This window comes from Dendrobates tinctorius, unplaced genomic scaffold, assembly GCF_039654945.1.
Source record: "Dendrobates tinctorius isolate UK_male_01 unplaced genomic scaffold, ASM3965494v1 ptg000250l, whole genome shotgun sequence".
In the NCBI taxonomy this organism is placed as follows: domain Eukaryota; kingdom Metazoa; phylum Chordata; class Amphibia; order Anura; family Dendrobatidae; genus Dendrobates; species Dendrobates tinctorius.
Window position 1 is genome coordinate 25,072,801 of NW_027361917.1, and position 144,179 is coordinate 25,216,979.

The 144,179-nt window shown below is 45.4% G+C and overlaps 1 protein-coding gene, 1 long non-coding RNA gene and 1 pseudogene across 2 annotated transcripts; 2 read left to right on the plus strand and 1 right to left on the minus strand.

Annotated features, from left to right (window-relative positions):
- Nucleotides 1-50,970: 50,970 nt before the first annotated feature.
- On the minus strand, nt 50,971-76,816 carry RDH13 (retinol dehydrogenase 13). The gene is made up of 7 exons (XM_073557541.1): nt 76,464-76,816; nt 68,232-68,350; nt 64,886-65,041; nt 64,621-64,725; nt 53,619-53,831; nt 52,659-52,760; nt 50,971-51,254 (listed from the first exon to the last, which is right to left on the minus strand). The coding sequence occupies exons 1-7, from the start codon at nt 76,535-76,537 to the stop codon at nt 51,028-51,030; spliced, it is 996 nt and encodes a 331-aa protein (XP_073413642.1). The 5' UTR covers nt 76,538-76,816; the 3' UTR covers nt 50,971-51,027.
- LOC141063486 (EKC/KEOPS complex subunit TP53RK-like) lies at nt 75,806-105,163 on the plus strand (annotated as a pseudogene).
- A 25,389-nt stretch (nt 105,164-130,552) lies between these two features.
- On the plus strand, nt 130,553-131,191 carry LOC141063487 (uncharacterized). Its single transcript, XR_012224885.1, has 3 exons — nt 130,553-130,624; nt 130,673-130,770; nt 131,070-131,191. It is a non-coding gene; the product is annotated as an uncharacterized lncRNA (long non-coding RNA).
- Nucleotides 131,192-144,179: the final 12,988 nt, after the last annotated feature.

A 144,179-nucleotide genomic window follows, 5' to 3' on the forward strand; every position in this document is an offset into this window, starting at 1 on the left:
AACACAGATTAATAAAAATAAAAACCCAAAATGTATAATACTTACGATCTTGTGGCAAGGACCGGTCTTAGGAACTGCAACGCGTGATAGTGACGGTATCTAGTTCTGGTCCTTGACGCAGATCCACTGCGAACCTGGCCCTCAGCACGAACATCACTGTTGAAGCGGTCCTTGATCGAACGCCAACGTGTTCGGACTTTGTCCACTGTTGATAAAAAAAAAAAACAGTGCCGTCAAGGACAACAGTCACTGCGGCACAATGTAGCAATACAATACTCAAAGCAGTCACTGTAGACCCCGATGACACTGTTGGGTTTCCTGCTAGAATACGCCTAGCACGAAACCCAACAGTGCCGTCAAGGACAACAGTCACTGCGGCACAATGTAGCAATACAATACTCAAAGCAGTCACTGTAGACCCCGACGACACTGTTGGGTTTCCTGCTAGAATACGCCTAGCACGAAACCCAACAGTGCCGTCAAGGACAACAGTCACTGCGGCACAATGTAGCAATACAATACTCAAAGCAGTCACTGTAGACCCCGATGACACTGTTGGGTTTCCTGCTAGAATACGCCTAGCACGAAACCCAACAGTGCCGTCAAGGAAAACAGTCACTGCGGCACAATGTAGCAATACAATACTCAAAGCAGTCACTGTAGACCCCGATGACACTGTTGGGTTTCCTGCTAGAATACGCCTAGCACGAAACCCAACAGTGCCGTCAATGACAACAGTCACTGCGGCACAATGTAGCAATACAATACTCAAAGCAGTCACTGTAGACCCCGATGACACTGTTGGGTTTCCTGCTAGAATACGCCTAGCACGAAACCCAACAGTGCCGTCAAGGAAAACAGTCACTGCGGCACAATGTAGCAATACAATACTCAAAGCAGTCACTGTAGACCCCGATGACACTGTTGGGTTTCCTGCTAGAATACGCCTAGCACGAAACCCAACAGTGCCGTCAAGGACAACAGTCACTGCGGCACAATGTAGCAATACAATACTCAAAGCAGTCACTGTAGACCCCGATGACACTGTTGGGTTTCCTGCTAGAATACGCCTAGCACGAAACCCAACAGTGCCGTCAAGGACAACAGTCACTGCGGCACAATGTAGCAATACAATACTCAAAGCAGTCACTGTAGACCCCGATGACACTGTTGGGTTTCCTGCTAGAATACGCCTAGCACGAAACCCAACAGTGCCGTCAAGGACAACAGTCACTGCGGCACAATGTAGCAATACAACACTCAAAGCAGTCACTGTAGACCCCGATGACACTGTTGGGTTTCCTGCTAGAATACGCCTAGCACGAAACCCAACAGTGCCGTCAAGGACAACAGTCACTGCGGCACAATACAGAGCAGGGAAATACTCACTAAACGCCTTTTTGGCGGATGCTGTGGCGCTGTCCCAGCCATCCATCAACGCTGCGGCCACCTCATTCCATAGCCGCCGGGTCACCACATTGTCCTTGTACAGCCGGTCACGGCTGTCCCACAACGGCGAACGCTCCTGGACCAGGCTGATGAGCTGCTCATTATCCAGGTAGACGTCTTCATCCCGTTGTGGAACCTAGACAAAACACATTCATTAGAATAATCAAATTTAAATTGACTAAAAAGTTACAAAAAAAGAAACAAAAAAAAGAGTAAAAATAGAAGATAAAAAAAAAATAAAGAACATTACAAATCATTTGATACTTACATTCCGTATCACCACCGGGACTTGGCTTCGCTGCTCCTGCTCTTCGCCCTCACTATTCCCGTCCACAGATGATGATGACGATGTCTGAAAGTTGAAAAAAACGTAAGAGATTTGGAGAAGCAGCAGATATACTTACCAGATGCACGAAAATAATCACCTCACGGTCTGCTTGCGCCAATTCCTGCCGCGATGGGGAATACTCAGATTCTGAAGACATACTGCATGTAAAAATAATAAAAATCATTAGTACATACATAATTTAAAAGGACAGGCATATAATGTAATATACTCACATTCTTCGCTGATATAATGGGTTCTTGGTTGAATGTCTGCTCTTCAATCTGTCTAGTGTAGTAGTGGCAGAGTTTTGGCAGGCACCTCCTTTATATAGACTTTTTTTTTTTTACTTTAGAAGATTCTAACTAGGATAAAAAGTGGACACCACCCAAAAAACGCAGCGCTAAAAAATCGCATACCTGCGCATGCCAGTGCGCACGTATGCGCATCCATAGGCTATAATGGCCATTTTTAGCGCAAAACGTGCGCATACGTGCGCATGCGATTTTTTCAAGGACCAAAAAATGCAACATGCAGCGTCTGGAAAATACCAACGCACACCCCAAAAAAACGCAGCGCATGAAAATCGCATACATGCGCTTACAAGCGCGCAGGTATGCGCACCCATGTTAAATATAGGGGAAAAATCGCATGCGCACGTATGCGTTTTTTTCCAGCGCTAAAAAACGCAAATGTGAAACCAGCCTTAGCACTGCATTGGTAAGGTATCAAGGGTCACATACAGCTCATGTGAATGTGGCTGTGAATATCATTACAAAAAATACAGGACACCTCATTGTCACGCATGATGTATTCTGTTTCTTCTATTTATCCAGAAAAAGCACTAGAAATGACATCTAAGTATCCTGTAAAGTCAGGCTACAAGTATTCATTCTACAGAACAAGACTTGGTGAACCGGTAATTCTTCCTACTTCTCATTTATTGTCTGTTTATCTTTCTGTCTGGTTATCTAGCTAGCTATCCCTCTGTTTATCAATACATACTGTATGTTTATTGTCAATACAATTTATTACAATTACTTAAAACACTAAAAATTACCTCTGCAGCATCTTGAGGACACCCCATTGGATACAGTATCAGCCTCTGCTTCAGGAAAAGGAGATTCAGGAAAGGGGGTTCATCAAAGTTCATATACAGATGTCCACTTGCCTTAAAAATATAGGGGTTTCTGTTATCTGTCATTGATTACACTGCGCAACAAATTTTATGGAAGTTCTTGTCCCCTGAGAAAATTTTATTGTATCTTATAGATTTTGATATGCTGAACATGAATATGTGCTCCAAAAGTCTGCATCATGTAAGGTTTTTAACCCCTTCATGACCATAGCTTTTTTCGATTTTTCGTTTTCATTTTTTGCTCCCCTTCTTTCCAGAGCCATAACGTTTTTATTTTTCCGTCAATATGGCCGTGTGTGTGCTTATATTTTGCGGGACGAGTTGTACTTTTGAACAACACCATTGGTTTTACCATGTCGTGTACTTGAAAACGAGAAAAAAATTGTAAGTGTGGTGAAATTGTAAATGCTACAACTGACCTGCCATTATTATTCTCCAGGTCATTACGAGTTCATAGACACCAAACTTGTGTAGGTTGTCTTTTATCTTAGTGCTGAAAAAAAATTCCAAAGTTTGCTAAACAAAAAAAAAAAAAATTGCGCAATTTTCCGAGACCCGTAGTGTCTCCATTTTTTGTGATCTTGGGTTGGGTGAGGGCTTATTTTTTGCTTGCCGGGCTGTCATTTTTAATGATACCACTTTTGTGCAGATACATTCTTTTGATTGCACATTTTTAATGCAATGTCGCGGGGACCAAAAAAAAGTAATTCTGGCATTCTGATTTTTTTTTATCGCTACGCCGTTTAGCGATTAAGTTAATTCTTTTTTTTATTGATAGGGCGATTCTGAAAGTGGCGAATACCAAATATGTGTAGGTTTAATTTTTTTTTTTTTTTTTTTTTTTACTTTTGGCATGCTTCAATAGTCTCCATAGGAGGCTAGAATCTGCCATAGCGTAATCGCCTCTGCTACATAGAGGTGATGCTCGTATCACTTCTATGCAGCAGAATTACAGGCTTGCTACGAGTGCTGACCACAGGGTGACGCTCATAGCAATCTGCTATCAACAACCATAGAGGTCTCGAGGAGACCTCTGGTTGTGATGGCAACGCAGCGATGACCCCCGATCACGTGACAGGGGTCGTCGCTGCGTGTATTTCCGGACCGGCGTCCAGAAGTGCATTTAAATGCTCGCTGTCAGAGTTTGACAGCGGCATTTAACTAATAAATAGACGCGGACGGATCGCTGACATGTCGCGGCTTTGAGGTTGGCTCACCGCCGGAGCCCACCTCAAAGCGGGGGATAATGCCAGCTGACGTACTATTCCGTCAGCTGGCAGTAAGGGGTGAAGAAACAAAAGTTTATAGTCTACATTATGATGTCCGAGACACTACATACATGTGCATCGATGGCAGTAGCAAAAGCAATTGTTCAAAAGTGTTTTGCAGACGACTTTCATTTATAATCCATGTCGGATGCTTCTCGAATAAGATTCCAGCAATAGTCAGCCAGCATTTGTAGGGAAGGTGACCTGACGGACGGACTGACTGGTTAGATTTCAGAAGGGAAAACAGCTAGGAAAGTGTAGGTGACGTGCAGTACCTTGAGTTGACCATTAGAGGGCAGGGAGGAGTGTGAGCTTAGGACTTGACATCAGCTTAAGGCTAAGAAACTGTTGGTCATGGGGGCGGGGTTACAGGGAACCGGGAAAGCTATAAATTTGACAGGAGGGTTCCAGAAAGTTCCAGTCCCCAGGGGGAGCTCAAGTGGCAAGAAGACTGTGACAGTTGGTGCACTGTGAGGAAAACCTAACCAGGGTACTGAGGAGAAATAAAGACCAGGGGGTGGTCCTGAAGTGAAGTACCGCAGTATAGACGAGGCTCCGGGTGTGGGACACCGTATTGGAACGACGTTTGACCGGTAAAATTACTGTTGGTGTATAGGCCTAAGGCAGCCACAGTGACGGAGCTGTCAGAGCTTCATTGAGGGTAAAGGGGACGGTAGGTATATATACGTCCCTGGAGAAAGTACGGTGTCACAATGTGTTCTGTAACCGGAGAGCTGTGAAGAAAGTGTGGTGTGCTGTGAGGCCGTCTGGCGGACGGCGAGAGAAAGAATAAACTTGGACCTGTTGCACCCGAAACTTGCCTCCAGCTTGTGTCTGTACGTTACTGCGCGGTATACAGAGGGACCACCCCCCAGCCCGGCTCACCGACCCTACACTTGGCGTAGTCAGCAGGATCAACGCCGCTAATATAATATCTTCTGCGGCAGGCCTGCCTCTGAGGAATGGAAACGGACTTGGACTGTACTGTTTGGATTATAAACACCTGTGGATTACAAATTACCAACCTGTGGAATACAAATTGGGAGTGCTGTGGCGTAACTGCGCTGTTAGCCGAAGATCCGAGGTGGTACCAGGTTCAGAGCAAGATGGCGGTGCTGCTTCAGCACAGAGGAGAGATCCAGGTGTTTGCTGCTGTTCCCAATGGGCTGGGACCCCCTCCTTCGTACCCCTGGGGACAGCAATATGTGCCAGGAGGCCGCCGCTCCCACATACTGGACCCAGGCACGTGGGTGGAAAGGCCTGCCGTTGCCCCACCCAGCAGAGGTAGTGGCACAGAGGAAAAGATTGTCTGCGGCTGTTTGGCGCCATTCGATTGCTGCCCACTGGACGGGATGCGACGCTGCGGTTGTCGAGGCATCGGCCGCCTGGAGTGGCGATGGCGGCGGGAGAACGAGCTTCGCCTGAAGATCTATACCTTGGAGTCACGAACAGCCAGTCCAATCTCAGGTGGAGGAGCGGAGCCATGGCGGATCCCACGGGAGCGGCCGCCAAAGATACCAGCAGAGAGCTTCTCTGCTGAACCTCTGCGCCTGGAGGTCAGCCCCACCGGACGGTGGAGTGAAGAGCGGGAACTGCGGGAGCAGCCGTGGAAAGATGTGACGGAGACCGCAATGCCGGGGAAGGTGAGAGTTCCCCCGGCTCTGCCAGCGGCTCCGCAAGCGGCACCCACCCCTCAGCCGCAGCACGCGGCCTCCTGTGATCCCAAAAGGCAGGCCAAGGAAGACCCCACTGTCTATGCGGAGCTGAGTGGGCCCTCCACTCCCAGCCTCGAGCCACCCCGCCCGGTGACGCCACACTCGGTGTCGCCGGTGCGGAGCCTGTTTCCAGAAGACATTGTTGCGTCCCCCCTGCAAGTGATGACATCCTCCCTGAAACCAGCTGTTACTCCGGTTGTGACGACTCCGGCTGAAGCTCCGGAAGAAGTCCACCCTGCGGCCGCGGCTATGCCGGCGTTGGAACTGACTGCGGCCTATTTGTCAGGCCCTGTGGCCCAACCTCCGGAAACCTGTCTGCCCCTATCCGCCACCCGGCCCCAGCGCCTGCTGGGCCGCTGACATCATCTGCCGCCTCTGCCCTGTTTTCATCCCCGGCTAAGTCCTGCCCACCGGACTCCCGAGCTCACACAGGACCCTCCGTTTGGGTCGCAGAAGTGGTAAAAAAGAAGAAAGCCAGGGAGCAGGAGGTATGGAACCTACTCCATGCAAAGGTGGAGGCTGGCATGGCGGCTACATGATCTTTGGGACGGCTCGTGTACACGAATATACCCAAGGGGTATGGGTTCATGCACGATCTGGCTACCGGCCAGAAGGTTTATGTTAATGTGGCCTCTATTCGCCATGGCCGGGCTCTACACGAGGGGGACTTGGTGTCCTATTATAAGGAGTATTGCCCCCGCGGCTATTATGCGGTAGCTGTGCTCGCCGAGCCTGAGGACCGCGAGCCCCCGTAGCAAAGACGCAAAGGACACTCCTTACATCCCGGGAACTCCGTGGCTGTGGGACCCCTCGCTGCCGGCCACTGGGAAGTGGCTTGAACATTCGAGACTCCGTTGCACCATTGTGCAGATCACAAGGACATTTTGCGTCCAAGTTAATGAAAAAAGTTTAATGTAAAAATTGAAGTTTTTTTGTGTGTTAAGCCTGACAAAGCGGGGATGTAAGGAGAGAGGAATTGTCCATGTTAAAGGAAGGGGGAGAAGGAGAAAATCTGTTATGTTTTATTGTTTTGTGTGTGATGGTTTTAAAGCAATAGTAAAAGAAAAAAAATAAGAAAATGGGGTAATTGTGATATTATAAAGTTGTCCTGATGTATAATATGCACAAGAAAATGCAACCGGTCCGGGTAAGGGAAGGTCTGTGTGACCAAAGGAAACGTGAGACCGAAGGGGTCCATGAGTGAGAGGGTCTGGGAGACCGAGACGCAGACCATGGCTGGTAACCAAGAGAGAGACAAAGATGGAAGATTTGAACCGGACAGGGGTCCCAGGTCAGGTCCCTGACACCACAGACACCCCAGAAAGAAGTCAGGCGCTGGTAATGATCTCGTAGGTGTAAGGCCTCAATCATGGCGTACCGGATTGTGGAAGGTGACAGAAGGGGAGAGTAGGGGAAGGTACACGATGGAGGGAAAGAATCCAGGTGTACCTAGCCCAGTTTCGAAAGACATTGTAATCTGGCGTGCGCGCTGGCGAGTGGCAGTAGACCACTCAGAGCATGGTGGTGCTCCCGATTTGGTTTGGCCCCCATGGATAGCGGGTTTGGCCCAACAACTGGTCCGACAACAGATGGTAGTAGAAGCTTCAGAACGACTAAGGCAGGGATGACAATTGTCGAGGACGACAATAGACAAAGGAAGGGGGAGTGTAGGGAAGGTGACCTGATGGACGGACTGACTGGTTAGATTTCAGAAGGGAAAACAGCTAGGAAAGTGTAGGTAACGTGCAGTACCTTGAGTTGACCATAAGAGGGCAGAGAGGAGTGTGAGCATAGGACTTGACATCAGGTTAGGGCTAAGAAACCGTTGGTCATGGGGGGCGGGGTTACAGGGAACCAGGAAAGCTATAAATTTGACAGGAGGGTTCCAGAAAGTTCCAGTCCCCAGGGGGAGCTCAAGTGGCAAGAAGACTGTGACAGTTGGTGCACTGTGAGGAAAACCTAACCAGGGGACTGAGGAGAAAGAAAGACCAGGGGTGGTCCTGAGACGAAGTACCGCAGCATAGACGAGGCTCCGGGTGTGGGACACCATATTGGAACGACGTTTGACCGGTAAAATTACTGTTGGTGTATAGGCCTAAGGCAGCGACAGTGACGGAGTTGTGAGAGAGTCATTGAGGGTAAAGGGGACGGTACGTATATATATATATATATATACGTCCCTGGAGAAAGTACGGTGCCACAATGTGTTCTGTAACCGCAGGGCTGTGAAGAAAAGTGCGGTGTGCTGTGAGGCCGTCTGGCGGACGGCGAGAGAAAGAATAAACTTGGACCTGTTGCACCCAAAACTTGCCTCCAGCTTGTGTCTGTACGTTACTGCGCGGTATACAGAGGGATCACCTCCCAGCCCGGCCCACCAACCCTACACATTGACGTACTGCACTTTCCCTGGTACCTTTTATCCATCAGAGCAATGTCTTGGTGATTTTTTTCCACCAAGATTGGCTGGAAAAAAGTCCAAATTAGAATGTAGAAAATGCATTTTTAGTGACATATTGCATTTCATCAAATGGTATGCTGTGAGCATGTTGTCAATGAGTTGTTCAAAGTTCGGTGCCCTGCTGTTGCCAAGGAAGTTGAAGGTCACATCTTTAAAGGCTCTCCATGCCACTTTTTCAGCACCTCGCAAAAGACAATCAAAGCTACTGTCATTCATTATATCTCTGGTCTGTGGGCCAATAAAAATACCTTCTTTAATCTTTGCATCACTTATTCTTGATAATTTCTATCGCAAGAAAGAAAAGGCTTCCGATTCTTTGTTCATTGCTTTGACAAAATTCTTCATAAGCCCAAGTTTCATATGAAAAGGAGGGAGAAATATATCTGCTGGATCAACGAGAGGATTATGTTTAACATTCTTCTGTCCAGCAACCAGGTTTTCGTGGAGTGGCCAGTACTTTCTGAAATAGTGCATTTCTTGTGCACGACTGTCCCACTCACAAATAAAACAATACTTGGCATATCCAAGCTGCAGTCCAAGAAGAAGTGCAACAACTTTTAGATCACCACATATGTTCCAGTTAGAATTTCTATAATTAATGTGGGTCAACAGTAACTCCGTATTCTCATACATTTCTTTCATGTGTACGGCATGTCCTGTTATGAACGGGTCACCAAGGAGGATGGCAGGAACCAGAGAGGTTGGTAACTAAGCAGACTGCAGACCCCTGATCCTATCCACACAACTAGCAGTAGCCGTGGAGCGTACCTACGATGCCCTATACGCCTCGGCACAGCTGGAGAGCTAACTAAGCCTAAAGCGAGAAAGGTGAAATCTAATCTGCCCCGGAGCAGACCCCAAAAGGAATAGATAGCCCGCAAACATATATTGTCGGTGAGACAAGATGAAACACAAACGCAGGTAGAAAAATAGACTGAGCAAATGATGGGGCCCAAACTGACTAGATAGGATAGGAAAGAAAAGACACTGTCTGCAATTGCGCAAAAATCCTGAAAAATCCAACACGTCTGATGTACAAAAAAAACACTGAAGTCACACGACTTCGCCCCCACTATATCAGCACTCTGGTATGAATTAGAAGCAAAGCAAAAGAGACCAACATAAAAGGGGACTGAACAAACTGACACAGGCTGTAACATATGGAGCGGTGGTCCAGCACAGCCCCCAGAGGAGCAAGCTGAACCCGCACAACAAGCAGAGAGAGACAAAAACAGATCAGATGCAAAGGATTAGCAAATAAGCACTTAGCTAAACAATGCAGGATCAGGGCAAGAGACATCAGACCTCAGAATACACAGGAAAGCAATCACCAGCAGGGATTGAAGGAAGTCTGCAGACTTAAATACTCCAATCAGTAACCCCAGACCTCCAATCGTCATCATCATCATCATCAGGTGGCAGACCTCTGTCAATCTGGCCAGCTCCATTACCTCCAGTATCCACCGGAGGGAGTAGGGGGAGCTTCGGCTCAGAAGTCTGTGCCAGGGAATTCACAACAATGTCCAATAGGTATAGAAGGATAGATATATCCGTTGTGTAGTAAAACAGCCTTCAGACTTAAAACTGACGAGTCAATGAACAGCCGCCATTCTTTTGGGTCATGTTCGCATCCAAGAGCACCAAACAACCCCAAGACGTCATTGCAAAAAGTTAAATTGTCAACATGGTTGAAAAATTGATTAAGGTCTTGACGACTGCGAAAAACAGAAACTCTTGTTCCTGGTAATAAGAGATTCCGTTCTTGTAGCCTTGACCCAATAATTCTGCCTGCCTCTTTGACAATTTCAAATATCTGACCAAGTCACTCAGATCAGGTTGACTGAACAGATGTGGATTAGATGTAGAAGGCTCAAAGTCTGGGACTGCAGCAGTTTCATTTTCCACTGACATTGTTAGTTCATCTTCACTGTCCTCCATTGGCCACACTTTGGGCGGCTTTGGAACGCGAAGACTTTCATCGTGTGGCACTGGTCTTATGGCTGAGGGATGATTAGGATATTCTATTGTTTTCTTGCTCTTTGCTGAATATCCTGTTACAATTTGTAAGGAAGAAGTAGCAATCTGTTACATGATCTCTCTGCTCTCTCCATATCATTGCGACAGCGAACGGCATTGAAGGTCGTGATCCATTCAGCCATGTTCTAAGTATGTGAGTATTGTCTTTTGATTCCTCCCCTGCCCAGGAGATGTGGTATGCTCCGTACACGGTCAGCCGAATGATTCACTGCGCCTGCACAGAATTCGCATAATAAGTGCTTGCATATGTGTAGATCAGCAATATATGCTATTTCAGTGGAAAATTCAGAATTTACTGTTTCGGAAAAAGTTCATAAATTAGTTTTTAGAATTACAACAGAATATTATAATGTTTTGTATCATTTCTCAAAACCCTTACGTGATAGGAAACATCTGAAGTTATTTCTGAAATCAGCATGAAAAAATCTATCAGGAACACTAAAAATTGTCAGAGTGACAAAACCTTGGTAACACAGTGTTATTTTGTTATCTCTCTCTACAAAAAACTTGAGTAAGCCCCCCTCCCTCTATTGCATATATATCAGATATATCAAAATGACCAGATTGTGTTTAATGCAACTTCATTCAATTAAAATAATAAAAATGTAAAAAGCAGACGCTATGTGGAATAGCCTTTAGAATGACTAAAAGGGAACCTAACACATTGCACATACACTACTATATGTTGGCAGCATGCTATAAAGCAGGACAGGCCGAACAGATTAATATGTAGGTTTGAGGGGAAATACTTGGTATATATAAATTGGGTTTTATTCATTTAAATTCATTATCTATACTTAGGAGTCCAGTGTTTGGTCCTGCTTAATGACCAAGAACCTTTGTATGCCGTCATACAGAGATACCTATCAGTTAATAATTAGGACTGCCTACATGATTTCTAACACTAGAAAGAGCAGGGATATAGATGAGTAACATGCAAAGTATAACCACTACATATTCTTTCAAATTATATATTAATCTGTTTAGCTTCACCTGCTCTACACCATGCAGAGCATACACCATATGCATCATGACATGTCCCTTTTAAAGAGCACCTGACACTAATCTGGGGCTGGACTTTTTGTTTAGCTAAAGAATGGGCATCCCCAGACTGGTGATTTTTCTAAATATCATCTCAACGCTCAGCAAAAGTTGGGCTTCAACTTCCAGCTTTCTGGTTGCTAGCACATAGAATGGGATCTCACATATCTCCACAGCCACTCTCACATTGAAAGTGCGAGATCTCACTCTTTGCGCTAACCCAACACTATTGTGTACTTTACTAAGCTTTTACCAATTGAGAACATTCCTAGAGTATTTAGCGTAAGGTAATAGCCTAGTAAAGTACGCTGCAGTGCCGGGTTAAGGCCCCTTTACATTTAGTGATGCACCAGCGATCCCGACAACGATACGACCTGGTCAGGATCGCTGGTGCATCGCTAAATGGTCGCTAATGAGCTGTCACACAGGCAGATCTCACAGCGATGTAGCGACGCAGCAGCGGTCGTTACTTACCTTTCAGACGCGGCGATCCTGATGTCCTCCCGCCCGCGTCCACGCGTCGCTCGTCGGCGCCAGCAGGAAGCGCCCGACGAGAAATGGAACTGGACGATCTTGCGCGATCAGCGATAATCAGCGGGGGAGCCGGTCGGAGGTAAGTATCACACATAGCGATATCGCTAGCGATATCGCTACTGCGTCACAAAATCGGTGAAGCTTTAACGATATCGCTATGTGTAAAGGCCCTTTTAGTGAAAAGAGCAAACTCATGAGATTTTGCTCTTTCACTGCCAGAGAAGCCACCAAGAGTTGTGGGATCACCCTCTGCCTCCTGGGATCCCACAACAAAGGTCGAGCCTGATTTTTTTCTAGAAAGTTGGGCCTTTTCTCAGGACATTAGGGACTTTTGTAAATGCTTTTTTAATAGATGATATTTAGAAAAATCACCAGTCTGGGTGCTGCCCACAAATGCAGAAATAAGGAAAGATGTTGTAAAATTTTGTTCATTTTTTTAAATTAATGTAATGATTATTTTCATTTTAGCTTCATCAACCAGCTTTTGAGTTTGATCTGACAGATCCGAACTGTTATTTGATCAGAACAGAATACAACAATTTACATGACCCACATCTGAAATCCTTCTTCTATAACAAAACCAGATATAGTCAACTACAAACTCGGGGATATATAACCAAAAACAACCATGTAAGTTTACTGCTTAACTCCAGTACTATTGGATCGCCCGCCAGGGCGGTGGGGTACTCGGTACCGGGCCGGTATCTCAGAGGGTAGTGTCACAGTAGCGGTGACCCGGTCCGTGGCTTTGGGCATCCATGTAAAAGGGGTTGAGCGTGGCTGATTAAAGTTTATAAGTGGATGATACGTGACGCCACCTGTGGTGATAGGCAAATGAGGGGTTAAGCCGACGCTGCAGACAGATCCTCTGGGACAGATGGTATAAGGCAGCAAGATGTAATAGCTCCCCACAGGTAGAGCTGTAGTCCCAGGGCAGTGAGGTGTTGAGGAAGAGGGTATAGTGTCTGGCACAGAGATGTAGCAGTGCTGGAGGGTTTGCAGGAAGAATGCAATGACACAACAGGGTGCAGTTTCCGTTACCTTTACTGTGCTTTGTAAGTGCAGTCCAGGGTCCAGATTACAGATGGAACAGAGGCTGGCCAGCTTGGAAGCAACTTAGGAATCTCTCTATGCAGATGGGTTGTGTAGTCTCCTTTCTAGCGCTTATCTGAGGTACTTGCAGTACTGTGTTACACTGAAGTTCCACTTGCTTGTTCTCTTTTAGAACTCCCTCGTATGGCAGACAGCTGTAGCCTTCTTCTTCTGGCTCACACGTTGCTGTTGTGCCTCAGAGTCTTTTGTGGGAACAGAGCATTTACAGCTTCCTATTCCTCCAGTTTCTGCTGCAGGAACATCAGTATCCGTACAACCTTGGAGACCGGACTCCAGACCATGCGCTACAGCTAGAAGTGAGCCTGAACTCTGCTCAATCTTCCAGCTCTTCTCCTCACATCCACACACGTTTCCCTCCTCACACAAACTAACTAATTTCCCCTTCCTGGCCCCCAAAGAGCAGCTCCTCCCTCAGTTTTGGTTCAGAGCTCCCTCTGCTGGCCTGGAGTGGGAACTGTGCTGTGTGTTGTGTTTACCTGACAGAGAGACCCTTTATTGCTTCCAAGCATGACATCACACTCCCTAGGAGGAAGGTAATGCCACTGTGGCGACCATACTCCTGGGGGCGCCACATTCCCCCTGAGTGCAATTCAGTACTCCCGGACTGAAGAAAACATGCAAACACATATGAACAATTGAAAATGTAACAAGATTTCAAAAAATGAAAAATTGCAAAAACCAAAGCTCAAAAATAGTCCTGATGACGATTAGTCCATGCGTCAATGTCCATGGTCCAATTTCCTGAGCAGTTGGCAACTATGTACAAGTTAGTTTTGACCACACATAGTCCTGTGGCCCAATTGTCCATCAAAAACAATCTGATATTTCCAAAAGGTTCTTACAGAGTCTCTGTAGGCACATAAGGTTGAAAAGTTGCATATTTACATTTTAACATTTACATTAGTTATTTATATATGAAGCATTATGGGTGGTATACCTTGGGTACTACGGGCAGACCTACGTAGCACTGGTGTTGTTGGGGACCTTACTGGATGCCTTGTGTTAACTACTGGTGCAGTGTGTGTTGTACTGGCTACATTACTGTTGGTTCTGCGTAGGGCAGGGATACTAGATTTCCTAGGACCACTTCTACTCACTGTGGGCATGACAGATTCACCACTGGCAGGGTGAGAATTCTTTTGTTCCACAGCTGGTGTGGCATCCGCTGCTTGTACTTGCTGGTTTTCAGGGTGGTCTTGAGTCACTTCTTCTTGCACTAAAAGTTGGGGAAAGGTCAAAGCTATGGCTTGATTCGCTCTAGTCCAATTTGCAGGGAATTCTCCGGGTACAGTACTGACCTTTTCTTCTTCTTTTTCTATGGGCTGAAGGTTGTTTTGCTCTTCTGTTCTGTCCTTTAGTTGGTCAGGGCACAGTTTCAGATGATCCCTCGATACTGCTGATGAGGTTTCTCCTCCATCCTTACTGATAAGGCACACTTTGGTGTTGTCAAAGTTTTATGGTAGGACGGTGTAGGGTTCAGCTTCCCATTGGTCATCCAATTTATGCTTCCTCCTTTTCCTCCTTAGGACTTGTTCTCCTGATGACAAGGGAACTGCAGGTGCATGTTGATTGTAGTTCTTTTCCTGTTTTTGTCTTGCCTGAGCTAGACTCTTTTCTACACACTCTTGTACTCTTCGGTATTGCTGCTGCCGCTCTGCATCCCAGTCAGCATCTGGTGATGTCAACTCAGGTGTAAGGACTCCCATATCCAAATCAATAGGCAACTTGCCAGGCCTCGCTCTCATTAGGTAGGCTGTAGTGCAGCTGGTGGAATTCATAGGAATGTGATTGTAGAGGTCTACCAGATCTGGCAAATTTTCTGACCACAGATTCCTCTCTTCCAAAGGCAAGGTCTTCAGTAGATCGATCACCACTTGATTCATCTTTTCACACATGCCATTGGTCTGTGGATGGTACGGTGTTGTCCTGATTTTCTTGCAACTGTACAAGTTACAGAATTTCTGCAAAACTTCTGCCTCAAAGGCTGAACCTTGATCTGTAAGCACTCGCTCGGGATATCCGTGTGGTCGACAATTGCTGTTGGAATGCTCTGGCTGCTGTCCTGGCTGTTTGATCCTTGACAGACACGACTACCAGGAATCTCGAATAGTGGTCAACCATGGTAAGAGCATAAACATAGCCTGAATGGCTTGGGACCAGCTTCACATGGTCCAGGGCGAGCAACTCAAGTGGTTGTTTGGTTATTATTGGCTGCAAAGGAGCTCACTGGCTGTTACGGTCCTTCCTGCGCAGGTTACATTGTCCACACACCCGGCACCAATTTTCAATGGCCTTCCTCATACCAGCCCAGTAGAATCTCTCCCGAAGCAAGGCCTCCAACTTCTTCCATCCGAAGTGTCCAGCTCCATTGTGGTATGCTTCCAAGACCATTGATGCCTCCCTCCTTGGGACTACCACCTGCCAGACCAACTCATGAGTGCGGGCATTGATACTCCTCCGACACAGTTTTCCCTCATAGATGAACAGCCTGCCTCTTTCCTTCCACAACTGCTGGGTTTCTTCAGGAGCATCTGGACTTGGGCGTGAGTCAGCTTGTGACAGTAGCTCCTTTATCAGGCGGACTGCGGGGTCGCTATCCTGCATTTCTGCCCAGTCATGATGAGGCAATGGATTTAGGGTGGCCTCTTTCACGATAGACCATCTGTTTCTCACTCCTTGGGCACGTTGGGCCGCAATAGGCCGGTGGAAGGCAGGTAACTATTTCTTCGAGTGTCTCAGGGTCTTCTCCTGCATCTGGCAGATTGGGCATTCTGGACAGCGCATCAGCATTGGCATTCTAGTGCCCCACTTGGTACTTGATGGTGAATTCATAGTTAGACAGCCGGGCCATCCATCGCTGCTCCAGTGCACCTAGTTTTGCAGTTTCCAAGTGAGTCAGCGGGTTGTTGTCCGTGAAGATAGTAAACTTGGCTGAAGCTAGGTAATGCTTGAATTGTTCAGTCACAGCCCAGACTATGGCGAGGAACTCCAGCTTGAAGGAACTGTAGTTGTCAGGGTTCCTTTCAGTGGGACGAAGCTTCCTGCTGGCGTAGGAGATCACTCTTTCTTTGCCATTCTGTACCTGTGACAGTACTGCTCCCAGTCCCACATTGCTGGCATCAGTATACAGAACAAATGGTTGGTCATAATCAGGGTAGGCCAGAACTTCATCTCCTGTGAGAGCCATTTTCAGTCGAGTGAAGGATCTCTCCAGTTCCTCATTCCATTCAAATGTAGGACTCTTCTTCCTGGCTTTCTTGGGCTGGCCCACCAGAAGATTTTGCATAGGCATGGCTATCTCAGTGAAGCCTTTGATGAACCTTCAGTAGTAGCCTACCAACCCGAGGAATTGACGTACTTCATGGAGGTTGCTGGGCTTCTGCCAGTCTCGGATGACAGTGACTTTGTCAGGATCCGGTGCCACACCTTCTGCACTCACTACTGTACATGACCGAGGTACTGTACCTTGGGCTTCAGGAGGTGGCATTTGGATGGCTTCACTTTCAGGCCAAAGTTGGACAAGGCTTCAAACACCTCAGCCAGGTGCTTCAGATGGTCTTCATAAGTCTTGGAGAAAACAATGACATCATCAAGGTATAACAGAACTGTCTCCAAGTTCTTGTGGCCAAGACAGCACTCAATTAGCCGTTGAAATGTCCCTGGAGCAGTGCAGAGCCCGAACGGCATGTAGTTGAACTCGCAGAGACCCATTGGTGTGGTAAACACTGTTTTCTCCTTGTCTGCCTCTGCCACGGGAACCTGCCAATACCCACTAGTGAGAATTAAGGTGGAAAAATAGCAGTTTTAAGTGCGGCTAATGACTCCTGAATTCTAGGTAATGGGTAGGCATCCTTATGTGTAACGCTGTTAATTTTTCTGTAATCAACACACATTCTCATGGTACCATCTTTCTTTTTCACAAAGACTATTGGGGCTGCCCAGGGGCTACAACTGTCTCTGATCACCCCAGCCTCCTTCATTTCCTGCAACATACCTTTGGCACATTGATATTGTGTTGGGGGTATAGGCCGGTACCTTTCTTTAATGGGTGATGATCTCCAGTGGGGATATGGTGTTGAACCCCTTTTGCCTTTCCAAAGTCTAGGTTTGTTTACTGAATACCCGCTCATACTCCTGAGTCACTCGGTAAACCCCACTCATTTGGTATGAAGGGGTGGAGTCAGTTCCCACCTGCAGCTGCTGACACTACTCCTCCAGCTGCTTTACAGAGCCATTGTCCTCCACCTGGTTGGATGAGACCAAGGGCTCTGCTGCCCGTATTGCATTGTTACTGACAGTAAGCAGCTTAGCAACTGTGGCATACCGAGGTATTATGGCCTCCTCTTCCCCACAATTCAAGAGGCGTACAGGTACTCTCCCTTTGCGGACATCAACTACCCCTCTGGCTGTCAGGACAGTGGGCCAGCTATCAGAGTACACTGGCTCTACCAATGCTTGGCAATCTTTTCCTCTGAGGCCTATGGCTGCCCGACACCAAATTAACATTTCACATCTGGGGGGTATCGCAATGGAGAAAGGATCACTCACTTTGACGCTGCCAATTTCTCTGCCAGACAGTTCTACCTGCTGTCTTTGCATCAGGGCCTTGATTTCCTTCTGCAGGACTCGTTGTTTACTGGAACCAGCAGTCTCAGCCACCTGTTGCAACAAAACAGTAACCTCGGCAAGATAATTTTCAATCACATTAGTGCCTAAGGTCATCATTGGGTTACATTCTCGTCGATCAATGTCTACAACTATCAGACCTTGAGATTTTAACTCTACTCGCCCCACTTTAATGGTAATCTCTTACATCTTACTTGCGGCAAAGACTGACCATTGCTGGCAACTACTGTGAGTTCATCACTTGGGCCGCGAGTAAGTTCAGAGTCAGCCCAATACCGCTTGTAAAGGATATATGACATAGTTGTTACCTGAGAGCCAGTGTCCAGCAAAGCATTCAATCACCACTAGGAGGACCGGTCGCCCTCCAACATACTTGGCTTACAAGTTCTTTGGGCCTTGTGGTCCTACTCCTGGGGGTTGTCCCTCTGCCCCAGGGGTTGCTCGTTTAAATAACAGAATCTTGCCATGTGGCCTGCCTTGCAGCAGCGACGACAGAAGGGACGTCTGTCCTGGTCATAGCGATCGTTGTCTCTCCCTCGGCGTGGCGGGATCCTCTTCTTCCGTAGCCACGGGAAATCCTATGGACTGGAGGCCAGCTGAATCTTCTCCTTTGAGGACACCTGCATGGACTGCACAGTTTTGGCAAGTGCAGCCATATTTTTGGTCAGCTCTTGGACCTGAAGGCGCAGCTCTGTAGATGGATCATTATCCAGAGTCTGTGCGTCAGCCTCCACAGGGCTCTGAGGGAAAGATGCTGCTTCTTGGTGGTATGTGATCACTGGGCGCCTAGGGGGCGCTGGACGGCTGACATTTGGTTCATGCAGCACCCGGATAGCCCTGTCTTTGAAGTCTGCAAAGTCTAGGTCAGGGTTTTGTAGGGCTATGATGCGCAGCTGTGCTCTGTGGGTACTGGATAGGAGTACCTCAATAAATTGCTCCTTTAACAGTCTGTCTCCATTTTTCACACTGTCTGGGTCAATCTGCTTTATGGCTCGCAGCGCCTCCTGCAGGTTAAGAGCATAGTCCCGTATACTGTACTGCGTTCTCTGCTTACACCCAAAGAATCTCATTTTTATTTCAGCTGCAGTGAGGGTGTCAAAGGTGCTTCTTAGCTTAGCCAGGATCTTTTTAACAGTCTCTTTATCAGTGTCCTGCTAGGCTTTAACTTCCCTTTGCGCTGCACCAGTTAGCTGCCCAATAAGGATGTTCACTTTTTGGTTTTCAGACAGAGGATACACCTCAAACAAACTGCACAGTCTCTCTTTAAATTCACTCAGGGTATGTGACTCCCCTGAGTACTGCGGTAGCCAGGCTGCTCCCGGTATATAGGGCATGGACAGCGGCATTATGGGGACTGCTGTGGTGGGCGCTGATTCTTGCGGTGCTCTGGAGGCAGCGCTGGTTGCTGGATTCTGTGGTGTCATTGGAGCCGCAGCTGCGCTGGCCCCTGCATCTTGCGGCGCTGTGGGGGGTGCGGTAGCGTCCACCGCTGCATCTACTCTTGCCTCACACATTCTCCTCCCCCCTAGTTAACGTTTGGCCAGGCCCTGGGTTGCGCTGGCTTATCGGCTGCCGCTCTGCAGGCTGGATGATCGGGCGATGCCGGGACTGCAGGCCTCTGCTCATCACTTCCTGCGCGCTGGCCTTTTCCCGTGCAGCACTTCACTTTTTCGTGCCTTTTGGCTGGCTCCGCCCACGACGGCCCACCCCTTTGGCTTCCTGCGCGCGCCAAGCGGCGGAGTAATGGCGGCAACTGCACAGATAGTCTATGGCACACAACACAGTCTCTGGCACACAGGACCCGGGGACATCGGGCTCCGTAAATACTGTTCGCGACGCCAAAATGGGTCGCCCTCCAGGGCAGTGGGGTACTCGGTACTGGGCCGGTATCTCAGAGGGAAGTGTCACAATAGCGGTGACCCGGTCCGTGGCCCTGGGCATCCATGTAAAAGTGGTTGAGCGTGGCTGATTAAAGTTTATAAGTGGATGATACGTGACGCCACCTGTGGTGATCGGCAATGAAGGGGTTAAGCCGATGCTGCAGACAGATCCTCTGGGACAGATGGTATAAGGCAGCAAGATGTAATAGCTCTCCACAGGTAGAGCTGTAGTCCCAGGGCAGTGAGAATAGGTGTTGAGGAAGAGGGTGTAGTGTCTGGCATAGAGATGTAGCAGTGCTGGAGGGTTTGCAGGAAGAATGCAATGACACAACAGGGTGCAGTTTCCGTTACCTTTACTGTGCTTTGTAAGTGCAGTCCAGGGTCCAGATTACAGATGGAACAGAGGCTGGCCAGCTTGGAAGCAACTTAGGAATCTCTCTATGCAGATGGGTTGTGTAGTCTCCTTTTTATCGCTTATCTGAGGTACTTGCAGTGCTGTGTTACACTGAAGTTCCACTTGCTTGTTCTCTTTTAGAACTCCCTCGTATGGCAGACAGCTGTAGCCTTCTTCTTCTGGCTCACACGTTGCTGTTGTGCCTCTGAGTCTTTTGTGGGAACAGAGCATTTACAGCTTCCTATTCCTCCGGTTTCTGCTGCAGGAACATCAGTATCCGTCCAACCTTGGAAACCGGACTCCAGACCATGCGCCACAGCTAGAAATGAGCCTGAACTCCGCTCAATCTTCCAGCTCTTCTCCTCACACAAACTAACTAATTTCCCCTTCCTGGCCCCCAGAGAGCAGCTCCTCCCCCAGTTTTGGTTCAGAGCTCCTTCTGCTGGCCTGGAGTGAGAACTGTGCTGTGTGTTGTGTTTACCTGACAGAGAGACCCATTATTGCTTCCAAGCATGACATCACACTCCCTAGGAGGAAGGTAATGCCACTGTAACGACCATACTCCTGGGGGCGCCACATTATTTACTAGTGACGAGCGAGTGTGCTCGTTACTCGAGTTGTCCGAGCATGCTCGGGTTTCCTCTGAGTATTTTGGGCGTGCTCGTAGATTATGTTTGTGTCTCCGCAGCTGCATGATTTGCGGCTGCTAGACAGCCTGAATACATGCAGGGATTGCCTGTTTGTTAGGCAATCCCCACATGTATTCAGGCTGCGGGTACTCAAACATTTTCTCCGAGCATGCCCAAACTACTCGGAGGACACCCGAGCATGCTCGGAAAACTCGAGTAACGAGCACACTCGCTCATCACTACTATTTACCTATCTATCTTTTGTGGAAACCATGCTATTGGATGTGACGCAGGACTGTAAGTTGATACATTCACATTGGGGACAGTTTAAAACTATGGGACTAATATTAGAAAAAAGGGAAGAAAGTTCCAGCGCTAGGAATGGAAAATTAAAAATCCATTTTATTGTGCCAATGCATATTAAAATTCCAGCAGGTACAGCATATCAGTCGGATGACTGCAGAACAACGCGTTTCGACGCCTCAGGTCTTAATCATGTTCTGACATTAAATGCAACCAACTTCCTTATGTTGGATTCTCCCACCTCCAATAATCAGAAACAGATGTGTGAACTGCTCCAAAGGAACTCCTGATATGGTAATGGTAGGAGAGCCAAACAGAATGGAAGGAAAAACAGTCAGTGTAGACAACATAACATAAATAACATGCATAATATTTAATATACTTTATCCACATTAAATAAGTATGATGTCTACTGGATACACAAAAATCACATCATCTGAACTGTATCAAAGAGCAGTCTTTTCTCTTCCCTATTTCTCTCCTCCTACCCCTTCTTCCTTTCCTCATTCCTTTTTTTATCATATTTTTATTTATCAGATTAATATAAAGGAGAAAAAAAAAAATGACTAAAACGCATTAGTCTGTGTTTACATGAAAAGAAGTATTGACTTTCTCTAATCTTTCATAGTAGATTGTATTGGCTAAATAATACAAGCAGTCAAATTAAAATAAGCTATAAAATTGAAATGAAGTCAGTTGTGGAAGCGGTTAGCAAAGTTTACAGTAACTCATTACAATAGTGATTGAGCATGCAAATAACCTCTTCAGAGTCAGGAAGAAGGCTTGAACTCTAGTGCCAGCTATTGGATTTAGCAATCCTAAAACTCAATTTTGACCCTTTAAAAGGTAATCTGTCAGCAGGTTTTTGCTATTTAAACTGAGAGCAGGATAATGCAGGGGCAGAAAGCCTGATCTCAGGAACATGTCACTTTCTCAGCAGGACATTATCACTGCTGCAGTATGTATCATGTGCCTGGCAATCTAGCCAATCTGTGTAACCCCCACCACTGATTGACAGCTTGTTGATAATCTACAGTGTACACAAGAAGCCACCAATCAGTGGTGTGGGTGGGTTATACACAGCTCATCATTCTCACCACTGCTACATCTACAGCAGATAGAACACAGATTCTATCAAAAGCAATCCAGTAAGGGTAACATCACTGGAATCAGGCTCTCTGCCCCTACATCTCAGATTCCATAGTAAAAACCTGATGACAAATTCCCTTTAACAAGCCTTGCCACACGATTTAGGATAAGATGACAAACTAGACACTCCAATTGTGATTCAGGATGTTTGCCCCTCATCAGCGCAAAAACAGGAAATTTGATTTGGCTGGATGAGAGGCATCTCGCTGGGGTTCTATGAGACCTATCACCTAGCCAAATCGGATCTCCAGATTTGCACTAATGAAAGGTAAACACACAGAAAAATGTGTTTGCAAATGAAGTATCTGGTTTGGCTTCTTATCCTATGCCATATGGCAAGGCTTGTTAAAAGGTTGATATTGACTTTTAGGATTGATGCATCTGGTGCTGGAGTTAAAGTCCTCTTCATCTCTGAAGAGGCATTTTGCATGTTTAATTTCCTAAAGGAGCATTGCATGGTCTATAAGTCTCCTTACACTGTCTTGGCGTTCTCTACAGAAATTATTGAAATAAAATGGATTTAAATATACTGACAATGTCATACAGCAACATCCTGAGAAGTGGCAAAGTTTACTCCCTGCATGGCTATGCTGTAGCGATGGACAGTATACTACGGCCACTTCCACACAGCAGTATATTGGAAAGTATATTGCATCACTAAACCAGAATAGCTATGCACATGGAGAAAAAGTATAATGGAAAGATCTGCACATCTTCCAAAAGTGGCTTAAGGGTCCGTACTAGTGCTGGTACTAGAAGACAAGGTGAACTGTGGACCAGTGATAAGATTATAACCATTATATTTGGAGTTTTCAGCCTGTTGCTTTTTGTATCTTGGAGTAGAAAACAATAAGCTAAATATCTCTTTTTAGGTCAAGTGTTCCTTACTAGAGTTTAATCAGTACAATAACTATATTCAACATAAGATGATTGCATTGAACAGACAATATCTAAAGGAACAGGTCAGTATATTTAGTAATTGGTGGGGTTTCCGTTAGCTGGACCCCCTCTGATCACATAGTGATGCCGTGTAATAGAGATATGTCAAACTTTTGTTGTCGGGTTACGCAAAGAAAGAAGTTGTATTGCATTGGAAAAACTCAGTTGGCTTAATTGAAAAACAGTGCCACACATGATTACATGTTGCCTATGGTATTGCAGCTCATCCCCGATCACAATAGTAGATCTGAGTTGCAATACCGTATACAATCAGCACGGTGTGGTTCTGTTTTTTTTTTGTTTTTTTTTTGGGGGGGGGGAGCCTTGTTTTTCTAGCACTGGACAATGCCTTTGATCTGACAGATGGTTTTACACTACTGTAATATATGCTCCAAATGACAGATAACTATGATATGATTATAGTTTCTAATAAGCTGAATTTATTATTATTATTATTATTATTATTATTATTATTATAGTTTGTATTATTATTAGCAGCAGCAGAAAAAGATAGAAAACAGCCTGCAATAGATGCAGCTTCAGGCTGGTTTCATACATCCAACTTCCCGGTCTGAATACAGACTGCGATATCTGGACCAGCCTTGGGTCAGTATGGACATTGTGGTTTATACTCAGATTATGAAAGTTGGATGTGTGAGATTGTAATATTACTTTAGGGACCGTCGTCTTAGCATGATCCCTGTCCATTTGCTTTACAACACCCCTATCCAATTATTATCTTATACTGTACCATTATGTGCAAACATTGCATGGAGAAGAGATTATTTCAGTGGTCGATAAAACGGAACTATAGGGACTCGGTGTAACACCAAATAAGGGGTCATAAATCCCTAATACTCAGTTGTGCCAGGGAAAGGGGTATGGCTTGTATATCATACAATGTGCAACTGATCTACTAACTATTAGGCTGAGTTCACACGGGGCGTTTTTTTCGCGTTTCCGCTGCAGTTTTAACCGCGCGATTTTGCCGCGAAAACGCGAAAAATAAGCATCCCATGCATTCCTATGGGATTCCGCAATGCTGTGCTAATGCTGCGGTTTTTACCGCGGCGGAATCGCTTCGCGGTAAAAAACGCAGCATGCTCATTATTTTGCGGAATCGCGGCGATCCCGCACCCATAGGAATGCATTGTTCCGCTTCCTTCCCGCATGTGGCTGTGCACACCATGCGGAAAGTAAGCAGAACAATTGCGGATGGTACCCACGGTCCGGAGGAGAGGAGACTGTCCTCCAGGCTTTGGGTACCATATCCCTGTAAAAAATAGAATTTAAAATAAAAAATATTGTTATTCTCACCCTCCGACGTCCCGCGCAGCCTTCCCGCCTCTCTCCACGCTCCCGTTCCCAGTAGTCCTTTGCGAAAATGCCCGCGATGGTGTCCGATCTCGCGGGATCGCAAAGTCTCGCGGTAATTCGCGCGACGTCATCGCGAATTACCGCGAGACGTCGCGATCCCGCGAGAACTGACGTCATCGCGGGCATTTTCGCAAAGGACTACTGGGAATGGGAGCGTGGAGAGAGGCGGGAAGGCTGCGCGGGACGTCGGAAGGTAAGAATAACAATATATTTTTTTTTTTTTTTACATTCTATCTTTTACTACTGATGCCGCATAGGCGGCCTCAGTAGTAAAAAGTTGGTCACACTCGTCAAACACTATGTTTGACGAGTGTGACCAACCTGTCAATCAGTTCTCCAAGCGATGCTACAGATCGCTTGGAGAACGCTAGCATTTTGCAAGCTAATTACGCTTGCAAAATGCTAGTTTTTCCGCGGGAAAATCGCGGGAATTTAAAATGCGATTTTCCCGCGGACTGGAATTCCGGAATTCTCGCGGTAATTTCCGCGAGAGTTCCGGTACGTGTGCACTTAGCCTTACAATTCTACACTTTCTACTATGTTCAAATAATAATTATGCACTTTCTTCCTACAGGAGCATATAAGAAAGCAAATTGACAGCATTAATAAAAGCAAGTAAGTGTTTCTTCGCAATATGTACAAACTTGCCTCTTGGAGCCTCTTGTCATGTCACACATCATGTATCATGTTTATTGGCGATATATATATATATATATATGGTGGTCGAAAAGTAGGTGGACAGTATGTGTAATAGGGTTATGAAGGGGGAGATTTATCAAACATGGTGTAAAGTGAAACTGACTCAGTTGCCCTTAGAAACCAATCAGATTCCTCTTTTCATTCTTCACAGACTATTTGGAAAATGAAAGGTAGAATCTGATTGGTTGCTAAAGGTAACTGAGTCAGTTTCACAGATCCAGTTTTCACAGATAAATCTCCCCCAAATCTGTTTTCTTTTCAGATATTTCAGATAACCCATAATGGCAAATAATTTAAATACAGATCAAAGAAAATGGATTTTAAAAGAGTGTTGGAAATCTCAAAATGCTGAAACAGTTAGAGCAAATTGGGTTGAAACATTTGGTACTCAAGCCCCAAAGAGACAAACCATTTACCGCATTCGTGACAAATTCGATGCCACTGGCTCAATCCTTAATGCTCCAAAAACTGGTCAACACAAAACAGCCTGTACAGAAAATAATAAACAACTTGTTGCTGAAACATTTGTTCAGAGTCCAAAAAAGTCCACCAGAAGTCTCTTTAGAATTGGAAATGGAGCTTCCATCATGCGAATCCTGAAATCTAGTGGGTGGAAAGCTTATCGTCCATGTCTAATTCATGGTTTATTGGAGGATGGTCCAGAGAGGTGGCTGCAATTTAGTGAGATTATGCTTAAGGCTGTGTTCACACGTAGCACTTTTTTTGCGTTTTCGCGGCGATTTTAAACGTGAAAACACAGAAAAAGTATCCCATGCAATTCTATGGCATGCCGCACATGCTGTGCTAATGCTGCAGATTTTTCCGCGGTGGAATTGCATCTCGCAAAAATACGCAGCATGCTCATTCTTTGTGCAGAATCGCACACATAGGAAAGCATTGTTCTGCTTACTTTCCGCATGTGGCTGTGCCCACCATGCGAAAAGTAAGCGGAACATTTGCGGATGGTACCCACGGTCTGGAGGAGAGGAGATTCTCCTCCTGGCTCTGGGTAGCATATCCCTGTAAAAAATAGAATTAAAATAAAAAATTGTCGCATTTTCACCTTCTGATGTTCCTCGCAGCATCACCAGACCTCAGCGATGCTCCCGGCAAGTCCCGTTTCCAGGTCATTGCTGCAATGCATCACTGGGAACGGGAACTGCCGGGAGCATCGCGATGATCGGGAACGCTGCGCGGGATGCCAGAAGGTGAGAAAAACACCATTTTTTTTTTTATTAGGCAGCCTCAATAGTAAAAAGTTGGTCACACTTGTCAAACACTATGTTTGAAGAGTGTGATCAACCTGTCAGTAAGTTCTCCAAGCGATGCTACAGATTGCTTGGAAAATGCTAGCATTCTGCAAGCTAATTACGCTTGCAAATCGCTAGTTTTTCCGCGGGAAATAGGCGGGAATTAAAATGCGGTTTTCTCGCATATTTCACGCAGAATGGAATTCTGGAATTCCCACGGAAATTTCCGCAGCAATTCCGCAACATGTGCACATAGCCTAACGAAATTGAAGAAAATCCAGTAATTTTAGATAACATTATGTGCAGTGATGAAGCTTCTTTCAAGTTATCTGGCCATATTAACAGACATAATTGTATTTACCGGTATGAGAACATGCATTTAACATTAGAGCAACCACTAAATGAGCCTGGTGTCAATGTTTGGGGTGGTATTTCACGTTTTGGTGTTTTTGGACCATTTTTTTTTAATGGAGATAAGTATCTCAAAATTCTAATGAATCAAGTTGTTTCCCAGTTACAGCAACAGCCTAATTCAAATGACCTTTATTTCCAACAAGATGGGGCCCCTCCACATTATTCAAGAGTAGTCCGCGAGTATCTTGATGAAACATTTCCTTATAAACGGATTGGCCGAAGAGGCCCACTTGATTGGCCGGCATGTTCGCCAGACTGGACCCCAATGGATTTTTTCTTTTGGGGAGTACTCAAGGTCAAAGTTTATAGTCGAAAACCAAAAAGTGTCAGTGATTTGAAAAATTACATAAGAGATGCATTTCAAGAAATTAATACCCAAAGAGACTTGTGCAAAAATGTTTGTCGAAGCGTAAGTGCAGACTTCAAAGCTGTGCAAATTGTGCTGGAAAGCAGCTTGCACACCTGTGCTGATAAAATTGTCAATGTTATGCTTGTGTTAGTAAATATAATTTTATATATAAATCAAAATAAATGTTATTATTTTCTGTTCACCTACTTTTGGACCACCCTGTATATATACATATATATATATTTCTGTTGGTGATAATTAATAAATTGCTTCATTATTTTATAAAAAAAAATGTACATGAATCCCGAGATAAATATTATTCTGCATATATATGGATGCTCAAGTATATATTCAGGATATTAATATGGAGACTATTACTGTTACCTTCATTATAAATGCCATTATTATGAATGCAGTTAAATCAGAAAACTACTATAAATTTCACTGATTTGTGTTATGGCATCGACACAGAGATAAGGCATCTTCAAACCTCACCGAAAATTTAGAAATTTTTGGACCGAAAATCCAGAGGAATATAGTACTGGCAATGTGGATGTGATTTCTCTAATCTCATCCACACTAATATTTTCAATCTTGAAAATGAACTGTGTTGAACTGATTTTTCTATCTGCAGTATGTCAATTTTGCCTGCGTATTTTGCCTACACATGAAATGCAGATTTTTGGACATAAATCCACAATTAAATTGCAATACTGTGGAGTTTGCTGTCGATATACAGCTAAATCTACAGGGGAGGAATAGCAAAATAAAAAATAAAAAAAATAAAAGAAGATATCCCCTTTCTTTTCTTTTTTTCTCCACTCCTAGTAGGGCATCTATGCCAGTCTGTCTGTCTTCTATACCATTATGTCCTGTAAAGATCCATACGATTCTCTACTGATCTACAGTTGCAAACTTCTCTACAGATACTTGCGGATTTTCTACTTAAATCTACAATGTGTGAACTTACCCTTAGGGCCAGGCTTGGACTATCCCATCGGAGAACAGCAGAATCCTCTGGTGCGCCCCTGTGCAAGAGCTGGCCACCACTCGCTTATATGAGCAGTACTTGGCACAATATACTTGAATCACTATGTACAGAAAAAGGCAGCGTCTTATTTGGTTAACAACCTACCCAGCTCATGGTTATATAAATTTGTGATTGAGGATAATGTCACATTGCATGAAGCTGAAAAGAGGGGCCCTGGAGTTGGTTACTGGTGGTGAGCCCTTGGCATCCCAATCCAACACTACTTAGGGCTTATACAAGCCATCTGTCCTATGTATTTGTTATACTGGTGAAATGATTTACCGTAAGTGGATAATGCTTTCATACATACAGAGTTAACTGGAGCATGGATCTAATTTTGTTTGATTCCTATCTTGGTAGGACTGCTGGAATGAGCAATGTGCCGGTGGTCCTATCAAGGTGGGGGTTGTATGAAGTATGTCAATCACTTCCATGGAGGTCTGATTAGAGGATCCTAGGCAGGACTAGTTTGGGACAAATGATGTCCTGCTGCATTGTCTTATCTCATGTGCATATGCTGAGCTGTAGACTAAAACTTCATTTTTATAAGATCGCAGCATTTCTGTGCCTTTTAAAAAATCTTTTTCGAATACAGAATTTTGCGTATACAGTATAATGCTTAATTAGTGTGTTTTGATATTTAGGAGACATCATAGGTTCCCTTTAAGGCTTCAGTCAAGCCGTCAGTATTTGGTCAGTATTTTACATTAGTATTTGTAAACCAAAACCAGGAGTGGAACAGTCAGAGGAAAAGTATAATAGAAACAGTCACCACTTCTGGATTTATTACCCACTTCTAGTTTTAGCTTACAAATACTGATGTAAAATACTGACCAAATACTGAACGTGTGAAAGTGGCCTTAATGTGATTCTGTATTTGTATTTATTCTACAGTGCTAAACTTTTGGACAGGATAGACAAAAGGGAGCAATATAAAACTCAGCTACTGAAAATAATGGAGAAGGTGAGTCTCACATAAAACTCAACATATAAATAATTGAAATGGAGAAAACCTTAAATTGTTATTTTTTATTTACTTATGAACATCGGCAATATAAACAAACTATTTGAGATACAGAATATTTATCCTTAGTACATTACTCCTTCTTGTCTGGTTTGCTTTTATGTGTTATTCTTCCTAGAGATATATGTATAATTTGACATCTTAACCTCTCCCATTATATTCCTGAACAGGCTGAAAAAGTCAACACACATTAAACATTAATGGTTAATGGGAATGACACAATGCGTATTTTGGGAAAAGATGTCCTAGAACTGTTATTTTATGGGGTTTATAAGTATATACAAAAACAGACATACCTGGAAAGTTTACAGGTCCAATGTAATATTTCACAGTTTAAAGGGTTCCCTCAAGGACAATCTTCAGGAGCACACTGCTCCCCTGTCTCACGGCTTCCTGCTTGTCAGGGGATGGAGTGCTCCTGAAGATTCACAGTTTGAGCCAGTGGCATGTATTCACTTTATTCAATAGCTGTAATATTTAGCCATGGTTGAGCCATTGGTCCAAACTGTGCGCTGTACCATGCTGCTAGCTGTGGATCCAATAATAAAGCCAGCGACATAGCAGAGCATCCAAGCTATAATTTAGAGAACTTGCAAATGCTGAATTCATTGCAACTCCTGTTAGACTGCAGAGGTAGCTGGTAACCTAGGTAATGAGCAGTAACTAATAGAACTAAAAATCCTTGTGTTCTTGAAAATGGAGGGAATTTTCAAGAACAAATAAATTGCAAACTTGTTTTTTTTTTTACAAAGCCTTAATTTTACTCAGTTATCATATTGAAATAATGTAAGTGAACAAACAACAGTGTTATGTCAGTATGATATTTAAGGACCTTTCATCAAATTTTTCATGTTGAACTGGATACAGGACATTATAGTGACTACAGAGAGCAATAAAACAACTTTGTACTTCATTTTTTCATTTTGCCTCTCCTTTGGGGATATAATAGCAATCAAAATATTTGGCACCTAATAAGTTAAATTTTCTTAAATCAAAGTGTCTTGTCAGATTTCACTGGTTACAAGTACTCCTCCATATATGAGTTGCACAATCATAAGCAGGCAAGACAGCAGAAAAAGAACATGCCCCTACAATAGTTTAGGTTTCTCATTTTGCATGATGTAAGGATACAGTTTCTGATCTCCTGGTCCATCATTATGCATAATTAGAGCATGCTCAGAGATTAAAGCACAGATGACTAAGACTTAGATAAGGCTCTGTCAGCACTGCTCTACAGCCCCTTCTCACACTGCATATCTGCAGTTATGTCAGTAATAGGCATTGTAGGGGAGGGGCAGTACAGCAGAACTGACAGTGCTATGAGAGGAGAGCTGATAGCAGGATTTGTGATGTGACACAGCTAAACTCAGCTATGCTGCCCTTCTCCACCCAGTTACCATATCTGAAAGGTGTGAGCCATCTATGCTCCAATCTCCAAGCACGTTTTGGTCATGCAGGAGGTTAGACCAGCATATCAGAGAGCTGTATCTTACATCTTCACACACTGAGAAACCTAAGCTTGTGTGGGTGGGGTGTTCTTTTTCTGCTGTGATGTGCAGTGCATTGTTGGTTTTCCGAAACCCATAGCATTTTGCATTTAACCCCAAAAGTTCAACTTTTGTCTCATTTGACCAGATCACCTTCTTCCACATGCTAGCTGTGTCCTCTACATGGCTTTAAATAAACAGGGCTTCTTATGGCTTGCTTTCAAAAATGTCTCTCTTCCTTGCCACTTTTCCATAACTGCCAGATTTGTGGAGTATACAATTAATAGTTGTCCTGTTGACAGATTCTCCCAACTAAGCTGGGGATCTCTGCAGCTCCTCCAGAGTGACCATAGGCCTCTTGGCTGCTTCTAATTGCTTTGGAACATGAAGGCATCACTGCTGCCACTGGCAGATTGGTGATCACAGTGTTCCCTTCATGTCAAAGGCAGGGACAGATAATATAACTGTACTAAAGAGTGGTGTAGCTAACATCCTATGGGCCCCATACCACTAGCATGTTGCTCAGATGTGTGTGCCAAAGTAACTTTGGTAGAGTCTGTTAGCCATCTATAATAAAATAATCCAATGTAAAAAATGTCCTATGTAGCCCTCATAAATTAATAATATTCCCTTACGTGGCCCACATCTAGAAGTAATGGTCCCATTATGTCACTATGGTCTGGCCCCAGTACTCCTCACAAAACTAATAAAAACAATCAAATCTCTCACTTCCAACTCCCAGTTCAAGCAGCTTGGTTTTCATCATTTTTCTAGCATAGGTTGTTCAATGCAGTGACTTCATGGCATCACCTGTGATGTGACTCAAAGTGTGCTCTGCTGAGATGGGGCCTCTGATAGGCATCTAATGAATGCAGTGTACGTGCGGGGCGAGGAGATAGTGGCTCTCTGCTCCGCAATAGTTTTCAACAGTAGGTGCAGCCAAGGATGCCCATCCAATTGAAAAATAGCGCTGGCCTGGCCAAGCTCCCCTCCTTCATGGGCCCTCGGTGCCAAATAACTACCTGTATCTCAGATTTTGAACCTCCATCATTGTGATGGTAAGTGGAACCCTGGAGTTTACTGCACATGCATATTTTTGTTATTTGAGTGGTGTAATATTGTAGTAGGAACAACATCATAAGTGGAATTAGGATTTAAGATGTAAAGTCTATTCCAGTACATGCAGTAATACTCATTATATATTAAAAATGGCAGCATTACTGCCTTCTGTGAATAGTGATCATATTAATTAGAATCATCTACTTACAGCACAAATAAAAAGTAATTCCTCTACTAGTAATTTTTATGGATTATTTAACAATATCTAGAACTGGCTAAAGAATGACCTACGACTTCTTTCACAAATGAGGAAGGAAAGATCACAGAAACCTAAACCGATAAAGGTAAGATAACAAAACACTTATGTAAAACTCCCTTCAATCTGTCTCATAATTGTTACTAACCTGTCCAATTTGCAATATGTCTTTAAAAAGTAAGATATGTTACCGTGGAGACAAATAGTTCTGAATTGAAAGTGTGAACACAGAAGAATAGTAGATTTTTAATCAAAACTTTGCAAAGTACCTTAATATTTTTATTATATGCATTAGGGCAATACAAAAAAAGGGAGTCACAAAAGGATATTTCACCAGAATTAATACCAACTTATATACTGCCATGTGCTTTCTATTTCTATAATGTGTTTTCTATTTTTAGGAAAGGATAAAGACAGTTTCAGAAAAGTTTGATGATTCAGAAGATGAAAGCCATTTGCAATCATCTATCTATTCTTGTACAATAAACCACAGCAAAAAAGCTATTTCAGAGTCACCTGAAATTCAACCAACTCCCTTGACTGTGACAAGTCCCAAGAATTTATCATTAACACATGGCCTGCAACTAGCAAGAGAAAAGTTTGGTGATCTATCAGATATAGCCAGCCCCATTCTAGATAATGATTTTAGTACATTTGTTACTTATAAAGAAACAGCTTCTGGATTAGATAAATTGAAAGGCAACACTATTTCATCAACCATAGCTACTTCTGAAGAGACACTGATGAAATCTGAGCTCCGAGTATGTGACCTGCAACATTTTAAAGCCAACTATTCCACAATGTTTCAAAATATATTTGAAGCCCAAAGTGCCTACTTATCATCTGTTTGTGAAGATCTCATAGAAATAGCCTTTGGAAGGTTAACTTCTGCGGCTCCGGGACACCATATTGGATTTACACCGGTTCAAACAGTGCCTAAAGAAACATTGCATGATATCAGAGGGAAATCACCATGCAGATATTTAGTCTCTAGACTAGAAGTAATGTCAGCTGCCAGTGAAATTGCAGAAAATGCTTTAAGCAAATGGCATGAAAGTGCTGTGCAAAAATTTAGCTTCCAATATGACGACACATTTGAGGAAAGAAGTCCATTCAAAAAGTTGTACAAATTTTTTTCTTGTGTGAATAGTCAGGAGGAAATGTACAAGGCAACGCTTCCCGTAGCCACAGCATCCATATTGGAAAGTAGTGAAGAAATTGCAAAAATTGTGCTTGGGCATCTAGAAACATTTTCCAGATCAAGGTTCAAGGTGCCTTTTAAGCAACATTTAGACTCTGCAGTAGTTGAATCCTTGCAGCATACCGGTACATCTTCAATATCTGATGATAATCGGTTAGAAACAAGATCATTATGTGACACATTCACACAAATTGAACAATCTCAGATCTTTCTGAAAAAAGAACTAGAAAATCTGGCAGCAAGTATAGACAATCCTGAACATAAAGTGCATGTAACTATTCAAGAACTTATTAAAACAGTGTTTAATTTTATTAGCACAAACATTGATTATGACAGAAGGCAAGAAACGAGAAAGAAAGTTGTAATTTCTGATGAGGAAAAGTTCTTGCTGTACAAATATCTTGGAAAAAACTACACACCAACTAAAAAGGAGCCTCTGAGAAGTTACTCCAGAACCCTGGTGTTAACTACATCTCAAGAGTCACATGTTAGCCAAGAATCCTTAATAAGTCCAGACTCGGAGCACCAGGTCTTTAGGGCTGTAATTGAAGAAGTCAACATACCAGGGATGGCCAGCTGTTTGGAAGAGGATAAACATGACAGCAGAAAACTTGGCTGGCGAAAAGTGGACCCTGATAGACAATGCAGAGGATGTCTTGAGAATGTTTACATCGTTGCACAACCACTAGACAACCGGGACAAATTGGAAGATAATTGCTTTCTTCTTAATATGTTCAGCTCTGACCATCTGATGCACAGCCAAAACGAATTTAATCGTCCCCTCAAAGTCATAGATGTCCTTGTTTCTGAAACTATAATAAAAATACTAAAGGATCTAAAATATCCCATCCCTGAGCATCTATACAGTTTTCCAGGATTCCCCAACACAAATGATACTGACATTACAATTAAATACCCAAAAGCTAGCAATGCATTGCTGTTACCGTCTGACATCAGGTCTTTCTCCCATCACTTGGTAGAGTACATTCTAAAAATGCTATATGCAACCTCTTCATATGAGAAGTGGAAGGAATCCTTTCAATCTATTTTTTCACCTGTCGAAGATGTGCGAAAAACCTACACATTGACGGATTGTCATCAGGTAGCATCAGCTTCAGATTTATGTCACTCTGAAAAAAACAGGATTTGTGAGGAAATAGTTCAAACTGTTTCTGCAAAAATTGAAAGTTTCCTGCTGCTAAAGTTTAAGAAGTATCTAACTGCAGGACATAGAGTTGACACAGATCTAATGCGATTGATTCCAGAAATGCACACAAAATTAGAGGTTTGTACTAAAGGTATTATAGGTAGACTTTTAGGTGTAATTGCAAAGTCAATTTCCCAGAAACAAACTCAAGATAAACTTTCAAAAGATGACACAATTATAACTCATATATTGATAAGTTCTTTGCTTGACCATATACGCAATGAACAATTTGGTGTAAACTCGGAAGAATGGTTTTCAGCTTTGTCGGCTTTACACGAGTGCTTAGATGGAGGTTGTGTTCTGCATAATGTATATGACAGGACCATAACTACATATTCCCAAAAGTCCCAGCTACTAGACATCGCTTCGTCAACGCTAGGGATAGCCTTCAAACAGATAATGAAAACAATAAAAGAAGAATCTATGAAGTATGCATCTGACCAATCAACACTGCTAGAGTTTGAGACTGATCTTTCAAAATGTTGTAAAACCAGTGTTCGCTTCTTGCAAATGGAAATTGATGTGCTATCCGAGTTAATTGTGGAAGACCTTATAAATATATTGTGTACTGCAAAGCAAAAAGTAAAGGAAGATACGTCCTTGCTTAAGTATGAATTATCTGATGTTTCAGGAAACTTTCACATTTTTTCTGAAACAGTAAGTAACTTAGTTCTCAGAAGTGTTTTTGGAAAGTTTAGCGGGTTTATTAGTCTTGCCGTCAAAGTCATTAATCCATACAGCAAAAATGTGTCAAAAGAAATCTATTTTCCAGAACTGTTCCCTCAACAGAATGTGCATTATGGTCCAGCAGAACATCCAAAAAGAAAACTAAAAAGCACTATGCCAAAATCCAATCTGTACAGTCATTCAAAACACCTTTCTCATGAAATTGCGTGTGTTATTTGGACTCAACTAGATAAGATATCTAATAACATTAGACAGCCTTTACTCAAAGATGAAGCAGTAACATCTGAATCCATCAGCATGCTTGACCCTGAGGTAGAGAAGATAAGTTTGCACTCCAGCTTTTCAGAAGATGAAAGTATAAAATTTCCCCAGGATACAACTATGCTGCAGAATATAGAGACCTATATAAGAAAAAATATTGTGCAAAAACTCTGTGTGCATTTAAAAAGAACAGAATCAGTCACTCCAGAAATTGAAAGTGAAGTTAAGAAGGTAATGTTGATGCTCTTCAAACAGCTCTTGATTGATCTAAGTGTACCGCTTAAACTAACCCATTCTAGTCAGATGAGTAAGTTACATCAGCAACTACTTTCAGAAATCTTACAGCACGTGGATAGTTCTCCTTTTACTGACTGTGAAGTTCATAATCTTTCTTGGGATATCCTAAAAATCCTGTCCGACATTATGCATCTGTGTAAACTGAATGACCAAACTGACAGCTCCACCAGAGACATAATGGATCTTATTTATGCTGTCAAACCAATAAAGCCTATTTTTAAAAATATAAAGAACATTGTCATTTCGAAAATTTTTACTCTTTTCCGACAACTGATCCAATCTGAGACAAAAAAAGACATATTGTCAGATACAAGACTTGAGAGTTATGCTCGGGAGTTAGCTGACAACATAATTTACCAAGCTGAAGAACACTTACATGAACAGTTCAAGGACAATTTTCCTAACGAGAGTTTTTTGCCACTTTCTAATATCGACATTGCTAATCACATATTCGATGTCCTTCTACAGTCTTTAAAGTATACATACGAGCCTAAGGAAGCGTCGGCCAAATTAACATCCTGTGAGAAAGTAGACACAGAAGAAAAAGCGATAAAATATAAAGCAATTGAGATTGCGGAAAGAGTGGAAATTATCATTAAGAACACCATTGACAATCTGACAACCATTCATCTATCTAATCTAACTCTTGATATCTGTGCAAGGAACTTGGCCAGTTCAGTAACAGAACTCATACAAAGAGAGTCAGAACAAGGAAGAAGGTTCATGTATGGTGGAATGAAATACGTCATTGATAAAAATACTCTAGCAACTGAAGTTGTGAATATTATTTTACAGAAATTTTATGCAATGGGTATTTCACGTGATGCCAATTTAACTCATGAATTAAACAATATAGACAGTATTGACAAACATAGATCAAAATATGAAATAATTCTGATGTCCCATAGTTCTTCTAGCTTGGAGCCTGAATCATTAGCTATGATACAACAAGTGGAATGTGTCCTGCAGAAGGTTCAGACAAAGACTGTGTCGCAATTACAGAAGGGCAGATCGCAGGAAACTTATAAGAATCAGTCCAATGAATCTTCATCTGACTATCTTTGTGAATCCGCCTTAGGAATTTCTAGATCAGATATAGAATTTGTGGCCAAGGAAATTGTGGAAATCATAATTGCAAAGCTTTCCAAACATATACAAGACGTTCAGTACTATGCAAACCTGTCATATGAAGAGCAATCTTCCATGTCTTTAGAAACAGAGGAGACCCCTTGTTTTTCAGAAGAAAGAAAAAGTATTTTTCATTTTATTCATACTCAACGTGACGACAACAACTCAGTGGATGAGTTTTATGCAGAAGAAAGTTTACTCAGTCACCATTTACTTGCTGCCGTAAATGATAAAACCACTGCCTTTGCTGATACAATAGCTCTTAAATGCAAGCCCCACCTTCCAGTTCATGTGAAAAATGAAAATATTGGCACTTTTCTGGCACGAGTCAATAACAACAGCAGCTCAAGTCTAGAATTACACTCCAAAGACATAGTTATAAAAGTACTTGAGAATATTAAACCCAGGATTACAAGTAAGCTACTGCACATCCATGATATACCGCAACATGAAGACACTGTAGTAACACATGTCATTGATAACCTTTTACACAAATTGTCCTTTAAATATTACAATTATTCTAATGTGTCTGAGAAAAAGTCAACATGCAATGTCTATACGGAATCTGATACTGAGACTGAAGAAGCTATGGACCATCTGAAAGTCTTTACCCCAAAGCTATCACCTTCTAGTATAAATGAACAGAAACGTTTTTCTGTAATAGGAGTGGTATTATCAACCAGTAGCAGCATTGAGTCTGATTTTGAGACTAGAGAAGCAGTGGACCATATAAGAGCTTCTACCCCAAAGTCACCTTCCAGTGTGAATGAAAAGAGAAGGTTCCCTGTACCAGAGATGGTGCCTTCAACCAGCAGCAATGCAGACTCATCATCCTCCAATATTAATGAGCAAAGACGTTACAATATTAGACTTAATTTTCTGTAATGGCTAAAAGAAAGTAGTTCACCGAAATGTAAATGTATAAGACAATTCCGCATAATAATATAAATATTCTTTAAATAAACACTGAAGAAGTATTTATCATATGACTATCTAATGTGTATATATTTTAGTGGAATATAAAACAATTTTGGGGTCATTTTGCACTAGGTCAGGAGGAAAATAATTATTTCAATGCATGAAGCACATAATGGTTCTTAGTGCATATAATGATCAAAGTGCATGAGCCCATGTGACAGTGACAAAGCGACCGCTGATTGGCTTTACCTGTCGCGTGACATTATTTATGCCAGGAGACCAGTAGTGGACACAGTGGCCAGTGCAGAGGAGTGGCAGGCACTGCCTGGGACGGAGAGTACAGAATTTTATTTACTTATTATAACTCCCCAATCAAATGATTTTAAAGTAGGTAAAATCCCTATCAATCACCAAACTGCTCACTTTACCATGGCACTTCTTACAAAATGTCATATTGAATATTTATTTAGGCATCATAGGTTCATTCATGTAGATATCCCTGCTTGAAGGGAAGGGCGCCTCATATTACAGCTAGACCCTGCCCTGTATTCTAAATAGAATGACCAATTACAGGCAAATGTTTGTTAGGACAAGAGCACTACAAAAACTATGTACTGTATCTCTCAACACAGTGCGTACCATAGCCCAGAGAAACAAAACCTTACTAGTCATAACAGACACATTACACTTTGAGCATTTGCTCACATAAGTGGAGTACGAAAACGGCTGCAGTTCTATAAATGGGCAGTACAGAGGTGTGAGGTATCATTGTAATGTAGTAATGCTAGAAAAAAACTGTTGTATATACAATATGTATTTAGAGAATAGTGGAAAAATTCTATGCAAGGCGGAAAAATTCTATGCAAGGCATGGCCTCCTATTGTTAAGGAGTGAATACATATTAATGTCTGTTGCTTCCCAAAGTAATCCCATTCATACCTTTATTCCTGCTGTGGCTCACTGCACAGTGGCAAGAAGCAACTAGTGGTCTAGATTAGTGATGAGCAAAGGTGTTATCCGAGCATGCTTATGTGCTAACCGAGTGTCTTCGGCATGTTAGAAAAATATGTTCAAGTCCCTCCGGCTGCATTTCTCATGGCACATCTCGTTTGCCTAACAAACAGGCAATCTATGCTTGTGTTGTGGCTTTCGAACAGCTGCAAGACATGCAGGTGCGGGGACTCTTAACATATTTTTCAAACACGCCAAAGACACTCGACTAGCCCAAGAGCATGCTCGGGTAACACCTTATCCGAGCACGTTCACTCATCACTAGTCCAGATCTTAACATTGTTCCCGAACATGCTCCTGCTTAGTCCTTAGGTTTGTGTGCCAGGTAGCTATTGTCCTACTCCAAGTTCTGACTCTGGACTTTCTTCTGACTACGTTTTGGAAATCTTTGTGCAGCAAAGTCTACACCTACTTGCGAGGGGTGGTGGAGAAATGAGCATTATTTCAATCTCAGCCATTCATGACATTATAATTATATATACACACACACAGTTCTGTGCAAAAGTTTTAGGCAGGTGTGGAAACACCAAGGATACTTACCGGTAGACGGTTTTTCAGAACCCATGACAGCACACATGAGAGAGGGATCCACCCAGCTAGGACAGGAAACCTACTGAAATAAAAGGGTGGTACCTCTCTTCCTCTTCAGTTGGGCTACAGAGCATTAGAGGACCTCCAGGTTAATTTACACATATAACAAACACCACATTATAAGATGCCCAAACTATAGTGCACACCCATAAGGTGAGAAAGGGGGAGTGGTATACTGGTACTGACATGTGTTCTGGAAAAACCAGCTACCAGTAAGTAACCTTGGTGTTTTCCCTTCACCCATGACAGCACACCTGAGAGATTTTTGGAGAATTGAAACACCTTAGGGAGGGACCATCGCTTGCAGCACTCTTCTACCAAAGGTTAAGTCAGCACAGGAGGACAGATTCAGTCTTTAGTGCATAAAGATGGTAGATGGTGAGGACTAGGTAGCGGTCTTACAAATCTGATCAATTGATACCTCAGCTCTTTCTGCCCAGAAGGTTGGCTTGGCTCTAGTGGAGTGAGCCTTTATACCTTCAGGAATCAGAGCACCACTTGCAGTGTAAAGGTACTGTCACACTTAGTGATGCACCAGCGATTCCGACCAGCAATATCACGCGGTTAGGATTGCTGGTACATCGCTAAGTGGTCGCTAGTTAGCTGCCACACAGGCAGATCTCACCAGCGACATCGCTGGGGACGGGGGTCGCTACTTACCTGTCACACTAGGCGATCTTGCGTCCTCCCGCCCGGCTCCACGCTCTTTGCTCGTCTCTCCACAGGAAGCGCCGCAGGAAGCTGACGACGAGGAACAGTCCTGGACGTTCTCGCGCGATCAGCGATAACCAGCGGGGGAGCTGGTCGTAGGTAAGTATCAGATATAGCGATATCGCTAGCAATATCGCTATAACGTCCCAAGTTATAGCGATATTGCTAGCGATATCGTTTAGTGTGACAGTACCTTAAGACAAACTAATTACCTCCATGATCCATCTGGCAATGATATCCTTGGATAACCTATACCCCTTTCTGCTACCCTGAAAGGCTACAAACAGGGACTGGTCCTTCCTCCACTGATTGATCATGGACATATATTCCAACAGCAACCTCCTCACATCTAACCTATGGAATCTTTCCTCTCCTGGATTCCTAAGGCTATCACAAAAAGAGGGTAAAACAATTTCTTTGCTCTTATGGAACTTAAGAGCCGCTTTGGGAAGGTAAGCCAGGGTAAGGTCTTAGTACAACTCTATCTTCATATATCTGCCTATAGGGAGGGCATATAGACAGAACCTGTATATCGCTCACCCTGCGGGCCGATGTTAGAGCCACTAATATAATGGTCGTTAGCGTGAGGAATTTGCCAGATAAATGCTATAGTGGCTTGAATGGATCGTTAGATAGTTCCTCTAGTACCAGGTTTAAATCCCATGGTGGAATTTTTGGGATTATAACCGGTATGGACCTACCACAAGATTTTATAAACTGTGGCATCCATCTACAGTATTTTTCGGACCATAAGATGCACTTTTTTCCCCAAAAATTTTTGGGGAAAATGGGGGTGCGTCTTATGGTCGCAATATACTTACAAATCCTGTGGCTGCGGTGCGGCGGGGCTGTGGTGTGGTGGTGGCGGACTGTGCTCTGGGGCAGTGGCAGCGGCTCTCTGTGCAGGGCTCCGCCGGCATTTCGGCAAAACCCTGAGGTCCCCCGCACGTCTGTTGCTGTCATGTTGCGGTGGCCTCCGGGAACATGGTCGCCGAGAAGGTGGCCGTTGGGCCGGGGGCGGCGCATACTCAGATCTCGTCTTGGGACGAGATCTCGTTGCCAAGATTTGAATCTGAGCATGCTCCACCCCCGACCCGGCGGCCACCTTCCTGGTGACCATGTTCCCGGAGGCCACAGCAACATGACAGCAACGATTGCGCGGGGGCCTCCGGGCTTTGACGAAATGTCGCGGAGCCCCCCACGGAGCACAGAGAGCCGCTGCCACTGAACCGAAGCACAGCCCCTACCCCGGAGCACAGCCCTCCACAGAGCACAGAGAGTCGCTGCCACTGCCCCGGAGCACAGCCCCCATGGAGCAGAGAGCCGCTGCCATTGCACAGGAGCACAGCCTCCCTGCCCCAGTACAGCACCCCTGCACCAGCACAGAGCCCCTGCCCTAGCATAGAGCTGCCACCCCAGTACAGCACCCCTGCACCAGCACAGAACCCCAGCACAGAACCGCCACCGCACCAGCTTGGGATGGGATTTCCCAGAGGACACCGCACCAGCCTGGACCACCGAACGATCTCTGTGACCACTCCTCCACCTGTGCTGATCCCTTCCCTGGTAAGCTGAATTCGGACTGTAAGACGGGCCCCCATTTGACAAATTGTTTTTTCCCTATTTTCCTTCTGAAAATTTGGGGTGCGTCTTATGGTCCGGTGTGTCTTATAGTCCGAAAAATACGGTATTTGCTGCCAGATTACAGTTATATAAGGCACCTAAGGCCAAGACTTGTACCTTGAAGGTGTTAGTTGCTATCCTCAGCTCAAGTCCTGCCTGCAGGAACTCTAGATTGGATACTACTGGAGCCTTATCCCCTAGAGGCTGCCCTTAAAATTCCAGAAATTTCTTCCAAGTCCTGCCATAAATTCTTGATGCTTTCTACTTTTTAACAGAGTGGAGACTAACCCTGGTGAGACACCTTTCTGACTCAGTATTGCCCTCTCAAATTCCTAACTGCTAGATGGAACCATTGTCTACCTAACGGCTCTAACTAGCCTATCCTTATCCTCAGCTGGAAAGTATGGTCTGCCCCCTATAATACTATCCATGGAGGAAAGGGATGTGGAGTCACTGAAACATTCTCCCTCCGACAGTGGAAAATCCTCTGACTCAGTAGAGACCTCTTTAGCTCTTTTCTTTCCCTTCTTTAAAGGGAATCTGTCACCCTTTTTTTGGACTATGAGCTGCCGGCATCGACATCATGTAACCTGAAAGATAAGAAAAAGTTAGATTATACTCACCCCGGCGTCCGGTCCGGTTCGATGGGTGTCGCTGTCCGTTCCGGAGCCTCCCATCTTCATACGATGACGTCCTCTTCTTCTCTTCCTGTCGTGGCTCCAGCGCAGGTGCACTGCTCTGCCCTGTTGAGGGCAGAGTCCTGCAGCGCAGGCACCGGGAGAGGTCCGGCGCCTGCACACTGCAGTATTCTGCTCTGCCCTCAATTACTCAATTACAGAATGCTGTAGATAAGCCCCTGATGTCGATACCGGCAGCTCTTAGTCCAAAAATAAGGGTGAGATTCCCTTTAACAGGGTCTTTAGGGAACCTTCAACCTCAGCCTTGATCACGGACCTAAGGCTTGCGGCAAAGTCTAGTGTCCAAGCCATGGTAGTTTTCTTGGATGCAGATTGAGCAGAGACTCTTCTGCCACTGTGCTGCTAGTGGGGTCTTATATAGGGCCACACTCTCTATTCTTCTTTGCTCCTATTGATTTAAGAAAATTGTTCTATTAGAAATGGTGACAGTCACCCACTGTCACATTAAGGGTACCAGATTCAGAGGCTGATCAGAGACACATGAGACATCTCTCCTGGATACTTAGGAGCCCAGCGACATTCCACTCCTTTGACTGAGACTCCTGCCTTTTGAGCGGCTGCTCTCTTTACTGTGTCCATGCTGGGGAGCAGGCAATGGTAATGGTGGATGCTGCTGCTGTCTTCTCAAATCCCCCATGATGGAATGAGATGACATAAGCGCTATTCCGTGGCCATCCCCAACTTTTTAAGGGGGATCCACAGCGCTCTCATCGGTTCCGCCTCCTCTGGTCCAAAAAAACAGCCAGGATGCGCTGAACCCTCACACGCTGCCCTCTTGCTTCCCGTGCGCACCCTCCGTCACTAGGGCACGCCTATTTCCAGAGTGCCTTACCCATGACGTCAGCGGAACGCACCCCCCCGGAAGCATGACTTACCAGAGTCTGCGTGTGGGAAGATGGAGGAGGGAGACTGGCACGGCAGATCCAGACATGCACAGCATAATAGTCTGTGCCACCCGCACAGGCACTAAAGCCCATCTGGACCCTTGGACGGCACTTCCATCTCCTGAAGGCCAGCCCACAGACATACCGCCTGCTATTCCAGCATTGTTCCATAAACAAAAAATAAACTCTTCACCGCCGAGTTTTAGGACAAGGGTTCCAATCAAGGACAAGAAACCAACTGAAGTGGAGGAGAGGTACTTTTATTTCAGTAGGTTTCCTGTCCTAGCTGGTGCTGTCATGGGTGAAGAGAAAAAAATGCTGCAAAGTAAGAATGCTTTAAAAAATAGAAGAGTTTGTAGCTTATTTTGATCAATTAACAAAATGGAAAGTGAATGAACAAAAGAGAAATCTAAAATTGATATTTGGAGAGGCCACAGATTTGAGTAACCAATTATACAAGTGATAATTTTCACCATAGGTTGAAACACAGATATTAAAGGGGTTTTCCAAGAAATGGGCTAAAATAAAAAAAAATACACTACCATTCAAAAGTTTGGGGTCACCCAGACAATTTTGTATTTTCCATGAAAACTCATACTTTTATTAATCAAATGAGTTGCCATATGCATTGAAAATCTAGTCCAGACATTGACAAGGTTCGAAAAAAAGATTTTTATTTGAAATAATTTTCTCCTTCAAACTTTGCTTTCGTTAAAAAATGCTCCCTTTGTAGCAATTACAGACCTTTGGCATTCTAGCAGTTAATTTGCTGAGGTAATCTGGAAAAATTTCACCCCATGCTTCCTGATGCCCCTCCCACAAGCTGGTTTGGCTTGATGGGCACAACAGCTCCCACAACAGCTCAATGGGGTTCATATCTGGTGACTGTGCTGGCCACTCCATTACAGATAGGGAAGAAGCAGGCAGCTGGTATTCTAAATAGTTCTTGCATAATTTGGAGGTGTGCTTTGGGTCATTGTCCTGTTGTAGGATGGAATTGGCTCCAATCAAGCACTGTCCACAGGGCATGGCATTGCAAAATGGAGTGATAGCCTTCCTTATTCAAAATCCCTTTTACCTTGTACAAATCTCCCACTTTACCAGCACCAAAGCAACCCCAGACCATCACATTACCTCCACCATGCTTGACAGATTGTGTCAGGCACTCTTCCAGCATCTTTTCAGTTGTTCTGCATCTCGCAAATGTTCTTCTGTGTGATGCAAACACCTCAAACTTGGATTTGTCTTTCCATAACTTTTTTCCAAACTTCCTCTGTCCAATGTCTGTGTTCTTTTGCCCATATTAATCTTTTCCTTTTATTAGCCAGTCTCAGATTTGGCTTTTTCTGTGCCACTCTGCCCTGAAGGCCAGCATCCTGGAGTCGCCTCTTCACTGTAGACGTTGACACTGGTGTTTTGTGTGTACTATTTAATGAAGCTGCCAGTTGAGGATCTGTGAGGTGTCGATTTCTCTAACTACAGACTCTAATGTATTTGTCTTGTTGCTCAGTTGTGCAGCGGGGCCTCCCACTTCTTTCTACTCTGGTTAGAGCCTGTTTGTGCTCTCCTCTGAAGGGAGTAGTACACACCGATGTAGGAAAACTTCAGCTTCTTGGCAATTTCTCACATGGAATAGCCTTCATTTCTAAGAACAATAGACTGTCGAGTTTCACATGAAAGTTCTTTTTTTTCTGGCCATTTTGAGAGTTTAATGGAACCAACAAATGTAATGCTCCAGATTCTCAACTAGCTCAAAGGAAGATCAGGTTTATAGCTTCTCTAATCAGCCAAAGTGTTTTCAGCTGTGCTAACATACTTGAAGAAGGGTTTTCAAGCGTATTCTAACCATCCATTAGCCTTCTTACACAGTTAGCAAGCACAAAGTATCAAAAGAACAGTGGAGTGATGGTTCTTGGAAATGGACCTCTATACGCCTATGAAGATATTGCATTACAAACCAGACGTTTGCAGCTAGAATTATGATTTTCCACATTTACAATGTATAGAGTGTATTTCTGAATCATATAATGTTAGCTTAATTGGAAAAAACTGTGCTTTTCTTTCAAAAATAAGGACATTTCTAAGTGACCCTAACTTTTGAACGGTAGTGTACATATTTTAATATTAAACATTTTTCTAAATATCTTCATTTAGCAAAAAGGTATGCTTTATCCACTGCACTCTGTCAGGATTCAAAGAAGGCAGCTACCATAAATCACACCCTGTCCTAGATTTCAGAATGGGCTGCATTTGAAGCACAAGACAGAGGTCAAGTCAGAGCATCAAGTCAGGTATTGTGAACGTGCATGTCTCTGTTCAGTCCGGCTCCACTCCTCCATGTCAGGTTCAGTGAACAGAGACATGCAAGTTCACAATGCCTGACAGGACGCCGCTTTGACTTGACCTCTGCCTGGTGCTTCAAGCAGCCCTGTTATGATTGAGTCACCGTAGGAGGCAAAAATAGTAATGCTAGCTAAGTCCAGAAAACCAGAGAAGTTGGCAGCTATTGGATTGCAGACCCCTGAACCTATCAACAACTAGCAGTAGCCGTGGGGGGCTCCTACGATGCCCTAGGCCCCTCGATCACAGCCGGAGGACTACATAGCCTAAAGACAGAAAGGGAAATCTAACTTGCCCCAGAGCAGACCCCAAAGTAAAAGGCAGCCCCCCACATATAATGACGGTGAAGCAAGAAGAAAGAACAAAACACAGACAGAAAGATAGACTGAGCAAAGATGGGGCCCACGCTAGCTTAGATAGGAAAGGACAGGAAGGCTGCTGTCTGCAATCCGTGAAAAACCCTATGAAAATAAGAGCCAACAAACTGACAGTAAAAAAGGCCCTGAAGACGCTAGGCTTCAAAAAAGCTATGTCAGTACTCAGGAATATTCTGAAGACAGAGCAACAGGCAAAAAGAGATTCAGCTAACCCCAGCAGTGAATGGCAGAATCCAGAAAAGCAAGGAAAACAAAACACTAATGCAAAAAGGCAAAGCAGAAATCTTAGCTTTAGATGAGCAGGAATCAGTTTCCTAGAAGTCCACAGAGAAATCACCCGCAGGCCAGAAGGGCGTCGGCAGCCTTATATCCAGTCATTAACTCCACTCAGCCAGTCATCATCATCAGCCCCATGTGTTTGACAATCAGGCTCACTACCTTTCTTCACCAGAAGAGGGAGTTCCTCGGGCCTCAGTAGTGAAGGGGGAAATGAACTCACAACACAGCCCATTCTGAAATCTAGGACAGGGTGTAATTAATAGTAGTTGCCATCTTTCCACCCGCGGCTGCTAGGTGCACACGTCAACTGTTCAAAACAGCTGACATGTGCCGGGAAAGAAATGGGTTCAGCACCAGAGCCCACATCCATTATATCAGAAATAAAAACCATGGAAATTGACTGCTCCAACTTGCAGAGAGCAGCATTGTGCTACTGGAGCATGGCTTGAGGGATACTTTGCAGTATTCTTTATTTCTGTACATACTTGAAGTGTAGGACTGAAATAAGTACGGTAGTTCAGAGTTGAAAAATAGACTGGCACGGAAGTTTATTACTTTATGATACACTTAATGACAAACATAAGAGGACGCCGAGCCTTCACTGAAGGCAATGCGTTTGATAATATTCAGTGTTACAGTCATATGTTAAAGTTTGGGCACCCCTATTAATGTTAACCTTTTTTCTTTATAACAATTCTGGTTTTTGCAACAGCTATTTCAGTTTCATATATCTAATAACTGATGGACTCAGTTATATTTCTGGATTCAAATGAGGAATTTGTACTAACAGAAAATGTGCAATCTGCATTTAAACAAAATTTGACCGGTGCAAAAGTATGGGCACCCTTATCATTTTCTTGATTTGAACACTCCTAACTACTTTTTACTGACTTCCTGAAGCACTAAATTGGTTTTGTAACCTCATTGAGCTTTGAACTTCATAGCCAGGTGTATCAAATCATGAGAAAAGGTATTTAAGGTGGCCACTTGCAAGTAGTTCTCCTATTTGAGTCTCCTATGAAGAGTGGCATCATGGGCTCCTCAAAACAACTCTCAAATGATCTGAAAACAAAGATTATTCAACATAGCTTTTCAGGGGAAGGATACAAAAAGTTGTCTCAGAGATTTAACCTGTCAGTTTCCACTGTGAGGAACATAGTAAGGAAATGGAAGAACACAGGTACAGTTCTTGTTAAAGGGAAGGTGCCATCCCAAAAATTTGTTTTCAGCAATTGAAAAAATGTAAAGAATTAATGTTTACATTTTCTTAAAAAATATTATCATTTGTTTTTAATTTTGTAAAATATGAAAAATAATTTTAAAAAGTTTGGCATTTCCACTTGTTAACACTAGGGGGAGCAGCTACTGAAGTTTGGCACAAAAACCTAGTGTACAACTAGCTCACATTACTGTCCTGCAGTAATTATGGGCGTACAGTTTCCATGATGTTTGATTTTGATATATGATCATGCCCTAAAATGGACACTGTATGGGCGGAATCTGCTGACATGGGTGTGGTGTCACTCCTCTCCTCCCCTACTGGGTGCTTGCTAAGGGAAAAGAGAGGATGACATCTAGGAACACAGTGAGCAGCCATTTTGATGGGGCCTGCAAAGTTATACTGACTGTCTTTTCATGTAAAGTCTGGATCAGAACAGGTCATCAATCAGCAGAAATGTTTCCTGGATTTCTGTGGAGCAGACAAGAAGACGGTCCATCCATGTGTATAAAACACAGCGCTCTATGTACAATCCCTGGCACCGAACAGGGTGCCCCCCCCAGACCAGCACACTGCTCTCCTGAAATACTCTGTGCTGCTGTCACCCTCCTCCTTCCTCCATATATCAGGCCCGTCGCCTCGCTTTCACACATCGCCAGGACAGGATCTGAAGAGAGGAATGGGGTCTTCGGTCACCGAGGATGGAAGGCAGCAAGGATTCTGGGAGCAGGGTGACAGCAGCACAGAGTATTTCAGGAGAGCAGTGTGCTGGTCTATGGGGGGCACAGAGGGAGATATATGGGGGAGGAGCAGGGTGACAGCAGCACAGAGTATTTCAGGAGAGCAGTGTGCTGGTCTATGGGGGGCACACAGAGAGATATATGGTAGAGGGAGCAGAGTGACAGCAGCACACAGTATTTCAGGAGAGCAGTGCGCTGGTCTATGGGGGCACAGAGGGAGATATATGGGGGAGAAGCAGGGAGACAGCAGCACAGAAATCCAGGAAACATTTCTGCTGATTGATGACCTGTTCTGATCCAGACTTTGCATGCAAAGACCCCATTCCCCTCCTCAGATTCTGTCCTGGTGATGTGTGAAAGCGAGGCGACAGGCGCAGTCCGGGGTGACACTGGGATGCAGGCTGGGGGGGAATGGAGCCATACAGTAACGATAAAAATGAGACCCCTCTCTTCAGCTGCCTCACCAGCCTTCCCCTGACTGCACCTATTACCCCTGACCCGTGTGCAGGTGCTCAGCCAGAACCACCCTAGAATGGGTCCCCTTTTAGCAGATCACAAATAATACCGCCATATACTTCACACACAATGCCGCCATATAGATCATACACAATACCACCATGTAGATCACACATAAAACCAGCAGGGTGACAGCAGCACAGAGTATTTCAGGAGAGCAGTATCACACAGGAGAGGATTAGATACACGGCTCAGCAGACAGTATCACACAGGATAGGAATAGATACACGGCTCAGAAGACAGTATCACACAGGAGAGGATGAGATACACGGTTTAGCAGTCAGTATCACACAGGAGAGGATTAGATACACGGTTCAGCAGTCAGTATCACACAAGAGAGGATTAGATACACGGTTCAGCAGTCAGTATCACACAGGAGAGGATTAGATACACGGCTCAGCAGACTGTATCACACAGGATAGGAATAGATACACGGCTCAGCAGACAGTATCACACAGGATAGGATTAGATACATGGCTCAGCAGTCAGTATCACACAGGAGAGGATTAGATACACGGTTCAGCAGTCAGTATCACACAGGAGAGGATTAGATACATGGTTCAGCAGTCAGTATCACACAAGAGAGGATTAGATACACGGCTCAGCAGTCAGTATCACACAGGAGAGGATTAGATACACAGCTCAGCAGACAGCATCACACAGGAGATTAGATACACGGTTCAGCAGTCAGTATCACACAGGATAGGATTAGATACACGGCTCAGCAGGCAGTATCACAGGAGAGGATTAGATACACGGCTCAGCAGGCAGTATCACAGGAGACAGTATTACAGATATGCCCACACTGGTGTAACTGCCCCCCCCCATACACTAGACTATGGGCTGTATATGTCACTGTCACTATAAAAGCAAAGGTGTCAGATTACCGGAGATCACTGGGGCTGTGTGTGAGTGAGGAGGCGGAGACAGAGCAGGAGGACAGTGGAGCTGGAGCAGGAAGCACGGTGCAGAAAGTTGAGCTCAGCAGATAGCACTGGGCTACAGTAAAATGGCGCCCAGCCACACCTACAGCAGTGAATGGTGCAGCCCACAGGGGCGTGCCTAGTTCACTGCTAATGAGGCTGCATGGTGGGGTCGGGAACCGACCGCAGTCTCCTATGTCCAGGGACGGCCATATCTGCAGACTGTATGAGTCCTCCACAGATCTGCAAATCAAGATGGCAGCGACCAGTGGCTACAATAAAACATTATTACAAACAAACCATAAATCCTAGTTAGTACAATATTTGCTGAAACAACATGTTTTGTTACTCTTTTTTTGCAAATTATATAAAATTGCGGCACCTTTCCTTTAAGCCCAGAAGTGGCAGGCCAAGAAAAATATCAGAAAGGCAGAGAAGAAGAATGGTGAGAACAGTCAAGGACAATCTACAGACCACCTCCAAAGACCTGCAGCATCATCTTGCTGCAGATGGTGTCACTGTGCATCGGTCAACAATACAGCGCACTTTGCACAAGGAGAAGCTGTATGGGAGAGTGATGCGAAAGAAGCAGTTTCTGCAAGCACACCACAAACAGTTGCCTGAGGTATGCAAAAGCACATTTGGACAAGCCAGTTACATTTTGGAAGAAGGTCCTGTGGACTGATGAAACAAAGATTGAGTTGTTTGGTCATACAAAAAGGCGTTATGCATGGAGGCTAAAAAACACAGCATTCCAAGAAAAACACTTGCTACCCACAGTAAAATTTGGTGGAGGTTCCATCATGCTTTGGGGCTGTGTGGCCAATGCCGGCACCGGGAATCTTGTTAAAGTTTAGGGTTGCATGGAGTCAAGTCAGTATCAGCAGATTCTTGACAATAATGTGCAAGAATCAGTGACGAAGTTGAAGTTACGCAGGGGATGGATATTTCAGCAAGACATTGATCCAAAACACCGCTCCAAATCTACTCAGGCATTCATGCAGAGGAACAATTACAATGTTCTGGAATGGCCATCCCAGTCCCCAGACCTGAATATCATTGAACATCTGTGGGATGATTTGAAGCAGGCTGTCCATGCTCGGAGACCATCAAACTTAACTGAACTGGAATTGTTTTGTAAACATGAATGGTCACAAATACCTTCAACCAGGATCTCATTAATAGCTACAGGAAGCGACTAGAGGCTGTTATTTTTGCAAAAGGAGGATCTACGAAATATTAATGTCACTTTTATGTTGAGGTGCCCATACTTTTGCACCGGTCAAATTTTGTTAAAATGCAGATTGCACATTTTCTGTTAGTACAATAAACCTCATTTGAATCCAGAAATATAACTGAGTCCATCAGTTATTAGATATATGAAACTGAAATAGCTGTTGCAAAAACCAAAACTGTTATAAAGAAAAAAGGTTAACATTAATAGGGGTGCCCAAACTTTCACATATGACTGTATTACACTGTACATTCTTGTATTGCTTCATCAAGATGAACAAGTTTGGCACTTTCTTCCCAGAGTTTCTTTGCCGTCTCCTCGTCCATAGCTTGTCTTGCTGGCTCTTTTTCTTTCATTGCATTAAAATATTTACCAGATGTCCCTTGAAGATCTTCAGCAATGGCCAGATATACATTGGGCTGTGCCGCTTGTCTTGCTGTTTTTATCAAGAACCAAAATATCGGAGCTGAAAAAAAACAGACATATAAAGGATAATGTTACAGTTAATATATTTTAATTAAAGCTAATATACTTTAATAAAAAAAAAAAAAACTTAAAATCCTTAGTGCCCCCTCACTATGCTTTCTAACTGCATTATTTTTTTTTTTGCTTACTTCCTGTTTGATGACAATTCATTTAAGAACCCCTCAGTGCATGCTGGGATACTTAAATGAGCTACCATCTGGGGTCAGCGGCTGTAGTCAATGTCCCTATCCTCAAACGAAGCGTCAGGGACGTCCATTTCAAGGGCTAGGCTATCCCTGCTCTACTGAACATACATTGGCTGTCAATTCTGACTTATGCTCAGTATGTTCAGTGACAATGCGCTCCCTTACCAGCTCAAATGAAAAGTGTTGAGACAGCAAGAAAGCATATTGTCAGTGTTTTGCAAGGAGAGAATGAGCGAGCAGAGTGACTTGTAGGGTGGGGTTAGTCTCGTCTTTTACTGTTCAACATGTTCTTTCCTTACAATGCGCATAGACAGCGCGCTGTCTTGTAGGGCTATGGCATTTCTCATCAGAGCCAGTAAGGGAGCGCACTGTCACTCTGCATATTGAAGTGACAAGATCCTACTGAGCATATGTTGGAATTGACAAGTGACGCATGTTCAGTTCAGCAGCGACTAGCCCAGCCCCGGAAATAAACAACACTGATGACGCTTCGTTTCAGGGTTGGTATGATGATGTCTCGTTTGGGCATCCCAGTATGCAGTGTGGGTTCTCAAATAGTCAAGGAGGAAGTAATAAAAATAAATAAAGCAATTAGATAGCATAGAGAGGGAAGGGTAGGGAGTTTTTAATCAAATTATATTAGAAAATAGATTTGATTATTACATTAAATATACGGGGCTCAGCATTCAGAGAATTAGAAGATCTGCAGCAGAAACACTGATATTATAAAAACTACAGAAGCAGCTTAGTAAGTGACACATTGCTGGAACTAGAGTCTCTGCCTCTACATTCTGCTGCACGCAGATGGGGGGAGCAAAAAGCTGGTAACGAATTCTATTTAATCTGTAATTTTCTATATTTAAAGTACATGTACTTGCACGCTGCACCCCTACCAAGCGAATAAAGCCCCCTGGCGTCCTATTTTTGTTCTGCATAAACAATGGAAGTACCAATCTCCATGTTTATATGATGAAGATAACCGTGTCATCACACTATCATAGCACCTGACCGACTCATTGGCTGTCCGCACTTTCTGTGCAGGCACTGAAGTAAACCCAGCACTTGTGCAAACACAGGCAGTCATCTGGTGTAAAGTAAACTGCTGGTGACCACATTGAATGGATGAGGGGATGAATCTTTCAATATTTGCTCAATATAGTGGACAATTTCTTTAATTTGAGATTAAATATGTATCTCACCAAGTACAGAACTGGAAAAGGTAGATTTATGCATTCCAGTATGTCTTCCCAGTTCAGTATCTGCAACTCCAGGGTGCAGGGAGTTGGCCGTAACTCCTGTTCCTAAACAGAAAAATTGATTAAATTAGTATAAAGAAGAAAAAGAAAAAGAAGAGCAGCACAACAGAAAGCTCAAAATAATTACAACTTCATATATCATATTCAATATTTATTTTCCAAAGTCAGTCATATTAGTAGAGTGAAATGAACATAGCGACATAGTGCAGGCAAGACTTGACATTTTACTAGTGAGCCTGATATAATAAAAAAGAAAGAAGAAGCGGCAATCACCGAAGTGTCTTGTATCTTTATTTAGAATAAAAAAGTGGCAGCCTAGATACAGAGCGAGGAAGCTGGGGTATGTAGGTGATGGATGTTTTGCACTGCTCTGCGCTTTGTCTCTTGCCTGTGCATTCTCTGTAGCATTTTGTAAGCACTTTTCAGGTGAGTTTCTATGCACCCGCCCCCCTCCCCCCCAAAAAAAAAAAAAAAAAAAAAAAATTGTACAAGTATAAACTGTTTTTTTTCCTAAGGAAAGCTGTGGGCAATTCAGATTAATGACATGACTCTCCTACTAATAAAAGGATTGGGTGAACTTTGAGAAACTATGGTTATGCCCTATTGGATAAAGTCTGAACTAGATCCCACAAGAGTCACTGCCACAGCTCACCTCTAAACATCATCCTCTTGTACAAGTGGTGATTAGCACCTACACGCTGTACTCCATTGTATAAGGGGGTAATATTTCAGACATCCCCCTCCAAAATTACATTTCCAGGTGGGATACTGCAGTATGGGAAAAACAATGTACCAATAAACTGATATAAAACAACTTCTCACTTTTCTCAGTCCCCATAAACCAGCCACAATACCATCATTTACTATATACACACACAATATGTCAGCATACTGCCAACTCACCTTGCAGCCTCTTTGCCAGTTCATTGGTGAACAGGACATTGGCTAGTTTGCTCTGACAGTAAGCTGCTTTTGTGTTATATTTCTTCTTCTCCCAATTCACGTCATCAAAGTCAATATCTCCTGCTATGTGAGCCAAGGAAGACACATTGATAATGCGGGACGGACCAGACTCCTTCAGTCTATCAAGTAACAGATTGGTCAGGAGGAAGTGGCCTGTAAAAAAAGAAGAGAAAACTAAAATGTGATTATTTCTTATTGTTCCAGATACAAGGTAGAACAAGTGATGGCAATGCCATGCTGATCAGCAGAGGCGCCAAGAAGTGGCACCGCACTGGTCTAATGTAATGAATCAGTTAAAAACAGGTCAACTATTTTTAAGAAGATGATAAATCAAGCTCCATTGATGCTCAATGGCATTTTATTCTACTTACTTTTCTGGTAGGCTTCCATTTTTTCTATGGAACAAGAAGATACAATGGCTTTCATCGTTTACTAGACACCAGTATGTTCATTACCCTTGCAAATATTAGCATAATGAGTGGAGTTCCTTTGGCCCAGTACACTTTCTCTCTTCTAGTGGTCCAGCAGAAATCCAAACTTAGTGAAAAGTTTTATCAAAATACTAAACCATCGTGAAATAGATTTTTCAAGTCATTGCTCTATTACAGCACATACAGTGGGTACGGAAAGTATTCAGACCCCTTAAAAGTTTTAAACCTTTGTTTCATTGCAGCCATTTGGTAAATTCAAAGAAGTTAATTTTTTTCTCATTAATGCACTCTCTGCACCCCATCTTCACTTAAAGACAGAAATGTAGACATTTTTGCAAATTTATTGAAAAAGAAAAACTGAAATATCACATGGACATAAGTATTCAGACCCTTTGCTCAGTATTGAGTAGAAGCACCCTTTTGAGCTAGTACAGCCATGAGTCTTCTTGGGAATGATGCAACAAGTTTTTCACACCTGGATTTGGGGATCCTCTGCCATTCTTCCTTGCAGATCCTATCCAGTTCCATCAGGTTGGATGGTGAACATTGGTGGACTGCGGTTTTCTTTCTTTTTTTTTTTATCAAATAGATTTTTATTAATCAGAATTCAAAATACACAATATACAGTAAATCTTCCACAAACAATAGATTTACAAATTGAACATCCCTGTTCCCCCCCTCCCACCCCCCCCCCATGTAGACAGCTTATATAACTATTTTCTCCATAAGATTTCTCTTACACCTTAATTTACCATTAGTCATCCTTTTTACCCATACTGTCAATCAAACCATACAAAACAGAAATGTTCCTATGTCCGGGTATTAATGGTCTATCCACAACACCAACATTGTAAAATATAGCACATTCCCATCAGTTAACTGTACCGTATTGTAACCAGGGATTCCACAACCTCTCATAGGTTTTAGAATTGCCTCTTTTAGCATATATCCTTTCCTCCAGCCAGATGATACAAGACACCTGTTTCACAAACTCTCTCCCAGAAGGTGGTTCTTTCCTGATCCAGTTCCTCACAATCAGTTTCCTTGCTACATATAGTAGTCTGGCTATAGCAAGCTTTGCACTATTAACCATTTCAATTTCCTCCACATATCCCAGTATGCAGACCAGTGGGTTTTTGGGTATAACACTTCCGTAAGCCCCTTCTATTCTGTTAATGACATTAAACCAGAACGCAGATAGCTTGGGACAAGTCCTCATCATATGAAGGATTCCGGCATCAGACCCCCCACATCTTGGACAGTCAGAGTTGTCCCTCAGCCCCATTTTAAACATCAGAAGGGGGGTATGGTACACACGATGGATCACATAAAGATAGGACAACCTAGCTGGTTCACTCATAGTGAGTTTGGGGACATATTCTAGGACGCTGTCCCATACCTCGTCAGTCATCACCCCAATCTCTACCTCCCATTTGGATCTTGCTTTAAGTGGGAACCCCATTAAATGTGTATGCAATATATCTTTGTAGGTGTGAGAAATTACCCATTTTGTAAGTCCAGCACCACCACATATATAGTCCAACACTATGTCAGATTGTATCTGCAGGTTTCTGGAAAGTTTTTGAGCCGTAATGGCATGCCGTACCTGACAGTAGTGGTACCATTCAGAATCCGGCAACTGAAACTCACTCTCTAATTGCACAAACGGTCTCAACTCCCCGTTATCCATAATTTGAGACATTAATGTCAGCCCCCTACGTTTCCAGCCTTCCAAGTTTCCGAATCTCTGGGAGGTTACTATTATCCCATATAACTGTGAATCTAGTCAACCCGGTCAACCCTCTCACCCTCTTTAGTCTGTTCCACAGGTCTTGTAAGAGTCGCAGAGTGGGACACCCGTCTCCCATTACACCCATCTTCCCATCCTCTAGGCCAAGTATCAACGGGCTTCTATTTAGTACGTATTCCAGCACTCCTCTGATGACGACTGCCTTCTCTTGATTAGACCACCCTCTGAGATGTTGACTTTGGGCAGCTAAAAAATACAGTTCTGGATTTGGTAGTGCCAGTCCCCCCTCATCCTTTGGTCTTTGCAAGGTTTCAAGCCTTATTCTAGGTTGTTTCTTACCCCATACCAAGGTCCTAAACAGTGAATTCACCACTCCGAACCTTTTCTGCGGTATCCAGATTGGGGAGTTGTGTAATATATATATAAAAGCTTGGGCATTAAAACCATTTTAAGTAGATTAATCCTTCCCACCACCGACAAGTGTAATTTGTTCCAAGTATCCACCTTAGTTCTTAAAACTGCCAGTAGAGGTACTAGATTAGTATTAAGGTACTCAGTCACCGGTAGGGAAACCTGTATCCCCAAATATTTAAACATTTCCACACATTGTAGTTTGTTGGCCCCTATGTCTTTCTGAGTCCATACCACCTCCTTGTCCACTTTAAATAGGCTTGATTTAGACCAATTTATGGTCAGTCCTGAGATCTCACCGAACCCCTCAATGGTCTGCACAAGTGCACAGCATGATCCAATGAAGCCGAGGGGTCCCCTTTGAATAACAAAAGGTCATCCGCATACAGGGCCACCTTTTCCTCCAAATCGCCATATTGAAACCCCTTTATTGCCTTGTTGCGTCTAATAGCATCCGCCAATGGTTCTATCGCAATAGCTAACAGGAGCGGCGACAGTGGACAGCCTTGCCTCGTTCCTCTATGCAGCTGTAGTCCCGCGGACATTACCCCATTAATCTTCACTCTAGCTGTGGGTTGAGTATACAATAGCTGAATCCACGCTGTAAATTGAGGACCAAAGCCCATACTATGCAGCACTCTCCACAGGTATGACCATTCTACAGAGTCAAAGGCTTTATGGGCATCAAGTGAGGCTATCACCCTCCCACCTGGGTTATCGACTGGCAACTGCAGATTGAGATATAGTCTCCGTATAATGGCTGCTGTTGATCTGTTGGGCATAAACCCCGATTGATCCATATGGATCAATGTATCAACAACACCAGTTAGTCGGTTCGCCAGCACTTTAGCTAGTATTTTCACATCAGCTGTCAGCAAGGATATTGGCCTGTATGAATCTGGAATTCCTGGATTTTTACCGTCCTTAGGAATCACCACTATCACCGCCTCCCGCATAGATGCAGGCAAAATCCCTTCTTTCATAGCCTCCTCAAACACTATTAATAGCTTGGGTAGCAGAATTTCTTCTAGGTGTTTGTATATTTCCGCAGGAAGACCGTCTGCTCCTGGGGCCCTCTCATTAGTCATGCCATGCAAAGCTATCTCCAACTCCTCTACTGTGATAAGAAACTCCAACTTATCCCTATCTTCCATAGATAGTGTCGGAAGCAGTCCCGCTCCTAGAAATGCCTCCGCCCACCCCTCCCTTCCCATTCTACTCGATGAATAGAGATTCTGGTAAAAACCTGCGAAGACCTCCAGAATTTCGGGCGTCTCAGTAACCCTTGTCCCCTTTGCAGTATCCATACTATGTATAAATGAGCTGCCTCTCTGGGCTGCAGCTATAATCGACAATAGATGACCAACTTTTTCCCCTTCTTCGTAGAATCTAATCTTCTGAAAAGCCTGGGACTGCCGTTTTCAGGTCTCTCCAGAGATGCTCAATTGGGTTAAGGTCAGGGCTCTGGCTGGGCCAGTCAAGAATAATCACAGAGTTGTTCTGAAGCCACTGCTTTGTTATTTCAGCTGTGTGCTTAGGGTCATTGTCTTGTTGGAAGATGAATCTTTGGCCAAGTCTGAGGTCCAGAGCACTCTGGAAGAGGTTTTCATCCAGGATATCTCTGTACTTGGCTGCATTCATGTTTTCTTCAATTGCAACCAGTCATCCTGTCCCTGCAGCTAAAAAACCCCCCCATAGCATGATGCTGCCAAGTTTCACTGTTGGGATTGTATTGGGCAGGTGATGAGCAGTGCCTGGTTTTCTCCATAGACCGCTTAGAATTATCATCAAAAAGGTCTATATTTGTCTCATCAGAATCTTATTTCTCATAGTCTGGGAGTCATTCATGTGTTTTTTAGCAAACTATGCGGGCTTTCATATGTCCGGCACAGAGAGGTTTCCGTCGGGCCACTCTGCCATAAAGGCCTAACTGGTGGAGGGCTGCAGTGATAGTTGACTTTGTGTAACTTTCTCCCATCTCCCTACTGCATCTGTGGAGCTCAGCCACAATGATCTTGGGGTTCTTCTTTACCTTACTCACCAAGGCTCTTCCCCACGATTGCTCAGTTTGGCTGGACGGCCAGGTCACAGAATTCTGGTGGTCCCAAATTTCATCCATTTAAGGATTATGGAGACCACTGTGCTCTTAGTAACCTTGAGTACTGCAGAAATTATTTTGTAACCTTGGCCAGTTCCTTTGACCTCATGATTCTCATTTGGTCTGACATGCACTGTGAGCTGTGAGATCTTATATAGACAGGTGTGTGCCTTTACAAATCAAGTCCTAACGGTTTAATTAAACAGCTGGACTCCAATGAAGGAGTAGAACCATCTCAAGGAGGATCACAAGGAAATGGACAGCATGGGACTTAAATATGAATGTCTGAGCAAAGGGTCTGAATACTTATGACCATGTGATATTTCAGTTTTTCTTTTTCAATAAATCTGCAAAAATTTCTACATTTGTTTTTTTTTTTCAGTCAAGATGGGGTGCAGAGTGTACATTAATGAGAAAAAAAGAACTTTTTTTAAATTTACCAAACTAGCTAGGCCCGTGCGAAATTTTCGCACATTGGTCGTCGGGACGCAGGCAATTTAAAAAAAAAAAATCAAGCTGGTCAAATGTAAATGTATTTCATGAGATGATGAACACAGACAGGTATTGATATATGTAGATTGGTAATACAAAAAATTGGTTTGATAAGTAGAGGCCAAAAAATATCTTCTGGTTGAGGTGCCACCTGCAGGTCATTGTCTCTTTCTGCAGGTTTATGAAAATGAATGTTTAAACTGTATTTAGTGATAAAATCGTGTGTGGTTTGACTCTTTTCTTGCTGAAGGCAGCAAGTCTATCTTTCAAATGATGTATCGTGTGTGTTGGTGGGGCGAAGTAATCAGCGAAAAAGCAGTGCATGTTTACAAATGTGTTTGCATATGTGACTCACCTGCAGTGAAGTGTGCAATCCTCCAATGTGCCTGAAATAGGCTGGGCAAGCAATTGAGCAAGCTGAAAAGACCCCAAGGCAAATGTTTGGATTTATTTGTGATGTCTGTAAGCAGCTTTGAGGCAGTGTGCTTTGGGGTAGCTGGCACCTGCAGGTAATTTGACCTTTCAAATGGTGTATCATTTGTTTGTGTGGGTGGAGTGTGCAATTCAATAGGCAGTGCATGTTTACAAATGTGTTTGCATATGTGCCTCACCTGCAGTGAAGTGTGCAATCCTCCAATTTGGCTAAAATAGCCTGGGCAAGCAGTGCGGCAAGCTGGAAAGCCCCCAAGGCAAATGATTGGATATGTTTGTGATGTCTGTAAGCAGCTTTGTGGTAGTGTTCTTTGGGGTACTGTGGTTCCACCTGCAGGTCATTTTTCCTTACTGCAGGTTTATGAAAATTAATGTTTAAACTGTATTTTGTGATCAAATCGTGGATGTGTGGTTTGTTTGGCTATTTGACTGAAGGGACGGTTTGTGCATTATAGACGGATATTGGCAATGACAGAAGGGAAACAGCTGGGGAAGATGGAAAAGGAGTGCAGTACCTAGATTTGACCACAAGACGGCAGGGGGGAGCGTAGTTCAGGACTTGACAGCAGCTTAGGGCTTTAGAAACCGCTTAGTCATGGGGGGCGGGGAGATAGGAACCCAGGAGGGAAATTCCCGAGGAAGGGGATAAATAGGACAGGACAGGGTTCCAGGCTAGGCTAGTCCCGGGAGGAGCTCAGGAGGAGAAGACTCAGCACGGAGGACTGACAACGGTGGAGAGCTCGACCAGGAGACTGATAGGAAGAGACAGTCAGGGGGGTGGCCCTGACACAAAGAACCGCAGGACAGACGAGGCCCCGGGGGTACCGATTGAACGACGACCTTGGACTGGTGAAGAGTTGGCGGTAGATAGGCCTAGGGCAGCCCCAGCGAAAGATCCGCGAAGAACGTCACTATGACTGAAGGAAGGTGAAGGTACCCGGGCCTGAATACGGAGAGCTGTAAAGGAGCTGCGGTGTATGGCTACGGTCGTCAGAAGGATGGCCAATAAACTTGGACCTGTTGCAACCAAAATCTGCCTCCGTCTGGTGTCTTTGTCGTCTGGTCGCGGTAAGCAGTGGACCACCCCCCAATCCGGGCCCCTACTACATTTGGCTTAGTCGGCAGGATCGCCTCCGCCAATACTACAACTTTAGCGGCAAGCCTGTGACAGAAGAAATCAAAAGGACTTGAATTGCTTTACCTGTGGATTACAAATTTGAGACTTTGTTCCGGATCACTGGCTGTCATCAGAGGATCTGGGGCGGTACAAAAACCGGACAAAATGGCTGTGATATTCCAGCGTCAGGAAGAGGCACGGGCGTTTGCAGTTGTACTGGACGATCTGGGGCCGTCTCAAATCTGCCCCTGGGGGGAGTGGTGTACATCTGGAGACCGCCAACCCCTCATGCTGGACCCTGGAAGATGGGTGAAGCCGACCACCGCCCCACCCAAGAACGGGAGTGGCCCAAGTGGGAAGACCGGCTGCGGCTGTTTGGCGCCATTCGATTGCTGTACACAGGACAGGATGCGACGTTGCAGCTGCCGCGGTCTCAGACGCCTGGAATGGTGGTGGCGTCAGGAGGTCGAATCTCATCGGGAGACCTGCCCCTGGGAGCCACTGACAGCACCCCAGACATCGGTTGGAGAAGAGGAGCGACTGCGGGCCCTGCTGGAGCAGCCGCTGAAGAAATCTCCTGGGAGCATCCCTGCGGGACCAACGAGCCTGGAGGCTAGCCCTGCCAGATGGCGGGGTGAAGATCGGAGGCTGCGGGGTGGCCTGCTGGAGGCCGCGGCGACGGGGAAGGTGAGAGGTCCCCTGGCCCAGCCGGCCGCCGCGCGGCCTCCTGCTTTCCAATGGGCCTGGCTGCGGAGGGCTTTGCGACCTCCGCCGGGCCGAGCGACGCCTCTGCCTGTGTCCCCGAGCCACCCCGCCCAGCGGGCACCACGTCCCGTGTCACCGGTGCGGAACCCACCCGTGGCCGTCCCTGCCACGCTCCACCTTGAGGCGGCGGCCTACCCACCGAAGCCTGCCGCCACTCCGGCCCCACTCCAGGTCTCCGTGGTGGCCGGGCCACCAGCCCCCACGGCCTATCCACCGGCAGCCGCGGCTATCGCTGCTCCATCTTCGGCTGCGGCCTGTTTGCGGGAACCCGCGGCTGCTCCGGCCTCCTTACCGGTGACAGCGGTCGCCTCGGCCCCGTCTGCGACTCCGGTAGCGGCCAGCCCCGCGGCCGCATCTACTTCACCCACGGGACCTGCGGCTGCCCCTGCCCGTCGCCCGGCCCCAGCGGCTGCTGGGCCGCCGGAATCTGTGGCCGCCGCTGCCCCGCTCTCGACCCCGGCCGCGTCCCGCCCACCGGACTCCGCGGCCTACACCGGACCCTCCGTTTGGGTTGCGGAGGTCATAGAGAAGCAGAGGGCCAGAGAGCGGGAGATCTGGGGCCTGATCCACAAGAAAGGAGAGGTTGGTATGGCGGCTCCACGGTCCACCGGGCGGCTCGTATACACCAACCTGGAGAAGGGATACGGGTTCATTCGGGACCTCGCAACCGGCCAAAAGGTATACATTAACGTGACTTCCATCTGTCACGGCCAGGCTTTGTGGGAGGGGAACTTGGTGTCCTTCTATAAGGAGTACTGTCTCCGCGGCTACTACGCAGTAGCCGTGATCGCTGAACCCGAAGGCCACGAGCCCCCGTAAAGAAGGACCCCCAGAGACACTCCCAGCAACCCGGGAGCTCCACGGCTGTGGAGCCCCTTGCTACTGGCGGGACACCGGCTATCAGGAGATGGGCCGGACTACCGGGATTTCGATGCACCGTTGTGCAGGCCAGAGGACAGTTCGACGTCCAAGAAAAGGGACATGTTTTGTTGTTTATTACTTGCTCCTGACATAACGGGGATGCGGGGGAGGAAGGGGGAGTATTCATGTTCTGTTTTGAAATGTTGTGCTTAAAGAAATGATGTGTTGAAAGAAAAAAAAACAAGAAGAAAAAGGGGTTACTCCTGTTGAGTCACCCTTATTGTTATTAAAGCAAAAGTAACCATATATACGGTATATCAAAAGTTGATTTAATGTGTAGTATGTATAAGAGTGTGTAACAGGTCCCGGGTACAGGGTATGATAAAAACGCTGACCATGACTTTCTGACAATGACTAGATGGACAAAGAGACGGAAGACATTGAGCCAGACAGTGGTCCGTCAGCCTGGTCCCCGACACCACGGACACCCCAAAAGGATAGGCGGGCTCTAACGATGACCTGGTAGGCGAAAGGCCTCAGTCATGGCGTTCCGGACAGTTGAGGGTAACAGAAGGAGAGAGTAGTGGGAGGTACACGCCGTAGAGTAGTCCAGGTGGACCTAGCCAACCTGAAAGAAGATGTCACGTGGCGTGCGCGCCGGCGAGTAGCAGTAGAATGCTCGGAGCATGGTACTCCCGGTTTGGTTCGGCTCCCCGCATGTGGCGGGCTTGGCCCAACAACCGCTCCGACAACAGACAGTGGGCAAGCTTTAGGACGACGAAGGTAGGGAGTACGATTGTCGGGGACGACAATAGACAAAGGAAGGGGGAGTGTGGGGAAGGTGACATGACGGACTTGACTGAAGGAAGAAGAGACGGTTTGTGCACTATAGACAGATATTGGCAATGACAGAAGGGAAACAGCTGGGGAAGATGGAAAAGGAGTGCAGTACCTAGATTTGACCACAAGAAGGCAGGGGGGAGCGTAGTTCAGGACTTGACAGCAGCTTAGGGCTTTAGAAACCGCTTAGTCATGGGGGGTGGGGAGATAGGAACCCAGGAGGGAAATTCCCGAGGAAGGGGATAAATAGGACAGGACAGGGTTCCAGGCTAGGCTAGTCCCGGGAGGAGCTCAGGAGGAGAAGACTCAGTACGGAGGACTGACAACGGTGGAGAGCTCGACCAGGGGACTGACAGGAAGAGACAGTCGGGGGGTGGCCCTGAAACAAAGAACCGCAGGACAGACGAGGCCCCGGGGGTACCGATTGGACGACGACCTCGGACTGGTGAAGCGCTGGCGGTAGATAGGCTCAGGGCAGCCCCAGCGAAAGATCCGCGAGGAACGTCACTACGACTGAAGGAAGGTGAAGGTACCCGGGCCTGAATACGGAGAGCTGTAAAGGAGCTGCAGTGTATGGCTACGGTCGTCAGGAGGACGACCAATAAACTCGGACCTGTTGCAACCAAAATCTGCCTCCGTCTGGTGTCTGTGTTGTCTGGTCGCGGCAAGCAGTGGACCACCCCCCAATCCGGGCCCCTACAACAGGTGCAGTATGAACGGAGATACAAAGTAATCACCGAAAAACAGTGTTTAGAAATAATAGAATAGATGGCTGCAATGAAACAAAGAGTGAAAAATTTAAAGGGGTCTGAATACTTTCCATACCCACTGTAGCTGTTCAATAGCGTGATGAGGTTTTTAGGTACCTACACACCTTACAGAGTTGTTGTCTGAATGCTTGCTTGGCCAGCAGTTGTCTTTCCTGATTCTCCTATTGTGTAGCCTCTGTCCACATTTCCCCCTCCCTTCGGGGAGAAGGTTCATCAGGGGATGTGGACCGAATCCCATTTAGGGGCACTGACACAACTAGTCAGACTCATTTTTTGGTACTACTTGCCACTGCAAGAGTCCAGTTTGTATTCAGATATACTAACCTCACCCTGATGAACCCCGGAAAGTAGGGGGAAACACGTTGGGATGCTATACTAACATATATGGGCAAATTATATACAGGTTATACTTGGGTACTGCCCTTGTAAGGGCGGGAGCATTGTAGGGGCATGACATGGAGTCTTAGTGAAAAAAAAGAGTAATTTAAACTCCCCTGTTATCATTGTTTCCCTCCTGCTCCTGTCTCGTGCATACTGCACAGAAAACTACATTTGTGGGAAGAGTCAGGAGGCCTCCATACACATTTTATCATAATTGATTTGGGGCCTTTATATCTGCACTTGAGATGAGCGAACATGCTCGGATGAGGCGATATCCTAGCATGCTCGGGTGCTAACCAAGTGTCCTCAGCACGGTCGAAAAATATGTTCGTGTGTCCCTGCAGCTGCATATCTAGCAGTTGTTCGACAATTGCAACATACAGGGATTGCCTGTTTCATATGCAATCCCTGCAAGTGTTGCGCCTGTCAAACAGCCACGAGACATGCAGCCGCTGGGACTTGAACATATTTTGCGAGCACGCCGAAGACACTCAGCACCCGAGCATGCTCGGATAACACCTTGCGCGAACACGATCACTCATCACTAACCCATACCCTTCTTAGAAAATGTTACCTTTGGCATGATGTTCTTACCCAGATGGTTAACTCCAAACTGCATTTCAAATCCATCTTCGGTTTTCCAGTTAGGACACCTCATTACTGCAGCATTATTTATTAAAATATCTATGTGCTCCTCCTCTTAAAATAAAAAAGTGACAAAAATATATAAATAAATAGACTAGTTATTTGATCACTTAATTAAAAAAGACTAGATGAAGTTATGTCCTACTCAATGTATGGAAATGGACGGTGTTGTTTTTTCTCCCACTCACCAGCCCCAATTACATTTCTGCAGTACCTCTCAGGATGCCCTTTGCAAATTCTTTGATAGATTTTGTAGATGCCAAATCCAAGTGTTTGGCAAACACATTGTGATTTAGCGTTTTGCCACGGATTTCCCTTGCGGCATCTTCACATTTTCCCATGTCTCGACATGCCATGATTATTCTACCACCTACAGAATGACGAAAACAAAGAAACAGGATTTCTATAGGTTTATATAGCTCTTCTGGAATTTTTTGTTTTACACAGACTTGTAACCAAATTCCAATAATAAAGAGGTTGTCTGGTATTTTTACATTGCTCGCTTATCCTTAGGATAGGGCATAAATACCAGATCATTGTTGCCGGAACCGGACGGATGTGCTTAGTTGTGCATCAGAACAGCACAGCTCCATCAACTGCATAGTAACGGCAGGAGGGTACTGCACATCAGCCCCTATTCAAATAAATAGGAGTAGACCTGCAGTTCCACGCTGTGGTCACTATGCAGTTGTTGAACCTGTGATGCTCCAAAACTAAGCGCTTCCGGACACATTGGCACTGGGAACAGCTGATTGGCAGGATTGCCGGATCTCGCAACTCCACCGATTTGACATTCATGACCCATCAAAGGTATGGATTATGAGTACAGTTCAGGGGTGTCCATAGGTCCCCGCACCCAACATATGCTAAAAGAGGATCCTTAAAAAGTAACCCATCAAAAACAACAACACCCCCCCTTCACACACCATTTATATGACTTTGTAAACCTTAAAAAGATAGGCCAGTTGATCCCTTAAAGCCCCCAAAGTGCTGCTATATCAGCTATATATTGCATTGTGCAGTTGTGTCTGGATGTGCATTGGCTCGTGATGATGCACTTAAAGCTTCTCAACCTCCCATGTATTACATAAGTAGCAGCACCGATCACTAGCTGATTGATAGGTCAGAGGCCAATGAACCAGAGCAACCAAACTATCAAATCAGGCAGTGGAGGATGCGGCTATTTACAGAACAGATCAGAGAACGGCTGAGAAGCTGTAAGTGCGTCGTCATGCCCCAATGCACTTTCAGACAAGTGTACCAAACTTCAAAAACATGACTTCTCGTTGCTGGAGAAGCACTTTAAGATGACAACGGGATTGACTAGCTTATCTTTTAAAGCAGGGGTCCCCAACCACCGGTCCGCGGCCCAGCACCGGGCCGTTGCAGTGCCCTTGCCGTTCCGTTGACACAAGGGGAGCCGGCGGCGGTGCAGCAGCTGATACTCACCTAGCGGTCCCTGTCGGCGCGGCGGCTTCATCCAGCGCTGAGCGGTCAAGTGTACCGCTCATTTAAGGTCATGAATATAGACGCCACTCATCTCCCATAGGCATGGCGTCCATATTCATAGACCTTAATGAGCGGTAGCACGTGACCGCTCCGCACAGGAGCTGAAGCGCCGCGAGATGCAGGGAAGGAAGTTCAGCGATGTGAGGGTAAGTATCATGGGGGAGCCGAGCGGAGCCATATATACAAGGGAGAGAGAGTGGGAGCGGAGCCATATATATATAAGGGAGAGAGAGTGGGAGTGCAGCCATATATACAAGGGAGTGAGAGTGGGAGCGGAGCCATATATAAGGGAGAGAGTGTGGGAGCGGAGCCATATATACAAGGGAGAGAGAGTGGGAGCGGAGCCATATATACAAGGGAGAGAGAGTGGGAGCGGAGCCGAATATACAGGGGAGGGAGAGTGGGAGCAGAGCCATATATGAAAGAGAGGGAGAGTGGGAGCGGAGCCGGATATACAGGGGAGGGAGAGTGGGAGCAGAGCCATATATGAAAGGGAGGGAGAGTGGGAGGGGAGCCATGTATACAGGATGGGACAGGGGAGCCATGTATACAGGATGGGAGAGTGGGAGCGGAGCCATATATACAAGGGAGTGAGAGTGGGAGCGGAGCCATATATACAAGGGAGAGAGAGTGGGAGCGGAGCCATATATACAAGGGAGAGAGAGTGGGAGCGGAGCCATATATACAAGGGAGAGAGAGTGGGAGCGAAGCCATATATACAAGGGAGAGAGTGTGGGAGCGGAGCCATATATACAAGGGAGAGAGAGTGGGAGCGGAGCCATATATACAAGGGAGAGAGAGTGGGAGCGGAGCCATATATACAAGGGAGAGAGAGTGGGAGCGGAGCCATATATACAAGGGAGAGAGAGTGGGAGCGGAGCCATATATACAAGGGAGAGAGAGTGGGAGCGGAGCCATATATACAAGGGAGAGAGAGTGGGAGCGGAGCCGAATACACAGGGGAGGGAGAGTGGGAGCAGAGCCATATATGAAAGGGAGGGAGAGTGGGAGGGGAGCCATGTATACAGGATGGGACAGGGGAGCCATGTATACAGGATGGGAGAGTGGGAGCGGAGCCATGTATGCAAGGATGGGAGCAGAGCCATGAATACAAGGATGGGACAGGGGAGCCACACAGAGCTGGACAGGACAGGGGCAACCACACATACATTTTCTGATGATTAGAAAATAATCAGCATGTACAGTACTCCAGTACAATCTTTCTTAAGTGCTCAATGCTCCATTTCCTTGTAGGTTCCAATCATCATTAGCAGTGACGTTCATCAGTAGAAGAAGCCCAGTGCTCCCACTGAAACACAGAAACAAGGCAGGTGCTCCCACTCATTCAAAACCTATGGTGAGTTGAGTCACATTATGTTATAATTAAATGATAAGTATGCACTGCTAAACTACAACCGCGTCCATAGCCCCGCCCCCTTATGACCGAAGCCCCGCCCCTGTCACACCTCCATCCCCGCCCTGCCGGGCCATGGAAGAATGGTCTTGCGTGAAGCCGGTCCCTGGTGCAAAAAAGGTTGGGGACCACTGTTTTAAAGGGTTAAACAATCATATTAAAAACTTTTTGGGGTGGAAAAAATGTTTCTGACAGGGTTCCTTTAATAAGCTGGGCTGCTATATATCAGTCTGTTATCTGGCTACACCTTCTTATGCAGTGGGGTAAAGTAAAAATAGTGCCCCACACTGTATATGTTTTTTTTGTTGTTGTTTTTCACAATGGAAGTCAACAGCATGTACTTTATATACCACTGTATGCATGGACAGTGACAGAGGTTTGTATCAGTGAGGTGAATGCGGCATTACAGTTCTGGACATACAGCATCTGTCATCTTTCTGGCATTATATACAAGGTTATAGCTGATGTATATTTAGTTACAGACCTTCTACAATCTCAGCTACTTTTATACCATAGTACAGGATTAGAGCTATTTCCACATTACACTGGTGGTTTTTTACAATTAGGTTTAATTGCTGCCAATGGAATAGTGCATACAAAACACGCACGCACTATATTCGTTGTACCATATTCTGACCTCGGTTTGCAAGCTCCAAAGCAGTTTCTTTACCAATTCCTGTGTTGGCACCAGTTACGATCACCGTCTTCCCTTCGATTTTCACTTTGCTGGGACATGGACCACCACCTACGTAGTCCCTGAAGAAAGGGTGAGGGTAAAGCAACAATTATTACAGTATTCATACATAAAGGAATTAAGAAACGTGATTTAATCCCTTCCAAATACCACCTGCTGCTAACTTTCCTAACCATTTACAGTACACTGCCCATACCGTATAAATCTCTGGGCGGTCCACACTGATCTCTGGACTGACGGTCTAAAATGTCAATACATTCTAAGCAGCTTGAACAAGATCGTAAAGCTGTGGTGGAGGGAGGGTGCATGTCAGACACAGCCAGACTTCCCAGAGAGAAGATAAACAGGGTTTAATTTCTTCTTCATGACCCGGCCGATTTTTACAATTCTGACCACTGTCACTTTATGAGGTCATAACTCTGGAACGCTTCAACGTATCCCACTGATTCTGAAAATGTTTTCTCGTGACTAGGGTTGATGGAATAGCTTTGGATAAGAGCTTATCCGAATAGCTGTTTGTTGGGCTCTCCATACATGTATTGTGACAGTGACACAGCCACTACATATGCAGCTGCGAGGCGGAACAGCTGATCAGGAGCGCTCCAGGTATCCGGGTTCCCGATGCAGCTATTCGGATAAGCTCTTATCCAAAGCTATTCACTCATCCCTACTCATGATATATTGTACTTCATGATAGTGGTAAAATTTCTTAGATATGATTTGCATTTATTTATGAAAAAATTGGAAATTTGGTGAAAATTGTGAAATTTTTACTTTTAAGTGCCCTTAAATCACAGAGTGGGGGGGGTCACACAAAATAGTTAATAAATAACATTTCCCACATGTCTACTTTACATCATCACAATGTTTGAAAAGTCTTAGTTACTCACCGGTTAACGGTGTTTTTCGGAGTCCATGACAACACCACCTGAGAGAGGGGATCCGCCCTTCAGGAACAGGAAACCTACAGATACAAAAGGGCGGCACCTCTCCCACGCATCAGTTGGATTACAGAGCACAAGAGGACCACAATGGTTAATGGCAAAATTTATATACAGTACTTTTACACAACTATTCCTTACCAGTGTACATACAAGAGGAAGAAGTGCACACCCAAATTTAAACTAAAGGGAGGGAATATACGGGTGCTGTCATGGACTCCGAAAAACACTGTTAACCGGTGAGTAACTAAGACTTTATCGGTCGTCCATGACAGCACCACCTGAGAGAATTACAGAGAGTAAAACTATTTAGGGAGGGACTACAGCCTGCAGTACCCTTATACCAAAAGAGAGGTCTGTGGAAGCACCCAAGTCTAGCCTATAATGACTATAAAAGGTGCTCGGAGAGGACCAAGTAGCCGCCTTACATATCTGGTCAATGGACACTTCTGATCTTTCGGCCCACGAGGTCGCCATGGCTCTGGTGGAATGCGCCCTCAGCTTCCGGGGTGGCGACCTGCCTTTTGAGGTGTATGCTATTAAGATCGCTTCTCTAACCCACCTGGCTAGTGTACTTTTTGACGCTCTACAACCTTTCCTAGGGCCTTGACAAGAGACAAACAGGGCATTATCTTTCTTCCAGGGATCTGTAACTGCCAGATATTCTATGAGGCATTTTCTAACATCCAAGGTGTGAAGTTTCTCTTCCTTCTCATTAGCTGGGTTAGGGAGGAAAGATGGAAGGACTATCTCCTGTGTCCTATGAAAACTGGAAACTACCTTAGGTAAATACGCCGGATCGGGTCTGAGTATTACCCTATCGTCCTTGAACTGTATATAAGGAGGACGTCTAGATAATGCCTGGATGTCGCTTACCCTACGAGCTGAGGTTAGGGCTACCAGGAAGGCTACTTTGAGGGACAGGTTCTTTATGGAAGCTGATGAGATAGGTTCGAATGGGGCTTCTGTCATAGCCGTGAGGACTAGGTTCAAGTCCCACGGCATGAATCTATCTATCGCTATTGACCTGGATCGACCTGCTGCCTTAATGAATCTACTGATCCAGTAATTACCCGCGATGTTGCAGCTAAAGAGGGCCCCCAAGGCTGATACTTGTACTTTAAGGGTACTAGTGGAGAGCCCCATATCCAGACCTTTCTGAAGATATGGTTTACAGGTGCTGAGGTGCCAGCGACCACTCCAGAGTTCTGCAGGAATTTTTTCCAAATTCTGACATAGATTTTGGTGGTGATGACTTTCCTACTTTTAAGTAGGGTGTTAATCAGGCCTGGGGAGAAGCCTTTTTCTCTCAGCAGTGTCCGTTCAAACTCCACGCCGTCAGATGTAGGCCAGCCACCTGAGGATGGAACACTGGGCCCTGGGATAGGAGATCCGGAATGTCCGGAAGGACCCAAGGGTCGGACACCGACATGGTCCTGAGGCAAGAAAACCAAGCCCTCCTGGGCCAAAACGGAGCGATAACTATCACCCTTGCTCTGTCTCTCCTGATTTTCTTCATCACCAGGGGCAGTAGCGATAGGGGAGGGAAGACGTAGGCTAGCCTGAAGTCCCACTTTACCAGAAAGGCATCTACCGCCAGGGGGTTTTCTCTGGGATTTAGGGAGCAAAATTGTTTTAATTTTCTCTTTTCTCTGGTAGCGAAGAGGTCTACCTCTGGTTGTCCCCATTTTTGTACAATTAGGTCGAAGATGGAGGTGTTTAGGGACCATTCTCCTTGTTTTAGTGGATTGCGGCTCAGGAAGTCTGCTGTGATATTTTCCTTCCCTTTTATATGTAGAGCTGTTAAAGATTGAAAATGCTGCTCTGCTAGCTGGAATAGCCACTCTGCCACATTCATCAGGGGTTTGGAACGAGTCCCGCCTTGGTGGTTGATATAAGCCACGGTCACCTGATTGTCGGAGAACACTCGCACATGATGGCCCTGTAGATACATAAGTAGCTCCTTAGCTGCCTGCTCTACCGCTGTCAACTCTTTCAGATTAGATGACATTTCTATCTGATGATGCTCCCATAGGCCCTGTACCAGAATCTCCCCCATATGAGCCCCCCAACCGGAAGGGCTAGCATCCGTGGTAATTATGCGGGATATGTCATACTCCCAGGGGACCCCTTTGGATAAGTTATCCTTGACTAGCCACCACTCTAGGGATTCCCTTGTGTTTCGGGACAAGGTTAGCTGGCCCTCTAAGTAACCCTCAAGGATTCTCTGATGCCTTAAGACCTCGCCCTGCAGTTTTCTTGTATGAAACTGTGCCCACTGGACTGCCGGGATACAGGACGAGAGGGAACCCAGAAGGGACATGGCTTTCCTGAGGGACATGGTAGGGTTATTGGAAGCGTTCAGGACCTGATAGTGTAGGCGAACAAGCTTCTCCGGGGGCAGACGGCATTCCTGTTTCTCAGAGTCTAGGATCAGGCCCAAGAATTATTGGACTCTCACCGGCTGTAACCGAGACTTTTTAATGTTAAGCAACCATCCTAACCCCTCTAGGGCAGACATTGGCCTTTGTAGTTGTTCCAGACAATGTTCTGCTGTTTTCCCTACGATCAGGAAGTCATCTAAGTAGGGGATCACCAGAATGTCCGATTCACGTAGATGGGCCATAACTTCAGCTACTACTTTGGTAAACACACGGGGAGCGACTGCCACCCCAAAGGGGAGGGCCGCATATTGGAAATGTTGGACTGACCCATCCAGCTGAACCGCCACTCTGAGAAACCGCTGATGAGCTGCATGAATGGGAATATGGTAGTAAGCGTCTTTTAAATCTAACACCACCATAAAACAGTTTTGAAACAGTAATTTTATTGTTGATTTAATTGTCTCCATCTTAAACGGGCGTATGACCAGGAACTCATTGAGGGATTTAAGGTTTATTATAGTCCTGAAGGACCCGTCTGGTTTGCGGACCAGGAACAGGGGGGAGTAAAACCCTTTCCCCGTTTCTCCCTCTGGGACCACCGTTAGGACCCTCTTATGGCAGAGATCATGCACCTCGGCCTCCAGGGCAGCTTGTTCTGGTGTGGAAGACCTGAGCGGGGTGACTTTAAATCGATCTTGGGGGACCCGGGCGAATTCTAGGCGTAGACCCGCAGCTATCACCCCCAGTATCCATTTACTATTGGAAATCAAGGACCAGGCTGGGTAGAAGGCAGCTAGTCTCCCCCCTACCGGGGCAACTAGTCATTGGGGAGGTTTTTTAGTGTCACGTGCTGGACCTTCTTGATGCCCCCCTCCTCCGAACATGAAACCTGTACCTCTCCTTCTTTTGTCCTCCCATCTGCCCTGATCTCTGGACGGCCTTATACGGAAATAGCTTTTCCTGGTAAAGGGACGTCTGCAAGAAGGATTCGGTAGACTGGGGAACTTCTTTTTATCATCCCCGGCTTTCTCTAGGAGTTCATCCAAGACTGGCCCAAACAGATATTCACCCTCACATGGAATGGAGCAGAGTCGTGATCTGGCCTGGATATCTCCCGGCCAGCATTTTAACCAAAGGGCCCTTCGAGCTGCGTTAGATAAACTCGCAGTTCTGGCTGCCATCCTTGCAGAGTCCGCTGAAGCATCCGCCAAAAAAGCTGCAGCACTTTGGATGATTGGCAGCGTTTTTCGGATAGAAGCTCTTGAGACTCCTTCCTTTAGTTGGGAATCCAATTGGTCTAGCCAGACCATCATGGATCTGGCCGTACATGTGGCCGCTATCGCTGGTCTTAGAGCACCTGCTGACATCTCCCAAGTTCCTTTCAAAAAGGAGTCTGCTTTCTTATCTAGCGGGTCTTTTAAGGAGGCCATGTCGTCGAAGGGAATGGAGGATTTTTTGGAGGCTTTGGCTACTGCCGCATCCAGTTTAGGGGCTTTATCCCATCTGTCTACCACTGGGTCGTCAAACGGGTACCTCCGCTTGAAGGCCGGAGGTAAGGAGCCTCTTTTTTCAGGTCTCTTCCGTTCCCTATCTATTAGGCTCTGGACCTTATCGTTTAATGGAAAGGCCTTCCGCTTCCTGGGATCTAGACCCCGAACATCACGTCCTGAGCTGAAAGTTCTGGTTTTGTGTCTGCTACCCCCATGGTGGACCTTATTGCTTTAACTAGCTTATCCATCTGGTCTAAGGGGAAGCAGAATCGACTCGAGTCTTCCTCCGAAGAAGATGAAGTGGAGGCCGGGGAATCTGAAGAGTCATCGATCCTTAGGGCGGTCGAGGACTCTGAACCTGAGAAACTACATTCTCTTCCCCTAGAGGAGTCCTTTTTAGATAGGGCCTTTATCTCTGTCCTGATTATGTCCCTCAGGCTCGTGGTGAAGTCCGGCGTTTCTTCCGCTACCTGTATGGACGGGGGAGAGTGTAAGGGCCTGTCAATCTACCCCAGGGCTAACGTCCCCTTCCACCCCTACCGTTTGTCTCACGCATGGCTGACACAACTTTTTAGGGTGGCCGTCCGGCAAGGGGCAACTACAGAGGGCACATTCCCTGTGCTTCTGTTTTCCCGTAGCTTTGCTCCCCTGCGAAAAAAACATAAGGGAACACTGCATCAGGGTACATTCACGGAGATCTCTTACCCATGCAGATGAGGCAGGTACCGGATCACAGAGGGAGGCAGGAGGGTCCTTTGTCCTGGAGGAACTTCTGTGGCTCTGTTCGCTCGGACGTTTCTGTTTCTTTTGCTGGCCACTCGCATGTGGTTTCACTGTGGCCTGTTTCTGTGGGTGCTCCTGCACCTCGTCCAGCTGCTCTATGGGGGCTTCTGTCGTATCCATCGCTGGCCTTCAGAAGCACCCCAGCAGCGTCATCTCCTGCCTTTTAAGGCCTCCTTGTCCGGATCAGCAGGGCTCTGGCGCGCACCTCCCACCCGGGACCCCCCCGCGACCCTCCCCCCGCAAGCTCCGGTCATCCTCCCCCCCCCCGGCCACCGCCCCGCATCGCCGTGCACACGCGGTGCGCGCTGGAAGCCGGCCGGCACCCGACTTCTGGTTTCGGCGTCCCTGGCCCCGCCCCCTCCGCCGCGTCACTTCCGCCGCCCGTCTGAGGCCTGCGGGGACACGCAGAAGGAGCCGGCACGGCGCCCCCGGCTCAGGCCAGGCCACAGCCCCCACGCGCGCCGACCTGCGCCCGCCGACCGGGCGCCACCGCCGACCCGGCCGGAAGAGGGGAGAGCGGACCACGGGGAGAGCGCACCAGGAGGGGCCCGGGACATACATACCTCCTGGTGCGGCAACATGGAGGCAGCTGTCCACCGGACCCCTGGCTCCACCTGCTCTCACCACCGTCATGGAGACCTACCCGGCCCCACCGTGGCGCTTCCAGGGACCCGAGCTTGAGCAAGGTAGGAGACCCCCTCGCTACCTGGGTCGGTCAGCCGGCCTGGGAATCCCTCGGCGACTCCATGATGGACGATCTGAAGGAAGTCCCGTCCTCTAGGAACAGGAAACCAACTGATGCGTGGGAGAGGTGCCGCCCTTTTGTATCTGTAGGTTTCCTGTTCCTGAAGGGCGGATCCCCTCTCTCAGGTGGTGCTGTCATGGACGACCGATAAATTATTTTTTGTTAGGGAGTTAGACGGGCTAAACGTTATGTTTTTTGGCTGCAAAATTGCAATAAAATGAAACAGGCAATCAAAACATCATATTTACATCAAAATGGTGTCAATAAAAGCGTCACCTTGGCGAGCAAAAAATAAGCTCTCACCCCGCCCCAAATCCCGAAAAATGGAGATGGCGTCATTTTTTTTTTCATACAAACTTTGGATTTTTGTCACTACTTACCCAAAAAAGAACCTAGACATGTTTGGGATCTGTGCACTCGTAGTGACCTGGAGAACCATAACGGCAGGTCAGTTTTACCGTATAGTGAACATGATAAATAAATTTAAAAAAAATTGTAAAATTGCACTTTTTTTTTAACAATTTCATCGCCCTTGGAATTTTTTCTCCATTTTCCAGTACAGTATATGGTAAAACCAAGAGTGTTGTTCAAAAGCACAATTCATCCCGCAAAAAAAACTAGCCCTCACATGGCCATATTGACAGAAAAATAAATAAGTTAAGGCTCTGGAAAGAAAGGGTTTTTTACCCATAAAATGAAGAATCATTCAAAACTAAAATTCCTTTCCAAGAGATGCAGAAATGGTGCAAAATATTATGCTTAATTTCTGAAATTCATGACAGGAAAACGTTATTATGGGTGAAATCTGCATCAAACCCGCTGAAAGAATTAACATGCTGTAGATAGAAATCTGCAAGTCACAAAGAAGCATCGTGTGCATGGCTCTTCAGGACTCTCATTCACTTTGCTGGCATCAGGAAATCCTTCAGCTTTTGTGACAAATCTGTACCCTATTTTTCGCCTATCAGCTGCCGTCACCGCCATCAGGGGCTTATCGACAACATTCTGTAATGCCGTAGATAAGCCCCCGATGTAACCTGAAAGATAAGAAAAGAGAGTTAGATTATACTCACCGGAGGGGGCGGTCCGGTCCGATGGGTGTCGCAGTCCAGTCCGACGCCTCCCATCTTCATATGATGCCGTCCTCTTTCCTTCCTGTAGCGGCTCCCGCACAGGCAGCCTATTGAGGGCAGAGTCCTGCAGTGCGCAGGCGTCGGGAGAGGTCTGGAGCCAGTGCACTGCAGTATTCTGCTCTGCTCTCAACAGGACAGAGCAGTGCGCCTGCGCCGGAGCCACGACAGGAAGGAAAGAGGACAGCATCGTATGAAGATGGGAGGCGCCTGACCGCGACACCCATTGGACCGCCCCCCCCACCCGGTAAGTATAATCAAACTCTTTTTTCTTCTCTTTCAGGTTACATCGGGGGCTTATCTACGGCATTACAGAATGCTCCTGATGGCGGTGCCGACAGCTGAAAAATAGGTGCCAGATTCCCTTGAAAATGCTTTGTCAGACAGGTTTCGGTGCGGCCCCAAATGATATGGATGCTCCATGCACAACCCTGAACTGTACTGACCGACACAATACATTCACACTGCAAATAAAACCCAATAGACAATGAATGGAATTTGTTTTTCTCAATTTTCTAGTAAAGGATTAAAATTAAAAATAAAAAAGTCACAAAAAAAAGGTTCTGGCAGAACAGGAAAAAATTAATAATAAAAAAATCCGATAAGACCCCATTTTGCAGCGATGTGTAGTGGCCGATTATTGTTCCAGGGCAGGTAATGGCTGATCACAGGGTCCAGGCAGTGTAACAAGACGATACTCACTTGAAGAGGACGGAAGCTCCAATCGCCGTCCCCACCATGGACGCTCCGAGCACATACTTATTAACTGCCACCATCTCTGCCCAGAGGTCACAGCAGCCACCCAGATCAACGTCACTCTCACAGCGTCCCGTCCCGCTTCTCTACGGGTGCTCGCTTGAGTCAAACCAGCGTTGGTTGTCAATATAGGCTGTAACGAGCATTCCTTACGCACTGCCTGCGATCGCCACTAGGGGGAGCGCGGAGCTTTGGATACCGCATACAGTAATGGGTATTCCATGGAGCGCTCGGTCACCGCACAGTGATGTCGGCGCTGCCGAATGCGCTGGGCTTGTAATGGCGCTAATGAAGAAGACGTCTCACTCAGACACAGAGAATGTAAAACCCGAGGGCGGAGAGAAGTGACCTCAAATAAAGCACAATGGCAATGTAAGCACCTGCCCGGTGTAAAGGGGCCGCCTGAGCACCTGCTTTACAAGCCTCAGGGGTGACTAGTCGGACACACGGTCCGGGGGAACTGCTAATGACTGACATGTCTCCCTACACACAGGGAGAGAGCTGTCAGTCACTGGATGGGGCTCAGTGCTGCCCTCTGCTGGTTCAGCGTTAGTGCACCCTGATCGTTATTCTCTGCAGCACGTCGCTCTGGACGTAGGGTAAGGCTACTTTCACACTAGCGTCGTGTGACGGCCGTCGCCCTGTGTCGGGGCGACGTACCGTCGCACGTTGGGAAAGTTTTGCACAACGGGAGCAGCGGATGCAGTTTTTCAACGCATCCGCTGCCCCATTGTAATGTCCAGGGAGGAGAGGGCGGAGTTTCGCCAGCGCATGTGCGGTCGAAAATGGCGGAGACGATGCACAAAAAAAGTTACATGTAACGTTTTTGTGTGCGTCGCGGCCGCCAAAACACGACACATCCGTCGCTCAACGAATGTGACGTGTGCCCATACATCGCAATGCGTCGCTAATGTAAGTCTATGGAGAAAAACCGCATCCTGCAGGCAACTTTTTCGCCAAAACAACACATTGCGACGTACGTCGCACAACGCTAGTGTGAAAGTAGCCTAAAATGATGACAGCAGCTCTGGATGTGACCGGAGTACAATGCATGATGTACAAGCAGAATAGAGATTACAGATCTTGATGTGACTAGAGCACAGATATGATGGAGCAACAGAAGTGACTGCAGCTCTTGAAGTCACTGGGGAACACTGCAGCTCTAGCTGTAACAGGAGTACATTAGGTAACAGCAGAACAGTGATTGCAGCTCTGGGTGTAACTGGAGATTAGGTAACAGCAGAACAGTGACAGCAGCTCTGGGTTTAACTGGAGTACAATACATTAGGTAAGAGCAGAACAGGGACTGCAGCTCTGGGTGAAACTGGAGTACAATACATTAGGTAAAAGCAAAACAGTGACTGCAGCTCTGGGTGTAACTGGAGTACAAAACATTAGGTAACAGCAGAACAGTGACCAGCTCTGGGTGTAACTGAAGTACAATACATTAGGTATCTGCAGAACACTGACTGCAGCTCTGAGTGTAAATGGAGTACAATAAGTAACAGCAGAACAGTAACAGCAGCTCTGTGTATAACTGGAGTACAATACATCAGGAAACAGCAGAACAGTGACTGCAGCTCTGGGTGTAACTGGAGTACAATATATTAGGTAACAGCAGAACAGTGATTGCAGCTCAGGGTGTAACTGGAGTACTCTACATTAGGTAAGAATTAAAAACACGTGACATGCACAAATGTGAACAAGTCGGTAGGAAAGTGTTCACACCACCCACTAACTGAAACACAACAAGAAAGCACAGAATAGCAAATTTGCAAAAATACTCTGCAGTAAAAAATATGACAATAATCAGCAAGTGCTGGATAACAAATACAGGGTATTTAGTCGATACGTTTTTTGCAAAACATGTATACCAAGCTGCTCCACCTCGTCACGGTAACCCTTAACGGTGCAGTCCCTATCTAATGTATTTAAAACCTGAACATATTGTGGTGTAATGACCACTGTGTCTACTAGGGGGCGCTGTGTGGATGTCCCAAGAGTGTGAGTGGTTGAAGAGCCATTATGTATCTCAAGGTGGGTGACCTTGAGATAGAGACATATGTATGTTTATGAACGCTATTGTAAAGTATTTATGTCTGTGTGAAGGACCTGTGGTGAGGTCATAGTCATGTGACCTGGTGGGCGTGGCTATGGACCATATAATGTGGCCAGGTTAGGTCACAAGGTGTTGAATGCTGGGACCTGATTGGTCCAGTTTGGAAGGTCCCGTGAGGAGAAGGATCTCCTCACTAACAGCCTGTGGAGCGGCTGTGTGTGTAATGGCGGCCAGTGTCTGAGTGTCCCTGAGGAATGAGTGGATGTCTGCAGCCTGGAGAAACAGCCATATGGGAACTCTGACGTGGGTGAGACAATGATGAGGCTGAAGAGCCTGAGTATGGATTTTGAGTAACCTGTGTGTGACCACAGGCTTAACCAGAGTGAAGCTTTAATGGACGCTATGCTGTTTATGTTGCTTCTGTGGTTTATGATGACGAATAAACCTCATGGACTGTTATGGCTTATGAAAACCCGAGCTGGATCTGATTGTGTGGCTGCCAAGCGAGTGTCCCCCAACCTTGAATGACAGCGCTACCTCACAATATGCACAGTGTCTAAATGGACAGGATTCAGACAGGCGCTTCCTATTATGGGCTCGTGGTGTAAGGCTGGTTTCACATTTGCGTTAAAACAACGCTGCGCCCTGCGTCGTTAAGCCCCGCCCCGAGCCGGCTCCCTGCCCGCCCCATCCGGGATCACCGCCTACTTTCGCATTTGCACGCATGCGATCGGCGCACCCTATCTTTAGCATAGGGTGCGCAGATCATGCGCTGCCAGTGTGAAAGTAGCGTGCTGCGCACTTTTGACGGTGTGCCGTGCGCGCCGAAATGCAGCATGTTGCATTTCGGCGCGCACGGCGCACCGTCAAAAGTGCGCAGCACACTACTTTCACACTGGCAGCTAAAGATAGGGTGCGCCGATCGCATGCGTGCAAATGCGAAAGTAGGCGGTGATCCCGGATGGGGCGGGCAGGGAGCCGGCTCGGGGCGGGGCTTAACGACGCATGGCACAGCGTTGTTTTAACGCAAATGTGAAACCAGCCTAAGACAGCGCTTTATGTGCATGTCATGTACATTAGGTAAGAGTAGAACAGTGACTGCAGCTCTGGGTGTAACTGGAGTACAATACATTAGGTAACAGCAGAACAGTGATTGCAGCTCAAGGTGTAACTGGAGTACTCTACATTAGGTAAGAGTAGAACAGTGACTGCAGCTCTGGGTGTAACTGGAGTACAATACATAAGTTAACAGCAAAACAGTGACTGCAGCTCTGAGTTTAACTGGAGTACACTACATTAAGTAAGAGCAGAATAGTGTATGCAGCTCTGGGTGTAACTGGAGTATAATACATTAGGTAAGAGCAAAACAGTGACAGCAGCTCTGGATGTAAAATAATAAAGTAACTTGGCACTCAACTGAATGATCCTTTTCAAGACAAGGTTTTATTTTGGCAGTCACAAAAGACGCTTCGGCCTACAATTGGCCTTCATCAGTCTGCTGTAATTTATACAAGACAATATACAAAAGACAAAATCAAAATATGTCCTCATAAACAGTGACATGAGATAAACATTTGCAATTTATATGTCCAGACATACAATATAATACAAAGATACATAAAAACCAAAACACGTTAACCCTGTGATGATATATAAAGAGAACCAGGTGGGAGAAAAAAATAGAGAAATTAATGAGAAATGGCGGCCTACCCGACTGCTGTAAATAATGAGGTTAGAATGGAAAACTGTGTAAGTTCCTATAATGGAAAATGAAGTGGTTCAAGATTGTCCAATCGGATGAACAAGATAATAAAGTGCAGTGCTGAAGAAATCATACCTATTATGAGGCAGTGGTTTGGAAGCTACTGCAATATCCCACCGTCTATGAGACGTATTGTGCTCTATTAGATGAAGTATAAAATGGGTGAATAAATAATTTGTGGTAACTCATTAGAGAAAAAAAAAAAAGTGACAAATAGAAATATAAATATACACCTGGTAAATCAGGGAGAAATTAATGTTGGTAGTGGAGATTGGATCTCTGAGGCTTTGTGCCTGTAGGGATATATGCCTAAGATAAAATGAAGATTCATAGATATATCATACGGATGTTGATAATAGATAAAAATCAATGGAATTATGTGTGGTATCATATAGGGATTAATACCTGATTAGTACAGGTTAATGCCTGTTGATGCTTTATCAGACTTGTACTGGAAGAGCCGGTTTCATGCAGCACTGTGAACGAGAATGGTGGCCAGTAAAAGAACTGGGCAGTAAAAATTGCAGACAAGATAAATGGAAACACAGAGGACTATAAATACATAGTGTCATACAAAGGGTTAATACCTGTTGGCGTTTTACTAAGCTTGTATTGACGGGTCAGGTTACATGTGACGCTGTGGAAGAAAGCGCCAGGTAGTGAGGACCGCGGGTATGTAACCGCGATTCAGGGGATTACATTGGACTGTGCCGTCATGAGCTTACCGTGCAGGTGTAGTGCCTCTGCATGTAGACCTGGACGCAGTATCCGCTGCTAGCCCGGATGCCCAGTGAATTGTAACAGGCCAGTCTAAATAGAAGGGGGCGGGACTTAGTCCGCGCATACCGGAACTCGAGGACCAGAAGTCGCTGGCTGCCTCCGTCTGGATGTAAACAAACACTGCCACGTGTTACTAAGGCTGAAGGGAGCTGTGACGCTCCTGAATGTAAATAAACACTGCAACGGGTCGCCTGTATTTAAAGGGAGCTGTAGCGCTCCAACAACATGGAGAATGTATTTGATCTATACGGACTAAAGTTACCGCATCCACATACAGCAAATTAGTGGTTATAATATATGCGTGCATCAAAGATGATCATTATATTCCAGATACCTGACAAGGTTAATGAACATATTATACAAAATGGAATACTGAGACATCACCGGGCGAAGGGTATATTCCATATTCGCATTATAATGTAGTAATTAAGGGCATATAAGGATACTGGGATATCTCTGGGCAGAAAAGGAAAAAAAAAATTTTTGACCACATAGTAATGCAGTAAATAGAATGTAAGTATAGGATATTTTCACCGAGGTATTGTAGCTGCATAATAATGTATGATATAACCAAGATGATTCACCAGGGTATACAGTATAGTGAAAGAAACAATGCTAAGACAATGTGTGTCATAGACAGTAGTCAAAGTTGAAAGTGTACAGTGTGGAATATGTTCCACAGAGGGAAAAACTATTGATACCACCATAAGTATTTGCAGTCGAGTGGAAGTTATAGTGAGGTCCAGATGGACGTGATAAGTGAGGGCAGCCGATCAAAATCAATAGAGGCGGCTCTGGAATAAAGAGAAACAGTACGTTAATATCCACAATAATGGCCATATTATCATACATAATTTACAATATCTACATACTGGTATAAGCTCTCCCATAATGACGCAGTATTACTGATACAGGTATTATATCTATGATAACAATGGTTATTGCATAATACCTCACATAATGGACAGTAAGTCATAGTCCCTGTTGAGTCCCTTGGGGGCCAGAGTTTGTAACTCATGGATCCAATAGGATTCCCATCGTTTCAACATCCTAATTCGGTCTCCCCCTCGTCTAGGGACTGGGACGTGTTCAATGACTTGGAATTTTAATTGTGAGATACTATGTCCGTTACTGTGGAAATGATGAGGTAAGGGAAGGAGTAAGTTTTTACATCTAATAGTAGATTTATGTTTACTTATTCTATCACGGATGGCCTGGGTTGTTTCGCCTACATAAAGGAGCCCGCAGGGACATTTAATGAGATAAACAGCATAGCTCGTGTCGCATGTAGAAAAATCCTTAATGGCGTATTTCCTACCCGAATGTGGGTGAAAAAATGCATCGCCTTTCTGTACATTATTGCATTGATGACAATGCAAGCAGGGGTACGTGCCCATACAAGGATTTTGTAAGAATCTCTGTGTAGAAATCCTTTGCCTAGGACCAATATCCGCTCTGATAAGTGAGTCTCGTATGTTATTGGGTCTTTTATAGCAGGGAAGAAATGGATTGTGAAATTCTGGAATATCGGGATGAGCAGTGGACAGTAAATTCCTGTGTCTCCTTATGGTTTTGTGTAAGATGTTGACATATGGATGGTAAGTATGGACGAATGGTATCCGTGAGACTATATTTGGGCGAGTGATGCCCTTTGGATTCAATGCCTCTGTCAGTGTGGTTTGAGGATAGCCACGCTCCATGAATTTAGACTCCATTTGTCGTAGACGTAATTGACGTTTCTCAGGGTCAGAGACTATCCTCTGGACCCTTTTGAATTGGGATCTTGGAATAGCCTTCTTAATGGCAGGTGGGTGCAAACTGGAGAAATGGAGGAGACTGTTACGATCGGTGGCCTTAGTATAAAGGTCAGAGCTGAGGTTGCCCTGATCATCTTTTATGATCATCGTGTCTAAGAAACTGACTTGTTGCTTGCTACTAGTGATAGTAAAAGTGAGGCCTGTCCAAGCTGTATTGAGGCTGTTGAAAAATACGTTCAAGGACTCAGGGGAACCCGTCCAAATACAAAACACGTCATCAATATAACGTTTCCACAAGGAGCAGTGTGTTTGAAAATGTACATTCGTATAAACCACTTCCTCCTCAAATGTGGCCATATAGCCATTGGCATAAGGGGGCACCATATTGGATCCCATGGCCGTACCCCTTGTCTGTAGGTAAAAATTTTCCTCAAACATGAAATAATTGTGTGTCAAAACAATCCTGAGTAGGCGTAAAATTAAATCCGTTATCTCTTTATGTGTGTTAGCATGAGTCAACAGACTGTGGACACACTCGATGCCTTTATCGTGTGGAATGGAAGTATAAAAGGCCTTCACGTCGAAGGAAACCAATATTGCTTCGGTTGGTATTGGACCCAATTCAGCGATTGTCCGGAGAAAATCTCCTGTATCAAGGATAAAGGAGGGCGTATCCTTAATCAAAGGAGTCAGGACCTTCTCGTTAAAATTGGATAGAGGGGACAGAATGGAGTCTGTGGACGCAACTATTGGGCGCCCCGGGGGATTCTCTAGACTTTTGTGGACCTTTGGTAGAATATAAAAAACAGGAATAGTAGGGTCTGCATTCGTTAGAAAATCTACTGTTTTAGCGTCAATTATTTTTCGGTGGCAAAATTCAGTTAGAACTTCTTTTATCAGTTCCCTCGTTTCTTGTAAAGGGACTTTTTCTAACTTAGTATAGACTGTGGTGTCATTAAGTTGGCGATAAACCTCACTCATATAGTCTGATCTATTCATTACCACCGTGGCCCCACCCTTATCGGCAGGTTTGATTATTATATTCTTATCAATCTGATAAGACTATATGAGTGAGGTTTATCGCCAACTTAAAGACACCACAGTCTATACAAAGTTAGAAAAAGACCCTTTACAAGAAGTGAGGGAACTGATAAAAGAAGTTCTAACTGAATTTTGCCACCGAAAAATAATTGACGCTAAAACAGTAGATTTTCTAACGAATGCACACCCTACCACTCCTGTTTTTTATATTCTACCAAAGGTCCACAAAAGTCTAGAGAATCCCCCGGGGCGCCCAATAGTTGTGTCCACAGACTCCATTCTGTCCCATCTATCAATTTTTATCAAGAAGGTCCTGACTCCTTTGATTAAGGATACGCCCTCCTTTATCCTTGATATAGGAGATTTTTTCCGGACAATCGCTGAATTGGGTCCAATACCAACCGAAGCAATATTGGTTTCCTTCGACGTGAAGGACCTTTATACTTCCATTCCACATGATAAAGGCATCAAGTGTGTCCACAGTCTATTGAATAATGCTAACACACATAAAGAGATAACGGATTTAATTTTAAGCCTACTCAGGATTGTTTTGACACGCAATTATTTCATGCTTGAGGAAAATTTTTACCTACAGACAAGGGGTACGGCCATGGGATCCAATATGGTGCCCCCTTATGCCAATGGCTATATGGCCAAATTTGAGGAGGAAGTGGTTTATACGAATGTAGTTTTTCAAACAAACTGCTCCTAGTGGAAACGTTATATTGATGACGTGTTTTGTATTTGGACGGGTTCCCCTGAGTCCTTGAGCGTATTTTTCAACAGCCTCAATACAGCTTGAACAGGCCTCACTTTTACTATCACTAGTAGTGTGGCCCCCCTGAGGCTTCAGTCGCCACAGAGGTACTGCACTTTCTTCTAAGGTGTAGTGCCCCACCATCCAGGTAAGGTGGGAACTCCTGACCACACTCCACACCTGCATCCCACACACAGGATAGTTCAGCAGGGACCCATCCATGCTTTATGCTGGAAAGGTCATAGGGTGCCTTTTGTGGTTCCTGGCTTCGTAACACGAGAGGTGCTGGGGAGGCGGGTGGAGTTAGATATAAAGGAGAGGGAAGGTGTAGGATTTCAGGTCAGTCAGACGAGGGTCTGAGAGAGCAGGCTGACAGCAGGTCAGCCTGAGAGGAGCTCAAGGCGGAGGAAGGCAGTCAGTCAGGAGGGGCTGAGGACTGGTCTTAGTGGAACGAGCTCCCTAGGAAAGGAAGAGAAGGAGACGTAGACTGAAGACTACAGATTCCATAAGAGAGAGAGAACAGATCGGAACGAAGGAGAATAGAAGGATGGTGGGAAGCTGGTTGAAGAAAGATAGAGAACCCTTGCAGTCCAGAGAGCGCAAAGTCCGGGGCCCGGTCCCCGAGGTTGATTGGATCTTTATGTCCGGCAACAGACACCGGAGGAGTAGTGAGCCGCTAACGCCTTGCTCCCACCATAGACTTGGGACACAACAGCAACTGAATAGACAGCCGGGATGCAGTGAGGAGTCCCCGAAGCAGGCTACAGCTGTCTGTCATACAAGCAAAGACTAGGAACACCTAGAGAGAGGCATTCCAGGGTAACTAAGTACTGGAGTGCTTCGCACCTAAAGGCGCATTGGAGGCGTCGTTCAGTAAGTTACATGTTGGCGGAGTGTGGAAGGCAGAATCCTATCCTGCCTGGAGGTTGGCTGGAGCCTTGACCTGGAGAACACGGTACAGAGGCAGGCAGTTGAGTGAACTGCAAACAGTGAGTAAAGCTTTGGAACCGCATACTCGGGTGTCCTCCAGTTATTCCCGCATCACTACACCTGGGTACCAGCCTCCATACCATTCTGCGCCTCTCCTCATCCATTGCACCTACACTGCCCTGGGACTACAGCTCCACCTGTGGGGAGCTACACCATCTTTGCTGCACCACACCATCAGTCCCAGCGGATCTGCATGCAGCGTTGGCTCAACATCTTACTTGCCAAACACCACGGGTGGCATCACAAACTATTTTAATAAACTTTAACACCATTAACATCACCGCCATTGATATTGGGCACCCAGGGCCACGGACCGGGTCACCGCTGCTGTGACACATTCCCACCTTGACACCGGCCCGATTCCGAGTACCCGCTGCCCTGGGTGTGCGAGGGCGACCCAGTAGCAAGCAACAGGTCAGTTTCTTAGACACGATGATCATAAAAGATGATCAGGGCAACCTCAGCTCTGACCTTTATACTAAGGCCACCGATCGTAACAGTCTCCTCCATTTCTCCAGTTTGCACCCACCTGCCATTAAAAGGCTATTCCAAGATCCCAATTCAAAAGGGTCCAGAGGATAGTCTCTGACCCTGAGAAACGTCAATTACGTCTACGACAAATGGAGTCTAAATTCATGGAGCGCGGCTATCTTCAAACCACACTGACAGAGGCATTGAATCCAAAGGGCATCACTCGCACAAATATAGTCTCACGGGTACCATTCGTCCATACTTACCATCCATATGTCAACATCTTACCCAAAACCATAAGGAGACACTGGAATTTACTGTCCATTGCTCATCCCGATATTCCAGAATTTCACAATCCATTTCTTCCCTGCTATAAAAGACCCAATAACATACGAGACTCACTTATCAGAGCGGATATTGGTCCTAGGCAAAGGATTTCTACGCAGAGATTCTTACAAAATCCTAGTATGGGAACGTACCCCTGCTTGCATTGTCATCAATGCAATAATGTACAGAAAGGCGATGCATTTTTTCTCCCACATTCGGGTAGGAAATACGCCATTAATTATTTTTCTACATGCGACACAAGCTATGTTGTTTATCTCATTAAATGTCCCTGCGGGCTCCTTTATGTAGGTGAAACAACCCAGGCCATCCGTGATAGAATAAGTAAACATAAATCTACTATTAGATGTAAAAACCTACTCCTTCCCTTACCTCATCATTTCCACAGTAACCGACATAGTATCTCACAATTAAAATTCCAAGTCATTGAACACGTCCCAGTCCCTAGACGTGGGGGAGACCGAATTAGGATGTTGAAACGATGGGAATCCTATTGGATCCATGAGTTACAAACTCTGGCCCCCAAGGGACTCAACAGGGACTATGACTTACTGTCCATTATGTGAGGTATTATGCAATAACCATTGTTATCATAGATATAATACCTGTATCAGTAATACTGCGTCATTATGGGAGAGGTTATACCAGTATGTAGACATTGTAAATTATGTATGATAATATGGCCATTATTGTGGATATTAACGTACTGTTTCTCTTTATTCCAGAGCCGCCTCTATTGATTTTGATCGGCTGCCCTCACGTATCACGTCCATCTGGACCGCACTATAACTTCCACTCGACAGCAAATACTTATGGTGGTATCAATAGTTTTTCCCTCTGTGGAACATATTCCACACTGTACACTTTCAACTTTGACTACTGTCTATGCAGGGCCGGCGTTATGGGCAGGCAGACCAGGCAGCTGCCTAGGGCCCCCGCTCCTCCAGGGGCCCCCAGCCAGCGGCACATCACACAGCCACTATGGGGCCCCTGTGAGGCAGGAGGGCCCGCCTGCCCCCAGCGCCGACTCCCGCCGCCGCACTGAAGGAGGCAGTGATGGGGGAGAGAGCGTCAGCTGACGCTCCCTCTCCCATCATTCCCCGCTCTGCCTCTGACACAGCGGGGGCGCAATGACGTCATCGCGCTCTCACTGTGTGCAGGAGGAGACAGGAGCAGCCAGCAGCGCGGGCATGAGGAGAAGGTGAGGAGTGTTGTTTTTTTTTTTTTTAAATCAGTGCGAGTACTAGACTGTGGGGCCATTTTGGGGGGACTATATAGAATCATAGAATCATAGAATCGTAGAGTTGGAAGGGACCTCCTGGGCCATCTGGTCCAACCCCCTGCTCAAAGCAGGATTCGCTAAATCATCCCAGTCAGATGTCTGTCCAGCCTCTGTTTGAAGACTTCCATTGAAGGAGAACTCACCACTTCTCGTGGCAGCCTGTTCCACTCATTGATCACTCTAACTGTCAAAAAGTTTTTTCTAATATCTAATCTGTGTCTCCTCCCATTCAGTTTCATCCCATTGCTTCTAGTCTTTCCTTGTGCAAATGAGAATAAAGTTGATCCTTCTACAATGTGACAGCCCTTTAGATATTTGTAGACAGCTATTAAGTCTCCTCTCAGTCTTCTCTTTTGCAAACTAAACATTCCCAAATCCTGCAACCTTTCCTCATAAGACAGGGTTTGCAGACCGGTCACCATTCTGGTCGCTCTTTTCTGAACTTGCTCCAGTTTGTTGATGTCTTTTTTAAAATGTGGTGCCCAAAACTGGACACAATATTCCAGATGAGGTCTGACCAAAGAGGAGTAGAGGGAAATAATGACTTCACGTGATCTAGACTGTATGCTTCTGTTAATACATCCTAGAATTGCATTTGCCTTTTTTGCTGCTGCATCACACTGTTGACTCATATTCAGTCTGTGATCTATTAGTATACCCAAGTCTTTTTCACATGTGCTGTCACTTAGCCCTATTCCTCCCATTCTATATATGCTTTTTCCATTTTTATTGCCCAGATGTAGTACTTTGCATTTCTCCCTGTTAAAAACCATTCTGTTTGTTGCTGCCCACTTCTCCAGTTTATTTAAATCTTTTTGAATCCTCTCTCTCTCTTCTCTAGTATTAGCTATCCCTCCTAGCTTTGTGTCATCAGCAAATTTAATCAGTTTACCCTCAATGCCTTCATCTAAATCGTTGATAAAGATGTTGAACAATACAGGGCCCAGGACAGAGCCCTGTGGTACCCCACTTGAGACATTCTTCCAACTGGATGTGCAGCCATTTACGACCACTCTTTGGGTCCGATCACTAAGCCAGTTATGAATCCACCTAACAGTTGCCTTGTCCATTCCATACTTAATCATTTTTTCAATAAGGATTGTATGAGAGACTTTGTCAAATGCTTTGCTGAAGTCAAGATATACTATATCTACAGCATTTCCTTGATCCACCCAATCAGTGATACCGTCATAGAAGGAAATTAAGTTAGTCTGACATGACTTATTAGTTACAAACCCATGCTGACTCTGTTTAATCACTTCATTCTTATCCAGGTATTGACATACATGTTGTTTAATAATTTGTTCAAAGATCTTTCCTGGTATAGAAGTCAGACTCACCGGCCTATAGTTACCTGGGTCCACCTTCTTCCCCTTTTTGAAGATAGGAACAACATTTGCTCTTCTCCAGTCTTCTGGCACTTCTCCTGTTCTCCAAGAATTTTCAAAGATTATAGAGAGGGGTTCAAAAATTTCTTCTGCTATCTCCTTCAGTACTCTGGGGTGTAATTCATCTGGACCTGGAGACTTGAATTCATTTAGGCTAGCTAAGTGTTTCCTCACTATCTTTCTGTTTATAGATATCCTGGATTCTTCTATTCCCTTAATAGGACAGTGAATAACAGTTGATGTTACATTTCCTTTCTGAGAGAAAACAGATGCAAAATAGGAATTTAAAAGTTCAGCCTTCTCAACATCCTGTCTTACCATTTCATCATTTTCATCCTGTAAAAATCCTATAGCATCTTTGACTTTTCTTTTACTTTTGACATATCCCCAAAATCCTTTATTATTGCTTTTGACATCTCTTGCAAGCCTCAATTCATTTTCAGCTTTAGCTAATCTGATTTGTGCCCTGCAGGTTCTGCAGACAGCATTATATTCTTCTTTAGATATGCCTCCCTCTTTCCATTTTATAAACATTTTTTTCTTCCTTTTTAGCATGTGCTTAAGTTCTGTGTTCATCCATCCTGGTTTCCTTAACTGCTTCCTATTCTTCCCTCTTTTCGGAATTGTTAACAACTGTGCTTTGAGAATTTCATTTTTCAAGATTTCCCATCCTTCCTGGACATTTTTGTCTTTAAGGATATCCAGCCATTGGATCCCTCCAATTCTCTTTCTGAATCCCTTAAAATCTGCCTTTCTGAAATCTAACCTTGACGTCTGAGTCTTCACAGGTCTTCCGCCTCTAGTTATCCAAAATTCTAAAATAGCATGGTCGCTACCTCCTAGGGTCCCAGCCACTTTTACCTCCTCAACCATTTCCTCCCTGTTTATAAGGATTAGATCCAAGGTAGCAGTTCCCCTTGTTTTCTCCCTTACCTTTTGGAAGATAAAGTTGTCAGCAAGAGAGGATAAGAATTTCCTTGACCTGTTAGTTTTGCCTGAGAGAGATTCCCAACAAATGTCTGGATAGTTGAAATCTCCCATGACAACTATGTCATATTTTTTGGAGAACTTGGCCATTTGATGCATAAAGAGTTCATCCATAGCTTCAGCTTGCACAGGCGGCCTGTAGTAAATGCCTACAATGGTGTCCTTTCCATTGTTCTGTCCTTGTATTCTTACCCAAACAGTTTCCACAGAACTCCCAGTCTCTGAAGCTTCAATCTCTGTGCAGATATACGCATTTCTAACATACAATGCGACACCTCCTCCTCGTTTATCAAGTCTGTTTCTTGCAAATAAGTTGTATCCTTCTAGTCTTGTATTCCAATCATGTGTATTGTCCCACCAAGTTTCAGTGATTCCAATGACATCATATTTCTTTTCCTGTGTTAGTAGTTCTAATTCTCCTTGTTTGTTGCCCATGCTTTGTGCATTAGTATAGAAACATTTTAGTTTGTGATTGGTTTCTCTTTCTCCAATATTTTTATTAATTAGATTCTTTCGTCTTTGTTCTTCCTTTCCACTTCTAATAGCAGAGTTCTCAATAGCATTTGTCAGGTGTATGGCTTTTTCTGGTCTTTTGCTTCCCTTCCCATGTTGTTCTAGTTTAAAGCTCTCCTTACAAGTGTAGCAAGGCGACTTCCAAATACATGCTTACCAGTCTTCGTAAGGTGCACCCCATCTCTAGCAAGTAGTCCATCGTATAAGTAGTTCACTCCGTGATCCAGAAATCCAAATCGTTGCTGACGGCACCATCGACGTAGCCAGTTGTTCACCTGCAGAATCTTATTCCACCTCCTTGTTCCATGGCCATCCACTGGGAGGATGGAAGAGAAGACCACCTGTGCTCCCAGTTCTTTCACTTTCTTGCCTAAGTCTTCAAAGTCTCTGCAGATGGTTTCCAGGTTGTTTCTTGCGGTGTCATTTGTCCCCACATGTAGTAGCAGGAATGGGTAGTCATCTGTAGGTCTGAAGAGTCCTGATATCCTGTCAGACACATCTTTAATTTTTGCACCTGGAAGACAACACATTTCTCTTGAAGTTATATCCGGTCTGCAGATAGCGGCCTCTGTTCCTCTCAGCAGGGAATCCCCCATGACCACCACTCTCCGTTTCTTCTTCACAACATTTTTCTTTCTCCATCCAGGAGGACTCTGAAGGCGTACAAGGTTGCTGCTTGTTGGCAAAGTCTTATCCTGATGTATTTCTTCATTGTTTTCCTGCGTGAGAGCCTGGTACTGGTTTCTGAGCAGTATGGGTGCTGACTGCCTCCTGATCCTCCTGCTTCTCTGGGTCACATGTCTCCATTCCTCTGTTTCTTCAGGTGCACTTCGAATTTCTTCTCTTTCTGTAACATGAAGAGATAATTCTGCTCTGTCCAAGAACTCTTCACCTTCCTTAATGATCTTCAACGTAGCTAACCTCTCTTCGAGATTTTGCAACTTTTCCTCCAACAGGGACACAAGCTTGCATTTGTGGCATGTGAAGTTTGGCTTTTCCACTGGTAAGTCTGTGAACATGTAGCAAGAAATGCAGCTCACCAAATGGCTCCTGGCCTCTTCCATCTTGAGATTTCTTAAAAATGATGAAAGATGAGCCCAAATTCGGCGCGCGGTTTTTCCGATTTCCTCTTTTCAGCTGCAACGGCCAAAACCCAGTGATCGTTGAGCTCGCGGAGACTCTTCACTTATCCCAGAAGGCACTGGGAATATGCAAATGATCTCCTCAAGACTCTTCCCCTGGTTTTCCGATTTCCTCTTTTCAGCTGCAACGGCCAAAACCCAGTGATCGTTGAGCTCGCGGAGACTCTTCACTTATCCCAGAAGGCACTGGGAATATGCAAATGATCTCCTCAAGACTCTTCCCCTGGTTTTCCGATTTCCTCTTTTCAGCTGCAACGGCCAAAACCCAGTGATCGTTGAGCTCGCGGAGACTCTTCACTTATCCCAGAAGGCACTGGGAATATGCAAATGATCTCCTCAAGACTCTTCCCCTGGTATACCATGCTGGGGGGCTATATACCATGCTGGGAGGGCCATATACCATGCTGGGCTGTATTATACCATGCTGGGGGGACTATATGTATACCATGCTCGACTGTATCATACCATGCTGGGGGGCTATATACCATGCTCGGCTGTATTATACCATGCTGGGGGGGCTATATACCATGCTGGGCTGTATTATACCAGGCTGGGGGGGGCTATATACAATGCTGGGCTGTATTATACCGTGCTGGGGGCTATATACCATGCTGGGCTGTATTATACCATTCTGGGGGGGCTATATACCATGCTGGGCTGTATTATACCGTGCTGGGCTGTATTATACCATTCTGGGGGGCTATATACCATGCTGGGCTGTATTATACTATGCTGGGGGGGCTATATACCATGCTGGGCGGTATTATACTGTCCTGGGCTGTATTATACCATTTTGGGGGGGCTATATACCATGCTGGGCTGTATTATACCATTCTGTGGGGGGATATATACCATGCTAGGCTGTATTATACCATGCTGGCCTGTATTACACCATTCTGGGGGGTGCTATATACCGTGCTGGGCTGTATCATACCGTGCTGGGGGGCAATATGCCATGCCGGGCTGTATTATACCGTGCTGGGCTGTATCATACCGTGCTGAGGGGCTATATACCATGCTGGGCTGTATTATACCATTTTGGGGGGGCTATATACCTTGCTGGGCTGTATTATACCATGCTGGGCTGTATAATACCATTCTGGGGGGGCTATATACCATGCTGGGCTGTATTATACCATTTTGGGGGGGCTATATACCATGCTGGGCTGTATTATACCATGCTGGCCTGTATTACACCATTCTGGGGGGGGGCTATATACAGTACCATGCTGGGCTGTATTATACCATACTGGGCTGTATTATTCCATTCTGGGGTGCTATATATCATGCTGGGCTGTATTATACCATGCTGGGGGGATATATACCATGCTGGGCTGTATTATACCATACTGGGCTGTATTATTCCATTCTGGGGTGCTATATACCATGCTGGGCTGTATTATACCATGCTAGGCTGTATTATACCATGCTGGGCTGTATTATACCATGCTGGGCGGGCTATATTATACAATGCTGGGCTGTATTATACATCCCAGCATGGTATACAGCCTGTATACCATGGTGGGCTGTATACCATGGTGGGCTGGGCTGTATACTATGCGGTGTGTTATATACCATGTAGGGTACATTTTACACTATATTCTATAGGGGGAGGCTGTGTTAAATAATATGAAGGGCTACATTATATTCTATGGGGAGGTGGGCTGTATTATATTCTATGGGGGACGCTGTATTATTATATGAGGAGGGCTACATTGTATTCTATGGAGGGGCTACATTATACTATATAAGGGGCTTCATTATATCCCATGAGGGGGTTGCCATATATTCTATGGAGGGGCTGCATTATACTATATGGGGGGTGGGACTGCATTATATACTATGGGGAGTTACATTATATTCTGTGGAGTGGCTGCATTATATTCTATGGGGGTTACATTATATTGTATGGCGGGGCTGCATTATACTCTGTGGGGTGGCTGCATTATACTATATGTGGGCTGCATTATGCTGTATCGAGGACTATGGGGAATACATTATATGAAGAACTATGGGGTGCATTATGCTATGGGAAGTGATTTGTACTACATGGGTGACTATGGCGGTGCATTATACTATATGGAGTGTATTATACGGAGGACTGAGCAGTGTATTTTAATATATGGAGGGCTATGAGGAGTGTAGTATACTATATGGAGGACTGAGCAGTGTATTTTAATATATGGAGAGCTATAAGGAGTGTATTATACTATATGGAGGACTTTGGGGCAGATTATATTATATGGAGGACTATGGGGTGTAAACTGTAGATGTCCTGCTGATAACATGATACTGTATGGTGATCTGTTAGGGTGGTTTCACATTAACGTTGCAGGCCGCTAAGCCCCCCGCTCTCTGCCGCACCTCCTTCGGTAGCTCCGCCTACGGGCGCATGACGCTTTAGCACTGGGGACGCACACGGCCGCCGCTAAGCCCCGCCACCTGCCGCGCCTCCTCTGGTAGCTCCGCCTATGTGCGCATGACGCTGCATGCGTCCTGCATCCCCTATCTTTAGCACTGGGGACGCAGGCTGTGTGCAGGTATGTGTTTGGCGGTGCATGCGTCCTTTTGACGGTGCGCCGAGCGCACCAAATTGCAACAGGTTGTGTTTGGCGCTGGTCGGCGCACCGTCAAAAGGACGCATGCGCCGCCAAACGCATATCTGCGCACGGCCTGCGTCCCCAGTGCTAAAGATAGGGGACGCAGGACGCATGCAGCGTCATGCGCCCATAGGCGGAGCTACCGGAGGAGGCGCGGCAGGTGGCGGGGCTTAGCGGCGGCCGTGTGCAGGCCGATGCTGCGGCCTGAAACGCTAATGTGAAACCACCCTTAGGGGGTGTGCACACGTTGCGGATTAGTCTGCGGCTTTTTCTGCAGAGAATCCATATCTCTTGGCAGAAACTGCAGGGTAAAACACATGCATTTTTTCTGCGGATTCCTAGCATGTGTACAGCGGATTTGATGCAGGTTCTAGTGCGGTTTGTCAGTGTGAATGAGAGAGAGAGAGATTGATTTGTATGTCCCGGAACATACACTGCAGCTGCGGTCCCGCAAAAAAGACGTAACATGCTGCGGAAAATAAACCGCAGCAAATCGGCGCAGAATTTTCCGCAGCATGTGCACGGCGGATTTGGTTTTCCATAGGTTTACATTGTACTGTAAACTGCATGGAAACTGCGGCGTAACCGCAGCAAAAACCGCAACGTGTGCACACACCCTTAGTGATCGTTCTGTTCCCATCATTCTTTCTCAGATGGTGGAAAGAGGCCGGGAAACAAGCATTGAACAACTTCAATTTTGACGATCATTTAGCGGCCCGAACTCAGTGCATGTAAATACAATCAAAATGCTTCTGTGTGATGTGCAGTATGTTAGCATTTGGGGCCCCATTTTAAACTTTGCCTAGGGCCCCACTTTGCCTAAAACCGGCCCTGTGTCTATGACACACATTGTCTTAGCATTGTTTCTTTCACTATACTGTATACCCTGGTGAATCATCTTGGTTATATCATACATTATTATGCAGCTACAATACCTCGGTGAAAATATCCTATACTTACATTCTATTTACTGCATTACTATGAGGTCAAAAATTTTTTTTTTCCATTTCTGCCCAGAGATATCCCAGTATCCTTATATACCTTTAATTACTACATTATAATGCGATTATGGAATATACCCTTCGCCCGGTGATGTCTCAGTATTCCATTTTGTATAATATGTTCATTAACCTTGTCAGGTAGCTGGAATATAATGATCATCTTTGATGCACGCATATATTATAACCACTAATTTGCTGTATGTGGATTCGGTAACTTTAGTCCATATAGATCAAATACATTCTCCATGTTGTTGGAGCGCTACAGCTCCCTTTAAATACAGGCGACCCGTTGCAGTGTTTATTTACATTCAGGAGCGTCACAGCTCCCTTCAGCCTTAGTAACACGTGGCAGTGTTTGTTTACATCCAGACGGAGGCAGCCAGCGACTTCCGGTCCTCGAGTTCCGGTATGCGCGGACTAAGTCCCGCCCCCCTTCTATTTAGACTGGCCTGTTACAATTCACTGGGCATCCGGGCTAGCAGCGGATACTGCGTCCAGGTCTACATGCAGAGGCACTACACCTGCACGGTAAGCTCATGACGGCACAGTCCAATGTAATCCCCTGAATCGCGGTTACATACCCGCGGTACTCACTACCTGGCACTTTCTTCCACAGCGTCACATGTAACCTGACCCGTCAATACAAGCTTAGTAAAATGCCAACAGGTATTAACCCTTTGTGTGACACTATGTATTTATAGTCCTCTGGGTTTCCATTTATCTTGTCTGCAATTTTTACTGCCCAGTTCTTTTACTGGCCACCATTCTCGTTCACAGTGCTGCATGAAACCGGCTCTTCCAGTACAAGTCTGATAAAGCATCAACAGGCATTAACCTGTACTAATCAGGTATTAATCCCTATATGATACAACACATAATTACATTGATTTTTATCAACATCCGTATGATATATCTATGAATCTTCATTTTATCTTAGGCATATATCCCTACAGGCACAAAGCCTCAGAGATCCAATCTCCACTACCAACATTAATTTCTCCCTGATTTACCAGGTGTATATTTATATTTCTATTCATCACTTTTTTTTTTTTCTCTAATGAGTTACCACAAATTATTTATTCACCCATTTTATACTTCATCTAATAGAGCACAATACGTCTCATAGACGGTGGGATATTGCAGTAGCTTCCAAACCACTGCCTCATAATAGGTATGATTTCTTCAGCACTGCACTTTATTATCTTGTTCATCCGATTGGACAATCTTGAACCACTTTGTTTTCCATTATAGGAACTTACACAGTTTTCCATTCTAACCTCATTATTTACAGCAGTCGGGTAGGCCACCATTTCTCATTAATTTCTCTATTTTTTTCTCCCACCTGGTTCTCTTTATATATCATCACAGGGTTAACGTGTTTTGGTTTTTATGTATCTTTGTATTATATTGTATGTCTGGACATATAAATTGCAAATGTTTATCTCATGTCACTGTTTATGAGGACATATTTTGATTTTGTCTTTTGTATATTGTCTTGTATAAATTACAGCAGACTGACGAAGGCCAATTGTAGGCCGAAGCGTCTTTTGTGACTGCCAAAATAAAACCTTGTCTTGAAAAGGATCATTCAGTTGAGTGCCAAGTTACTTTATTATTCACTGGTCTGGGTAACCTACTTGTGCACCCTGTAGTAGTGCCACGCTATACTTTATACGAACAGCTGTGGGTGTAACTGGAGTACAATACAATAGGTAACAGCAGAACAGTGACAGCAGCTCTGGGTTTAATTGGAGTATAATACATTAGGTAAGAGCAGAACAGTGACTGCAGCTCTGGGTGTAACTGGAGTACAATACATTCGGTAAGAGCAGAACAGTGACTGCAGCTCTGGTTGTAACTGGAGTATAACATTGTCTTCCATTACTGGTTTATATGGGGATCAGATGTCACTTGCTATTATCGGAGCTTTATAGGTGGAGTCAGACTTTAACTCCTTCATGAGGGCTGTTCTGTACATGATTAGGGGCTTTGTATTAGGCCGGCGTCACACTAGAGAGGAATACGGACGAGTGAGAGGCATTAAAAAAACGTGTCGGAGGAGTATCAATGCCCGCACTCATGAGCTGGTCTGGCAGGTGGTAGTCCCAAAGAGAGAGGCATCAATGGTCCTGGAAGCATACCACAATGGAGCTGGACACTTCGGATGGAAGAAGCTGGAAGCCTTGCTATGGGAGAGATTCTACTGGGCTGGTATGAGAAAAGCCATTGAAAAGTGGTGCCGGGAGTGTGGACAATGTAACCTGTGCAGAAAGGATCAAAACAGCCAGAGAGCTCCTCTACAGCCAATAATAACCAAACAGCCACTAGAGTTGGTCACCCTGGACCATGTGAAGCTGGTACCAAGCCACTCAGGCTACATCTATACTCTTACCATCGTGGTCCACTACTCAAGATTCCTGGTAGTTGTGCCTGTCAAAGATCAAACAGCCAGGACAGCAGCCAGAGCATTCCAACATCACTTTTGCAGACCACATGGATATCCTGAGCGAGTGCTTACTGATCAAGGTCCCGCTTTTGAAGCAGAAGTGTTCCAGGAATTCTGTAACTTGTACGGTTGTAAAAAGATCAGGACAACACTGTACCATCCACAGACCAATGGCATGTGTGAGAAGATGAACCAAGTGGTGATTGACCTACTGAAGACATTGCCTTTGGAAGAGAGGAATCTGTGGCCAGAAAAGTTACCAGATCTGGTAGACCTCTACAACCATATTCCGGTGAATTCCACCAACTGTACCCCAGCCTACCTAATGAGCGTGTGGCGCCCCTGAGGCTCAGTCACCACAGAGGTACTGCACCTTCTCCTAAGGTGTAGTGCCCCACCATCCAGGTAAGGTTGGAACTCCTGACCACGCTCCAACACTCGCACCCCACACAACAGAGTAGTTCAGCAAAGCCACATTGAAGCTCTTGCTTAGAGTGTAGCAGAGCACCTTTAGTGGCTCCCTGCTTGGAACACTAAACGTGCTGGGAGGCGGGTGGAGTTAGAAGATATAAAAGAGCGGTGAGGTGTAGGATTACAGGTCAGTCCGTAGGTCAGTCTGACAGGAGGGCAGTCAGTAAGGAAGCCACTCGGAGAGGAGTGGGGATCCCTGGAAGAAGGGATGGAGGAAGGAGTGCTGCAGCTGCCTCAGTGATCTGAGCCAGCTGGCACGGGAAAGGAAAGAAGGAGAAGGACGTAGAACTGAAACCTGCATTTCCATAAGAAAGAGAGAATAGTACGTAACGAAGGAGTCAAAAGGGAACATAGAGGACGTGGGTTAGGAGAGAACCTTGCCTAGAAGTTCTAAGCGCAAGGCCGGGGCCCGGTCCCCAAGGTTGTATGAACACTTATGGTTCTGCAGCAGACACGGGTGGATTAGCAGGCTGTAAATGCACTACTCCCATCTAAGACTTGGGGCACAACAGAAACTTGGATAGTGAGCCGGGATTCAGGAGTGGAGAGTCCCCGAAGCAGGCTACAGCTGTCTGCCATACAAGTAGAGTTCTTGGGAACATCTGTCAGGAGGCACTCCAGTGTAACTCAGTACTGGGAGTACTTCACACTTAAAGGCGCTATAGAGGAGACGTTCAGAAAGGCACTTGTTGGCGGAGTGTTGGAAGGGAGCATTCCATCTTGCCTGGAGGTTGACTGAGTCCCTGACCCGGAGGACACGGCATGGAGGCAGGCACCTGTGTGTACTACAGTCTGTGAGTAAAGCTTTGGAACTACAAGCCCCGGTGTCCTCCATTCATTCTCGCGCCAACGCACCCAGCACCGCTATATCTGGGTACCAGCTTCTACACCACTTGTGCCTCTCCTCTAAGTCTACATCTACACTGCCCTGGGGCTACAGCTTCATCTGTGGGGAGGTTCACCATCTTGCATCTTGGCTGCAACACACCACCAGCCCCAGAGGATCTGCATGCAGCGTCGTCCTAACACCTTACTTGCCGAACACCACAGGTGGCGTCACGAACTATTCATCTAATTACATTCTACCATTCACATCTTCCTGTTACTTGGGCGCCCAGGGCCACAGTCCGGGTCACCGCTGCTGCGACACATCCCACTGATACCGGCCCGGTACCGAGTACCCCACAGCCCTGGGAGGGCGACCCAACTGCAAGACCTGGTAAGCTGCCTATTGATTTGGACATGGGAGTCCTTACACCTGACGTAACATCACCAGATGCTGGACTGGGTTACAGAAAGACAACAACAGTACTGTAGAGTGCAAGAGTGTGTGGAGAAGAGTCTAGCTCAGGCAAGACAAAAACAAGAAAGGCACTACAACCAACATGCACCTGCAGTTCCCTTGTCACCAGGAGAACAAGTCCTAAAGAGGAAAAGAAGACTGCATAAATTGGATGACCAATGGGAAGTTGAACCTTACACAGTCTTACCATCAAGCTTTGACAAGTATGCCTTATTAGTAAAGATGGAGGAGAGACCTTAGCAGCCATATCAAGAGATCATTTGAAATTGGGCCCTGACCAGTTAAAAGAAAGAATGGAAGAACAGAACATCCAACCCTCAGAGGAAGAAGAGAAGGTCAGCACTATACTTGGAGAATTCCCTACAAATTGGACTAAAATAAATGATGCCGTAGTGGTGCCAGTGTTAACATTTCCCCAACTGGTAGTACAAGAAGAAGTGATTCCAGAGAACTCTGAAAATGAGGAAGTTCAAGCAGCAGATACCGCACCAGCAGTGCAGCCAGAGAACCCTCGCCCTGCCAGTGGTGAATCTGTCATGCCCACAGTGACTCTAAGAGCTAGCAGACGCTTAATACCCAGTTTACATGCAACATCAGTAGTTAGACCCAGACAACCAGTTCAGTCCATAACAACACCAGTGTTACGCAGATCTACCCGTACCACCCAAGGTATACCACCCATCAGATTCCGTATCTAAAACAAGTTAAAGTAATGTAACTGTTAACATGTACATACGTAACTGTTCAAGGTTTGTGCCAACAGATAATCTGTAAGATGTTCCCTTTTGAATTTTCCAGTTTGTTTTATGGACATTTTGACCACAGGACTGTGTGTGGTCACTCCCCTTGTACATAGTTCACCATTTGCCCAGGAATGGACCACGGACGTTGATGCTTGGACTTATCATCACAGGACTATTTTTGGAGCTCTTGGTTTTTGTAAATTTTTCCTTTTTCAAATCTTGTACAATTAGAATTGTTCACTTTGTTTAATATGTTTATATGTTTTTCATCAGCCCAGGAGTGCTGACTTGCACTAGGGGGGAATGTGGCGCCCCCAGGGGTATGGCCTCCACAGTGGCTTTGCCTTCCTCCAGGGAGGATGATGTCAGGCTTGGAAGCAAGGAAGGGTCTTTCCAGCAGGTTATCTATACATGCAACACAGTTCCCACTCCAGGCCAGCAGAGGGAGCTCTGAACCAGGATTGGGGGAGGAGCACGCTCTGAGGGCCAGGAAAGGGATATAGTTAGTTAGTGTGAGGAGGGTGAAGTGTGCAGACATGGAGAAGGAGCGGGGAGATCGAGCAGAGAGGAAAGGCTCATCCCCATTGACAGCGCATGATCTGGAGCCTGGTCTCCATGGTTGTATGGATACTAATGGACCTGCAACAGACACCAGAGGAGTAGGAAATTGTAAATACTTGACTCCCATCTAAGACTCGGAGGCACATGGTGTGAGCCAAGAGAGAAATAGCGGCTACAGCTGTCTGCCATACGAGGAGTTCTGATAGACGATAATAAGGAGGAACGTCAGTGTAACTCAGTACTGGATGTACCTCAAGTGAGCGCTAGGAAGGAGACTACACAACCCATCTGCTGAGAGAGAGATCCCTGAATTGCTTCCAGGCTAGCCTGCCCTTGTACCATCTGTAATCAGGACCCTGGACTGCATTTGCCAAGCAAAGGTAAAGAAACTGCACCCTGTTGTGTCCTTTGTTATGATTGAGTCACCGTAGGAGGAAAAAACAGAAATGCTAGCTAAGTCCAGAAAACCAGAGAGGTTGGCAGCTAACGGATTGCAGACCCCTGAACCTATCAACACAACTAGCAGTAGCCGTGGGGGGTTCATACGATGCCCTAGACCCCTCGATCACAGCCGGAGAATTAAATAGGCCTAAAGAAAGAAAGGGGAAATCTAAACTGCCTCAGAGCAGACCCCAAAGCAATAGGCAGCCTCCAACGTATAATGACAGTGAAGCAAGATGAAAACACTAACACAGACAGAAAGATAGACTGAGCAAAGACGGGGCCCAAGCTAACTAGATAGGAAAGGACAGGAAGGCTGCTTTCTGCAATCCGTGAAAAACCCTATGAAAATAAGAGCCAACAGACTGACAGTGAAAAAGGCCCTGAAGACGCTAGGCTTCAAAAAGCTATGTCAGTACTCATGAAATTCTGAAGACAGAGCAACTGGCAAAAGCAGATTCAGCTCACCCCAGCAGGGAATGGCAGAATCCAGAAAAGCAAGAAAAACAAAAACAAAACACAATGCTAACAGGCAAAGCAGAAAACTTGGCTTTAGAGGAGCAGGAATCAGACTGGTGTCCCAGAAGTCCACAGAGAAATCACCCGCAGGGCAGAATGGCGTCGGCAGCCTTATATCCAGTCCGTGACTCCACTCAGCCAGTCATCCTCATTAGGCTCAGGTGCCTGATAATCAGGCTCATTACCTTCCTTTACCAGAATAGGGAGTTCACCAGACCTCAGTGACGAAGGGGAAAATGAACTCACAACAGTCCTTGCCTCCTTCCTGCTACCTTTCTGACACCGCTACATCCCTGTGCCTACCACTGCACCATTCCCGCAACATTTATCTACACTGCCCTGGGACTACAGCTTCACCTGTGGGGAGCTATAACATCTTTGCTGCGCCGTACCATCAGTCCCAGAGGATCTGCATGCAGCGTCGGCTTAACATCTCTCTTGCCGAACACCACAGGTGGCGTCACGAACCATTCAACTTTATTCCATCATTCAATCTCCCTTTTACTTGGGCGCCCAGGGCCACGGACCGGGTCACCGCTGCTGTGACACCTTCCCCGAGACACCGGCCCGGTACCGAGTACCCCACAGCCCTGGGAGGGCGACCCACTTACATGACAAAAATACGCGGCCACACCCTGACAGCGGATGACATATAGAGCACTATTTAGGGACCATTTATGCGTATTACGGCCGTACAATACGGTTCGTATTTTTCTACGTTGTGTGTAACTCCAGCCTTATTGTACAAATAGATTATACAACTTCCACTTGTGCACAGCAGGACACGTGTGACGTGCGGGCAGGCTAGACTGTGCCGTGATCTGCCCTGTGCCAGCAGATCCTCCGGATCTTCAGTTACTGGTGCAGTTTCCGCCCGGACGCTATTCTTTGTTGAACTTCCATGCTACGTTCTCTTTTATTCTTCATATGGTTTACGCCCTAAAGTGACGTTTTTCTCTCTTAATGAGATGTTCTTACGCTCTTTACGTAGAGACTGTCAGCATGAATGCTATGGAGAACAGCGCGGACAGCATAAACAGGGAGTGGACTCGGTGGTACCTGAAGGAGCTGCAGCTGATGAATCAGGGGGCTGAGGCTTGGGGAAGGCGGCTGTAATGAAGGTGCGCTTCCCCAAGACTTACAGGCATCCTATACTGGACGAGAAGCTGACACACCGGCGGACCGCCCAGGAGGTGCGCTCCATCTTCAGGTGCAGGAAGGCAGGTGAGCCACCAGGGGCGTTGTTGCTAGGAGAGATTTTAGTTTTCCATGTAGGAAGTGGAAGCAGCCACAAGGGGCGCTGTGACTGTGAAGAGCTGTCAATTCTCAGGTGCTGGGATTGGAAGCAGCCACCTCTTGCAGGAACGGAGAGCGCCGCCATTAGGAATGTTGTGACAGGATAAATGTCAGTTCTCAGGTGGCGGAAGGAGGAGTATCCACCAGGGGCGCTGTAACTACTCAGAGCAATCAATTATTGGGTGCAGGAAGGCAGGTGAGCCATCAATGGTCATGTTGCTGGAAGAGCTGTCAGTTTTCAGGTGCAGGGAGTGGGAGAAGTCACCAGGGGTGCTGTGACCGAGGAGAGGGGTTAGTTCTCAGTGCAGGAAGGAGGAGCAGCCACCAGGGGTGCTGTGACTGAGGAGAGGGGTTCTCATTGAAGGAAGGAGAAGCTGCCACCAGGGGCGCTGTGACTGAGGAGAGTGGTTAGTTCTCAGTGCAGGAAGGAGGAGCTGCCACCAGGGGTGCTGTGACTGAGGAGAGGAGTTAGGAGAGGGGTTAGTTCTCAGTGCAGGAAGGAGGAGTTGCTACCAGGGGCGCTGTGACTATGAAGAATTAGGTAGGGTTGGGAAACGTTTCTGTCTTTATTAACCCATTCTCATCTGGGTCCGTGTTGTGCACTTTGTCTTTCAGGTATTGCCGCTCCTGTGGTTTATTTTGTTGATTATATCTCTAACTGCATCTACCTGGAGGATATAGAAGGATCAGTCACTGTTCGGGACTTCCCAATGACCGTGCAATAACATGGCAGCAGCCTGTACAGCCTGGCAGAAGGGATTGGTCAGATATTGGCCCGAATGCATGATGAGGACGTTGTCCATGGGGACCTGACCACCTCGAACATGCTCCTACGGTTCCTACCTGAACCTGGTGCTGATCGATTTCAGCCTGAGCTTCATCTCGGCTCTCCCAGAAGATAAAGGTGTTGACCTCTATGTCCTGGAAAAGGCTTTTCTCAGCACTCACCCACAGTTGGAGGACTTGTTCAGAGCTCTGCTCCAGAGCTACACAGACGCCTCCAAGAAATCCAGCCCCATCATTAAAAAATTGGACGAAGTCAGACTGAGGGGCAGGAAGAAGTCCATGGTTGGGTAGACCATCGTATATAGGACATCCTTTGGGTTGCATTTGATATTCTGTGTATGATGGTAATGAAAATACTATTACATCTTGATACTTTTTATGCCAGTGTGATATAGGACAGATGCAATGTTCCTCCAGCCAAAATGGAAACTCCAACTCCGCCATCCATAATCCCGCTTCTGATTTTCTTTCTCAATGGTTTATACTCCAGAGTACACTTTCTGTCATCAACCATTATCGGCCGTCAGGTCACTAAGGGATCATTGACCTGTCATGTGGTCACTCAGTTGTCCTGCCGTCTCTCTCAGCTGTCCCTAGAAGCCAGTCACAGTAAGGGTGTCTATTCCTCATTCATCTCTTCCTGGCAGATAGTCACAGTAGGAGGTCACCCCCCTCATTCTTTCAGCTCTTTCTGGTAGTGAGTCATCCATCTTAGGCCTCCTTCACATGTCCTAATATTTACAGTACTGGAAAAAACAGTATCGGAGATGCCTGTGTGTTTCATACGTGTGTCGCATCAGTATCACGTGTATCGGCACCTGGGACAAGTCAGCACACTTTGCTCTGTTCTCAGGCGCCGGGTTCTGAAGACAGCTCACATCATTGTCCTCTACTCTCCCTGCGATCAGCGAGAGCAGGGGATAATGTTGAGACTTGTATTCTACCCACTGCTGTCTTGATAGAGTGTAAAATGAAGAATAAAATAAAAAAATCACATTATACTCACCTTAACACCTAATCCCCTAAAGCGATTGTCCCCTGTACACAAACAAAAATAAAAAACAGCAATATCCCTCACTTGTCCGAAGTTGAAAGAATCGAGAATGTCTCACTCCATAATCCTTCTGTGCAGCATTTGCTCATCAGCGTGAGCGGTGGCTGGAGTCGACCACTCATACTGAAGAGCTGGTGAGAATGACTCGCTGCAGTGAGAGCAGGCCCATGAACTGCTGTGACCTCAGCGAGATCATCGCAGTTCACCATGAGAAATAAGAGAATTTTACACTCGATGTAGACAACGGGGTCTGAAAAGAACTCTCAACATTGTCCCCTGCTCGCACGGATGTCAGCACATGCAGGCGACGTTGATGAGAGGTGCCTCCATTAGCCGGCGCTGGGGATCATTGCAAAAAGTATCGCTGATTCCCAAGCGTCAGAGATCTGGCTCGCTGATTCCCAAGCGTCAGCGATCTGTCTGGCTAACTCTCATTTGTCCATCAGGCATGGCTCCGACAAAGCCTTCACCATTTATCACGCACAATAGGGGCTCCACTGGTGGAATCTGGAGTGAGGACAGCAGCAGACCAGAATTCGCAGGCCTGAGGCCATAGGTGTATAATATAGGGATAGCATCTCCTCCAATGCATCTATAATGACTAGTGAAATTGCAATAACTTTTCTACAGCTAGAAACTTTTTATGAGAGGTTCTCCATTAGTACAGGACCAGACGGCAGCCCTCCGAATACCAACAGCCAGTAAGTGGTATGTTCACACAACCTCTATTTTGGGGAGTAAAAAAAGTCAGTTTTTCAAGCAAAAACCTCTTCAGGAGTCACTCTCTTTCTCTAGAGTTTTGTAAACCTGATTTTTTTTTTAGCATTTATTTAGTAATTTCCTAAATGCTATTTCAAGGTTTATTTTTGGCGTTTTGAGGGGGCATCTTCTTATGGGGTTTGGGGATGAAAGAGGCTTGCAAATGTCAAAGGAGAAGAAAGAGTTCTTGGTGTCTGACACTACGAGGACAGACATGCCGGAAAGGGAGAAAAGGACATCTGTACAATTGGGTATAATGTTTTACACCTAGGGGCTTGGTCTGGGGTCTTACTTTGATTTTACCACTAAAAACAAAATTTTGATTTAAAGTGGGTATGGAAAGTATTCAGACCCCTTTACATTTTTCACTCTTTGATTCATTGCAGCCATTTGGTAAATTCAAAAAAGTTATTTTTTTTTTCTCATTAATGTACACTCTGCACCCCATGTTGAGTGAAAAAAACTGAAATGTAGAAATGTTTGCAAATTTATTAAAAAAGAAAAACTGAAATATAACATGGTCATAAGTATTCAGACCCTTTGCTCAGTATTGAGCAGAAGCATCCTTTTGAGCTAGTACAGCCATGAGTCTTCTTGGGAATGATGCAACAAGTTTTTCACACCTGGATTTGGGGATCCTCTGGCATTCTTCCTTGCAGATCCTCTCCAGTTCTGTCAGGTTGGATGGTGAACGTTGGTGGACAGCCATTTTCAGGTCTCTCCAGAGATGGTCAATTGGGTTTAGTTCAAGGATCTGGCTGGGCCAGTCAAGAATGGTCACAGAGTTATTCTGAAGCCACTCCTTTGTTATTTTAGCTATGTGCTTAGGGTCATTGTCTTGTTGGAAGGTGAACCTTCGGCCAAGTCTGAGGTCCCGAGCACTCTGGAAGAGGTTTTCATCCAGGATATCTGTGTACTTGGCCGCATTCATGTTTTTTTCACTTGCAACCAGTCGTCCTGTTCCTGCAGCTGAAAAACACCCCCATAGCATGATGCTGTCACCACCATGTTTCACTGTTGGAATTGTATTGGGCAGGTGATGAGCAGTGCCTGGTTTTTTCCACACATACCGCTTAGAATTATCACCAAAAAGTTCTGTCTTCATCTCATCAGACCAGAGAATCTTATTTCTCATAGTCTGGGAGTCCTTCATGTGTTTTTTAGCCAACTTTATGTGGACTATCATATGTCCAGCTTTGAGGAGAGCAGGGGGTTGGACCAGATGGCCCAGGAGGTCCCTTCCAACTCTACGATTCTATGATTCCGTCGGGCCACTCGGCCATAAAGGCCTGACTGGTGGAGGGCTGCAGTGATAGTTGACTTTGTGGAACTTTCTCCCATCTCCCTACTGCATCTGTGGAGCTTAGCCACAGTGATTTTGGAGTTCTTCTTTACCTCTCTAACCCAGGCTCTTCTCCCACAATTGCTCAGTTTGGCTAGACGGACAGGTCTAGGAAAACTTTTGGTGGTCCCAAACTTTTTCCATTTAAGGATTATGGAGGCCACTGTGTTTTTCAGGACCTTGACTACTGCAGAAATTATTTTGTAATTCTTTTGTAATATTGGCCAGATATGTGCCTTGCCACAATTCTGTCTCTGAGCTCCTTGGCCAGTTCCTTTGACCTCATGATTCTCATTCGGTCTGACATGCACTGTGAGCTCTTATATAGACAGGTGTGTGCCTTTACAAATCAAGTCCTATCGGTTTAATTAAACACAGCTGGACTCCAATGAAGGAGTCGAACCATCTCAAGGAGGATCACAAGGAAATCGACAGCATGTGACTTAAATAGGAATGTCTGAGCAAAGAGTCTGAATACTTATGACCATGTGATATTTCAGTTTTTCTTTTTTAATAAATTTGAAAAAATTTCTACATTTCTGTTTTTTTTCAGTCAAGATGGGGTGCAGAGTGTACATTATTGAGAAAGAAATGAACTTTTTTTGAATTTACCAAATGGCAGCAATGAAACAAAGAGTGAAAAATTTAAAGGGGTCTGAATACTTTTCGTACCTACTGTAAATAGTTCTACAAAGTTTGCAAAATGTTAAGAGGAAATCTCTAGTCTTAAGCTCATCACATACAGCAGTTTACGGGCGGTTCAGACGAATACTTTATATGAAAAATCTTCGTTTTTTCTTCCATGTGTCTTTATTTTGCATCTGTTTTTACATTCATAATAAAAAAAGAATCAAAGCCTAAATTCAGTTTCCTATGTAACCTTTAAAAAGAAATGCCAGTGGTGCCAGTTCGTCAGTATATCCTTTGAGCTTTATAAGTGAACTAAAAGGGCCTTGTATAAAAACGCTCATCTGAACTAGCTCTTTCATTTGCGTTGGTCTATGCGCTGTTCGTGTTCAATACACTCTAACCCAGTCATATGAAAGTGGCATCAGTGCTCATTCAGATGAGCATGTAAGGGGTGTACCAAGGCCAAGTGGTACCCCCACCTATACCAAATACTCCCCTTGCCTGTGTACGTGTTAACATGTAATGCATATGTATGTAAAGATGTTGTGGGGAAAGCGCAGTACGTCAGTTAGCCCACCAGATGGGGACACATTAGTACACATAGTATACTAAATAGTTAATATAGGAGGGGCCAACCGTTGGTAAGCCAGGAGGATTTCCTGATTCTAGTTGGTAGGGCCTTGGAGCTTGGACAGGGCGGGTGGACCCCATAAGTTTACAAGTAAAAGGAGCCCAGTTCGTCCAGGGCTTAAGAGTAGTGGAACACCAGGAAGGTATGCAGGACAGCTACGTCATGAAGACCGTCAGCTACATAGGTAGACGCCTGAGTGTCTCGGGCGAAATGGACCAGGAATTCCTAAAGCTAGTCAGACTGGTCAGACGGATTGCTGCGGTGCTGGGAAGTACGGTGCGACCCGGTAGCGTTCCATAAGAAGCAAGGGCAGCACAGGGTCAGTGAATGATGCACTCTGTAAAGAACCGTGTGCTGTATATGAACTGGATAAGCTGTGTCAAGTGCTGAGTAAAGTTATCTGTTTAAAGTTGGACCTGGACTCTGCTTGTCTATGTCAAGTAACGGAAGCAAGGAACCCTCGCCAGCTCAGGAAGGACCATGAGGGCCAGACAAGTGAATCAAGGAAGCCAAGGATGAATGGGCAAGAATTTCAGTCTCTCGATGTACAAAACTGATAGAGACATACCCCAAGCGACTTGCAGCTGTAATCGCAGCAAAAGGTGGCGCAACAAAGTACTAAGCCAAAGGGGCCAAATAATATTGCACGACCCACTTTTCAGTTTTTGAATTTCCACAAAAATTTAAAATAACCAATAAATTTCATTCAACTTCACAATTGTGTCCCACTTGTTGTTGATTCTTCACCAAAAATTTACATTTGGTATTTTTATCTTTGAAGCGTGATATGTGAGAAAAGGTTGAAAAGTTCCAATACTTTTGGAAGGCAGTGTACCTGTACACTGACACTATACACTGTATACTCTGTACAGAGCTCCTGTGTATTATGTCACCAGTGATCACTGTATTACCTGTACACTGACAATATATACAGAGCTCCTGCGTATAATGTCACTGGTGATCAGGGTCGGCGTTAGCTGCAGACAGACCAGGCAGCTGCCTTGGGCCCCCGCTCCCCCAGGGGCCCCAGCCAGTGGCGTGCTGCTAATAGCGGCACATCATGCAGCCGCTATGAGGCTCGTGGGTCAGGGGGGCCCACCAGCGCCGACTCCCCCGGCCACTGCATTGAACTATACCAACGTCATAGACACGGGTACAGTTCAAAGCAAAGATGGAGGAGAGAGCGTCAGATGATGCTCCCTCTCCCATCATTCCCCTCTGCCTCTGATACTGCGGGTGCGCGATTACGTCACTTCATCGCGCACCCGCTGTGTGCCGGGCCTGGGCAGTGCAGCATCTGACACCGGAGCCGAGCCTGGAGCTCTGTCGGCATAAGTATGAGAGTTGTGGGCTCATCACACTGTGTATAGGGGAGCAGTGGGGACATCATACTGTGTATAGGGGATCTGTGGGATCATCATAGTGTGTATACGGGAGCTGTGGGGGCATTATACTGTGTATAGGGAAGCTGTGGGCCCACCATACTGTGTATAGTCGAGCTGTACATGGGGGCTACTTAGGGGACATTATTAAATGTTACGTGGGCATTTAAACATTATTGTTATAGGGGCACTCAGAGTACTGTGACCAACAAAATTGCATATGTGGTATTACTTTCTAGGAACAAAATGTGGAGGACACTAGCACAGGGCATTAATGTTTGCTAGGGGTGAATTTTATTATCTAGGAAGCACAAAGGAGTCATTATTACTACGTAAGGGGCACAGCGGTGGCATTACTATGTGGGGCAGTACCATTATTGTAGCACACAGCAGGTGCTGTAGGACACATGGCAGCAGCGGCACAGTATTAGGGTATCAGTAGAATGAGGAGTTTGTGCAGGTTGGGGATAGATGGGGACGGCGCTGGAAATGTGAGAAGTCAGATGTGTCGTTGTAATTTCTGCAGACGAGTCCTGGCTGGAGAAGTTGTCATGTCGGTCTGTGCCATATGGAAAAGATGAGAAAAGTGAGCGATTCCATCAGAAAGAACATCCTCTGTAAGTCACTATCTATATCTGTACTGTGATCTCTTATATGGTCTGCAGGACTGATATCTACCACTCTATTTGGTATCCATATAGTAATATCAGTGTTTGTTTTTGTATATAGATTTATTTTCAATCACAGCGCGGTCATCTGCTGATGTTCCCCTATATTCACAATTAGGGTGCGCCACGTAGCTGTAGTAAGGATTACCTGGTTAGGGCTCATACCCACATGCAAGAAACTCGGATGAGTCTCGCACATCAATACCCGGCACGGCCGCCGGCACTCGGATCGGAGCGTTCAGCTCCATAGAAATACATTGTTGGTCACATTACACCAGAATCATGAGGCGTATAATTCTCTATGGCTGGAGGCAGTTAACCAGATGAGTACCATCATTCTTGTGGCAGCAATATGCAGCATTCCTTATCATATCTGTTATATGTGGCTGTTTTTCTTTCCTGATTATCAGTTGTGGGATTACACACTGTGTCAGGATATTTTGGTATCTGTGCCAATACAATACAAAGTATAGATTGGATCATAGTCTGCAGTAAACCTGCTAATTATATCTATATGTATGCAAACCACATTTTTTTCCTGTCATGTATGTGTTGTATCTCGGGTCCTTTATTGACCTTAGTGTAGTTTTGTTAGCAGCGGATTAATCAGCGTAACATCCAGAGTCAGCAACACAGAATGTAGATTTATCCATATCCAGGTTGAGCAGCTTACAGCATGAAATGTGATCAGTCTGGTATCTGCTGTGGCTTGCAGCATGGGAGCATTACAACAACAAGAAGGGAAGAGAAGGAGGGGACATCCTGTCTATTTTTTTTTTTTTTGTCACTGAACTTGGTTAACAATCTCACAATATGCACAATATATAAAACAGTACAGTAGTAGTTGTTGCAATACATACAGATCAACATGCATTATTCCAACACCCCCACTCAACAACTACTTATCCTCTTAGTCCTAGTGTGGTCCTCAATTCTTGGAACCTGGCTCGTGGTCTGTTTAGCGACTGGAGCAAACGTAGCATTGTAATTTTTGCCATACTTTTGAGAATATCCTTTTGCCACCAACCTTGCTTTAAATCTGTGGACTTTACCTTCAGAGTCATATTTGGTTTTGGAGACCCACTTGCACTTGATTGCCTTTTTGCCCTGTGGCAGCTTGGTGAGTTTCCAAGTTTGAAGCTGATGAAGCGATTTGATTTCCTCATTAGCAGCATTGATCCACTTTGATCTTTCATGAACAGGTAGTTCTTGCATTTCATCCCATGACTGCGGCTCTGATTCAGGTAGTGTCTTGACTATGTAGGATAGACGTTTAGCTGGTACGCCTCTGTTTGATCTTGAAGATCTCCTGATTTCAGATTCACCTGATTTTTCTGTTGTTCCTTCAGTGGTTGAAGAATCCAGCCATACCTCTACATCCTCCTTGTTATTGTCTTGTAATTGTGACTTCAGCTGGACTGCTGGCATGATGTTACAAAACTTGGGGGACACAAAGTTCTCATCAATCACTACATCTCTACTTATTGTGACCTTATTTGTTTCTGGGTGTAGAATCCTATAACCTTTCTGGGTTTCACTGTAGCCTACCAGGATCCCTTCCTTAGCGTGAGATTCCCATTTAGTTCGCCTTTCTTTGGGAACATGTACAAGCGCTTTACTTCCGAATATTCTTATATGATGTAGTTTTCGCTTTCTGCTGTTCCATTGCTCAAACGCAGTTTTCTCTGTAGCTTTACCTGGTAGTCTGTTCTGAAGATAGCAAGCTGTCATTATTTCTTCACCCCAATATGCTGTGGGCAGATTTGCATCAAACAACATACTTCTACCACTTTCACAGAGTGTTCGGTTCCTTCTTCCCACGACACCATTTTGCTCAGGATTGTACAGTAGAGTGGTCTGAAATAGGATTCCATTTTTCTTTAAAATGCTCTGTGCCTCATTACTTGTGTATTCAGTCCCATTATCTGCACGTAGAATCTTTGGCATTCTCCCAAATTTATTATAAACCTCAGCTAGACATACTTCAAGTTTCTCTGGAACTTCTTTCTTGCTGTGAAGCAGATGGACAACTGTATATCTTGAATGATCATCAATAAATGTGAGAAAATATCTCTTCTTCCCAGGAGTCTGAGTGCTCATTGGACCACAGACATCTGTATGTATTAAATCTAGGGTCTGTTCTGTTCTTGTAGTACTTCTCTTAGGAAAAGCTTTTCTAGACATTTTCCCTTTGATGCAGCTAGTACATTTCATTATCTGGTTACATAGATCAATTGTATTGTCCTCAGCTAGTTGCTTTTGAACTAACTTCCTTATTGCTTCTGGGTCTCTGTGTGCTAGGCGCCTATGCCATACATGAATGCAGTTATTGTGCCTTTCTTCCTGAGCAGTATACACACACTCTTTGCATTTAAGCTGGTAAAGTTCATTTGTGATTTTTCCTTCTGCTAGTGTGTGGCCCTCTTTTGAGATGATGCAGCTATCATGCTTAAATGTAACTTCATTTCCTTGTTTTGAGAGTTTCTTCACAGATCGTAAATTACTCTCAAGGCACATAGAGCACATCTTTTACTGGGATCTTCTTGCTTTGTGTTGGTGAGATTTGACAATCAATATAACCACCTCCTATACCTTGTGAAGTCATGTACTGACCATTAGCCATAATCACTTTCTCTGACTTACTTTGGTTAAGCTTAGAAAAGAAGTCCCTGTTATTAGTCATGTGACTAGTTGATCCAGAGTCTATACACCATGCATGCTTTGATGTATTTACACTGACAATAAATGCAGTTTCAGTATTCACAGAATCATTTTCTGCAGACACTGCTTTGCTTTTTCAGCTGATTCATTGTAGCTTTCCAGACTCTGCAGTCGGCTTTCAAATGTCCTGATTTCTTGCAAACAAAACATTCACGTGTTTCTTTTAGGTGCTTTCTGTTATCATTTAGATGTTGTGTCTGTAAAGCATATTCTGCATCGCATGTCCTACTGTTTACACCTTCCGCTTTCCGCTTATATTCATCTATGAGCTTCCCTCTGATATACTCCAATGTAAGCTCATCATCTGGGCGCGCATCTAGTGCGGTTACAAGCGTGTCATAGTTTTCTGGAAGACCACTAAGCAGTAATGCGGCTACATGAAAGTCCTTCAAATCTTCCCCAATGCCTCTCAGGCATTCTAGAATCTCTAGAATGGTTGTTATGTAATCCAGCATATCCTGGCCATTCTGTAGTTTAGACTGGTACAATTTTCTCATGAAATAAAGTTTATTGCTTAAATTTATCCTCTCATGCACCTTTTGCAGCCGCTCCCACATTTCTCTTGCAGTTTCACTTTTACGCACATGCACAATCTGATCATCATTCATACTGAGTGATATGGTACTTTGTGCTTTCTGATCCATCTCTATCAACTCCTGTGATACTGGGTCAGGTTTAGGCTCCTGTGTATTTTTCCACGTACCTTCTCTTAGCAGCATTTTCACTTTGAATTTCCAGGATTGATAATTCTGGTTAGTGAGACTTGGTACTGTAAACTTCATGGAGTTGCTGCTGCTGGTGGCCATCTTTGCTGTCTTCCTTTCTTTTCTTTTCTCTGTGCACTGGGGATCTGGGACTCTAGGACTCTGGGCCCATAACCTGTTAGCAGCGGATTAATCAGTGTAACATCCAGAGTCAGCAACACAGAATGTAGATTTATTCATATCCAGGTTGAACAGCTTACAGCATGAAATGTGATCAGTCTGGTATCTGCTGTGGCTTGCAGCATGGGAGCATTACAACAAGAAGGGAAGAGAAGGAGGGGACATCCTGTCTGTTTTGTTTTTTTTTGTCACTGAACTTTAACAATCTCACAATATGCACAATATATAAAACAGTACAGTAATAGTTGTTGCAATACATACAGATCAATATGCATTATTCCAACAAGTTTCAAGTTGGTTTAGCATTGTTACTCATCTGTATTATTAACAATTGGCATTAAAAAGCAGTATCTACTGCAGCAGTTTTTGAACACAGTCTGCATGCTTAGAAACAACTTCCATTTTATACACGTGGTTAATGATGGGGTTATAACTTCTTTGGGCAACATCTTTTGTTACATTTGAAATGTGGCATTGTTGGTCTTTTTGTTGTTATTGGAAAGAGTGTGAACATACACTGCATGCTTACACTAATTTAACCAACGTTAGGTTTTCCTATAGTGACTACATCTGAGTTGGTTCTAATAGTTTTCTGAGCACCATTTTTTTTTTTTATCTATGCCAGCTATTAGTTGGAAATGTTAAGTAATATCTAATTTCTGTAGCAACTTTTGAAATGTAGACTGCATGTTAAGAGACTACAGTCTATTTTGGCAAACCAAGGGACCAAACCCCTGGAGTATTGTTATCCTTTGATCACGTTGTGAAATTATGTCAATCGTCACCAACTGCCTATTGTGTTCTTTTTTGTTTTTAATTGGAATCTAGGGTCCCCTTAGATATAGGATTGTCTATGTCTATTGGTAGGGGTTCCTTTAGGACACTTCCCTAAGTGGCTGCAGGGAATATAGGGCTCCCAGGGTCAGCCATCGTGGAGCGGGGGCGCCACAACGTTCCCCCCTAGGGTGCTAACCTCCGCAGCAAGGAAGGCGACAGCCTAGTTTACGTAAGAGGGGCTTCTAGCTTACCATTTTTAATTGGTAATTTTGGAACACGGTTTTGTTTTTGTTTGTGCATGTTTTTTTGGTGTGAATCATATGGCTTTTTAATCAATAAAGATAATTTGAAGCATATGTTTTTTTAATCAATAAAGATAATTTGTAGGGATATATATGATTTAACAGTTGGATACCCTTTTTGAATCAATTTTGATAATTTTTTTCATTCCCTTAAAGAAAACTACATAAAAATATATTTATATTTAATAGGTTAGAGTAGAGTAGGGTCTGGCCAAAAGAGTCTACCGTGTCGTGGTGACGGCATAACAATTCTTCTGGCCAGAACAAAAGCTGCTGGCTATGTATGTGATCTGGTGTTTGATGGGAACTGTAAATATCTGACTGATGAGGACGGGGTGGAGAAGTTGAGTTTTTCCAAGAGTGGGCGGTGGGACTGTGGAAGGTTTGAAGGGTGGAGGCGGAGCTGGGGTGGAGCCTGGGCGGAGTCTCAAGGCGGTCCAAAAACTTTGCCAGTATGGAGCCCCGAAATTCCAAGTGGCAGCCCTGCCACTAGGACTTGGTTCCAGCGATTATTGCAACAACTATTTATCAGAATCCAAGCCTATTAAAAGATCATTCAAAGCTCAGTGGACCATGCTAGGGGTCCTATAAGGATGGTAGACAAAGCAGTCAACTATTGCACCCTGCCCAGCATTTATTCACACAGTTAAACGCAGCATAATTTCTGCAAAAAAAAATCAGCAGAAGAAACAAAACATTTACGCTACGGCCTATATGTGCAAGGAAAGTGTTAGGGCTGGCAGAACGCACCAAATAATAAAATAATAGTAGATGCGTTCGCAGCCCGGGGTCCACCGTGCAGGGGTGGTAAACTGCTGCTTAGTAATGGCGGAAGTATAAAGCGGTGTACAAAAGGACACACGTGGGTTAACATCACCCAGTGTGAACAGAAGCGAACTCTGTTAATTCACAGAGCCGCGCTACCGCAGAACATAAATGCCGGTGCCTGTTTAGCTCACAGAGCCCGGCCACGGAGCGCACAGAAAGCAGGCACAGAACTCTGCCCCAAGGACACGGGGTCAGAGTCTCTCTAGACCTTCTGAGTGCGCGGCGTCGCACCTGCGGACGCCACTATAGACGCTGACTAGCTGGGCCAGAGGTGGCAGCAGCAACCAAACCCACAGAGCTGGTTTGAGCAGAGCGCCGGGATCGACGAGTCTGCTGAGCAGGCTCCTCTGCGGCCAAAGAGGAATGGGAGACTGCCGGATGCAAGGCTCGGGATTCCTGCTGTGCAGCGACAGGAACCCGATTCCTAACATTACCCCCTCTCCTAGGGCCCCCTCCCCTCTGAGCCTCGCTACGCTCAAATGCAGCAATAAGGAGCAGAGTGTGGATGTTCTCCACTGGCTCCCAGGTCCGAGCCTCTGGACCATGACCCTTCCAATCCACCAAATAAAACTTTTTACCATGCATCACCCTGCATCCCACAATGGCATAGACCTCAAACTCGTCCGAAGACAGGTCTGATGTCCCGACAGAACTGGGACATGTGCACAGGTTTAAGGAGGGACACATGGAAGGTGTCAGAGATAGCCAAGTGTGGTGGAAGGGCCAGACGATAGACCACCGAGCTGATCTGTTCGAAGACCTTAAAGGGACCAATGTAGCGAGGAGCGAACTTAGTGGACTCGACTCGCAGCCTGATGTTACAGGCGGAGAGCCACACTAAGTTGCCAGGGGAGAAGGTGGGAACAGGACGCCGGTGTGCGTCCGCGGAGAGCCTCATTCTCTCCTTAGAGACCTGAATAGCATCCTGGGTGCAGTCCCAAATATCACGTGCCTCCACCGCCCAATCTGCCACTCTAGAATCGGTGGATGACATGGGCATGGGCACAGGAACACGAGGATGTTGGCCGTAGTTAAGGAGGAATGGGGTCTGGCCAGTGGAATCGGCCACAGTGTTGTTCAAGGCGAACTCTGCCAACGGCAACAAGGGTGCCCAGTCATCCTGCCTGGCCGAGACAAAATGTCAGAGATATGTGACCAGGGTCTGGTTGGCCCTCTCTACCAACCTGTTCGTCTCGGGATGATAGGCCGAGGAGAGATTCAGCTCAATACTGAGCAAGCGACAGAGCTCTCTCCCGAACCGAGAAGCAAATGGGTCGCCCTCCCAGGGCTGTGGGGTACTCAGTACCGGGCTGGTGTCAGCGGGATGTGTCACAGCAGCGGTGACCCGGTCCGTGGCCCTGGGCGCCCAATGTAAAAAGGGGAGATTGAATGGTGGAATGTAGTTAATGGAATAGTTTGTGACGCCACGTGTGGTGTTCGGCAAGTGAGATGTTAGGCCGACGCTGCAGGCAGATCCTCTGGGACTGATGGTATGGTGCAGCAAAGATGTAAAAGTTCCCCACAGGTGAAGCTGTAGTCCCAGGACAGTGTAGATGTGGTTGGCACGGGGATGTAGTGGTGCCGGAAGGGTAGGAAGCAGACAAGACACAGCGGGGTGCAGTTTCTGTACCTTTACTTGACAAATGCAGTCCAGGGTCCTGATTACAGATGGTAACGGAGCAGGCTAGCCTGGAAGCAACTGAGGGATTCTCTCTCTGCAGATGGGCTGTGCAGTCTCCTTCCTAGCGCTTATATGAGGGATCTCCAGTACTGAGTTACACTGAAGTTCCTCCTGACAGATGTTCCCAAGAACTCTCCTTGTACAGCAGACAGCTGTAGCCTGTTCGGGGACTCCTTGCTCCTAAGTCCCGGCTCACTATCAATATTGCTGTTGTGCCCTCAAGTCTTAGATGAAAGTAGTGCATTTACAGCCTCCTACTCCTCTGGTATCTGCTGTAGGACCATTAGTATCCTATCCATACAACCGTGGAGACCAGGCTCCAGTTCATGCGCTCTCACTGGAGATGAGCCTTTCTTCTCTGCTCAATCTCCGCGCTTCTTCCCCACGTCTGCACACTTCACCCTCCTCAGTAGTGATGTGTCGTTCATAAACGATCCGATTCAAAGAGCCGGCTCCCTGCTGTGAACGAAATGAGCCGGCTCTGCAGGGTGAACGAGCTGTTTTTTTTTTTTTCCTGGCACCTCAGCAGCTTATCAGACCCAGCTTACTGAAGCCTGACTGTGACTCATCTGGGGGAGGAGCAGTCAGGAGAGGAGTGTGAATAAATGCAGGGGAGTTAACCCTTCAGTCCCAAATATACACTGCCAGTTCCTCCATGGCATATGTGGCATGGAAGGACTCAGCACATTGTCATCATCATCATCTACAATGATCTGTGCGTTACCTTTAGTCCCGAATAAAGATCTACTTTACTGGCCCCTCATCCTTGGCGTATACATACAGTATATAGTATGTGTAGGAGGAGAGACTCAGCACATTGTTTGGTATATCATCTTCTCATAGTGTTAGGCCAGGCTCACATTGCGTTAATGGCCCTGCGTTCAACGGGATCCGTTACATAGCAAGCGGCACTAACGCTATGTAACGGATGCGTTAACGCACCCAAACGGATGCCAAAATCGGCATGATGCATTACTTCATGACGCACCCCCGACTGCTGCAGACCGCGTTCAAGGGTACGTCATGAAGTAAAACATCATGCTGATTTTGGATGCGTTAGTATCATTGCAGCCAAAGGGTGCGTTAACGCATCTGCTACATAGCGTTAGTGCTGCTATGTAACGGATCCCGTTGAACGCAGGGCCAGGAGGATTCAGGACAACACTACAGGGAGGAGGATAGACGATGTCAGTTGTTGCTGCTAAGGGCTCATACTCACTAGCGAGAGAGTTGCACAATTCTTGTGCGTGTCTCTCGCATGGAATCCTGACACTGCCACCAGCACTCAGACCGGAGCGTGCGGTTACATGTACTTCTATGAGGGGCGATCCAAAAGTAATGATAATCAATAATAAACACAATGAATATAGTAAAAAAAAAAAATTATTTTTCTACATAGTCTCCTAACAAGTCTATCCATTTAGTCTATCTCTTTTCTAAACTTAGAATTCCCTTCGAAAAAAATTCAAACAGCGGTTATCACGTCGCGATTGTCGTCAAATTTCTTGCCCCGGAGATGTTCCTTGAGCCGAGGAAAGAGAAAGAAGTCACTGGGGGCTAGATCTGGCAAATAGGGGGGGTGTTCCACCAGTTCAAAGCCAGCTTCTTGAATGGTAGCCATGGCAACTGCAGCTTTGTGAGCCGGAGCGTTATCTTGGTGAAACAGCACTCCAGCCCGCAGTTTGCGGCGCCTTTTCTCCTTGATGGCCTCCCGCAATCTCCTTATTTGTTCTGCGTAGTAGGAGCCGGTAATAGTGGCTCCCTTCTCCAAATAGTCCACCATAATAATTCCTTCAGCGTCCCAAAAAATGGAAGCCATAACCTTCCCTGCTGAGCTTGACACTTTGAATTTCTTCAGCGCCGGTTTGTCGGCTCGTTTCCATGTCATCGATTGTTGTTTAGTGTCGGGATCAAAGTGGTGGATCCAGGTCTCATCCATGGTCAAAAAACGTGACAAAAAATTCTCCTTGTCGGCTTGGAACTTTTCGAGATTTGCTATTGAAAAGTCAACTCGTTTCTTCTTTTGCTCGTCGGTTACCATTTTTGGCACCCAACGCGCGGAGACCTTTCTCATATGCAATTCTTTTGCAAGGATTCTTTGAATACTGCCATATGAGATCCCTGTGACCTCAGCTACATGCCTGATAGTCACTCTTCGATCTGCCAACACAACTTCTTCAACTTTTTTCACGTTTTCTTCATTGAGGGACGTAGATGGGCGTCCTTCGCGATGTTCATCTTCCGTCGATGTTCTTCCCAGCTTAAATTCCTTGGCCCAGCGTGCAACTGTGGAATATGGAGGAGAAGAGTCCCCCAATGTTGCCACCAAGTCGCTGTGTATGACTTTGGTAGACATTTTTTTCAAGCAGAGGTATTTGATGACAGCTCTGAGCTCGTTTTTTTCCATTTTGATGTTCACTCCTTGGCAGTTCATATTCAAATGAATGTAGCTCCCGGGAATCGTGGCCTATTTAAGTGATTTTATTTTCCTGGACTAGTGGGTACCTAAGAGAGAAGAAAACATTTTATTTTAATTTCTGTGTGCAATAGAAATAACCGATTATCATTACTTTTGGATCGCCCCTCGTATGTAGTCACCCCCTCCGGTCCGAGTGCCGGCGGCAGTGCCAGGTTTCCATGCGAGAGACTCACACGAGAATCACGCGATTCTCTCACAAGTGAGTGTGAGCCCTAAGGGTAGCGTAAGTAATATAAAGTAATTTTAGGCAAAACCTGTGGAGAGATCAGGTCCAGCTCCAATCATTATATAGGGTTAAGCTGGTCTCACACTTGCATATTTTGGATGCACACGGATCAGTTTTCGTCTCCATTGACTTTCAGTGGTGACGGATGGGACTTGCATGTGCATCCAGTTGTCACCGTTTTCCCACAGATCCGCATGTCTGCATATTTTATCAGATGCACAAAAATGCAACTTGTTGCAGTTTTGTGTCATCTGAAAAACACACAGGCACAGGGAGACGCACGGATCCGCGGCTACACGTCTGGAATTAAAATGGAGTTCTATGGAGCACAGATCCCGGACAACATGGATCCATGTGCGTCCGTGTGCAGGAATCCGTTTTGCGGCACTGAGCATGCTCGGAAGCGAGGGATGTGCTGTATGGGAACAGTATGCAGACATAATATAGACTATGTCCGCATGCTGCTCTGTCATACAGTGATCTTTCCTGCCTCACTAGAAGAGCTTATGCCCTGTGTTATACTGTGTTATACTGTGGTAATGATAATAAAATGTATTGGGAGCATATGTGGCGCCCCTGAGGCTTCAGTCGCCACAGAGGTACTGCACCTTCTCCTAAGGTGTAGTGCCCCACCATCCAGGTAAGGTGGGAACTCCTGACCACACTCCACACCTTCACCCCACACACAGGATAGTTTAGCAGGGACCCATCCATGCTTTATGCTGGAAAGGTCATAGGGTGCCTTTTGTGGTCCCTGGCTTCGTAACACGAGAGGTGCTGGGGAGGCGGGTGGAGTTAGATATAAAAGAGAGGGAAGAGTGAAAGTTGGTGGTTAGTAGGTTAGAGGAGAGAGAAGAGAGAAGATGGGTGTTTGAGGGACGTGCTGCAGCAGGTCCCAGTGATCTGGGCTGCTGGCATGAGAAAGACCAGAGAAAGAGACTGATAAGATTGATAACCTAACCTTCCGTAAGAGAGAACAGATCGGAACGAAGGAGAACAGAAGGATGGTGGGAAGCAGGTGGAGAAAGAGAGAGAACCCTTCCAGTCCAGAGAGCGCAAAGGCCGGGGCCCGGTCCCCGAGGTTGATTGGATCTTTATGTCCGGCAACAGACACCGGAGGAGTAGCGAGCCGCTAACGCCATGCTCCCGTCATAGACTTGGGACACAACAGCAACACGGATAGAGAGCCGGGACACAGAGTGGAGTCCCCGAAGCAGGCTACAGCTGTCTGTCATACAAGTAAAGACTAGGAACACCTAGAGAGAGGCATTCCAGGGTAACTAAGGACTGGAGTGCTTCGCACCTAAAGGCGCATTGGAGGAGTCGTTCAGTAAGGTACATGTTGGCGGAGTGTGGAAGGGAGAATCCTATCCTGCCTGGAGGTTGACTGGAGCCCTGACCTGGAGAACACTGTACGGAGGCAGGCAGTTGTGTGAGCTGCAAACAGTGAGTAAAGCTTTGGAACCGCATACTCTGGTGTCCTCCAGTTATTCCAGCACCACTACACCTGGGTACCAGCCTCCATACCATTTCACCTACACTGCCCTGGGACTACAGCTCCACCTGTGGGGAGCTATACCATCTCTGCTGCACCACACCATCAGTCCCAGCGGATCTGCATGCAGCGTTGGCTTACCATCTTACTTGCCAAGCACCACGGGTGGCGTCACGAACCATTCATATAAACTTTAACACCATTAACATCACCGCCATTGATATTGGGCGCCCAGGGCCACGGACCGGGTCGCCGCTGCTGTGACACATTCTCGCCTTGACACCGGCCCGGTACAGAGTTCCCCCGCTGCCCTGGGTGTGCGAGGGCGACCCAATTTTGGCGTCACGAACAGGATGACGAGACTCGATGTCATCGGGTTCTGTGTGCCTTGGATTTACAACTTTTGAAAATGTGCAGAAGACCAAATTTAATAGACTGTAAAATGGACATTGGAAATGGCCGCTGGAGCGGAGAAGAAGGGCGTGAAGAGATAGGAGGTCCTAAGAAAAGACCGCGAAGAGTCTTGGGCCGTCCCTGTCTGAATTACTATGTGACCTATGCATGGCCCACCCCCCGAGGGGTTCGTATACTGGCTTGGTATGGAGGCACTGGAAGAAGACTCTGCCCCTGGAAGGAGGGGCAGAGAAAGCCAGTGGCGAGCAGAAGGGCGGAGCAAGAGGAAGAATGCCAGAACGTCATTTTGGAGAGTGAGGGAAGGAGGCCTGCGGAGCGCGGGGAAGCGGATCTCCCCGGCACCATGGTTGACGGCTCCAACCCTGAAGCTGGCATGATTTGCCGGCAGCTACAGGATGAGATCACGGAACTGACTACCCGTCTGCAGCTAAGAAGAGAAGCGCTGGAGAGGCTGAGACGGCAGCGTGCCCCGGCGGGGCCTACATCAGCGGTACCCTCTCCATTGGTACCTGCCGCTACCGCACCGGACTGTTCCCCGGCAGCGTTAACTTTCACCTCCACGCTGTCCGTGCGGCTGCGTCCCGCTCGCCCAAAGAAGTCACCGGAGGACCCGGGAGCTGAGACCGTGCTCCCCCCGGACCTGTTGCGGCTGCGCAGGTACCGACCGAAGCCCCCTGCGGACCCGGAGCTACCATCCGCTCCGTCACCGCCTGCACCGGAGCAGAGGCCGCACCGCCAGGAGGCCCCAGGTATGTCGGATGTTCCTCCACCTGGGAAGGCCCTGGGGTGTACCGCAGTCGCAGCGGCTGGCCAGGTCGTCCTGGATCTGGTCTGGGACCGGGAAGCTGGTGCTGTGGATGAAAGCAGGTCCCGGCAGGAGCAGAATGAGGCCTATTGCCGGGCCACCATTACAAAGCTGGCAGCGGAGAACTGGGAGAGGGAGCAGAGGAAGCAGGCTGTGTTGGGCCCGGATCTGGCCCAGAAGGAGAGGGCCCGTGCAGGTCATCATGGCCCCCGGGATGCAGCCGAATGGGGGCAGGTGCTGAATGTGAATAAGGAGAGGGGTTTTGGATTCATCGCGGACCCCAAGCGCATTGGTGACCTGTTCTTCAACCGGCGGGATGTGGAGTCTCATCTGAGGAAAAGGCATCCAGATAGAGACCTGCAGTCTGGGGAGTATGTGACTTTCACCCGGCATGAGGGATTCCGGGGGTGGTACGCCCTGAATGTACGACGTATCCCTGCAGAGTTCATCGAGAGGTACCTGCCATCGAAACCAGTCAATGCCCCTCCATCCACCGGTACCACTCAGACTGCTCAGGTACCTGATCCTAGGAACCAGGCTGCCCTTGCATCACCTCCAGTTCGGCAGCCCAAACCAAAGATCTCTGGCTTGACACTGTGGGAAGAGGACTACCTAAAAATAGTCAATGATTATCTCAAATATGGTGATGGTTCAGCTTCCAGAACCCCAGGAGGGGACCACAACTAAGAAGATTTACATTTACTAAATCTCGTTACCCAGGAGGGTTTGTTGCACCAGTTGTGCCTTGTTTTGCTATCATGTTTTTACGGTAGCACCTTTTGTTGCCTGCTTCTGATTGGCAGTGTTTTTCTACAAATGGAACTGTGGAGATCATGAACGCTGTGTGATCCAAAACTTTCTTGTAAATAGTTGGCACCCCTTTGGGTGCTCTCTCTTGGTTTTACATAAAGAGACTGTTTGCGGAGATAATGTTTTTGCATGGACACTTTTCGAAGAATGATGTCTACCTCAAGGGACACTGCAAGAAATCCCAGCTGGGAGCAGTGTTCAGCACCTTACAAGAATTTTGAATGTTTTATGATAACGTATTTGATAATGTTGTGTCTTATGAAAAGTAAATGTCTTTTATAGAATGGTTGATACAGAGAATTAGAAAAGTTTTTAGATAGAATGTGAGAATTGAATAAAGACTGAAGAATTGAAAGTGACAGGTGACAGGCCAAGAGTAGATGGTCAGTGTCTTGCGTCCAGTAGTGTGAGAAGAAAGAAAGAAAAAGAGAATAATTAATAGAAAATGTACTAAAGAAAATGTGTTGAGTATAGCACTTTGAATTAGGAATTGCACTTAAGTAAATTTTTGATGCTAAGATAGGAAGTTAACCTGTTTGTAACGTTTAAGAAATGTGCCTCCTACATTAGGAAGATTAGATAAGTATTGTTGAATAGCATTTCAAAATTTTTGTGTGTTCCTGTATTGTACCTTTTGTTGTCTTATAGCCCGCGGACATGCTGTGTTTAACGGGTGGGGTATGTGGCGCCCCTGAGGCTTCAGTCACCACAGAGGTACTGCACCTTCTCCTAAGGTGTAGTGCCCCACCATCCAGGTAAGGTGGGAACTCCTGACCACACTCCACACCTTCACCCCACACACAGGATAGTTTAGCAGGGACCCATCCATGCTTTATGCTGGAAAGGTCATAGGGTGCCTTTTGTGGTCCCTGGCTTCGTAACACGAGAGGTGCTGGGGAGGCGGGTGGAGTTAGATTTAAAAGAGAGGGAATAGTGAAAGTTGGTGGTTAGTTGGTTAGAGGAGAGAGAAGAGAGAAGATGGGTGTCTGAGGGACGTTCTGCTGCAGGTCCCAGTGATCTGGGCTGCTGGCACGAGAAAGACCAGAGAAAGAGACTGATAAGATTGATAACCTAACCTTCCATAAGAGAGATAGAACAGATCAGAATGAAGGAGAACAGAAGGACGGTGGGAAGCAGGTTGAGAAAGAGAGAGAACCCTTCCAGTCCAGAGAGCGCAAAGGCCGGGGCCCGGTCCCCAAGGTTGATTGGATCTTTATGTCCGGCAACAGACACCGGAGGAGTAGTGAGCCGCTAACGCCTTGCTCCCGTCATAGACTTGGGACACAACAGCAACACGGATAGAGAGCCGGGACGCAGAGTGGAGTCCCCGAAGCAGGCTACAGCTGTCTGTCATACAAGTAAAGACTAGGAACACCTAGAGAGAGGCATTCCAGGGTAACTAAGTACTGGAGTGCTTCGCACCTAAAGGCGCATTGGAGGAGTCGTTCAGTAAGGTACATGTTGGTGGAGTGTGGAAGGGAGAATCCTATCCTGCCTGGAGGTTGGCTGGAGCCCTGACCTGGAGAACACAGTACGGAGGCAGGTAGTTGTGTGAACTGCAAACAGTGAGTAAAGCTTTGGAACCGCATACTCTGGTGTCCTCCAGTTATTCCAGCACCACTACACCTGGGTACCAGCCTCCATACCATTCTGCGCCTCTCCTCATCCATTGCACCTACACTGCCCTGGGACTACAGCTCCACCTGTGGGGAGCTATACCATCTCTGCTGCACCACACCATCAGTCCCAACAGATCTGCATGCAGCGTTGGCTTACCATCTTACTTGCCAAACACCACGGGTGGCATCACGAACCATTCATATAAACTTTAACACCATTAACATCACCCCCATTGATATTGGGCGCCCAGGGCCACGGACCACGGATGCATCATGTGCACCGACACATATCACAGCATTTACTAATTCACAAAGCACATGAACAAAAAATGCCACAATACATGGTAAGGCTACAACCGAGGAGCCGGGGCCTGATCACCAGAGCTGACAATCTGAGGACACAGCAATGCTGAATAACAGTCTACACTGCGCCACTAGATCCTTATATAAGTGGAGAATGAGGACCTAACTTTACAGGCAAAGACCTAGAACGATGACTATGGAAAACAGATTTCTATTTAAAAAAGAGCCGTTTAAAGAGCCAAAAGAGCCTGCTCTTTATGGTGAGCGGAGCCGAATGAGCCGGATCACCAAAAAGAGCCGAACTTCCCATCACTACTGGGGACAGGGGTCGCTACTTACCTGTCACGCTAGGCGATCCAGCGTCCTCCCGCCTGGCTCCACGCTCGTCTCTCCACAGGAAGCCCCAGCAGGAAGCTGACGACGAGAAACGGCCCAGGACTTTCCCGTGCGATCAGCGATAACCAGCGGGGGAGCGGGTCGCAGGTAAGTATCAGACACAGCGATATCGCTTAGTGTGACAGGCCCTTTAGTTAAAGTCAGCCGACTCAGCTCAGCATCAGCATCAGTGCAGCACTGAGTGAGTGAGGAGGATTCAGGACAGTCACACAAGACAGGAACCCTACAGGGAGAAGCGTCGGTTCTTGCTGAGGGTAGGGTAAAGGTAAGCAATATAATAAAGTGATTTCAGGCAAAACTGTGCAGAGATCTAGGTCCAGCCCCAATAATTAGGCCATGTGCACACATGCGGTTTTGCTCTGCGGTTTCACACCTCTACAATGGAGGTTTGAAACCGCAGCGGATTCCGCACAAAGAATTGACATGCTGTGGATTTGAACCCGCAGGAAATCCGCGTGGAAAAATCTGCAGCATGTGCACAGCTTTTTTCAGTTTACCATTGAAAACAATGGTACTGTACAACGCACCTAAAGCTGCTGCGGACCCGCAGAGCCTGAAACGCTGCAGATCCGCAGCAGAATCCGCACCATGTGCACATGGCCTTTTAGGGTTACGCTGGTTTCACACTTGCATATTTTGGATGCACACGGATCCGTTTTCGTCTCCATTGACTTTCAGTGGTGACGGATGGGACTTGCTTGTGCATCCAGTTGTCACCGTTTTCCCACAGATCAATGTGTCTGCATATTTTATCAGATGCACAAAAACACAACTTGTTGCAGTTTTGTGTCATCTGAAAAACACGAGGCACAGGGTGACGCACGGATCCGCGCTACACGTCTGGAATTAACATGGAGCACGGATCCAGGAGAACACGGGTCCGTGTGCAGGGATCCGTGTTGCGGCACTGATGCTCGGAAGTGAGGGATGTGCTGTGGGAAAGTGATGAAACTGTATGGGAACAGACTGCAGATATAATCTAGACTATGCCCGCATGCTGCTCTGTCATACAGTGATCTTTCCTGCCTCACTAGAAGGGCTTGTGCCCTGTGTTACAGTGTGGTAATGATAATAAAATATATTGGGAGCATGTATATAACATGGGGGCTCCTGGTTAGGGGCTGCACGAGTGGGGCTGCGTTCACACTAGCGTTGTGGTACGGTGCGTTGTGAAGCGTAGCAATCCTGATGCAGATTAGATCTCTATACTTAACATAGGGACGCACGGACCTGCGTTTGCATCAGGATCAGGATGCATCAGGATTTTCCATGTTCTCCCAAAACGCAGCTTGTTGCGAATTTTGGGTGTTAAAAAAAATCTGCAGACATCCTGATATGTGTCAGCAAAAACATATGATAGTCAATGTAGATGCCCCTGAATCAGGATGCCTGCGTCCAATCTGCATGTGGATTTCATACTGCGCAGGCTCCTAGCCCCATTTTCTTTTTTTCTTTCACCAGTCTCTCTCCCCTCTCCTCCCTCTCCCCCTATCCTCTGCCCCAGAAGTCAGAATGTCACATTTCCAACCAAATCCTCATTAGGGCGCAGTTCCATGCGTTTTCATCCATTTGCAGAAAAAACACGGATGCGAATAAATCACGTCCAAGAGGGAATGACTACAGCAATGAAGGTGCGGACTCCTAGTTTGGGGGAATAGATGTCTCGCTGGGCTACTGCTGGTTCATTATCAGATCACCAGGGCCAATATGAAACTATTCTTACTGCACATGACTTTATTACACTGCAGTAATAGGGGAGTCAGGAGGAAGGGTGCCAGTGGGGGAACATAAAGGATCTTTTCAGTGTAACATGTAAACAAAACTGGCCCTAGTCCAACTCATTTTGCAGGCTTCAAATAAGTACACCTGCGAGGTTGTCCATGACTTTAATGCTGGCTGACCTTAGAATAAGTCAGCAATGTCTGATCAGTGAGGGTGCGACACCGAGCACCCCTGCCCGACAGCTGTTCTTAGTGTCTGATTTTACCATTCAGTATGCTTTGCTAACATATTTTGGAGTGTGTGTTGGCACAGTGCTTCCAACATACCTTTTACGGATTATACTCTTATACAGCGCCAATACAGATTGCAGCACTTACTAATCCAGACAGGACATGTACAAAAAACGCCACAGATTAGAAAGGAATACATGGTAAGACTGTCTGCAACCAAGGAGTCGGGGCCTGACCACAAGAGCTGACAATCTGAGGAGACAGCAATGCTGAATAACAGTCTACACTGCGTCACTAGATCCTTATACAGGTGGAGAATGAGGCCCTCACTTTACAGGCAAAGACCTGTAACGAGGACTGTGGAAAACGGATTAATATTAAAAAAAGACCCGTTCAAAGAGCCGGCTCTTTATGGTGAGCGGAGCCGAATCGCCAAAAAGAGCCGAACTTCCCATCACTACTGCTCTCAGTGCTGTGCGCACAGGACCTGTGATGAGGTCGCAGGAGGGGAGGAGACAGGGGTCACATGATCGGGGGCCCTGACACCTTCCCTCCTGTGATCTCATCACTTACAAGCCTTTGCACGCTACCAGCGGCACCAGCGTTCTGGCTAAATTGTAGGTGCTGCTGGTAGCAGAACACATAATGCCGCCCCCACGGACACTCACTGTCAGGTGGGGAGAAGATGGAATGCGGAGCAGCAGGAATACTTCCACAGGGCTTTCGAGGACAAGCTGCTGGTGAGAGGTGAGCCGAGCGCACGATCCTTTCCCCATGTCGCAGCTTTGTGCGGCAACTGCTGTGGGCTGTATTATATTCTATGGGGAGGTGGGCTGTACTATATTCTATGGGGTGCTACATTATATTCTATGGGGAGGTGGGCTGTATTATATTCTATGGGGCGCTACATTATATTCTGTGGGGAGGTGGGTTGTATTATATTCTATGGGGTGCTACATTATATTCTATGGGGAGGTGGGCTGTACTATATTCTATGGGGTGCTACATTATATTCTATGGGGAGGTGGGCTGTACTATATTCTATGGGGTGCTACATTATATTCTATGGGAAGGTGGGCTGTACTATATTCTATGGGGTGCTACATTATATTCTATGGGGAGGTGGGCTGTACTATATTCTATGGGGTGCTACATTATATTCTATGGGGAGGTGGGCTGTACTATATTCTATGGGGGGAGATACATTATATTCTATGGGGAGGTGGGCTGTATTATATTCTATGGGGTGCTACATTATATTCTATGGGGAGGTGGGCTGTACTATATTCTATGGGGTGCTACATTATATTCTATGGGGAGGTGGGCTGTACTATATTCTATGGGGTGCTACATTATATTCTATGGGGAGGTGGGCTGTACTATATTCTATGGGGTGCTACATTATATTCTATGGGGAGGTGGGATGTGCTATATTCTATGGGGTGCTACATTATATTCTATGGGGAGGTGGGCTGTATTATATTCTATGGGGCGCTACATTATATTCTGTGGGGAGGTGGGCTGTATTATATTCTATGGGGTGCTACATTATATTCTGTGGGGAGGTGGGCTGTACTATATTCTGTGGGGAAGTGGGCTGTATTATATTCTATGGGGTTCTACATTATATTCTATGGGGAGGTGGGCTGTACTATATTCTATGGGGGGTACATTATATTCTATGGGGAGGTGAGCTGTATTATATTCTATGGGGTGCTACATTATATTCTATGGGGAGGTGGGCTGTACTATATTCTATGGGGAGCTAGGCTGTACTATATTCTATGGGGTGCTACATTATATTCTATGGGGAGGTGGGCTGTACTATATTCTATGGGGTGCTACATTATATTCTATGGGGAGGTGGGCTGTACTATATTCTATGGGGGGTAAGTTATATTCTATGGGGAGGTGGGCTGTACTATATTCTATGGGGAGGTGGGCTGTACTATATTCTATGGGGAGGTGGGCTGTACTATATTCTATGGGGTGCTACATTATATTCTATGGGGAGGTGGGCTGTACTATATTCTATGGGGTGCTACATTATATTCTATGTGGAGGTGGGCTGTACTATATTCTATGGGGTGCTACATTATATTCTATGGGGAGGTGGGCTGTACTATATTCTATGGGGGGTAAGTTATATTCTATGGGGAGGTGGGCTGTACTATATTCTATGGGGTGCTACATTATATTCTATGGGGAGGTGAGCTGTATTATATTCTATGGGGTGCTACATTATATTCTATGGGGAGGTGGGCTGTACTATATTCTATGGGGAGGTGGGCTGTACTATATTCTATGGGGAGGTGGGCTGTACTTTATTCTATGGGGTGCTACATTATATTCTATGGGGAGGTGGGCTGTACTATATTCTATGGGGTGCTACATTATATTCTATGGGGAGGTGGGCTGTACTATATTCTATGTGGTGCTACATTATATTCTATGGGGAGGTGGGCTGTACTATATTCTATGGGGTGCTACATTATATTCTATGGGGAGGTGGGCTGTACTATATTCTATGGGGGGTAAGTTATATTCTATGGGGAGGTGGGCTGTACTATATTCTATGGGGTGCTACATTATATTCTATGGGGAGGTGGGATGTACTATATTCTATGGGGTGCTACATTATATTCTATGGGGAGGTGGGATGTACTATATTCTATGGGGTGCTACATTATATTCTATGAGGAGGTGGGCTGTATTATATTCTATGGGGTGCTACATTATATTCTGTGGGGAGGTGGGCTGTATTATATTCTATGGGGTGCTACATTATATTCTGTGGGGAGGTGGGCTGTACTATATTCTATGGAGAGGTGGGCTGTATTATATTCTATGGGGTGCTACATTATATTCTATGGGGAGGTGGGCTGTACTATATTCTATGGGGAGGTGGGCTGTATTATATTCTTTGGGGTGCTACATTATATTCTATGGGGAGGTGGGCTGTACTATATTCTATGGGGGGTACATTATATTCTATGGGGAGGTGAGCTGTATTATATTCTATGGGGTGCTACATTATATTATATGGGGAGGTGGGCTGTACTATATTCTATGGGGGGTACATTATATTCTATGGGGAGGTGGGCTGTACTATATTCTATGGGGTGCTACATTATATTCTATGGGGAGGTGGGCTGTACTATATTCTATGGGGTGCTACATTATATCCTATGGGGAGGTGGGCTGTACTATATTCTATGGGGGTAAATATACCAAGTATGACTAGGACACATGGTAGCAATCATTATATATAATTAATTTGGGTCCCCATGTGTCCACTCGGATTAGTTATGCCTATCACCAAATACAACATATCCAACGAAAAAAAGATGATTAAAAGGCTTTTATTACTAATATAAAGAAAAACTTTATTGTTTGGAACCATAGATAAAATATTACATATCACCAATTAGGGGATTAAGGGGAAGTAAACATACACATATGTATATTGTGATTACACATCTAAAAAGACGCACATAACCAGCACCTGAAGATGTAACCTATACAACTCCAATTATATGACTATCCAAAATTAGCAGTTTTGCTGAAAAATAGTACATCAACCTCAAGGTGGACACTACAATATTATGTCCTCATATCCTACAACTGATTTAGAGAATTCATATTATAGATGACTATTATATCATGCCTCCACCGCCGAGAAACTAACCGTTATATATAATGGACGTTATCACTTATAATAATAAATCTTATATGGTGTGGTACCTAAATGCAGCCACTTACCCTGGCTAATCATCCATAATGTTATCTATAATACCGCCAGCAAGTGGCCACTAAACATGCCATAGTGATTATCACCGGCAATAGCCGCTATGTACAGAAAATCACATCCACACCATAATGGCCATTATCAGCAATGGCCGCTACATATGTAGAATTAACGTCCATACTAAAATAATTATTACCGGCAGTGGTGGTCAGGAGGTGCACAGGTGCCTGGATAGCGCGTCCGCCCCATAAACACCAGCATCCTTAAATAGTGTGCCCGGACGCCGCGAAATCGGCGTTACCGGAAGTCATGTCCGCGGCCCGGAAGTGACGCGCTCTGTCACCGAGGCAACCACAACACCGGTCAGCACCGGCGTCACACAGTGGGAGTGGCCGGGGCGGGCCAACCCCACCATGTAGAGACGCCACATGCGGACAGGGGCAGCGGTGACAAGGGGACAGGCGCGTACAGGGCCGCTGGCACCGACCCATAGCTACACAGAGCCCACGCATATTGAAAACATACAAAGAGCATATTTATTATAATATACACATACTACCAATTATATACAGGATCAGCAACCATCTATAAGGACACTACCATATATATTTTTTCTGTAAGATATAACAATTATTTCACCATAAACAATAATCATTGCATATCATTATTAAACTAAGGATATATATAATATAAACATCATGATCCTTGCTGACTTCTTCATTTCTTGGCAACAATTATTCACCCACAAGGGGCTAGATTATATATGATGTCCATAGATATATGGTTCACTTTATCCATCCTTATAGATCCCAACACTAAAGTAATAAAATAAAACATTAAAAGAAATATTAAAATAGTGATATCACAAATCATAGGTGATGTTTACCCACAGAGCAGTGTTCATAGGAATGGGGCATAACTGATGTTTTCATTGAGTCCAGATGGATGGACTGATCCAATTGTCCATATCCATCTGGACTCAAGTTGGGCCAACTTCTTGGAGATCCCACCCCCACGAATCCCTGTCTCGACCATGTCGATGCCCCTCACCCTAAGGAGGCTGCCATCGCAGCCGTGATATCTCCGAAAATGGCGTGGAATGGTCTTTAATGATGTTATATCTTCCACGGTCGCTGCTGCCTCTATGCCCAAAACATGTTCCCGCACTCTAACCTTTAGCTGTCTGGTAGTCATACCCACGTAAATCATATTACATGGGCAGACAGCATAGTATATTACATTTTTACTAGTACATGTAATATATTTTTTTATTTTAAACTCCCGGGATCCATTTTGGGTAACAAAAACTTCTGTGCGATCAATGTTTGGGCAAGCGACGCAGCGACCACACGGAGTACTACCACAACGACCAGCCATTTGATCTAAGAAGGTGACCATTGGCTCACCCATATAGTGGCTTTGCACCAACTTATCACGCAAATTCCTTGATCTTCTGGCCGCGACAGCAGCCCTATCCGGCAGGAGACTCGACAAGACCGGATCAGCCTTTAATATATGCCAGGATTTATCTAGAATCTTACGCATACGCGGGAAGTGTGAATGATAATTGGTAACAAACCTCACTTTACCCGATTCTTTACTAGATTTTGTACCATATAGGAGTGTGTCTCTTGACGAATATCTGGCCCTATTAAATGCCCTTTTGATCATTCGGTTACTAAAACCACGTTCAAGCAGCCTTTCCTTTAAATCTTCCGCCTGCCCGAAAAAGTCTTCATTGGTCGAGCACAACCTGCGTAATCGCAGGAATTGTCCGGTGGGAACCGACTGGACCATATAGTCCCGGGTGGGAAGATGATGCGTGGAGCAACATATTGGTAGCAGTTGGCTTACGGAAAATATCCATTTGTATCTCACCCCTATGATCTTTCTTCAAGACTATATCTAGGAAATCTATTGATACCGGATCATATTTATAGGTAATGTAGATGTTTAAGTCATTATTATTTAAGGATAGCATAAAGGACTCAAGGTCATCCCTAGACCCCTGCCAGATCAACAGTATGTCATCGATGTACCGCGTCCAGGAGAGGACGCGGCGCATCGGCATCTGCTGATCTGGCAGGGAGAGGTCTCTCTCCCACAGCCCCAGGAACAGGTTAGCATAAGCAGGGGCAAAAGATGCCCCCATAGCTGTTCCCTGGAGCTGTAGGAAGAAAGACCCCTTAAAAACAAAAAAGTTATGCGTCAATGTGAAACGCAATAACTCGATGACCAACTCTTTAATCTCCACAGGTAAATTGGACATACCGAGAAAAAATGTTGTAGCCCTAATGCCATCCTCATGCCTGATGCTGGTGTACAGGGATTCAACATCTCCTGTCACCAGCATCGTATCATCTTCTAAATGCAAGCCATCCACTCGTCTCAACATCTCACCCGTATCTTTAAGAAATGATGGCAACCCCTCCACTAGCGGTTGCAGTTTGGAGTCTATCCACCTATTTACATGTTCCAGGTAATTACCTCTACCCGATATAATGGGCCGGCCTGGGGGCGTCTGCGCGTCCTTGTGGACTTTAGGGAGTAAATAAAAAGTCGGGATAGTTGGTTCCACAACAATCAGGGCATCAGCCAACTCCTTAGTGATGCTTCCTGCTTCCCTTGCTTTATTAATAATAGTATGTAGTTGTAGGGAATAGGCGGACAAGGGGTTAAATGTGAGTTTTTTATAGCAGATTTTATTATCTAACTGGCGAAAGGCTTCTTTTTCATATAATACCTTTGGCCAAACTACTACATTGCTCCCCTTGTCCGCCGGTTTAAAAACTACATCCCTTAAGTCTTGAAGGACACGCAGACGTCCCCGTTCTTCTTTTGTAAGGTTATCACCACGAATATATTTTGGAATTTCCAAAAATTCTTTACTTACAATTTGTACAAATAAGTCCACATTGGGACATGATGATATAAGGGGAAACCTCTTAGATTTGGGTCGTATCGAGGGTGGAACCTTACCTCCCTCTGGAACACTGTGTTCGGTGGCTAGATCCTCCAATGTCTGCAACGCTATTTGTTCTTCCTCTGTTGGAAATAAATTGGAGAGGTTGCCATCAAAAAAATGTTTTTTATAAATCAATGAACGGGCAAACAGATGTAAATCCTTAATTGCCAAAAATGCATCAAAGGATGCAGATGGAGAAAATGAAAGGCTCTTCTCCAATAACTTCAAATCAATCACAGTAAATTTATGATCACTAAGGTTAATTACCTTGTTACCATATCTAGTAGATACGGGAGAGCGATCATGACGTCTATATGGATGAAACGTGCGTTCTCTTTGATTCTGTCTCATCAATCCTGATCCAGTAGTCATAGATGACCCTGATCTTTCTGACATGTCACTTAGAGATGAGACTGACGTTTGAGATGGAGTACGACCTAATTGATGGCCATGTGATGGAAACTTCCTCCATAAATATACTGTATTATTTTCGTAATCTCGACGATCACGATTAATTTTATTCAACTGTGTAGCCTGTATCTTCTTTACAACAGTTTCCTTAGTCTTATCCATATTACTATGAAAGGTTTTCAATTTTTCAACCGTACCAATAGATTTGAGTTCTTCTTCAAGATTTTGAATAGATCCATCTAATTGAGTAATAATTTTAGTATTGTGCTCGCTTAAAAGTTGCATAAGGGATCTAGAACATTCATTGCATACATCTTCCCACCGAGACACAAATCCACTGTCCTCCACCGGAAACGTAGGGATTACCCTGACTCGCAGGCCCCTAGGGATAATTTTCTTATTCAAATATTTCTCCAAAAATGTGCGATTCCACCACAGTTTAGTTCTTTTGACTACCATATTTTGTAGTACCACCGTACGATCATCCCATTTCCCATCACTGCTCTGCTGTATGTTGGACCCTTCTCCCCCAAACACCTGGTCGATATGTGAAAGCCAGGCTTTCTCCTTGGCCTGGAAATCCATGTCACACAAGAAACCTGTGCAAAACACAGTAACAATTAGATAAATATACCAAGTATGACTAGGACACATGGTAGCAATCATTATATATAATTAATTTGGGTCCCCATGTGTCCACTCGGATTAGTTATGCCTATCACCAAATACAACATATCCCATCTGGGATCTATAAGGATGGATAAAGTGAACCATATATCTATGGACATCATATATAATCTAGCCCCTTGTGGGTGAATAATTGTTGCCAAGAAATGAAGAAGTCAGCAAGGATCATGATGTTTATATTATATATATCCTTAGTTTAATAATGATATGCAATGATTATTGTTTATGGTGAAATAATTGTTATATCTTACAGAAAAAATATATATGGTAGTGTCCTTATAGATGGTTGCTGATCCTGTATATAATTGGTAGTATGTGTATATTATAATAAATATGCTCTTTGTATGTTTTCAATATGCGTGGGCTCTGTGTAGCTATGGGTCGGTGCCAGCGGCCCTGTACGCGCCTGTCCCCTTGTCACCGCTGCCCCTGTCCGCATGTGGCGTCTCTACATGGTGGGGTTGGCCCGCCCCGGCCACTCCCACTGTGTGACGCCGGTGCTGACCGGTGTTGTGGTTGCCTCGGTGACAGAGCGCGTCACTTCCGGGCCGCGGACATGACTTCCGGTAACGCCGATTTCGCGGCGTCCGGGCACACTATTTAAGGATGCTGGTGTATATGGGGCGGACGCGCTATCCAGGCACCTGTGCACCTCCTGACCACCACTGCCGGTAATAATTATTTTAGTATGGACGTTAATTCTACATATGTAGCGGCCATTGCTGATAATGGCCATTATGGTGTGGATGTGATTTTCTGTACATAGCGGCTATTGCCGGTGATAATCACTATGGCATGTTTAGTGGCCACTTGCTGGCGGTATTATAGATAACATTATGGATGATTAGCCAGGGTAAGTGGCTGCATTTAGGTACCACACCATATAAGATTTATTATTATAAGTGATAACGTCCATTATATATAACGGTTAGTTTCTCGGCGGTGGAGGCATGATATAATAGTCATCTATAATATGAATTCTCTAAATCAGTTGTAGGATATGAGGACATAATATTGTAGTGTCCACCTTGAGGTTGATGTACTATTTTTCAGCAAAACTGCTAATTTTGGATAGTCATATAATTGGAGTTGTATAGGTTACATCTTCAGGTGCTGGTTATGTGCGTCTTTTTAGAAGTGTAATCACAATATACATATGTGTATGTTTACTTCCCCTTAATCCCCTAATTGGTGATATGTAATATTTTATCTATGGTTCCAAACAATAAAGTTTTTCTTTATATTAGTAATAAAAGCCTTTTAATCATCTTTTTTTCGTTGGATATGTTATATTCTATGGGGGGTACGTTATATTCTATGGGGAGGTGGGCTGTATTATATTCTATGGGGTGCTACATTATATTCTATGGGGAGGTGGGCTGTACTATATTCTATGGGGGGTACATTATATTCTATGGAGAGGTGGGTTGTATTATATTCTATGGGGGGGGTACATTATATTTTATGGGGAGGTGGGTTGTAGCCCTGCCACTAGGACTTGGTTCCAGCGATTATTGCAACAACTATTTATCAGAATCCAAGCCTATTAAAAGATCATTCAAAGCTCAGCGGACCATGCTAGGGGTCCTATAAGGATGGGAGACAAAGCAGTCAACTATTGCACCCTGCCCAGCATTTATTCACACAGTTAAACGCAGCAGAATTTCTGCCAAAAAAAAAAAATCAGCGGAAGACACAGCATTTACGCTACGGTCTATATGTGCAAGGAAAGTGGATGTGATTTCATTAGATCTGCGAACACTGGGAGGCTGAAGACGCTGCTGAACTGTGCGATTTTGGTGCGTTTTTCCCTATAAGCTTCTATGTGAAACATGAAAAAAACTAATGTTAATACTGATAATATCTGATAATCCGGTATCTGTCAGGTCCGTTAACCCCTTTCCTACATTAGACGTACTATTCCGTCCATGTGACCTGGGACCTAAGTCCCAAGGACGGAATAGTACGTCTAATGCGATCAGCTGCGCTCACGGGGGGAGCGCAGCTGATAGCGGCCGGGTGTCAGCTGATTATCACAGCTGACACCCGGCACAATGTGTGACCACCCCCGACACGTTAACCCCTGGCACACCGCGATCAAACATGATCGCGGTGTACCGGGGGTTAAAGGAAGCATCGGCAGGGAGGGGGCTCCTTCCCTGCGACCCCCACAGCAGCGCGATGTGCAGCGAAGCTGCAGGGTTCGCCTTCCCTGCAGGTCCCCGGATCCAATATGGCTGACGGGATCTTCGGGGGCCTGCAGGGAGCTGGCTTCCTCACTGCCCGCAGAGCGCCGGCATGAGGAAGCCTGCAGCAGTGCCTGTGACAGATCGCTGATCTGTCACAGCGATCTGTGATGTGACAGATCTGCGATCTGTCACAGGACAGTGATGTCCCCCATGGGACATTATAATAAAGTAAAAAAAAAAAAAGTGTAAAAATAATTTTAAAAAAATCGTTAAATAATAGAAAAAAATATTCCCTAATAAATTCATTTTTTAAAACAAAAAACAAATAAAGTACACATATTTGGTATCGCCGCGTCCGTAATGACCCACCCTATAAAACTGTCCCATTAGTTAACCCCTTTAGTGAACCCCTTAAAAAATAAAAATAAAAAACAACGCAAAAAATAATGATTTATTATCATACCGCCGAACAAAAAGTGCAATAACGCGGGATCAAAAAGATGCATATAAATATCCATGGTACCGCTGAAAACGACATCTTGTCCCGCAAAAAACGAGCCACCACACAGCATCATCAGCGAAAAAATAAAAAAGTTATAGCTCTCAGAATAAAGCGATGCAAAAATAATTATTTTTTATATTAAAATTTTTTCATAGCATAAAACCGCCAAAACATAAAAAAATGACATAAATGAGGTATCGCTGTAATCATACTGACCCGAAGAATAAAAGCGCCTTATCAATTTTACCGCACGCAGAACGGTGTAAACGCACCCCCCCAAAAGAAATTCCTGAAAAGCTGGTTTGTTTGTTTTTTTGAACAATAAATTTTTATTGAAAGTTTACATTTTACAAATAAGGTGATAGCAAATCTCAATACAGAGCTGTATTTGCAATATGCATAAGAGAGCATGTAAACAGTTGACAAACAAACAAACTAACAACAGGTTAGGAGGTAAAGGAGGGGAGGGGGGAAGCCCGAGGAGGGGGGTATGTTGTGTCCAATTATCGTTAATGATTCAATCAGAATCAGGGGGATCTGGGTTGGTTAGATGAAATACAGATGTGGCAAAGGGGGTGTGGTTGGCGTACTCCGCCCAGGGAAGCCATATTTTCTCAAACTTACCGACTTTATCTGTAAGTATGGCAGATAATTTTTCGTTGATCATACTGAAAAGCTGTTTTCTGTTCATTCTGGGCCCCAAAAATCGGAATAAAAAGCGATCAAAAAATGTCACGTGCCCGAAAATGGTACCAATAAAAATGTCAACTCGTCCCGCAAAAAATATGACCTCACATGACTCGGTGGGTCAAAATATGGAAAAATTATAGCTCTCAAAATGTGGTGATGCATAAACTATTTTTACAATAAAAAGTGTCTTTTAGCGTATGACAGCTGCCAAAAATTAAAACCCGCCATATATAGTAAATCAAACCCCCCCTTTATCACCCCCTTAGTTAGGTAAAAATAATAAAATAAAAAAAAATGTATTTATTTCCATTTTCCCATTAGGGCTAGGGTTAGGGCTAGGGTTAGGGTGGGAGTTAGAATTGGGGGGTTTCCACTGTTTTGGCACTTCAGGGGCTTTCCAAACGCGACATAGCGTCCGATCTCAATTCCAGCCAAAAAAGTTAAATGGCGCTGATTCCCTTCCGAGCTCTGCCATATGCCCAAATAGTGGTTTACCCGGTATCAGCGTACTCAGGATGAATTGCACAATAACTTTTGGGGTCCTGTTACTCTTGGGAAAATAAAAATTGGGGGTGAAAAGATCATTTTTGTGGAAAAAATATGATGTTTTTAATTGGATGGCTGCACGTTATAAACTTCTGTGAAGCCCTTGGGGATTCAAAGTGCTCACCACATATCTAGATAAGTTTCTTGGGGGGGTCTAGTTTCCAAAATGGGGTCACTTGTGGGGGGTTTCCACTGTTTAGGCACATCAGGGGCTCTCCAAACGTGGCATGGCGTCCAACCTGAATTCCAGCCAATTTTCCAGTGAAAAAGTCAAACGGCGCTCCTTCCCTTCCGAGCTCTGCCATGCGCCGAAACAGTGGTTCCCCCCACATATCAGGTATCAGCGTACTCGGGACAAATTGCACAATAACTTTTGCAGTCCAATTTCTCCTGTTACCCTTGGTAAAATAAAATAAATTGGACCTGAAGTATTTTTTTTTAAATGTTCATTTATTTAAACATTCAAAAAATTCCTGTGAAGCACCTGAAGGGTTAATAAACTTCTTGAATGTGTTTTTGAGCACCTTGAGGGGTGCAGTTTTTAGAATAGTGTCAGTTTTGGGTATTTTCTATCATATAGACCCCTCAAAGTGACTTCAAATGTGATGTGGTCCCTAAAAATAAAATGGTGTTGTAAAAATTAGAACTCGCTGGTCAACTTTTATCCCTTATAACTTCCTAACAAAAAAAAATTTGGTTCCCAAATTGTGCTGATGTAAAGTAAACATGTGGAAATGTTATTTATTAAGTTTTTTTGTGTGCCATATATTTGTGATTTAAGGGTATAAAAATTCAAAGTTGGAAAATTGCGAAATTTTCAAAATGTTCGCCAAATTTTCGTTTTCTTCACAAATAAACGCAAGTTATATCAATAAAATTTTACCACTAACATGAAGTACAATATAAGCATGGAGGATTCGCTGCTGCAGAAACCACAGATCCATGAGGGACCAACGTAGAAGATGCAGGATAGGAGAAAAAGAGTGGTCAGACAATCCGCGCTGCGAATCACTATGAACAATTATTATTACCGTGGTCTTTATTTGACGCGTTTCGAAGTTTCACAGAACTCCTTCCTCAGGAAATAGTGGTTTTTCAAAACGCGTCAAATAAAGACCACTGTAATAATAATTGTTCATAGTGATTTGCAGCGCGGATTCTCTGACCACTCTTTTTCTCCTATCCTGCATCTTCTACGTTGGTCCCTCGTGGATCTGTGGTTTCTGCAGCAGCGAATCCTCCATGCTTATTACAAGCTCCATCTGGTGAGTGTATTATTTTTAAATTGATATACCTACACTGGATAATGCACTATTGCGCTATTTCTCTTCAATAGTATATCCCTATGAAGTACACTATGTCATGAGAAAAAAGCAATGTCAGAATCACCGGCGGGATCCATGGAAGCATTCCAGAGTTATGACCTCTTAAAGGGACAGTGGTAAGAATTGTAAAAATTGGCCCGGTCATTAACATGCCAACCACCCTTGGGGGTTAAGGGGTTAATACTGATGAAGTCTGATAATCCGGCACCTGTCAACACCATTAATACTGATAACATCTGATAATCCAGCATCTGTAAGCACCATTAATACCGATAACATCTGATAATCCGGCATTTGTCAGGTCCATTAATACCGATAACATCTGATAATCCGGCATCTGTCAGGTCCATTAATACTGACAACATCTGATAATCCGGCACGTGTCAGCACCATTAATATTTCATTGAAGTAATGTGCTACAACATCAGCAACATAGCAGTGTGTATGCGCCGGCCATAGGGATCATGGCGACGGCCGTCACGTTCAGTCAACCTGTTCTGTCGGAAAGGTGTTCCCTTCTATAAGATGGAGGACACCAATATCTGAAGGGTTGCCCCAATGTAGAGGGATCATCCTTATTCTCATTTGCACATGGAAGCACGAGAAGCAATGGGATGAAAGGGAAAAGATACACATTAGAAAAAAACTTTTTGACAGTGAGGGTGAGCAATGAGTGGAACAGGCGGCCACCAGAGGAGGTGACGAGTTCTCCTTCGGTGGGACTGTTCACCCAGAGGCTGGACAGACATCTGTCTGAGAGGGTTTTGTGAATCCTGCCATTGCTGCATTGAGCAGCAGGCGGACAGACACGATGGCCTTTGACCTCTCTTCCAACTGAAACATACTAGGATTCTACAGCAGCCAATCACAGCGCTTGCTCATCCATATATGCAAATGAGCTGCAGGAAACACAAACGTGTCACCTAATTTCTCCTAAATATACAGCAGGGGCGGGACATTTTGACAACAGGGATGTTCAATTTGTCAGCAGATCACTCTCGTGGCGGGACATAAATAGCGCTGAGCTCTGGCTATAGAGTTGTGTGCGGTGGGGTCTGGCTGTAGACCAGTGGGCTTCGGAGGCTGGTGGGATCGCGACGGTGACAGCAGCCCATGTTGGAGCTACCACATGCAATATAGTCTGATCCAGCGGCTGCCCATGTTGCAATATAGTCTGATCCAGCGGCTGCCTATTCCGGCGGTCCCTCCCTCCACGTGCACCTGCCTGCCTGCGTTCAGCCACCACACTGCACACACTTTTTGATAAATAATATGTGTAGAACAAAACAAGTGTAAATTGCAATCATTTTCTGGAACAGTTTAAAGGGTGCCAACCCGTTCGCTCGTGACTATATATCTATAATATAACCGGACATGTGTCCTTCTGTCAGAATCCTCCTGCGGACCGTGTCGCCGGAGTCATAGCATGCGCGCATACCGCACTACGACGCTATTCTGTTGGAGAGTAAGGGGCGGCGCTGTCTGATGTGATCGGGGCCATCTGCACGATGTCAGCTCTGTGCCAGCAGCGGCTTCACCGGTGGTGATGAGACCGGCGTGTACATATACTGTACACGCCGGGGGGAGATACATTATATTCTATGGGGAGGTGGGCTGTACTATATTCTATGGGGTGCTACATTGTAGTCTATGGGAAGGTGGACTGTATCATATTCTATGGGGGTACATTATATTCTATGGGGAGGTGGGTTGTATTATATTCTATGGGGAGGTGGGCTGTATTACTGTATATTCTATGGTGTGCTGCATTATATTCTATGGGGAGGTGGAATCTATAATAATAAATGCCCTAAGCAGCTTCCGGTTGTAACAACTTCCGTCCAGTTGTAACCGGTGACGTCACCGCACACCTCTTTCCATGTTAACCCTCAACACACCACTCCTCCTCAACACACACACTCCTCTCACCTTTCACCATCTCCACTCACGTCCACTCACTCTTTCACTCCACATACGACCCTTTCTCTCACTCCGTCTCTCATACTCACGCCGTCATCGCCGCTGATCCACGATCCCCGACATCTTCCGCCGGCGCCATCCTGGATCCAGACGTCCTCCACGCCGGCGACATGTTCTTGCGGCGACACCATTTTGGATCGACGAAATCCCGCGATAGTCAAGATGGCATCGCCGCGAGAACATGTCGCCGGCGTGGAGGACGTCGGGATCCAAAATGGCGTCGGCGAAATCTCACGAGATTTCGCCGACGCCATTTTGGGTCCCGACGGCATCCACGCCGGCGACATGTTCCTGCAGCGACGCTATTTTGGATCGGCGAAATCCCGCGATGCTCAAGATGGCGTCGCTGCAAGAACATGTCGCTGGCGAGAACAACGTCAGGATCCAAAATGGCGTCGGCGAAAACTCGCGAGATTTCGCCGACGCCATTTTGGATCCCGAAGTCGTCCACGCCGGCGACATGTTCTTCCGGCAATGCCATCTTGAGTATCGCGGGATTTCACGATACTCAAGATGGCGTCGCCGCAAGAACATGTCGCCGGCGTGGAGGACGTCTGGATCCAGGATGGCGCCGGCGGAAGATGTCGGGGATCGTGGAGCAGCGGCGATGACGGCGTGAGTATGAGAGACGGTGTGAGAGAAGGGGTTGTATGTGGAGTGAAAGAGTGAGTGGAGATGGTGAAAGGTGAGAGGAGTGTGTGTATTGACGGTTAACATGGCAAGAGGTGTGATGCTATCGCATCCTCCCGATGCAATAGCATCGGGCCATAATCTAGTGTATTATATTCTATGTTGGGTACATTATATTCTATGGGGAGGTGGGTTGTATTATATTCTATGGGGAGGTGGGCTGTATTATATTCTATGGGGTACATTATATTCTATGTGGAGGTGGGTTGTATTATATTCTATGAGGAGGTACATTATATTTTATGGGGAGGTGGGTTGTATAATATATTCTATGGGGGCTGTATTATATTTATTATATTCTATAAAGGGTGATTGCATCATACTCATGAG

Bases quoted from the DNA above. Each gene is read 5' to 3' on its own strand.
- RDH13 (XM_073557541.1), bottom strand. From the start codon at position 76,537: ATGGTGGCAGTTAATAAGTATGTGCTCGGAGCGTCCATGGTGGGGACG. The intron at 68,351-76,463 runs GTGAGTATCGTC...CCCTTTCTTCAG, and splicing joins GGAGCTTCCGTCCTCTTCAA to GGACTACGTAGGTGGTGGTC. The intron at 52,761-53,618 runs GTGAGTTGGCAG...TTTTCTGTTTAG, and splicing joins ACTGGCAAAGAGGCTGCAAG to GAACAGGAGTTACGGCCAAC.